General features: G+C 41.5%; 7 protein-coding genes across 8 annotated transcripts; 3 read left to right on the top strand and 4 right to left on the bottom strand.

The window, feature by feature from the left end:
* Positions 1 to 8,967: 8,967 nt before the first annotated feature.
* On the bottom strand, positions 8,968 to 22,793 carry mtnr1bb (melatonin receptor 1Bb). Its single transcript, XM_030792610.1, has 2 exons — positions 22,598 to 22,793; positions 8,968 to 9,815 (listed from the first exon to the last, which is right to left on the bottom strand). The coding sequence occupies exons 1-2, from the start codon at positions 22,791 to 22,793 to the stop codon at positions 8,968 to 8,970; spliced, it is 1,044 nt and encodes a 347-aa protein (XP_030648470.1).
* A 7,915-nt stretch (positions 22,794 to 30,708) lies between these two features.
* On the bottom strand, positions 30,709 to 67,746 carry fat3b (FAT atypical cadherin 3b). Its single transcript, XM_030792223.1, has 28 exons — positions 64,488 to 67,746; positions 59,120 to 59,437; positions 55,867 to 55,928; positions 54,729 to 55,043; positions 54,412 to 54,622; positions 54,090 to 54,158; positions 53,218 to 53,354; positions 52,684 to 52,959; positions 52,258 to 52,468; positions 47,925 to 52,019; positions 47,360 to 47,556; positions 46,728 to 46,881; positions 46,333 to 46,566; positions 45,687 to 46,079; positions 45,035 to 45,249; positions 44,669 to 44,806; positions 44,242 to 44,385; positions 43,844 to 44,041; positions 42,078 to 42,885; positions 41,253 to 41,384; positions 40,990 to 41,147; positions 39,417 to 39,903; positions 38,660 to 38,813; positions 36,950 to 37,752; positions 35,880 to 35,981; positions 33,840 to 33,899; positions 32,281 to 32,319; positions 30,709 to 31,202 (listed from the first exon to the last, which is right to left on the bottom strand). Exons 1-28 carry the CDS (start codon positions 67,744 to 67,746, stop codon positions 30,709 to 30,711), a joined length of 13,863 nt encoding a protein of 4,620 aa, XP_030648083.1.
* Positions 67,747 to 69,791: 2,045 nt separating this feature from the next.
* On the top strand, positions 69,792 to 74,916 carry chordc1b (cysteine and histidine-rich domain (CHORD) containing 1b). Of its 2 annotated transcripts, XM_030792608.1 has the most exons (11): positions 69,792 to 69,948; positions 70,545 to 70,594; positions 70,708 to 70,764; positions 70,898 to 71,058; positions 71,323 to 71,426; positions 71,528 to 71,586; positions 72,210 to 72,280; positions 72,818 to 72,923; positions 73,457 to 73,576; positions 73,960 to 74,022; positions 74,140 to 74,916. In XM_030792608.1, exons 1-11 carry the CDS (start codon positions 69,885 to 69,887, stop codon positions 74,311 to 74,313), a joined length of 1,029 nt encoding a protein of 342 aa, XP_030648468.1. In that variant the 5' UTR covers positions 69,792 to 69,884; the 3' UTR covers positions 74,314 to 74,916. The 2 variants fall into 2 exon arrangements, with proteins under 2 accessions (XP_030648468.1, XP_030648469.1); XM_030792609.1 differs by lacking the exon at positions 70,708 to 70,764.
* A 458-nt stretch (positions 74,917 to 75,374) lies between these two features.
* Positions 75,375 to 78,283, bottom strand: kpna7 (karyopherin alpha 7 (importin alpha 8)). Its single transcript, XM_030792597.1, has 10 exons — positions 78,218 to 78,283; positions 77,900 to 78,040; positions 77,719 to 77,804; positions 77,339 to 77,607; positions 77,125 to 77,207; positions 76,787 to 77,050; positions 76,402 to 76,635; positions 75,973 to 76,155; positions 75,633 to 75,779; positions 75,375 to 75,461 (listed from the first exon to the last, which is right to left on the bottom strand). Exons 1-10 carry the CDS (start codon positions 78,281 to 78,283, stop codon positions 75,375 to 75,377), a joined length of 1,560 nt encoding a protein of 519 aa, XP_030648457.1.
* An 876-nt stretch (positions 78,284 to 79,159) lies between these two features.
* Positions 79,160 to 83,753, bottom strand: LOC115828270 (tyrosinase-like). Its single transcript, XM_030792224.1, has 5 exons — positions 82,929 to 83,753; positions 82,432 to 82,648; positions 81,592 to 81,739; positions 80,045 to 80,226; positions 79,160 to 79,398 (listed from the first exon to the last, which is right to left on the bottom strand). Exons 1-5 carry the CDS (start codon positions 83,751 to 83,753, stop codon positions 79,160 to 79,162), a joined length of 1,611 nt encoding a protein of 536 aa, XP_030648084.1.
* Positions 83,754 to 86,673: 2,920 nt separating this feature from the next.
* Positions 86,674 to 104,530, top strand: grm5a (glutamate receptor, metabotropic 5a). The gene is made up of 8 exons (XM_030792581.1): positions 86,674 to 87,358; positions 90,189 to 90,438; positions 97,767 to 98,002; positions 98,545 to 98,791; positions 99,424 to 99,592; positions 99,715 to 99,841; positions 101,897 to 102,836; positions 103,660 to 104,530. The coding sequence occupies exons 1-8, from the start codon at positions 86,674 to 86,676 to the stop codon at positions 104,528 to 104,530; spliced, it is 3,525 nt and encodes a 1,174-aa protein (XP_030648441.1).
* A 3,830-nt stretch (positions 104,531 to 108,360) lies between these two features.
* On the top strand, positions 108,361 to 113,517 carry rab38b (RAB38b, member of RAS oncogene family). The gene is made up of 3 exons (XM_030792618.1): positions 108,361 to 108,559; positions 111,081 to 111,361; positions 113,365 to 113,517. Exons 1-3 carry the CDS (start codon positions 108,361 to 108,363, stop codon positions 113,515 to 113,517), a joined length of 633 nt encoding a protein of 210 aa, XP_030648478.1.
* Positions 113,518 to 115,000: the final 1,483 nt, after the last annotated feature.

Consider the following 115,000-nt stretch of genomic DNA (forward strand, 5'->3'; position numbering starts at 1 on the left):
ACCTGTCAGCTGACGTGAGTCCATTTCCGAGCCAAATTCGTCAGCTCCTCAATCTCTCAGAGACTGTGGGTTAGGACAGAAGGTGAACTAAACTTTTCACGAAGCCGCAGGGAAAACAAACAAACAAAAAAAAAACCTGCCCACACACCACACCATCAATCTCTTATGTGGGGTCATATTGAATGGGAAATACATTGTTTACATTAGTAAGAGTGTAGAACATTTAAGAGAGATGTTTTTTCTGCAGCTCTCGTTATGTGCCATCGTACAGAAGTTCATGACATGCAATGTAATGGCTGTGTTGCGATCCAAAGCGGTAGAGAACATGAGGTCCTTGGCCGTAAGATCGTGGATGAGACTGTAGGCCGAGCGAGTGAAAAAAAACCCCAAAACAAAACAAAACAAGAGGATAGGGTGTCGACCAAAACCTGTTGATGGAGAGATTCTGTCACACTAATGAGCCTGCTTAGTCTGCAGTGTGATTTACTTTGAATGTGAGCAGGTAGAAAGTTTTTGTTTTTGTTTTTGTTTTTTTTTCTGAGGATTGTTTCTGAGGAGCTCAACCCCTCGGTACCTATGGTTCCTTGGCACTTGGAGCTCAGAAAGATTGTAATTATATGTCATGCCTGTCAGATCCTGGGTCTCGGGAATTGAGGCTGATCTTTGAACCAATGTCCTGTGAATTAATGGTCAGATAAATATTCTGTAACCTTTTGCCAGCTTTTAGATGTATTTCTCTCTCTCTCTCCCCCCCCCCCTCTCTCTATCTATCTATCTATCTTTCTTGACCATTTGCATTCATTTTCCCACATATTTATACTGTACAGTTAATCTCATTGTAAAATGATACATTTGTGTCACAAAGTATCTTTTTGAGCCACTTTCAGGATTTCAGGATCATCAGGCTTCCTGGATGTGAGCTATCCAAGGTGAATCAAAGTAAATTGTTGTTGCTGTGGAAACATCTACAGTAAAGTGCAGCTCAGTTCCGGGGAAAAGTCTGAGAACCTTTAAGATTATCTGGATTTCGGCGTGAATAGTGATCTGATCTTAATGCAAGTCATAATAATCATAAATACAGAAAATCATATTTTGCAAACAACACACACGATATATTACATTGCTGTATCTTTATTAAACATGGTGTTCAGCGAGGTCATTGATGGAAAACGTATGTGAATGCAGCATTGTGATATGCTGAAAGGAGGTCAGTTGGAGTCAGGTATTCAGTTCCATGAGTCAGATGTTCTAATCAGTCCAGGTGTGGGTTTGCCCTGCCATATTAAAGAAAAAAAAAATGAATACAACTTTGGTTTCACAACGGAATTCTCCCTGAAGGACAAACATGGCCTGGCGAAGAGGGATTCCACACAATCTCGGAGGAAGTGTTCTTAAAGCTCGTAAGACCGGGAAAGGTTACAAAAGGAATTCTAAGCCCTTGGTCCTCCATCAGTCCATAGTCAGACACATAGTTCATATAGAGATTCAGCACCGTTACTACTCAGCACGGTAATGGACACCTATAAAGATCAGGGCAAGGGCACACCATACAATCCTCAAACAGGATCGACAACGGACTGCTGGGTGACAGCTAAGGATCTACAGACAACTCTTACACTTGATAGTGTCTGTGTTCACGAGCCTAACATAACAAACAAACTGAACAAGTGGTGGTTGGAGGTTACCATGGAGGAAACCACTGTCCTCCAAAAAAAAAAAAAAAAAAAAAAAAAACTTTACTGTCCATCTTGCCCAAGTTGCTAAAGACCATCTGGATGTTCCACAGCTCTAATGGAACAATGCTGAATGAACAAATGAGACAAAAGTTCAACAAAAGTTCAACAGTAAATGTACAAGTTATGTTTGCAGAAACCAAAATGTCATCCAAACTGTGATGTAGGGGCTGCTTTGGAGCCTCAGAGACTGGGGCTATTTGCAATCACTGAGGAGCTGATGAATTCCAAGTTGCATCAGGAAATGCTACAGCAGAATGTCAGGGCATCTGTCCATGATCTAAAACCCCAAAAAATGTTGGGTTATACAAAATGACAATGATCCAAATCACAGGAATAATTCAACAACAGAGTAACTCAAGCAGAACAAATTCTGCATTTTAAATTGGCCAAATCAGAGCCCTGACCTCTGTCCTGTTAAAATGCCATGGCATGACCTGAAGCGGGGTGTTCAAGCAAGACATCCCAAAAAATATACAAGGACTGAAACGATTTTATATAGAAGAATGGGCCAAAATACCTCCCAGCCACTGCACAGGTCTGATCAGCAGTGATAGAAAGCATCTGGTTGAGGTTATTGCCAGTAAAGGATGTTCCACAAGTCACTAAATGTAGGGGTTCAAATATTTTTTTCCATCAATGACCTTCATTGTTTAAACCATTTCTGCAAGCAAGATGTGCGTACCAAGTGAAAGTGTATATGCTTCATGTGTTGTTTGTCACATAAGGTTGTCACATAAGGTTGTCCTTGTATGCTGTATTAATATGACTTCAGTGAAGGTCAGGTCACATTATAGGAACTATTCATGAGGAAAACCAAATCATTCTCAAGGGTTCACAAATTTTTCTCTTATAACTGCGTAGTCTTATATATGCATATTCATTGCCTTAGTATGCAAATAGAACAGTCTTTTGCTCATATAAAGTACTCATTGCATAGCATCTAGCTGTGTTTTCTTCTGCTCTGTTGATTCAGTGAGTGCTTACGGAAAAAGTCATATTACTTCCTACTGACAAAGTAACCATACATCCACATGGCTTAGAAAGTCTTTATGGCTAGACATCTATAAGTGTCCTTGTGCTGTATCCAGACAATGCACTCTGTTACATACAAACACTTCCATCTGTTTTCCAAACACAGAGGACAAAAAGTGTCAAACAAAGTGACACCGAGCAAATATATAATTCAGTACGGAAGAGGCAAGAGTGTTTGTGTTTGTGAGCATGTGCGTGAGCGTAAGTGCGTTTCTTTCAAACGCGCGGAGATAAAAGCCGGTTAACATGAAGGATCTTTTGTCAAGGCGATGAATACAGAAACGTCCGATTCGCGGTGAAAACTTCATCGCAGAATAAATGGCTTCCCTCTCATCTCTTTAGCCCTTAGCTGGCACACAGACTTCAGTTTAAAACTGAACATCTGGATCTGACTGCCCAGCTGACGTCCTAAATCCTCCTCCAATCTCTTCTCCTGTCTCTCCCCCGTTTTTCTTTTTTCTTTTTTTTGCATTTGTTTGTTTTTTTCTCTCTGACTCTGGAATGAATGTAGATCATGAGCAAGCAAGTCCCATTGCTATCATGTTTAATAAACAATAAATTATATTGGACTGAATATGTGAATGGATAGATAGATAGATAGATAGATAGATAGATAGATAGATAGATAGATAGATAGATAGATAGATAGATAGATAGATAGATAGATAGATATTTCTGATCTAATGATGTGACTGAAGAGTGGCCATCCCTTGATCACCAGACCAGATAAATTCATTACTTTGTCTTTTTTTTTTTTTTTTCAAATCAACCTTTAAAGATTCTGATGCTGAAGGAACCATTGAGAATGAAGGTCAAAGCAGTAGACAAAACACCCAACACACACACACACACACACACACACATTCTCTCTCTCTCTCACACACACACTCACGCACACGCACACGCACACACACACACACAGAGGAAATGGGATCCACCGACCTCAGTTGTTACCCACAGAAAAGATTAGTCTGGGACAAAGACGGCCTCCCAGGGCATTATGGGCTGATGGAGTGGAATATAAGAATCATTCACGCAGCTTCACATTCTGACTGAGCGTCCCGTCCACTTCAGACCTGCCCCTGCATCTCAGATTAACATTTCTTTGAAAGACTGCCGCGTTCTCCTTTATGTCCCAAGGTTTCGGTGTCACCCATCGGCTCTGCGTTCGCTCGACGCGGTGATCTGTCATGTGCCGTGGCCGTGGGTGCGTGACGAGATGATTATGCAGAGGGAAGCATGTTAAGACGTTTTTTATTGTGCCTCTTTAACAAAAAACGCTCCAACAACCTTTGGAGCAGTTGCTGTGACAAATCACAGCCAATCAGAGAGGGTGAGATGAAAGAGTCAATGGGAGAGAGTTCAAGTGTGAGTTTAAATCGACTGTTGACATCGTTTCTGTTGTTTGTGTGTGTGTGTGTGTGTGTGTGTGTGTTTGTTTGTGTGTGGAGGGCAGCTGGTGATGTTATGTGTTTTTCTCTCTTGAATTCACACCTTGATTGCAACTGATTTATGTTTTGTCTTCGAATACCCTCCACCCCCACTGCCACCACCTCCACAACCTCCACCTCCACTTCACTCGCTACCACGTCCTTCTTAAAAACCTTTGAAGGCAATTACTCAGACCTGATCAAACGAACATCGAACAAACGCCAAGGTCAGTGCCGACAAGTGAGCGTTGACAGTTGGCAGGCTCTAACAGCCACACAGTAATTTACACTGTCCTTCAAGGGTTTCTGAATCCGCTGGGGAGAAACCTGTGGTGACGCCTAAACAAATGCTCTGTCATTATAAGCAATGATTCCTCTGCTGAGGGAGCTTTCTGAAGTTAGGTATCGAACAGTTATTATGTTATAATGGCCACGAAAATAGCCGATAAAACTCTAATCGACTGTAACCGTGGCCGCTCCTTCACGATCCTTCCGCTGTGTTTCTGTTGTTTGGAAAACACTGTTTTGTGGGTGGACCTGCATTGGGGAAGTGATTTATATATTGTGTCTGTTCTCTATTGCTGTTTATCAATTCTTTTCAGCCTTGTTCCTGTTGCCGTTATGGTGTGAGATCACACTGCTTTTGTGGTGCCCACTCCGAGAGTGACCGCGTTGCTTCTCCATAGCGGAGGTTCAGGAAGAGAATGATAAAGAGAGCAATTTTCTGCTGCTGGCTACACCTCCCCTACCCTCCCAACAGTTAGACACTGTGGAAGAGCTGGCTGACGTTACCCTGAATATATATATATGTGTGTATATATATGCAGATATATGTTGCAGTTAAGGAATGTTAACATAAGAGTGTTCAAATACTCTTAATATTTAACAATTTGGGGATGGGATCTTCAAACAGTGCACATGTTTTCCCTGTCTCTGTCTCTCTCAGTCTCTGTCTCTCTCACACACACACACAGACGCACACACATCAACATACAAACAATCACAAGTAGATGCACCGTCGGATGCTAACACACACATGTCGTCTCTCGCACACACATCAGTGTATGGCCAGAATCTGCTTGGATTCGGACCCTGTGTGAGATAAGGGCAGGCAGACGGCCGATTCAAACTCACACCTGACCTGTCATCTCAGACATGCAATCAATGTTCATCAGGAATGCCCCAGCAATCTAACCCTTATTGGGCTGTCTACTTACAGATGCCCTCACTGTTAGTCCCCTTGCATCCCCACTGGCTAAGACGCAAACACATCACCTGGATGACTGCTTTTAAAGAACGTGACCCCCCCCCCCCCCCCCCCCCCCCCCCCCCCCCGATCCTGCAGTATCAGAGGAGAGATGTCACTTTTGAAATGCAAAAACCCGTGGAGGACAGAGACTGGTCACACATGAAGGGTTTATCTTTTTTGTCTTTTTTTTTTTTTTTGGTCGAGGTCTTTATTTGATCAATTTAATTTTCTCCATCCATCAGCACGGAGGACTATAAATATGAAATTATTCAAGCAAAGCCTCCTTGGGTGGAAATGAATTTTTACAGTATCTGCAGAGGAGGCTGTTAACATGCAGAACATGGCCTAGATCAACATTTGATAAACGTGATGGTTGCTTTGGGAGCCTGAGGCAACGGGTGCAAGTATGTATGTGTGTGTCTATACGTATACATCTGTGCGTGTGTGTGTGAATGCGTGTGTGTGCGTATGTGTGTGTGTGTGTGTGTGTGTGTGTGTGCGCGTGTGTGTGTGCATGTGTGCGTGCGTGCGTGCGTGCGTGTCTTTTTGTAAGCCCGTGTATTTGTGCAGCCAAGCATGTGTGTGACATTTCATGAGCTGCTGTTTACTTCTACATTGTACATCTGCATTCTGAGAGAATTTGTCTTGAATGGAATGAAAAATGACGTTTTGCCCTGGGGATGGAGGGCTAGAGTTGATGGTCTTGCTGGATTTCACCCCCCCCTCCCCAAACCCCACCCCAAAAGAACCAGACACACAACAAAAAAAAGGACTTTATAGTGTTCGAATGGCCAGCAGGTTCATATCTACTGTCTTGAACTGTTATGTGAGACTTTGACAGGTCAAGTTGTGATTGTCTCCACAGTAGAAAGTTCCGGATCCAACACAGTTCTCTTTGAGTCATCAAGTGGTTGGTTTGCTTTGAGACTGTGCTTACCCCAGCCCGCACTTCATTTAAAAGATGAAAGCAAAAAAAAAAAAACAGAGAGGTAAATTGGCAGGAGTTTCTATCACAAGCAAATTCCCAGAGGGTGGTTTCATCCACTGAATTAATACCTTCCGTTTCACAGTTGGTCATGATGTTCAATTAAAAGAATTACTAACTCGTAGCAATATTTTTTTTTTCATCCCAAACTTACCTCAGCAAAAAAAAAAAAAAAAAAAGCTTCCTGAATCTGAAATAACAGTTTTCTCCCATAGTTTCATCATACCTTTGATTAGCCACACTCTGAAGACGAATGTTTTGCATGCTTCCTGGAGATTTTTTGAAGACTTAAGCTGAAAGAGAGCATTGGTAATTTAGATACGACCTTGCTAGAGCTCTCTCTCTCTCTCTCTCTCTCTCTCTCTCTCTCTCTCTCTCCCCCCATTTCTCTCCCTTTCTCTGTCTTTCACGCTCTCTCTCTCCATTTCTCTTCTCTCTCTCTCTTTCTCTCTCTCTCTCTCTCATAAGCCAGAGATAAGGACTTTTGACTGATGCCTTGTGTTCAGGCTGTGCTTGGGCTTCACACTGCCTGACTCAGCTCTTACCACTAAGATACACTAGGGGTGTTGGCTTTGACTGGGTTATGCTTTTATTTGTCTATTTTAATCCAGCATTGTTTTCACAGGCGCGGAGGGAGCAGTTCCATGCTCCCACAGAGAGGCTGTCAGTGCTGGTTTGGTCTGACACACAACTGTAGGAGTGACACTCAGACTTCACGAGAGGAGATACTGAGAAACAGCCCTGCTTGACAGGGTTAGACGCCGTAGGACAGGGAGATGAAGCGACAGATGAAAAGAGGGAGAGAAAAGTACACAGAGAGAGAGAGAGTTAGAGAAAAATGAACATTAGCTTGAGCGAGCCCACATTTGAAATATTTTTCTCTCTTTTTCCTCTGACTATTTCTCTCCCTCCTTCTTTACCATTTTGTTGAATGGGAAGCCCTGCAACTGAAACAGCGGCATAGAGAGTCTGAGCAAGCTGCTATGCTGTTGGGGAAGGGGGGGGGGGTTCTTAAAAATTGTGCTGCTGACATTAGCATCCAGACCACACACCCAGCTGGTTGTGGTGGAGGCAATTACTAAGTCCCTCAGCCACCAAGCCTCCAGTTTGAGAATTTTAAGCTCAGGATCAGCGTAGCTCTTTGAAAGTAATCAATCGTTTCCAGCGCAAGCCGTCCGTATTGTGTCTGTGTCATTTTCACCTTTTCAAATCCCTCTCAAAGAATTCTTCACATACATGCACGCAACTGTTTAACCAATCATGGCCAGCGATTTGTGGAAAAAAAACATTGCAGTTTAATCCTCTGTGTCCTGACCTATTCACAGTACTGTCATGTGTATTGCATAATCACAGTTTTACAAGGTCAAACTGTTTTCTTTTTTATTAAGATTCAGAGAATGAAACATGTTAACACACGCCACATATATACACATATATATTTATATATATATATATATTTGTTTTTTGTTTTTGTTTTTTTATTTACATCGTGTAGCTTCATGGTTGCATGTTACAGCATGTTTTTATGAATTGCACATTGTCGAATCAAGTCGATAACAAGGTCCTTCAGTACATTCAGTCCAGTTCTTGGTAATGCCACGTAAAACTTCATCATCATCATCATCATCATCATTATCATCATCGTCATCACCACCATCACCATCATCATCATTTTCTTGATTTTCTTGACATCGTAATCTGAACTGCTTTTATTTTCCAGAGAAAATAAAATATTTTAGAACACAGTCATGCACATTCTCTTTGTTCCTTTAAAAAAAATGATAACAAGCACCCCAAAAAATTCAAAATGTCATTTTATCTCTTAATGACAAGAGGCAGATATCCAAAATGCCTGCATCTGTTGGAAAAGAACAGACTATGAATTCTCATCTGAATTCTTGTGGTTAGGAAAATTACATTTGTGCTTTATCAAAAGCATCGCCTTGCCTTTAAAAGTTTGTTCCAAAACACAATGTGTGTGTACTTTAAAAACAATACATGACAATGTATCACATCTTCAAAAAAATAATTTTAGCTCAGTATGACAAAAAAAGTATATTATATTTTGGCATATAGTGTATTCATCAGGTATTTTGGATTTTAGATAAAGTTTTGGCACTGTTAGATTACAGATGAATTACAGTTGAAAACTGATTTTCAAACTTTAAATGTCAAAGTACAAGGCAGTACATCAGAATGTTAGTGTGGATAATGTGCAACCTTTTCCAAAGTACCACACAAAAAAGTACAAAAAAGTAAGTACAAGTACAAGACACGGAAATGTCTGAAGTCAGAAATGGTTGTTAAAAGAGGTTTCATTTTGTGTCAATATACACTTTTTTTCAATATAAATTGCTGAATAAATAAGAATGGTTTTGAAATGGATCTCTCCACAGCAGCACAAATCTGACAGACACCCTGAGCTGTGTTTTTTTTTTTTTTTAATAAAAATAAAAGGTCACTACATGCATGGACTACATTGCCCATCATCCCATTTGAGGCAGGGAATACACAGTGATTGGCTGAGAGTGACGCTCACTCGTTGTTGTTAATTGCCGGCGAAGGCTTGCTCCTCATGCCGTCCGTGGCTGCCCTGGACGTCTCCGTGACAAAAAGACGAGGCATCCACACAGAGGTGATGATACGTTTGTACTCTTTCCGGAAGTTTCTGTTGAGGAGTCCGTAAATGATGGCGTTGAGGCAGCTGTTAAAATAAGCCATGAAGTAACTGACCACAAAGAGCCACTCCGGGACTCGAGGGGCCATGGTCTCTGGGTCAATGGCGACCACGAGGCCGATGAGGTTCAAGGGCGCCCAGCAGATGGCGAACAAAACAAACACCACAAACATGGTGACAAAGTTCCGGAGGTCGCTGGGACGGACGCGGGAACGCTCCTCGCTCTTGACTTTCCGTCTCACTTGGATGACCAGCACCCAGATACGCAAGTAGCAGAAGGTCACTACGGCGATAGGCACCAGGAAGTGCACCACCACCACAGCGACCGTGTACGAGCTGCTGGCCGTCTGGACGAACGTGCAAGAGTAAACGCGAGGGTCGTAGCTTAACGAGCCCACGAAAAAGTTGGGCAGGATAGCCAGGATGGTGAGCATCCAAATAAGGGCGACCAGCAGCAAAGTGTTGCGAAAGCTGTAGAGGCGGTCGTAGGCAAAGCTGTGACAGATGTAACAGTAACGGTTGATGGCGATCCCCGTGATGTTGAAGACGGAGCCGATGACGCTCAGGCCCATGAGGAAGCCGCTCACCTTGCACTGAGTTTCCCCCAGGGACCAACCGTCGTGGAAGATCGCGTAAAGCACCAGGGGATATGGATAGAATGCCACCACCAGATCAGCAAATGCCAAGCTGACCACAAATACATTACCTGAAAGAAAGAAAGAAAGACAGAGAGACAGAGAGACAAAAGGCAAGGGAGACAGTAAAGGAGAAAGATAAGAAGGAGGGAGAGAGAGAGAGAGAGAGAGAGAGAGAAGGTGGGAAGATAGAGTTATAGCTAAGTAAACATTACCAGCCTTAGGTCATGTAAAGCCTTTGATTGCTGTGATCACTCTGGTGACTGCAAAAGAAACCTGTTTTATAGGTTTGTTACCATCCGTCTTGTCAGTGGCCTGCATGTTAAAATGGGCCTAACCGTCCTATTAGGTTTCTTATTGGCAACACAAAGATGAGTAATCTAGTTAGAATAGAACGAGAGCGGAATCTCTAATTGAGGCACAATATTGCACATATTACCACCTCTATAGATTTACATATAGATTGGATTACAAAAGCACATGAGAGTGAATAGGTTGAGAATCTGTGATACAATTTCTCGAGGAGAATCTTCATTATCTGTCTTTGCCATAAAATTGATGAGAAGTGTGGAGCAATATTGATGGATTTCTATCAGAGCGTGACTGATGAGCTGATATTGTGTGTAAAACAGGATTTGTTTACCATGGCTTGTTAGACCCTGTGACCTTATTTCTGCCAACATCTCATAGCTTTCTCCCTCACCCCTAATCTGTCACAGGGGCCTTATGAATATGTCTGTGGTCATCTGAATATGACCGTGATTCTGCCCCATGGTCATCTGAATCTGGGCAATGATTCATCTGTGTTTGACCTGTGGTCACTTGAATCTGAACACGATTCAACTGATTCTGACCAATTGCCATATGAATCTGTCCTATGGTTATCTGAGTCTGCCACTTGACTTTACAGCTTTCAATTTTCTGTCATAGAGAATCTGCCTAGGACTCTCTCTCTCTCTCTCTCTCTCTCTCTCTCTCTCTCTCTCTCTCCCTTTCTCTCTCTCTCTCTCCCTTTCTCTCTCTTACTAAAAACACGCACGCGCGCACGCGCACACACACACACACACACACACACACACACACACACACACACAACAACAACAACAATATATTCACATGGCTGATCACACAATGTAAAAATGTTTCTGCAAACGTCACAGAGTAAGTCAATGCCTGTCTTATCACAGTGATAACATCAAAAAGTTCATAACCCAATATTCCATGCTGTTCATCTTAGTAGTCTTTACCTTTGTTCCCCCCCCCCCCCCCCCCCCCCCCCCCCCCCCCCCCCACCCCTCACCCCAACTTTCAGTGTGATAAATTCCAATCAAATCTGTAGAATGACACTGCATCTTTCCACTCACTGTTTAAATAGCTCAGTGGAGCGTGTGAAGCTGCACAGTTATTGTGAAATCAAATGGTAATAATGCTAAGGATAGAATCCAGGTGATCAAATATGCACAGCGCTCTTTCTTTCCAACTCTTCTTTGCTTGAGCAGTGCTAATTACTAAATTCTATTACTTGTTTAAATGAATGCTTGACAAACATTTAACAGGAATCCGTTTACATGGTCCATTAGTTCAGGAATATTTTGCATTAATGGAGGCAAAATTCTTTCTCTGTAGAATAATAACACTTTGCTGATTTTGTTCTTTACAGCTAACTGTTAATTCCCTTGTAGTACCGGGGGGCGGGGGGGGGGGGGGGGGTGTTACCCAGGGACATGATGCAGCAAAATTATTACATCAAGCTTATTGTGCACTAGAAATTCTACCCTTTTGTGTAAATGTTCATTTAAAATGGGAAAAACTACATCAGTTCATTTTCACCCAGGGACATGACGCAGCAAAAGGATTGCATCAAACTTACTGTGTACTGGAAATTCTACCCTACTGTGTAAATTTTCATTTAAAATTGGAAAAACTGCATCAGATCATTTTCACACACAAGTTATGTAAACTAATTAATGTTTAGACTGATAGACAGGCAGGCAGATAGATAGATAGATAGATAGATAGATAGATAGATAGATAGATAGATAGATAGATAGATAGATAGATAGATAGATAGATTTTTTTCAACAAAGCACTGTGAAAAGAAAGCAACACAGTTAAGTTTTTGGAGAGAAATGCATCTTTCTCTCTACAAATCTAGGACCACTGACAGAAGATACTGACAAGCGGAAAGACAGGCATGCAAAGTGATGGGTGTCTGATGTAAAATGAGTCTGTCGGGGAGGGTTCTGATCCAGCTCACTCTGGGTATGCTGTGAGAGTAGACTACTGATCACAGAGACAAGATGCTTAACAGACCATAGCAGACTACAGAACATCCACCCAGAAACTGTTAGCTAGATTAATCATAAGCATTTTGATGTGTGAATTTCAGAGAGAGAGAGAGAGAGAGTGAGAGAGAGAGAGAGAGAGAGAGAGAGAGAGAGACGGACGGACAGACAGACAGGCATGCAGAAAAACTGACAGGCAGACAGAGGCAGAGAGAGTTAACTTAAACCTGTCCAAGCTAAATGACAGTGTTGAATAATTTGCTGGATTGTGCAAAAGCATTGTATTGTGTGAGTGACAAAGAGAAAGCGAGAGAGGGAGGGTTCTTGTATGTATCCAGGGCAGATGATGATGATGATGATGATGACTGTGCTGAAAAGGGGAGAGGAGGGGCATGGTGAGCAGGGTTACAGTGCAATGGCTGATCTATAAAATCACATGGCGTTGTTCACTTGCCAAGTCCTTCATCCACGAAAATGAAGGCCCCAAGCTGAAACCGCTTCAGACAGCTAAGGAGTCATCAAAGTCCCCCAAAAAGAGGAAGTGACAGAGAAGAGCCAGTGACCCCCCTGTCCTGACTCATCCCCGGATCTGGATAACCTTTACAAAACAACAAACGTAAAAACCTCTCCCGTGCAAGGATAAAATATGAGCCCGCAATTTCTAATGGATTGGGTGCCGGCCAACACGTTATGGCATCCAGGAAAAGTAAATCTAACCATCTTGAATGAAGGCTAGAGGTGGTTTTCTGAAACAAATGGCCACACTTTTCAAAAATCAAGGCTAACAGACCAATCAATATACTGTATGTGGAATGTAACAAAAAAAAAAGAAAAAGAAAAAAGAAAATAGCCCTTACAGTGCTGATAAGTACAGTCTTACAGAACTGTTTTAAAAGCTTGTTTCAAAGCATGCTGTGATTGTCAGAGTAAATCACAGTGAATCGAAGTTTTTCGAATCGATGGCTATTAGAACCATTGGTATTCCATTTTTGTGCCGTCAGACTGCGCCAGACCACTGCATCAGCAGATACGTTCGTCAAAGGCTTGAAGAAGACAAGAGAAGGCCATCGAACATAACAAAATCATTTTTCATCCGTATAAGAGATAGAAGACAGATATTTATTTTTTATATGTGTGTTTCTTCAGTAGCAATATTAACGGATGGCAGGTTTAATTAAAAAAACCAAAAAGACAATGTGTCTCCTGTCCACCTTGATAAAACCATGGTCTCCTCCCCCAATTTATGGAACGCGGCCGCTGTCCAAGGTGCTGAAAGCTTCCCTTTCGGAAATCATTTGGAATGTGTATGTGCTCTGACTGCTTATGTGAATAAATGAAGCAGCTGCCTCCGTAGCCCTAAAGCATTACGGCTCATATCTCACAGGACAAATCACTAACAAACAGGCCATTAACGCAGGGCACACAGGAATGATACCATGTTGTGTGATAACAAGATACACGTCCGAATAAAGACCGCTAAAAAAAAAAAAGTCACATTCAAATAGGGCTGTGATTCTCTAATGTCCCTATTCAAGAGATAACGCACCTTTTTAATTCCGTGTGGCCCTCAATGCAATTACATGTAATCTCTAGAGATAGTGAGGCATAGAATAAATGACATCTTTTGAAGTAGGCTATAAAAATATTTTCCTGGCCCATGAAAAACGTACATTTCTCTACTTTTGCCCTATTGAGGTGAAGTCATTTTGTTTGAAACCACAGGCTGATGTTAAAATACACCACACAGGTGGGTTAAACCATGTATCTGTGTTTCCATGTAAGTAGTATTTCCATAATCCTGCTACAGGTGGCCCCTAACTCTGAACAGTTGAAATCTCTTGCTGTTCTGCTCTACTTTCTTCAGTTAATTAAGAGTTTGAGAATTAAGGTAAGTTGAATCAGATGTGACAGAGCAGAGAGATAGAGAGAAGTAAAATGTGGGGGTCTCCAGACACAGCTCAGTTGGAATCATGGGGCTTAGGAGACCAGGTAAGACTTTTAAAACCTTTTGCCGATCTGCCGAAGAGAGCAGTGGACAAAACTCGTTCTGAGAAAGCAAAACCTCTAATACTTCTCAGAGAGGTGTATGACCTTGCGTAACACAGCCTTCAGCAGTCTTTGAACTTATTTCTACTTTTGCTCTGAGAAATAAAAAAAAAAAAAAAAAGGATTCTGAGGGAGGCTAATGGCCTTGCAAAATCGAGCGAAACCTTTAATCAATTTGAACGATCGCGAATCTCACACTTTTCCTGGTCCCAGTTGGAAATTAAAATATTATATGCAGCGCTTTCAGTTAGAGGGATCGATCCAGTGGACATTTGTAACATTTCAAAGGGATTATCGGCGAATGAAGGGGTAAAAAGACAGAAAAGACCATGGTTTCATGCCTATGTTCCGCCAAATAATTATCCGAGACGTTTATTAATTTGACATTTTCTTAGATTGTGTGGGATTTTTTGGATGCAAGTCTAATTAACGGGATGTCAAACATGGACATTTTAAAGGTGAAAGCCTTACATTTATTCAAGTTAATCAAGACCGACTGGATTTGCATTGGATAACCATGCTTTCCTATGTGTGAAACAACTTGAAATACACATTTGATATTTATCCCTTTCCATTTCAGCCAGTATCTTAAGGTTCTGAACCATTAAAAATACATCTTTTCCTGAGCTGAACCAACTCCAATGAGAGTGTGAGTGTTCAAACAGCACCAGGGAAATTGAAATAATCAATGCTAAGCTTTACATGCTTCAGAAGAAACTGACCTTCAAGTCTATGGAAGTCTGAGACTCACGTCTGGATATATGTTCTTCATTTGCCTCATAAGATCTGCACTTTTGTTCAAGTCTTGGTATAAATAAAATACCTGTATGTGAGGTCCAAACGATACAGGGATAAGTCGGTTCACCATCTTTTTTTCTATTTTTTGTCTTCCTTTTTGGTGGTGGAGATTGACAGGAGTTTCTGTATTAAAAAAACTTGACCTCAGAAATTTTAGCTGTATCTTAGGTGCGCTGGAGTGGAACAGTTCTCAACACTACCTTGGAGAACATTAAACTCACTTCATTAAACTCTTCAGCAGAAAATTACAAAACAAATCTAAAAGCTTCTAGTGCGCTTTTAAAGAGAAAATTCATCCTGACGAGCAAGAGAGGAGGAAAAACACCTCTGCGGTCAGTGAACATAGGGTTGCACTCATTTGCTTTGCAATCCATCACTATTTCTGTGATGATGCCCTTTCTTTTACAGGTTGGTCCATTGGCTGCCTACCGCTATTTCCAAAATCTACTAATTGTCAAACAAAAAAGTGCTCTGATGTCATTGCCTAAATCGGTACCTGTTTTTCATAAAATAAATCAACTCAATGTAAATGTGCAATTCAAAGTGCATTTGATGTGTCTACAAGTCAAAAGAGATTATGTTTAGAACGCTGTGCCCGAAATACTACAAGTCAGTGATATTAAAACTTTTTTGCACTTCAGAATCACAAAAATTATTCATTTTTAATTCATGCTGCTGACACAAACTGAAAGCTTTGAAGGGTTTAAAATGCTTACGGCATTCAATCTTTGATCAGATCCAGCTTTGGGTTCATGAAATGCAGATTTCACTGCCCCAACCCACAATTCCAAACTACCAAATGATTTTTGTCTGGATCTTACATTCTTATCATTGGTTGTAGGGTATAAAGATGGGATTTAATGAAATGAGTGTGATTAAATCCTGCTTGACATTCCAAGGCTCAAATAGGTCTTACTCAGTCTTTCGGAGGCTTAGAGAATACCTTACATGAACTAAATTTCGATGGCTCTTTGGTTTGTGAAATAGGGTGATTAAGCACAAAGCACTGTCACAGTCGCTGGGTACGGGCAGACTCTTCGGCACCACTATGTGTCCCAGGTACTACCAAACCATGCCAACGCCCAGTAGGTAGTTACTCTAACTTGTTTTGATGGTAAGCTATGTTCTGAACCCTCCCTGAAACAAACAAAAAAATGAATCAACCGACCAACCCGCTAACAGATACGATGGGAAAACAATTGAGCGACACACGTTGGCCGACCATTTAGCTAACTCTCAGGCCTTGGCTGACTGAAAAACACCGTAATGACCGTCCATCTAAAATAAAACACTGCAAAGTAAGTGATTAAGTTGGAGATGGAGGGGGAAAAGATGGTGAAGGTGGAGGCGGTGAGGGGGTGGAGGAATGGGATGGAGGTGCTTTTAGCATGCGGTGTAAAACCTCTCCCATTTGCTGAGCGAGATTCTCTGTGAATCTCAGGGAAAAGAAACGTCTGATGTTCACTTTCGTGGCCTTTTTAAAGTGCGAGCGTCTCGTTCGGAGACTCGACAGCTGGCACTCTGTCTGATCACAGGAGACTCCAGACAGGAAGAGTCAGAGTCAGAGCATGGCACTAACGAGACTAACGCCCAGCCCCCCCCCCCCCCCCCCCCCCCCCCCCCCCCCCCCCCCCTCACTTTTCCCATCCTCCCATACTCCCTCATGACTGAACGCAATTCAGAGGTCATTTTAGGCACTTCTCTCTAAAAAGATCTCCGTAGATAATCCACAATTTCTTTCACTACATATATATATGTGCACTCCCTTGGCCGTTTGTAAAGCTGTTACATGGGGGGGGTGTGTGTGTGTGTGTGTGTGTGTGTGTGTGTATATATATATATATATATATATATATATATATATATATATATATATACACACACACACATATATATATATATACATATATATACACACACACACACACACACATATATAATGTTACAATGTATCTGATTCTCAAATGAGCAAAGGGAGTTATGAAAATACTACTATGAAAAACGAAAACACAAAAGCTGTAAAATGGCTGTGTTGCCCTGAGCCGGCTCTTCTCTCTTCTCACTAATGTCGATATTGCTATTAGGATATTAGTTTTGCTTTCACTTTGTCGAGTGAGGAAAACGAATAAAAGGGAGTATGGGGTTATCTTTGAAATCTCCCAAATGGCCTAGAGACAGTCCTCGCAGACACTGCAGATATGCAGCTCACTCTTAGGTGAACGACAAAACGAGATGAACCCCTGAGACAACAGTGGGTCTGAATGGAGCAAACGCAGACTTTATGATGCAAACCATTACTACGTCAGTGTTATCGGAAAAAAAGCAATTCCACGTTCAGGCAATGCAACAGTACTCAAGAGCACTTGGAGAAACATGAGACACCTTAGCATATTGTCTTCATGCAATTCCCTGTCGAAATAGCCTCAGGAAAACAATCATCCACTTCTCCTCCAGACTTTACAGAGATGTTGATCCAAACAACACAGAAGACAAGCACATATATTACAGGAAAATCTGTTATTTGGTGAGCTGTTTTCAATTAACAGTGTGAGCTGACCTATCAGCCCTCATTTCATTGACTTGTCAGTAATGTTGTAATATTATATTATACTCCATGGCAGAAATCCATGCTCTCACAATTACACAGCATCAAAATAATGATCGAGAATACACATGATGCATCTTATTATTTCCCCTATGGAGCACAGGGGGAAAAAAATTCTCTCCATGCTTGAGAGATTTTCAAATTTTAATGCTGAGAAGCAACAGATTTATGACCCCTGGTGTTAGCAGCTTTCACAAGTGCCTGAAAATTCAGACACGGTTTCTCTCTACCCAGGCCTTGGCTCCATTAGTCTTTGATGCGTATGAAAACAGTTTTACGATGTTATGGGGAGAGTTATCGCTGGCTAAAATACAGCAGGTTGCCTGTCTTCTTTCAGAAACACATTCCTGTTTGCAGTGTACATCAAAGACTCAGTTGCCACCTCACTCACCCACCCACCCCCCTCCCCCCTACCCCCCGCCCTCTTACTCTCAATGGCCCAGGGTCTTGAGTAGAGGTGGTTACATAAGCTTCCCCTTTAGATGATCACAATGCATTTATAATAGATATGAAAAGAGATTTGGAAGGGGGAAAAAAAATATGAATTCGATAAAAGTAATGTTCCATCTCAGCCAAGGAGCAGAATTAGGTCAGACACATAAATGTGTAAGACTGTTATTGTTTTTTGTTTTTGTTTTTGTTTATTCTTCCTCTTCCATCATATAACTTCCCTGCTCATGTGTGGAAAGAGCGCTGAATAATCTGCTGACTGGAGTTCTTTTTTTTTTTTCTTTTAAGAGATTTATTCTCTTATTCCCTTGTGCACAGCCCCATGTCAGACAGATACTCGTTCGCCCACCCTAGCTGCAGGTGTTAATCCTTCTTTCATTCTCCTTCTTTCACAGTCGGGAAGCTGTGAGTGACAGACAGAGCGGTTCCTCACTGTGTTTTTGAGGAGCAGCTGGCGAGGAACATGTGTTCAGACCCGGTTACAGAAGTCTTAGAGTCTTAGTGGAGTGCTAGCAAAGACATGCAGTCAATACACTTGACTTGACAGTGAAAACAGCTCCCTCAAAGACCTTGACACTATTGTTTTTTCTCCCTTAAGAGAGAGACAGAGACAGAGAGAGAGAGAGAGAGAGAGAGAGAGAGAGAGAGAGAGAGAGAGAGAGACAGAGAGAGAGAGAGAGAGAGAGAGAGACAGAGAGACAGAGAGAGGGTCTGTGAGAGTAAAACTTGTTTGTGTTATCTTCAATGAAGTCACCATTATTTCAAAACAACACTGACATTTTTTTATGTTTTATTTAGATTTTCATATGTATCTAGATTCATGTGTTTCCCAAAGCAAGATTATTCAGTCAGACAGACAGCTTAAATAATCGTGGTGTCAAAATTCATAGCTATTCAACAGGTGAAACTTCTAGGACTATACACAATCATCTGGGAGTTGGAAATTGTCCCAGTGTATAGAAAAAAACAAATCTATAAAAAATAACTAAGTGTTCAGTCAAGTGTCTTGAGCTGTTCTGTTCATTTCAGTCTCCAAAAAATTGTCAGATGCGTTCAAACTACTGCCTTCTTCTAGATCTATGTTTTTTATTCTTGCTTTTCCCCTACCACAACTCTTCAGCTCTACCATTTTTTCATCTCTCTGTCTCTCTCTCCCCTTCTACAGCTCGCTCTCTCTCTCTCTCTCTCTCTCTTCTGTTCCAACTCCCCTATTTATTTTCTCTCCTCATTCCTCTATTATTCCAGCTTTGGTCTCTGTGGTCAACTGTTGGTAAGCACTTGGTGCTTGTAATGGGGCTCTTGCAGTGCTATGCTTGTCAACAACTCTTTAACCCACTCTGATCAGACTGCACACACTCAGAGAAGAAAGAAAAAAGGTTGTTATTTATTTAGTGGGTGTATCATTAGAACCCGAACATATATACACTTGGAAATTCGGGACTTGGTTGGATTGCCCGAGGAGATTCTGATAACAAAACCGAATGACAATTAGGCTATTCCTTTTTTCCTCAACCTCTTCTGTGAACCTTGTATTTTCTCTCTTCTGTTTGCTTTCCCCACCTCTCCTAAGCTCTTGTGGTATGTAGTCTCTCCCTCCCTCTCTCCTTCTCTCTCACTCTCTCTCTCTCTCTCTCTCTCCCCCCCATTTGCCCTTGTCACTGTGCTCACAGGCAGCCCTACACATCTTTAAACATCTCCTGACGTTTGCTCTGACCCAAACAACCTCTGAGATGCTGCAAGCTGGGTCTTACCCATGAGGCCAAGGGCCTCAGAAGACTATGATTAACCACTTTACCTGGTATTCACCTATTGCCTTGTCCTGAGATCACACAAACACACAAATGATGGGAAAACATGGGGATTCTAAATAAACATTATGAACAAATAGTGGTCAATAAACACATACACACACACACACACACACACACACGCGTGCACTCACACTCAACTTATATCATTCTCAAGCAGGACTCCTTTATCTGTGCAGAACCTGACTGCACTATCTTTGCATGTCTATTACACTATATTCTATGCTTCAAGATACCATCCTATTCTACAATATGCTTAAAGATGGAGTTACGTAAGTCATCAAGAGGTGTCCCTTTCCTGTACTGCACCAGCAGGTCTATCTCTACTCACTTATATTAGAGTGTTCCCAGGCAGGTAGAGTTTGATGTACAAAGTGTATAATATGGAAGATAGATCTACAAGCATTAACAGGAAAAAAGCACTTCTCACTGTTTCTTAATGTCTTGTTGTTACATCACTGCATCTAGAGTTAATTATGAGATCATTACCAGGAGCATATGCACATACACTCTTTATAATATTTAGAAAGGGGGGAAAAAAGTCCTTTCATCTTTACCATTAGTTCATTCAGCGTTCATTGAAATCACAAGCCAGTCTTTCTGGTTTCTGTGCGGCTTTTTCTGCTGTAATGTTACTCTGTGTGTTTCTTGATGTGTTATGTCTTGTGAAAGATGCTTGCGTGGTCCTCAGTAATGACAGGGTGATGAAAGCTAAGCGAAGAGATTTTTTTCCCTCCCAATGAAAGACAGACCATCCATGCAAGAGAAACAGATAGCTCCAACGAACAAATCAGGCACAAACTTTTGACAGGACTCATACTCAACCTAATGAGGCAACAGTGCCGCCCCTGCGTGCGCAAATACCTATGGAGAAATTCGAAAGCCACAACAGACTCTAGTGCTGAAGCAATGCCAAGCAGTTGTGTCTATCATAGAAAGAGATGATGTAAGACAGTGAATCTTCCTTTGAAGCACACAGGCTTGGCTCTGAGTCGACGAACACGAAATGTGCTCTTTGAAGCCCTGCACAACCATATCCCCCTTAGTCAGGGTGACTGTCAGGGGAACCTACACTCCTCCAAAATACACACACACACACGCACACACATATGCACACACACATACAAACATGCATGCGCACACACACACACACACACACAAACACATGGGGGGTGAGAGAGAGAGAGAAGCTCAGGTTGAAGGTAAACACTTGTGTGTTGGCTGTCTTATTCTTTTGCTTTTGTTTTTGTTTTGTTTTTTGTTTGTTTTTTTTTCTTTTGTCAGTAACATATGTATAGCAACATTATATGTATATTTGAGAGGAGCAAGGCAAGACACTGTCCATTTGAGGAACAACTGTCTGTCAGCAATCACAGATTATTAATATAATAAAATCCACAAGCACTAAGGTTCTGCTCAGGTAAAGTCCTATGTGAAAATGATGTAGGGAAAGTTGAAGAAGCAGAGAGAGTCAGCTCCCTGTCAGGAGGAAGAAAAATAAGAGTTTCAATTAAACATTTCATGGCAATACTGGAATTATATTATGAAGGTCTCCAGCAGAGGTAAAGGAGACATTGAATGCCTGGTTACACTCAAAGTGTGCCTAAGCACCCGCAGCCATTCTCTCCCAAATTACTGCACTTCAGCACACACACACACACACACACACACACATACACACACACACACACACACACACACACACACACACACACACATGCATACGCACACACACACACACACACACACACACACACACACATGCACACACACACGCACACACACACACTTACACACACACACACACACATGCCTGTCCACACATACACACACGCACACACACACACACACACACACACACACACACACACACACACACACACATCTGAACTGCTAAGGACAAGATCAAAGCACAGTGAAGGATTTGATCACAGAGGGCTAAGCGATCATAGCTTCCTACTCAGTCTGTCTGTGATGCTTTGGTATAAAAGCATTTTTGGCATGAACTTTTTGTCTCAACAGTGTTTAAAATTAAACAAAGTGGCCCTGAATATGGTCTTAATAAGAACAGCTATGGAATGTAATACATAATATGTTCATTATGAGTATGAGTAACTTGAGTTAAGGAAACGTTAAACCGAGTAAGACACGTTGTTTCACTTTATGTGAATCTGATGTTCATGGCACATTATTTTCTTTTTGTAACTTTCTTTAACTTTGAAAATAATAATTAGAAACAAAAATACTCGTTCGATTAAGACAAACAATGGCTGCAGAAGCAAAAATGTGTACCGATGAATGAATAAAGCAATAACCTACTTTATGTAGGGTTAAAGTCATAACTAACATGAAGAACAAGAAGGTAATGTTGAAAACTTAAAATACCCCTAGATTTTAAGGCGTAGCCAGACAACATAACGTGTAATCTTGGGTACTGTAATTTAATATTGTTGCTAAATGTAGATCTTTTCGAGTAGCCGGAGGCTTCAATATTTGTAACGCGACAGTAATAACGGGGTTTATTAATTCATATCGTGTATTATTCATTCAGCTGCGCTCCATTCAAGTTAAGCACACTTGCACGTGAATGGCGCTAAGCGCCATCAATGAGGAGTGGAATGGACACGTGAGATACCAGCTACTCTCTCAATTTACTACAGAATCTTTAAGACGTTGTGACAGCATTCATAAATTAAGAGTATCCTGACGTACCTCGAGAATTCTTATTCGAAATACAAGTCCCAAACTATGTGATGATTTTAGGGAATGAGTGTCTTTCTATTATTTATGTTAAGCTACACTTACAGAAAAAAACATATGATGACAACGTAAAAAAAGAGATAATACTTAGCCGAACTCACCAGCATTTCTTAACTTTCGATTCCGTAGCACCGAAATGATTACAAGCAGATTTCCCAAAACATCGACCACAGTGGTAAAGATCAGCACGCTGGCCAGCACTGCTATTGCCCAGGCGGGGCGCGCACTTGAACCCAAAGCGCGGCCAGCATGCCCCAGTTCCGTGCGGTTCTTCAAACCAGCGATATTTTCCGGCATGCCGGAATTACCTCATGTGCTGCCCTCTCCTTCGAGATTCAATATGAAACTCACTGCAACATTCAGCAAAATTCGAGCTACAGCAAAAACTTGGTTAAATACAATCCTTTGAAAGTGTCGACGAGTATAAGAAATGAAATAATCAAATTAAGAGACAGGTTTAAAAAAAAAAGGAAAGAAAGAAAGAAAAGAAAAAAGAAAAGGAAACCCTGTTAAAGAACCGAAGATGAAGAATGAAGTTACTTGTATGTTAATATCCTTGCATTTTTTTTCTGAATGAAAGTTCCATTCATTTAGTGGATTGCAACTGCTTTGGTGTCCTTTAATGCCAGTTCATTCTTACGGCTGGCATCGTAGTTCTCTTCTGGGAGACGACATGGCGCAAGACGCTACATTTTCTCAGGACCTAAAACTAATTCATATCGGCAAATCCGCACCTGATCGTGCGAAAATGTTTTCCCGCTTTGCCCTCTTCCTCAAACTATTTAAGTATAAAACAGAGCCGGCGCGGCGTTGCCTCATGGCGATGTTCCAGTCGCTCTGAATTATTTTTTAAGTAGCAGCAGCTACTCGGAATTGCAAATCCAGCCTGCAATCAGACAGAACTGGCCAGTGGATTGGCTTTCGTTCAAAAAGAGGACAAATCACAGGCCACGTATCGGTAACTCGCGTGGGAGTTAACTGCGCGAATTCAGTCTGTGTTCTGTCTTGCTTTTGTTCAGCACTTTGATGTTGCGTTGACGCTCGCGTTGATGTTGCCTCATGTCGACGTATTCAGACTTTGTATCTTAAATCATTTACAGTAGAACACCTGAAACGCAAAGCGAGCAGTTCTTCACACGCTAGGTATGGTCCAAGGGGCATTATAAGGCTATATTTCAGGAGCTTGGGAGGTGCGTGCGCGTATGTGTACAAAGATATGCCTACATTTAAGGAACTTGGGAGGTGTGTATGTTTATGTGTGCGCGCAAATGCGCTCGCGCGCATCTTTGAAGGGAGAACGGTTGTTTCGGTTTAATATATTTTTCTTTTGTTAATAATAATAATAATAATAATAATAATAATAATAATAACACACAAAAACAACGTAAACTTTGACACAATTAAACTCATTTCATCGCCTTCTGCTTGTGACACACTCCTGCAATAGACCCCACAAGCTTAGTAGAGTGCAGAATGCAGTAACAACCAAGATTCATTGCACATGGTTTAGACTGTGACTACGATGAGATCAATGGCGACCTCGGATTAAAACTTTTTTCGCTGCCCTCAACCCAGCCCCCACCTCCCCCACGCTCTCTCTCTCTCTCTCTCCCTCTCGAGCACGGGATGTAGTCCAGCAGGTGTTTCTAATTGATTCTCATGCGCTCCCTCTGCGGCTGAATCAAAACATGATTTAAAGCAGTGGGATCCCTCTTCCACGCTGAGTGTGGTCGCATACAATACGATTTGCTTTTTGCACTTTTATTTTTTCTCCATTCGGTTTTACGGGGTTTGCGGTGTTTATTTATTTCAACCAGGGACTGTAAGCTGTGAAAATATAGGCCTATGCTATATCTATTGAGGATAAGATGGATGCTGACTTCATAGCTTACACAAAACAATGTAATTCATAATTTCTAATATATATGCGGAAAAGACCATACAATGTAGAAATGAGAGATCAATTTGTGAGTGCCATACTGAGAGGAAAAGAATGTTTGATAAGTATACATAAGCATGAATTCCATATGGCTGCCTGTATATAACAGAAAAAAACGTGCATTGAAGGGGTTTGGCTTGGCTGAAAATGGGTCATTCCAATGTCATTATGCGCACGTATAATTTACTGAATGGCACATCGATCAACATACAGAAGACAGAAACTGAGAGAAAGGAAGTCATTCCCAGCGCTACATTAGCGAAGAGCTTTTGGAGGGAAACTTACATGTAATTACTCAGCATTGATCTCCAGCTCTTTTTATTTTTTTAATTTTTTTTTTAAACTAAGGGGCCCGTGGGCAAAGCCTTATATCAGGCTGTGTTCCATCATGCACTGCCACTTGAAAGCATTAGGAACCTCTGTGTGGTCATGGTGGGGGATGGGTCCTATATATTTTATGTTCAAAGCACCTTCAGTTCTGGTCAGCACTACTGTAAGCATAAAGAACTTTGATTCTCATGTACTGGTGACCACAGATCTATGGAACTGCTTGCAGGCTTTCCTTCATTTCACTACAAATTCCACTGTATTAAAAAAAAAATTGAAAATAAATAATGATAATGATAATAATAATAATGAAAACAATGCATATATTAAATTGCTTTGCAGTAAATTGTGCTGTGTGACAAAATAACTCATAAGTTCACCATAACATTCTTTAAAACTGTCATGCCTGTTTATATTTACTACTTTATTGATCCCTGTGAGGAATTTTGTCCTCTACATTTCACCCATCCTACACACACACGCACGTGCACACACACACACACACACACACTAAGGGCAGTAAGCACACGCAAACTGGTACTACAACAGCATGGTGGCTCAGTAGTGAATACCGTTGCCTCACATCCTGGGTTCAAATCCCAGCTGTCCCAAGTCCTTTCTGTGTGGAGTTTGCATGTTCTCCCCATGTTTCTGTGGGTTTCCGCAGGGTGCTCCGGTTTCCTCTCACCATCAAAGACATGTATGTTAGGGTTAATACTTCTGTAAGTGCCCTTGACCAAGGCGCTAGTAAAAAGAACTGGAGTTGGTCCCCGGGTGCTGCACGTTACTGCGGCTGTCCACCGCTCTTAAAGTGTGTGTGCTCACTGTTCCTTGGGTGTGTGTGTTCACTGCTCCCTGCTCCTAGCGTGTGTGTGTACAGGATGAGTCAAATGTGGAGGATGAATTTCGTCCCACTGTGTACTGCTTAGTTAAGTGGCTTAGATAATGAGTGAGTGAGTGAGTGAGTGAGTGTGTACTGTGTATAGGGCTGGGATGACAATAAAGGATTTCATTCAATCGTATCTCTTGAATGAATGAAATGATTTTTTTTTCTTTACTGAAGTGCCAGGTTAAAAAGTAAAAAGTCCTGAAAATTGCTGCCAACTGAAAGTTGTCAGTTACTCTTCTTCTTTCAATGCATTGCAATATGTGTGTGTTATCACTAAATTGTTGTTTATTTCCCTGTGAATATTGTAATTCATAGCCAGTCACGTACAAACTGACCTTCTCACATTCCTCAACTTCTTCAACAACATAGTTTAACATCTGCTTGAATGTTGTTTTCCTTTTCACTAGTTTCTAGAGCATTCTATGAAAAGCCACATAATGGAGGTCAGAACCTTGAACCTGTGAACGATTTAATATGAAGTATCAACAAAAAACACACTCAACAGCATAACGCCTAAACTAAAAAGCACTCTGTGTTTTTTTTTTCCCCCAAGAAATTAGGTCAGAGAATGTGACTATATGTAACAGAACGACATTATATTTCATTGTACTCTTCTCTGGCTACACTGGTACCCATGACACAGCGAAAGTGAACTGCTTAAGTGAACAAGATATGGTTAATTAAATCACAAACAGATACCTGCAATAGACTATGATTTAAGGGCAGACCTTACTAAGTTATTGTCAACCTTATCGAGATGTTTAAATTGGGTTCACTGATCTTGACCTTCATGTCCTGCTCGTTTACCTCTACCCAGTAGTGGCGAGCAGTAGATAAAGACAGGTGGCATTAGGGAATGGAAATATCATGAGACAGTTTGACCAATAATCTGTCATTTATCGAGGACTGTACGCTGACTTTAGATAAAGTACGAGCGTCGGGGAAGGGAGAAATATCGACGTAGAGGGGCCAGGGTGGTTCTAGTTCGAAAATGTCACTTAAATTAAAAAAGTTTGGAAGTCTGCAACCAGAGGATAAAAGTATAATATTTAACATATCGTGACAGCTCTCTGAAATGTTATTCATAGTTAGGTTCAGCAGCTGAAAGGAATAATCCTTTCTTTCCTTTTTCTTTTTAAGTATCTAATGGGGGCTTCATGATCTGAACTGAAGGTATTTTGTGCATAGTCTTTCAGATAAAGATCTTTTCTATATCTAAAATATGACAAACTGTTGGAGCTCTATTCTTCCTTGGGTGCTGGAACAAAAATTGATCTTAAAGTCTGTACAAAATTTTAACACATGCAAATCCACATGCAACACCCCACAGATGTCAGATCTTCACCTGCCGGGTAAAAGAGAGAAGGTCTCTCAGAGTCACAAATGAGTGCCATAACATAACAGCCCATCTGAAGTAACTCAAAATGACCAATCCTGAATGAGGCAAAGTTTGAAAAAGAGCTTGGTTTTCATGAACTAGTCTCTACAGGGTCCAGACAATAAAGCAAGCTTGTGATGTATAAATTCAATCTGTTTGACTTCATTGAGTAGCATGTGTGTTGCTCTCCCACTGTGAAAATGTGTTTGTGTGAGTGTGTGTGTTTGAGAGAGAGAGAGAGAGAGCATAAGTGTTTATGTGTGTGTGTGTGTGTGTGTGTGTGTGTGTGTGTGTGTGTGTTCGTATGTCTGACAAAGACAGAGAATAAAAAAATTGTCTATGTGAGTATTTATGTTTGTGAGAGAGTTTGAGAAAAAGAGAGAGAAAAGAAGAGATTTTGTGTGTGTGTATATATATCTGTGTGATAGAAAGAGACAGTCAGTGTCTGTTTGTGTCTGGAGGCAGAAGCAGATGTTTTGTGGGTAGATGAGGTTCGGTTAGTGCGTCTAATCTGGGTATTATTCAGTAAACTGTGTGGGTATAATCAATCCTTAAGCTGTCTCGTGTTCCTAAAAGGGAGCAAGGAGTAGTAATCTCAGCTTCCCCCTCCCATCTCTGTCTCCTCCTCTGTTTTATGTAACTGCTCCTCAACCTGCTCCTCAGTCCCTCTGCCCATTTCTGTCCTTTCTTTCAATGAGGAGCCAAAGAAAAACAAGCTGGGGAAAAAAAAAGAGGATTCCCGTTAGTAACCTTGGCTCCTATAAACACCAGCTGGAGCAGTGATAATTCATCGGGATTATGGCTAGACTTATTCTCCTACAAATGATCCTGATTATGTTTTAGTAACGTGCCTTTCATTCGGTATCACGGCCCAGCCCTGCATTTTGCTTCATCCCCCATGTCACTAGCTCACTGGCACTCACTTTATTGGTAGAATTTGGGAAAATTTTATATATATATATACACATACATATTACAAGGAGCAAGCAGGACATGGTAGGAGTGCTCAACAAACGAATCCATAAGTCTGTTCAGAGCTACAGACTGACTCAGATGGGTAAGGGGGGGGGGGGGGGGGTGTTTGGTGAAAAGGACTCTGGGATATTTGGTTTTATGACATGGCATTGAGAGGATATACAGTAACTGACCTACTTGTCACAGACATTAGAGCTGAGTGAGCTTATTTAATTTTGCACTGGAGGTATGGAAAATTAATGTGGACTCATATCAGGCGGATTTAGGCGTGTCATTACTGAGGAGGGGAGTGGGGGGGGGGGGCCCTGTTGACAGGTCCTACAACCCACACGTCTGCTGTTCTTAGTTTTTATGCTCTTTTCTGAATGATCCTGAAAACATACTTGCACGGATGCAAGAAGGTTTTAAAAGTTGTCGCTGCTTCGAATAACACTGAGCAAAGTCAACAGGCATTTCTTTGCGAAGAAACACGAGGCAAACAAATTGTTTGTATCACAGAAGTCTCAGAGACCTTGGCTTCAGATGTGTAAGCGTATGGGCACCTTCACATCGAGCAGATTTCAGAAAACTCACAGGTAAATGAGACTTAATGCACAAAATCCTTTTCAGTCAATTCCTGTCACCCTGACCTTCAACTCTTCTGAATGAGATAGAGTTAAAGAAAAAAAACGTTGTAAAATAAAAAGCCCTATTATTCATTCTGTTCTTCAGTTTAGTAAGTGCGATGAAACCTCAAATGCTAAGTAATTAGTTTAATGAAAAGACTTTCAGGCTAGAGTTGATTACATATAATATAGCCATGTCAAAGGTCAGGCTGGATCCAAAGTAAAAGAACAAGGCAGAATCAAACACAAGGAGCGGCAACGCACAGTAAGTGACTCTGGAGAAGAGCGACCTCGTAATGAACAAACAGAAACAAGGGAAATATATACTAGACTCCATAAATGGGAGACAGGTGAACATGATAATTGACTAATCACCGAGATGAACCGATGATTAGATTGCTGGCGAAGCTGAACGCTGATTGGCTGAACAGGAAGGCAAGGAGGCTGAGGGTGTGACAGAAACCATCCCTCTTTGTAATTAAATAACAACCAAACAAAACAATGCTAAGTTTATGTCTTTTTTATTCTTTATTATTTAATATTTCATCTTTTTATTGTTGTGATGTACAAAGCATCATAATATACCAGATGTTTTTAGTTGTTGTTTTTTTCATCCATAATCTTAGCTATATACTCTCTACTATATCTATAAGCACAACATTTTTCTCATATAACTTACATGGACAGCAACAACAATAAGACAGGCGAAAGCAAATAAACACAGTACACTGGCTGTCAAATTGGATAAAGCACAATGCTGTCTTCTCACTGTGTGTGGCATTATCCATTTGTGCTCTTTAAAACAATGTTAAAGATAATTGGCTTGACAGAAAACATCTGCTGGCAAGGCTACAGTTGACTTAATTCTTAGCTACACACAGACTGCTCTGTTTTTGTCTGAAACGACCATTTTTCTTTTTTGTGTTTTTTTTTCTTGTCTTTTTTTTTTTTTTTTTAGCACAGATAAAATAAAGACCTTCAACAGAATACTTAAAACTTCATACAACTTTAGCCAAAGCGATTTATGAATCAGATAACTCAAAATGAGGTATAGAAATTGTTTAAACAGATTTAAAAGCTCATTTAATACAACACAGATATCAAGACTGGTGTTTTAAAACTAATTTCTTTTAAAATTAAAAAATAATGTTAACTGACAGTATCTCCATGGTTAATACAGCACAGCTAAAACTCAACGACACAAGATCAAATACAGGATCAGATTTAATGTTGATTTTTTTTTTTTTGACAGTTTGGTAACAGTGTGATCAACACTTTGACAGAACAGGCTCAGTGGGCTGTGTGAATGAGTTTATCACACAGAATTAAAAGAAAAAAATAGAAAAGGAGTGTAAATGATGCAGCAGACACATCTGCACGAACATGTACAATAACGTGTAGAGAGAGTAAACGAGAGAGAGAGAGAGAGAGAGAGAGAAAGAGAGGAACAGTGTGTGAGACAGAGAGAGAGAGAGAGTAGAGAGGAGGTGTGGCTGTTTTTGCATCCAGACTTGTGAGTTAATACGTCCTGGCGTGTTTAGATGACAAAAATCGCATTCAAGTGTCAAGTGTTGGCAGGTTGAGAGTGAGAGAGAGAGAGAGACACACACACACACAGACAGAGAGATGAAGGGAAACACAGAAAGGGAGAGAAGAAGAGAGATATAGAGAGAAAGAGAGAGTGAGAGAGATGAGCAGGGAGAGAGATAAACAGGAAAAGAGAGACGGAGAGAGAGAGAAAGAAGGAGAGAGAGATTTTTGAAAGATTCCTCTCTGTGTGTCTGTTATTCTCTGACAGTTTGTGATGAGTGAGTAGGATTCCTGTGCCAACTCGATCCATTTGTCAGCTGTGCTCGGTTGAAAAGTGGTCACTTTCACAGTTTTACTTCCTCTGCTCAGGACGTAAAGACAACAATGAAACGGAATGACAGCTCGAAAACCAACACGATTTATCACACAGCTCCACTGGTCGGCCCAGCTACGTTCAGAGGCAAACAGTGGCAAGGCCTCCACCAAGCAGACCGTGATACACACCCAGTCTGTGGCTTAAAATGCATGCACCTTTCTGCATAGTTGTGTGGGTAACTCTGTGATAGAAGCTACTGGTTGTCAAATTTCCCAAGTGCCCCAGACACTGATCTCCTGGGACTGCAGCGAGACCTTCTTTCTCTCAGGGACAGTCTGTCCGTCAGTCTCCCCATCTCCCGTTGGCTCCCGGACCTAAAAGTGTGGATGTCCTCCCAGACGCGGGGCCTCTCCTGCCAGGCGCGGATCGGGGAGTGAGTCGGGAGCTGTTGAGTGGAGCAGCAGCGATAGGGGCTCACTCTCCCCTGTCTGTGGACCTCGTAAGGCTGTCGTACGGATAACCTGTTGTCAAAACGTTCCTGGTCGCGAAAGTCCTCGTAAACAGGCGAGGAGCACATGGGAAGATGTCTCTGACTCTCAAAGCTCCTCAGGGGGCGGTCGGCTTGTATGTTTCGCGAACTGTCACCCAGCTGGGCAGGGGAGATTGCTCTGGTCTGGGGCGAGGGGGTGAACTCCAGGGCAGGCAGGGAGGGGTTAGGTACCCACTCTGTGGTTTCCCAATGATATGCTGAAAAATAACAACACGGGGAAAAAAAACAACAACAAAAAAAAAAACTTACAAAAATATTGACTGCAATGACTTCTTTTCTACAATCCCTCTGAATACAGTAATTAATGTAGACGCTTCTCCATTACTTTTTCTAAATCACAGACTTCAAGTTTTGTTTGAAGTCTTTGGGGATGCGATTGTTGACATGTATAAGCGAACAGTCCATCGGTTCCCTGACCTAAAGAACAGGTTAATATCTACAGCACATCAGAATGTGCTTAAGCACTTTATAGAAGACTTGGGAAGACTTATGGTCTTACTATAGCTTGAGCACAAGAGGTAAAAAAGTGGGGGAGCAATAAATTACTAATCAAACAATCTAATCAATGGCAAAATAAGTCATTGCAAATGAAAAAAAAAAGAAAGAAAGAAAATGAATCGACAACTTAACGTGAATAATACCGCTTACAATTCACAAAATATTCTTTGACGAATTCAACACAAATTTCATCCTCCTGGCGCAGAGCTGAAAAGCAAAGAAAAAGAATGTTCCAGAAAGGAGAGCATGCGATGAGTGATGAAATAAGAGGAAATGCAGGAGGAAACACGCATTAAGATGAAACAAAAACAAAACGAAACAAAACAACAACGACAACAAACGACAAAAAAAAAAAAGAAACATGAAATAATGAATGTTAGATGAGATGCGTGCAAAGGATTTTTGCTGCTGTCGTCGCTGTTTTTCTCGTTTTGTTTTGTTTTAAGACATCCTAGGTGACTGTAGCAGAAACAACTGAACAGTACTGTATAGAATAAGATTTTCTGGCGTATTTGAAGGACCTATCCCTGTCGCAGAATTCCTCAAGGCTCCTGTTTCTTGTGACCCTGCTCTCTTAATCAACAGAAGAATAGAATATTTTCAAGAAGGCACTCGTGTGATGTCTGTTTAGTATTACTTTGAAAGGCTCAGTTCTGTTACGGTTTTAGGAGACAAGGGTAAAGGACTCATAGAGGAGTATTGGGAGGGGGCCCAGTCACTCAAACAGTTATTGAACACAGCTCTACAAAACAGAGAACAAGGACACACGCGACTTACAATTGCTATTGTAGGGCTGTCCATCATCCAGCACTGCAACTGAATACAGACAGGAAAGGCAATATTTCAGATGACAGCTTTCATTTGACCAGTTATTTCATTTTTGCTGAATACATTTTTAAACTGTTAACATATTTGATTGCCATTGTTTTATCAAAAATAGCTAAGTTTTTCAGTAGCTGGTATTGTGATTACTGACCTGTTTTCTGTTAACGCATTGGTTTTATATAATCAATGACAAGACACAAGGTTGGCCAAAAATAAAAAAGCATACAATGAATAACCATATGCAAAGCAAGACCAACAACATTCTTAGACTACTACAGCTGGCTTAGAGCCCTGTAACATTTTATTAATGAGACACCTTGAGGCCTTTAGTGAGGTTAAGGAGTGGAAGGAATCAAAGTAATGGGGTATAATGAACCTTTCCAGAACTTTCTACACAGTGTTACAATATTTGGCTAAAAGTTGGCTAATTTGCAAACGGCCACAAACCGTTAGTAATTAATTATGCATGTATGTTATTCAGACTATCCAGCATGTGCCTCCAGCATGTCAAATGAAGCATTCCTTTTATATAATTCATTTTACTGTAGTTTTGGGGGGGGGGGGTTTCCATGTGAGTAGGTTAAAAATATTGCTAAAAATAGAAACAAATATAGATTTTTATAAGAAAGACAATGTACATACATCGAGCAAAAGCATACACTTATGTATCCATACAGACACATATACCTCTAACAAAAAAAAAACCCCAACAAAGAATCAAAACGTAACCAATCGGATCCTTTGGCACAAATTACACCACACCAAGTGTTAATAAGCATTACGCTGGACACTTTCATTTCTGAATCTCCTCCACTGTTTTTGTATTACTGAGGTAAGTACAGAGTGGATGTTACTCAAACGGAAACAGAGTAAAGCTACCCTCTGTCTGACTGCCGCCTGTGGTTTCTATGGCACATCAGGTGAACACAGCTGACTGAACAGTGCACTGTTACCAGGGCTAAGAACATGAGCCTCTTTGAAACTCATCTTGTTAGGGCATTAAAATAATGGCAACATTACGAAGACTGGACGATCAACATCACGGTACAGGTATTTTCATTAACAAAAAATAGGCTCGTGTCTCACTGCTAAGTACCACCATGGGTCACATTCTGGTCACCAGTAGATATAAAAGCATGTCCTGTCTTTCCTCGCCGTCACCTATTGTCAATGGATGTCTCACTGATATATATGTTAAAAAAAAAAAAAGTCCCCTTTAATGGACGTCTCACTGATATATATGTAAAAAAAAAAAAAAAAAAAACGTCCCCTATTGTCAATGGACATCTCACTGATATATATGTAAAAAAAAAAAAAAAAAAAAAAAAAAAACACTCTGAAGTGAGTTCGAATAGCTCTTGCATTTTAGATTCGGTCTACCCACAGTTTCAGCGATAAATCATTTATTGAAAATTGTCTGTACATGAGCTGAGGGAAACCTTTTTTAACCCAGGGGATGGGAACTGCGGGCAATCAGACTGTAAGGGAAGTAAAAAAAAATCAGTACAAACCTTCATTTTCAATGCTGTCCATGGTATCTTTGACCAGACGTATGACTGTGACAATTGAAGCTTAAAAAAAAAAAGAAAAAAAAAAGGTGAAATGGTGAAATGTTATCAGAAAGATGTAGGGAAATCATCAAAATCAAAGCCTTATTAAACCATTAAAAACCATTCGGCTTTAAATCTATTCAGCAGAAACGCGTTGAATATTATAAAGTATTACTGAATTGTGTAAGACTATCGTTTCATTATAAAACAAATGCTAGAAGCGTGTTTCACATTTTAGAAGCGTAATGTCAGCATGAAAATTGAGGATAAATTATAATCTCTGTTTTGAGCCTCTCCGGTGCTCTCGATGCCTTTATAGAGATGCCGGATGGCGTTCTCATTAATCTCACTGAGATCTTCACAGTGAAAGATCATACAACTGAGTCATGTTAATTAGCTGAATGGCATAATTACTTCTCCATGGTTAGGAAGCTGGTCTTTTTTATTTTTACATTTTTCTCATGATAATTGTTTTTTTTTTCTAAAGGCAGTGGTGGGTACCACAAATCAAGTTAAACTGATCAAACTGAGTGTGATCACAGTGGTCAAATGCTCCCATATTCACATCATGAACAAACTTGGGATCCACGCAGCAAAGTCACCAGAATCAAATTAACCCCAAGAGTGTTTATATCGTCCTAAACACTGGAGCAGTGTTTATACTGACCTAAACAAAAGCAGTTTACTCAATGAAAGTGCCTACACTGTGTGCTAAGGGTATGCACATACATAGAGACACACATGTGAATGTACAGTGTAATTATAATATGAAAAGCTGCATACATAGAGACACACATGTGAATGTACAGTGTAATTATAATATGAAAAGCTGCACTGACTGGACTATTTTTACTTGTGCTGAGGAGTGCAGAAGAGAACAACCTGTTTGTGAAAGCAACACAGGGAAGGGAGTGACATTAAGCTCATCAGGCTCACAGTGGGACAAAGATCTGAAGGGGAGAAAGCAACCAGCCTTATATAACATGTTAATGGATAAATGAAAGAGAGAGAGAGAGAGAGAGAGAGAGAGAGAGAGAGACCGACAGACAGAGAGACAGGGACAGGGACAGGGAGAGAGAGGGAGAGATATGGAGAGAGAGACACAGACAGAGAGACACAGACAGACAGACAAACAGACAGAGAGAGTGAGTCAGACAGAGAGACAGGAACAGGGAGAGATGGAGAGAGGGGAGAGAGAGAGAGAGAGAGACAGACAGGAAGAGTGAGAGAGAGAGAGATAGAAAGAGAGAGCGAGAAAGAGAGAGTGAGAAAGAGAGAGCCAGAAAGAGAGAGCAAGAAAGAGAGAGAGACAGACAGAGAGAGAGGGAGACAGAGGAAAAGAGCAAGAGAGAGAGAGAGAGAGAGAGAGAGAGAGAGAGAGAGAGCATTCTGATCCTCATTAGGGCATCTTTGAACTATATTCTGTTATCTAATCGCTCCAGAGTTGTAATGGATAGAACACAGTTCTCCTTTGTTACTGAGCTAATGTGGGTTATTTTTGCTGTACAACGCAGAACTCACAACTACAACATGTGTGCACATGTACGTGGTGCCAGTCTTAAAATATCGATGCAAGTGTTTTAAATAGACATGGACAACCTCCGAAAAGCATTAGGAATAAATTAGTAGTTTTGCAACAACCTGCATTTGGAAGAGTCATGTTTGAGTCGGGTGGTGACGGCTGTGAATATTACTTTGATGATTTAATAGCAAACAGGGCTTGGATATAACTTAGTTATATAGCAAATATGACTTTGATATAACCAGTAGGCAATTTGTAGGGGGATGGGGGGGGGGTGCCATCCCCCTTGTTAGCAAAATGACCAAAATGTATCCCCCTTGTTAACCTGCCATCCCCCCTATATACTCTATAGAATAGTGTCAGTGACCATTGGGCCATTCCCCTTATTGGCCATTGGGCCATCCCCCAGTTAAAAAAGAACTAATCACCTACTGGATATAACTAGAACTGGATATAACTGGATATAACCGTGCTCTTACCGTTGTCATCACAGGAATCTGACTGGACAGATCTGAGAGAACGAGCCTCCGAGTTGCTATCAGAGAAACAGGTGACCTCCTCTGCTAGATTACTCATCTCAGCTGCAGAATGAAACACAGCTTACATTCAGTGACAGAGAAACCCTACGTCCGCAGTCTGTATACATGACAAACCAAGCGATAAATCAGTTCAAACGTATGCAAAGTAAAAGGCAAAAAAAAAAAACATGACACAGAAATCTCGTTTTGCTTCAATGTCACGAAAACCAAATCTGCCCCTTCTGAGAATCACGTGCACAGCAGAGAGAGGGGTCATTATTGGGAGGAGACATCCTCTGCTCTTTGAGACATATAACATGTACACGGGAAGGTCGTCTAGAGCTCGGCGTTGGAAGCACATTGTAAAATATAAAACACATCCATGGCCAGGCAGTAAAAATCACGCGTCCGGATGAAAGTTGGCTGTTACTGTAGGGTTTTACCTACCTGTGCAGAAGCCAGACTGCTAAATATTTAATTGTGAGGGAAATGGCTCCTCTCGGCCTATTTCTAACAGAGGCACAAAGTACTACGGCAGATGGCTATGATAACTGCAATCTGGTTTGTTGTGAAACAATTTTGCAATGTTATGGTCAATTTGGAGAAAGTCAATCCCTCCTTCCTTAAAAGGAAAAAAAAAACATCAGAGCAAAGCAAGTATGTGGGAATATGGAATCATAAAACAGCAGAGATGTATTGGTAATTCATTCGAGTCGAGTTAATCATGTTTGGGGAAGCAATAAGCTATGCCTGATTTCAGCAGATTTTTAACTTCATTCTTATTCATGTTACTAGCCATTTAAAGTTTAGCAGTTTACTTCTGGGGTTTCAGATTTAACGGCATACTTGAGCTTGATTATCTGTGGTGCATTACCCAAACTTTAATTCGCTTTGCTTTTTTTTCTGCCCTAATTACGCATCATTTCAAATGAGAGACACAAAAAGCTAAAAAGCACACAAACAAACAGACGAAAAAAAAAAAAAAAAAGAGTCTTTAAGAGCGATCTAGAGAACACCTGTCATGCCGCTGCCCTCTGTTCTTTCCATCTGTTCCCCTTCTGTCTGGAATCCTCTCTCTTCCCACTCCATATCCCGGACTTCTTGTTCCTCTTCTTCGTCATCTTCCTCATCCTCATCCTCCTCCTCCTCCTCTTCCCATGGTGCTTTGCGGACAGGGCTGCGCTCAGAGGGACAGGGAGACGTGCTCGGCAGGTGTGGTGCCACGCTACAGATGGCCACACCCCTTCTGGCCATGCCCAGGATGTGAGGCGACCCCGCCTGGAACGTGGACATTTGAGGCGGGCAAGGGAGAGCAGCTAGCAGGCCTTCCGTCTCCGTCTTGTCCGAGTCGCTTTGCGGGAGGCTCTGGCAGCGGGGGAAGGTGTAAGCCGTAGGGCGTACCAGGACCTGCGGGGGTCCCGTGCCATCGTTGCCGTAGAAACCACCGCGATGGTCGGCGCTGACCCGGACGGCTTTGAACTCGATGCCCTCTGTGCCCATGCCGGTCTTGTGGAGCATGTAGTTGGTTTCCGTGGAGATGCCGACGGCCTCCCCCCGACTCCAGTCCTTCCTCAGGACCTTCTTCCGGAACGCGGCCAGAAGCGTGAGAAGGACCAACACGACAAACAACAGAACCCCGATGCCGATGATCTCGCGCGGTCCCACGTAGGACAGGGACTCCGCCAGGTCGTCCGGAACCTCCAGGGAACGCTGTCCGCAGAACTGACCCTCGTATCCCGTTGTGCAGTTGCAGTAAAACGCGCCGAATGTGTTGACGCAAACGCCGCCGTTCTCACACTCTTCCCTCTCACACTCATTCACGTCCTCGTCACATCTACAGACAAAAGAAAGCGAGAGTTTGGGTTACTCATAGTCCCATCTCTCCTTTGATTTTAGCCTCATTAACTCAGTGCACATGTCTCTGAGGCTGCAGGAGCTTTTTCCATTTGGGAATTTGTTATTTTTAATAACTTTAAAAAAAAATTGCTCTGTTCATGTTACAAATAAAAATTCAATAGTGACTTAGGGAGCAAATATATAATATTTCCTTACAACAATGTCTGGTTGAGAAACTTTTATGACAGTAGATTTTAAGAGAACTGATGTGAGAATATGAAATGGGAAAACTCAAAAACAGTTTAGCATAAGTTTTGCAAGATGTCTGTGAAAATACAAAAAAATTCAAATCAGATCAAATAATCTAATTCTCAATGTTACAAAACCAACCAGAAAGTTCTGATCCGCTATGTCAGGCAATCAGTTTTTCTCTTCCCCTCAAATAATGAAAAAGAAGAATCATTCTTTGGATACGTATTATGCAGTCTGTTATTTATGAGTTTCAGATGAGTGAACTGTCTGCAATGACCAGAAAATCTAAACTGCAATGTCTCCCTCTAGTGGCAAATCCACAAATTTCCTTCATATAATATAAAGTGGGGGGGGGGGGGGAAACCCAAAAACAATCACAGAAACTAAATTATCCCAGTGATACGCATGAATAATCAAATGTTGTCATAATAATGATAAGAAGGAATTAATTATAAACAAGTATTGCATCTGTCAGACACAAACGCGAATTAAATGAGGGATAAGAAAGTGCAGCGAGCGTGTCTTTGTGTGTGTGTGTGTGTGTGTGTGTGTGTGTGTGTGTACGCAAGTGCTTGAGTGTGTATGACTGTGCATGTCTTTCATGCACAAATGCCTGTGTATTCAAGTCTGGCTGGTGGAGAGAGTCAGCTCACATAAGACCAGTGAAGCCTTTTTGACAGCCACAGAGGAAAGTGCTCCCAACTGGCTTGCAGTCTCCTCCGTTCTGACAAGGACTGGGCACACAGGACGTGACTTCTGTCTCGCAACGCGGCCCTGTGAACTGAGCAGTACAACTGCACCCAAAAGCTAAGTGGAAACACACAAAACAAACAGTAAGCACGATAAGTCAAGTCTTTCTCAAACTTATGGATAATATCATTTTGATTTGACTTTGTTATAGACATGTAAAGCCCTTTGAGACTATAAATAGTGATACTGGGCTCTAAATACACTTATATTATTATTTTTATTTTTATTTTTATTTTTATTTTTATTATTATTATTATTATTATTATTATTATTATCATAAGCCAAACAAGTAAAAATCTTATCCTGCCACAGAGCCAGAATGAACATAGGTTTTTGCTCCAATCAAGCTCAAACATGTTTGATTCAGCTGATGAGTATTTGAAGGGCAGAATAAAGTGGATTTGGGTAGGTGGGAAGAAAAGCTTTGACTCATTGTGGTTCTGCATGGGGAATTCTGAATTCAGCTATAACAACTCCGTTTGATATCATCAAAGGTGTCCAAATCAGAATTTATTTGATCTAGGGAACAGGTGTATGTACTCATAAGCATTGTTTTCATTTGTGGTCTTGCAGGACCGGGCATGAACAGCCCTTTGAGACATTCACAAAAAAAAAAACAAAAAACAAAAACAAAACAACAGAGTTTTGTCCACATCTCACCACCAGAGGGCAGGCTAGCACAGGAGCCTTGATTCAGGCATGGTTGTGTGGCACAGGGGTCTGGGTAGAGCATGCAGCCCAACTTCACCTCATTGAGGCCGGCGACTTCAGCATAGCGGCTGCGTTTGTTCTGCAGGGGCAGGTCGTTCCCGTTCAGCACCACAGCCCCCAGGCAGCCTTGGAAGCCATCCTGTGCTCGTGGGGGCCCCTGTCCGCCTCTATCAGCTGAGCCCCGAGGCACGGGGGGCCGTACCTGCGCCCCAAAAAAAAGCGAGCCGTCGGCGGCCAGGGGCCAGAGGTGAACGGGGGCCCTGGCAGCACGGCGACGCTCCACGTAGCTGTCGTCCAGAGAGAGCAGCGTGAAGTTCTGGGTGAGCTCCAGCGTCACGGCGTGCCAAAGGCCATCGTTGATTGGCCTGCCCGAGATCCCAAGAACGTCCAGACTGTTGTCGCAGTCTAGCTGGAACCACAGTCGCCCCTCCTCTATCTGATAAGAGACGAGTGTTTTCACGTATCAGCTTCTCTAATCCAGCAAAACACCACGTCACACAAAATTTAATTAACACAAAATGTAACCAAACAGGTGTCTCATTGTTAACTTGGTACAACGCATGTGACTGAGAAATATATAGGTGAGCATTGTTGTATGAAGTACCCAACAGCTGTACTTGAGTAAAAGTAAAGAGTAAGTAAAAGTTAAATTAAACCACGAGAAAACTACTTAAGTACGAGTTGTAAAGTATCTGGTATTATGTGTACTTGAGTATAAAAAGTACGAGCAAACGACATAAATAATGAAAACAGTGGAATTAACAAAAAAAATATCCAGTCTGCCATCTTGTTTGTGCCCGTCACAACATAGATGCTGGTGGCCAATTTTTTTTTTAAATTACTTCACTGACTTTACACGAACATTTATGAGTCCTATTACAGTCACTCAAGTGTGGAAAATATAATTGCAACTTTATCAAGTATACTAGCCAATACAGTGATCCTAATAAGATACTGATACTGAGTGGGGCTGAAATGAGGCTGGGGCATATTGATGGCATCTATGCAGATTGAGCTGGCCATAACCATGGTAACCTCGCGGATGCTAATCTAGTCAATCGGGAGACGTAATTAAGCTCAATGATTCACTGGGTGAAGCGCCGCGCGTATTTGTGTATTTTCCGTTGATATAGCATTGCTGTAAGTAATGAAGGTGACTGGGGAGACGTCTCAGAGTGAAAGCAACAATTTGCTTTTGAAAATGTAGGGAAGTTAAAATGAAACCTGGAAGAAACATTTAGAGTCGAATAAAATGGAAATGCTGCCAAAACATACTTTAAGTACACTAACAAAGTATACCTACTTCAATACTATACACCACTGTACGTGTGTGTGTGTGTGTGTGTGTGTGTGTGTGTGTGTACAAAACTGCAGAGAGAGAGAGAAAACAGAGGGAGCAGTACACAGAACGACAAGGAAAGAAAAAAGTCAGGAAAGGAGATGGTGGAGAGAGAGAGAGAGAGAGAGAGCGCAAAAGGGAGAGAGTGCAAAAGGGTGTGTGTGTGTGAGTGTGTGTTCTCACCTTCAGCATGGTACAGGGATCAGCACGTGTATACATGATTACTCCTCTGTTCTGCAGAGTTCTGATTTTCAGCCCCAGTTTCATATCTCCACTCTTATTACTCTCTGTCACTCTGTATTTAATATAACTGTTCCCGGCAAAACTCAGAGACGTCTGACCTATCGGTGTAAATGGATTAATAAAAAAAAAGGCTTAAAATGAGTTATTGAAGTACAGAGCAAGAGGACACAGTAAAGAGGCACTAAATAAATCTAGACATTGACCTGCACACTGCTGGAGACGATCAGGCAGACACTGGCAGACAGAGGGCGCTGTGGGGCCAGTTCGGACGCACTGCATGTCACCAGGGCAAGCCTGTCCCTCACACAGCTCAAGAGGAATCAAGCATGTTCCACCTTTCACAGGAACATGAGAACAGAGATCAGGGCACTTAACGAAGCTGCTATGCAAAGCATTAATATCCCACCATTCTACAAGGCACTCAAAGTAATAATGTTACACTGTTGGCAGGTATGCATGCCCAACTTAAGTGAAGGTAAGTCATATGTACACGTGTAAATTATGTATGGCATCAGGTATTACCAGATCTGAGTCAAATAAGTATATTGAGTGTGTAAATGATCAGCCCGTGTCCACAATGGCTCCTTTACCTTGTGCCCTGTCTTACTAAAATGCCAAGAACTTGAACAGGACTGAGTGTGTTGATGCAATGCCAAATAAACATTGCTTGAATGCTCTACAGAGACTTCATTAAAATGACAACTTTAGTCATCTGATAATGTTCACAAAGCAAGTTCACAAAGAAAGGGAGCACTGAAAAGAACTGGAACAGGGCCCAGTTACTCAAATGCTTCAAATTACCTATGGGATTCAGGTCTAGTTATTGTATAAAGCTGATCACAATGAGACCTATGAGACAGTTGCCTCTCATCCATGGCTAACGTTTGGTATTGTAATGCATCGTAGATTGTTAAGTTTGTACGCCGTCACTTGCCTAACTTTAGAAGGTCGTTCATATACTTCAGTACAATCACCCAAACACTTCAAATGCTTATTTGATCCAGTTCTGCAAGGTTTAACAGGCTAACCTGGACAAGTGCAGCTCTCTGTCCGGCTGAAGCGTGGTGAGACAAAGCTGACCCTCGAGGTGCTGTAAGCAACCAAACTGCTGGAGTCCAGACTGAGAGTCAAGTCACACACTCTCTCCCCACATTCCAAACTTCCAGTGCAGCTCTGGTCCAGAATTTCCACAACCTTCAGCGCACCTCCTAGCTGCTCCCGTACTTCCACCAACCTAAGAGCCAGTTCCCCTGGTCCATAAAACCCACCCTCCACTGTCTCAACAGCCAGAAGAACCTCCAGAAGTGATGAGTCCTTCACCGGCTGAACACTCAATATGCGCAAAGGATCCGGCCTTTGGTTGGCCACACCAAGCACTCCACGTAAAAGCCTCTTCAGCTCCTGCAGGTAAAGACCCACAAAATCCTCTGGAGAGACATCCTGGAAACGGAGAGTCACAGCATTCTGAACCATCTCCTCCGTAATTTGCTCCACCGTCACCATCACCTCAACGTTAACCGAGAAGCGTCCGTCGCTCACCGTGGCGTTTAGCAGGTACCTGCCTGGCTCAAGCCCTGACAAAACCACGATCTTGCCATCTTGACGATTGATCTTGAACAGGCTTTTGGGCTGGGACCTCTGAGTGAAGGAAAGCACGTCATTCTCGTCCCTGTCAGAGGCGTAAATCCGGCCGATGACGCCACCTGGGAACACATCTCCTTCCATGACCACGCTGATCTCCAAGGGGAAGGCCACAGGCTTGAACAGGCTGTCTCCAATCACACGCACAAAGACAAAGGACGTGGAGGACAAACGAGGTTTCCCTGAGTCCCGGGCCTTCGTAAGATAAAGGGTAAAACAGGTAAGTGGAAAAGAAGCAATGATACATATTTCCAGAGGTTGGTTTGAGAAATAGCCATCCTGTCTTGATGAGTGACTGCGCAGCTTAAGGTTTCAATCAAATTTTGAGTGAAACCTGACAAAAACCTGATGCGCCTGTCACATGGAATTTTTTTTTTTTTCTAAAATTCATGTGCTTAAAATATAAGAATAACTGACAATGTCAACCACTGTTTTTATGACACAAAGTTTGTCTAAACTTTGGATTTCAGACCGGTTACAGAAGCTGAGTCTGACCTTTAAGGTCTGCATGAAAGAAAGTACAAGTTGTTTTGAGCAAGTGAGACAGACGTTTGGGGGGCATAAGGATGGTGAAGAGCTTTCTTTTGTCCAGGGCTTCAGTAAAAGGTTTGTTGCAGATACTACATTCAGTATGCCAACCAGCTTGAAAATTTAAGCCTGGAGACATCTTGGTTTTTTTTTTTTTAAAAAAAAGGAAAGAACTCTAGATAAAAGCACTGCAGTATGCAATGGCTGGAGAACTGGTATTAAATATACAAGCTGTGGCCTTGGGACACATTAGCAAAGGTGTCATGGGGTAGCTGAGGGAAAATGTTTCATCTTTGGTGGATTCATAATTGAAGAGCTATTAAGCAAACGCACCACGAGATCCAATACATGTATCACAGACTACATCCACAGCAGAATACTAAGTAAGCATATCAAAATGAAGACAGTGACTTGTTTGTGAAATTAAAATATTGACTGTTTTCAAATTTTTATAAATGTAATAAAACTTTAATATCAGGGATAGTAATGAATAACTTCTACTTTAACTAGATGCTTCTGTCCTAAGTTGTATCATAGACCATGCATCTAAACACATGTCAAATTGGTCTGACAGGAACCAACACCTACTCTGTAGAGACTCCTTTAGTCTTAGTGGTGAACCTACCTGGATTTCAAGAGTGTATTCCCGTGTTGAAGATGGCCCAAAGGCTTTGTTAGTACGGAGTTCCCCATTTTGATCTAGGCTGAATGTGTTGTCCTCATTCCCTGACACAATGCGAAACTCAAAAGGAGGCCCATTACGGGATGAATCCTTATCACTTACAGACAACGTCAAGATGGTCGTGCCTGCAGGTTTGTTCAGCTAAAATCACACACAGAGATACATGACATTATTTCTCATTACAAACTCTAAACATCAAGTGCAACGATAAAAGTCAGTATGAAATAGCCAATTTTCTTATCTTATCTGAGTAAATAGTAGAATACTGGCTATTCTAAATTGTCTTTTGATGTGTGGTAAAAATTTTCTTTCACAGCCGAAGTTCTTGGCTTTATATGTACCTGAATGACAGCAGAGGCATTGGCCGGAGAAAAAACTGGCGCATTATCATTCACATCAGCTATTTCAATATTGATTGTCACAGTGGTGGACATGGCTGGTGTTCCACTGTCAAAGGCTTGCACAGTCAGAGTGTAGCTGGAGACCTTCAGTTGAGAGATGGGGATTAGCCAGAAATGAGAAAAATTATAAAACGTTATGGTCCAAGGAATAATCTTACTACTGCTGCAAAGCATCCTAAATCTGATGTGTTTCACCAGAATATTAGCTGTTCAGTTCCTCCGCACAGGATAATATACATACCCTAATATACCCTAATATTTATTTTATGTGTGTGTGTGTGCGTGTGTATATATATATATATATATATAGTATTGTATATAATATTTATATTGTTAATTGTGATGTATATAGACTGAAGATAGGAACCGTCTCTCTGTCCAGTGCTTTGTTTATTCTCAGTAGTCCAGTGACCGGGTCAATCATGAACTGGTTTCTCCGATCCCCTTTCAGAATAGAATAGCTTATCCTTCCATTCACTTGACTGTCCAGGTCTTCTGCAGAAAGCTACACAACACAAAAAAAAATTTTTTTTGAACATTGGTATGACATCTGAATACATGAACTGTCCAAGAAAAACTCAGAGGTAGAGTTATGTAGAGAGCATGAACTTACATATTGACACAAAGTGTTAATTCAGAATTGATCAACTTCACTGCACATGTGCAACCATAATACATAGTGTTTGTTTGGAGGCTTTAAATTAGGGCAGAAAATCTCACTGCAAAACATTACCCTGGTAACAGTTGCTCCAATTCCTGCATCCTCACTAATCAGCACATTATAAACGTCCTCGCTGAAGGTGGGCGCGTTATCGTTGACATCTAACAGCTCAATGGTTACCATGGTAGCAGCACTCAAGGGAGGGGTTCCACCATCCCAAGCCTCGACTTTGAGGAAAAAGTCTTTACACACCTCGTAGTCCAAATCATCAGCCACGGTGATGGAACCTTGATTTAGTGAGGAAATTAAATAAAATCAAAGTGTCTTGAAAATAACACTAGTGATGAAATGGGCACACATAAGATACAACGTTTGAAAAAGTGGGTTTAAAAAATAGTGGTAAATATCTTACTGAAATTAATCTTGGCAAAGTGAGCATAGGTGGTAAGATCTTTGTTGTTGTAATATGATTTCTCTCTGATCTTGTCGAAGTTCTATGGCATATTGATGGGCTCATAATGGATATGATGTAAATGCAAAATGTTAGAATTAACTTCAAAAACTTATTTTGTCTCAAAAAAGTATGTAATGAAGCTCACCATTTTCAAATATGGACCCTGGCATTGAAATTACAAGTTTGGCTTCAGAGTATTCAATTTCTGTACATTTTTACTCTAATTCTTTTACAGTTTGCAGTGCACTATAACCATAACTTTACTCTCACCTGTGACCTCATCGATGGAGAACTTTCCCAGCTCATTGCCAGAGCGGATACTGTAGTAGATTTCTGCATTGGCTCCAATATCATCACTAGTGGCAAAGACACGCAGAACCTCTGTTCCCACGGCGACGTCCTCTGGCAGTGTGACAGCATAGTCCTGCTTCTGGAAAATGGGCGGATTGTCATTCACATCCAGCACCACCACAGTGAGGTCCACCTGAGTAGAAAGCGAACCGGCGGTCCCACCCTTGTCTGTGGCCTGCACCGTAACACGGTACAAATCCAGTACCTCTCTGTCAAGTGGCTTCTCGAGGACTACCACCCCAGAGGTCGCATCAATGGAGAAAACACCATTAGCCGAGTCCACCATAGAGTACATGACCTTTCTGTTTAGACCTAGACCAAATGCAAGGTAAAGATGATGAAGCAACAAAGATATGTGCCAAAGATTTGTTCGACAAACTCAAGACCTTTTCTTTAATGAAAGTTTTCCATGTTAAATATTAAAACCAATTACTGACATTTTTGTTTCGTCATACATAAATTCATTATGTCAATACTGATTACCTGTAGTTTTGACTTGAAATGTTAGTTATTATGGTGAAATACTGCTATATGTAAGATTCAGTACAATGCCTTAACTTCTCACCTTCATCCGGGTCGTTGGCCTGTAGCCGGGTAAGGAGGGCTTTGGGTGAGGCATTCTCATAAACACTGGCCACATACTTGGTGAAGGAAAAGGATGGCGCATTGTCATTCACATCCAGGACAGTCAAAAAGACCTCAGAACGACAGAAGAGTCCTCCTCCATCTGTGGCCTGAGCTATCAGTCTATAGCTTGGTGTTCTCTCCCGGTCCATGAGAGAAGCTGTTTTTAGCTCACCTAAGTGATGAAAAGAAAAACCTCAAACAGACTACTACATAGGTAATCCTTTCACAGAGCATACATTCTGTTAAAAGTATTTAAGTCAGTATTTATCACAGAAAACCATTCTGAAAAATTGAAGAATATATCAAGGGCACTGAGTGACTCCTGACTCATACCAGTGTTAGCATCCATATAGAAATCTTCCACACCAATGCCATATAAAGAGTACTGGATCTCAGAGTTAGACCCTATGTCCACATCTGTGGCTCCTACAGTTAAAATACCCTTATTAATGGAAACATCCTCAGGGAAAGAGGCCTCATACAATGCCTATTAGAGTGAAAAAAATAGACAAACAAAACAGTAATGAAAAACATGGACACAACATCAAGGACACAATGTTTTCATATCAGCGCAGGGGATATTTAATTTACACTCATATGATTTATGCTTCATCCTAACCTGTAATACAGTCAGTAGAGATAAATCAAGAAAATGTGGCTATAGGATTAATCATGTCTAAGGGTACAGTGTGTCTGAAAAATATATGTTCTCTTGAGCAAGCACAATGTGTAACTTAAGATGAAAGGACACTTTTTAACTCTACATTATCTAGGGGGGTGGGGGGGGGCAGAAGAAGAGTCCTATCACTAGAGTACCACAGGAAAAATAAAGTGATAAATATATGTGCTAAAGAATTGTGCTAATTATACACTAACACTAATATCATCATGTCAGAGTTCACTGGTTGATTGTTTATTGATCTGAAATGGGTGGCAGGAGGGATAGGGCTCAACAGCTCTCTGACCTGGTTACAGATAGGGCTGTTATCATTGGCATCCATAACAGTAATCTCCACGCCCACTCTAGTCACAAAAAGTCCATCACTGGCTGTAATGTTCAGCAGATACCGATCTTGCACCTCACGATCAAGTGGCCGTTTCACAAATACTTTCCACTCTCCCTGCACGGGTGCCAGAGCAAATGTTCCCTTTGGATTTCCCCCTAAATCAGTTCAAAAGGGAAAATACTCAGATACTTATATAGATTCAAATCCATTGGTGATATTATCCTAAGGCACAGAGATACACACAGGCAAAACCGTGGCACACACAACCATTCGAAACAAATTAAGAACTAACTAAATGCTAGCATGAACAAGATGCTAAGCTAAGCTGAATTTTAGACAATTTCCTCATTTCCATAGATGAGATTAAAACAAGGGACGTAACACATACAACAGATGGCCATTTCACATGTATTGCTTTTACTCACTCAGTTCATTAAATTAAACCCTTTCAGTATAATTATCTGTGGCAGCGAGGCCAGTTTCAGACATACATCATTCTGTAATGACCTACTTTACTACCCACCTGTGATGTGAAAGCTTACAAGACGATTCTGGTCAGAACTGTCCCTATCACGGGTGCTAAGGACTGACACCACTTCTCCCAACGGGTCGCTCTCTCTCACAGCACCCCTGTAATACTCCTTTTCAAAGGTGGGTGGGTTATCATTGACGTCAGCTACAGCAACAGTTACCACAGCAGTGGAGGACAATGAGACTGCCTCGCCCAGGTCTGAGGCTACAACACTGAATGTGTAAGATGGGCACATCTCATGGTCCAGGTCTCCAAGAGTAGTGATCCAACCCGTTTTGCTGTCAATAGCAAACATGGCTCCAGAAGCAGAGAGGGACCTACTGGTCTGATCCTGCTCCTGGTTCAGGGTTGGGCCAAGGCTGTAGGTGACCTGTCCATTAGAGCCCCAGTCTGGGTCTAGGGCACGCACCTGTATGACCCGTGTACCCACAGGCATGCCTTCCATGACCATGGCTACATAAGAGCTTGTCTCAAAATACGGTTTGTTATCATTAACATCGAGGACTTTCACCTCCACATCGACAACAGACATTGATTCCACCAGATCTTGCCTCATAGTGGCCGACACCTTGAAACGAAAAATGTTGACAAGTTCATAATCTAAGGAGTTAATGAGCCTGAGAAGTCCGGTCTCTCGCTCCACCAGAAACGTCCCACCTTGGTTACTTTCTGCCATCTCTCCATTTACCACAGCAAAAGCAGCAGTCTGGCCTGGTCCCAGGTACACAGACCCCAAGGCTGTGCCAACAGGTGTGTCCTCTGGGATAGTGAAGGAATACTGAGGCTGGGTGAAGGTAGGAACACTGGCATCTGGTGGGAGGACATGAATGAATGCAGATACGAGAGAGTGTTTGGCAGGCATGCCTCCATCTGTGGCCTTCACAAAGAAGGAAAGAACAGTACCCCTAAGATGAGCCATGCTTCCTTTGGTAACCATCCAACCACTGTCGGGTTCAATCTCCAGAACATCTACCAGTGGAAGACGGGCCTCACTGTACAGGGAATAGCTTACCCTTCCATTGTCCCCAGCATCTGGGTCTTGTGCCTGGATCTGAGTCACCAAGGACCCCATGGGTACATTGGCTTTGATACTCACCCTATATTCAATAGCTCTGAAGCGTGGAGCATTATCATTTTCATCAGTAAGTATCACTCTCACAGTACAGAAGGAGGCTCGGCCACCTCCATCCAGAGCCATGACAGTCAAAACAATGTCCCGATTCACGGGGTTCTCCCTGTCCAGCTTCTGGGCTGTCGTGATCACTCCATCAGTGCCTATGTTAAACTGAGTCTTTCCCAGGTCGTTGATGAAAGAATACATAATTTGACCCAAAAGCCCAGAGTCCTCATCGGTGGCCCTTACCTGGATAACCCTTGTTCCTGCAGGGGCATTTTCTCGCACCTCAGCCAAATAAAATCTCTGACTAAAAACTGGACTATACAAGTTGGCCCCAAGCACCCGGATATTCACCTGTGCAGTGTTGGTAAACACACCATCTGAAACAGATACATTGAGGTTGTATCCAGACTTCATCCCCTGCCTGCGTTGGCTGGCTAGAGATATAATTCCTGTCTTGGCATCCATGACAAAGTTCATCCTCTCATCTCCAGAAAGTATGCTGTACCTCAATTTCTCTACATCAGAGCTATCAGCATCAGATGCCTGCACACAGGTCACAAAGTGACCCCTGGGTGCCAGCTCACTGACGAACGCCTCGTAGAAAGGCATACTGAAAGATGGCGGGTTGTCATTTGTGTCATTCAAAAACACAGTAACTGTGACCTCGCAGCTCTGTGCTGGCGAACCATTGTCTGTTGCTCTGACAATAAAAGTGTAGCGTTGAATGAGCTCATAATCCAGCAAGCGGGCTGTGAGCACAAGCCCACTACTGCTGTCAATATGAAAATAGTCTGTGCTGTTGAAAGCATCTGAGAGAATCTGATAACGTATTACATTGTTTTTGTCTGAGTCTTTATCTTTTGCTGATAGCTGTATCACTGCTGTTCCTATCATTGAGTTCTCTGCCAGTGTAGCACTGTATGTAGATCTCTCAAACACAGGTGCATTGTCATTCACATCTACCACAACAATATCCACATTAACTTCTGATCTAGCCCCTGTGAGTGTATCTGTGGACCTAACAGTTAGTCTGTAGTAGGATTGGACCTCATAGTCTAAAGGATAAATGACAGTGATGACCCCACTGTCAAAACCAATGTCAAACTGCAGTGAAGGGTCCCCATCAACAATAGTGTAAATAATGTTTTGACCTTCAGGGCTGGTAGCATTGATACTCAAAATGGGGGTGAAGACAGCAATGTCCTCTCTAACAGATATTCCATAGAAAGGCTTATCAAAAACGGGCATTGCTTTGTTTAAAACTGTTATTGGAACCTCCACAGCTGTGAAGAGGGAGGGGTAGCCTGCATCCCGGGCCAGAACAACCACTGGGTACTCAACATTGGACAAGTCAGAATCAAAGGCCCTTTTGAGTGTAAGTACGCCAGTGAGACGGTCAACCTCAAAATGCCTGTGCTCCTCTTTCAGAGTGTAGGAAACCTCTCCATTCATCCCTTTGTCCTGGTCAATGGCAGACACTTGAAATATTGATGAGCCGGGCTCTGCATCAACCTGCACAGCAGCATAGTACGGGAGGCCAGTAAACTCAGGTGCATTGTCATTGACATCTTCCACCTGCACAAACACAGTTACCCTTGCAACCCTAAGACGGTCATACTCTCGACTCGCTTCTACCACGAGCTCATAAGACTCTTGCTCCTCTCGATCAAATGGAATCCCTGTGGTCTGGATAACCCCGGATGTGGGCCGGATAGCAAAGCGACTCCCTGCATTTAGCAGCGCGTACTTTAGCGGCTCGTTGAGGCGATGCCCTACTGCATTGACCACATTCACTGTGGTGATATTTGTGTTATTCTCCTGCACAGAGGAAGCATACAAAGGCTCACTGAAGAGGAGGCCACTGTCCATAGCCTCCCTGACCAGAACTGTCACTAAAGCTGTGCAGGAGAACCGCCCATCAGATGCTTTAACATTGAAACGGTAACGGTCTTTAGACAGCTTGTTGTTTCTAACAGTTAAAATTCCGGTGGTGGATTCCATAGCAAAGTGCTCCATATTGCTGTCAGCCAGTGAGTAAATGAGATCAGTGTTCATGTCGAGGTCAGAAGCCTCCGGTTTCAAAACCTCAACCCCAACATAAGTGGGGAGAAGCAGGATTGTGTCATAGGCATCCTGAGAGAACTTAGGGGGTGAGTCATTGATATTTGTCACCTTGATTATGACTTCAGCTGGATTTTCTGCTGTCAGCTGAGGTTTGCCGCTGTCCCTCACATTGACTGTGAAGTAAAACTCAGAGAAGGTCTCATAATCCAAGTTGGCAATGGTCCTGACTGAGCCTGTACCAGAGTCTACAGTAAAGAACATCTTGGCCATGTCCTCTACTATCTGGAATACAAGAAGAGCATTCTGGTTCTTGTCACTGTCCATGGCCTGGATCACCAGAGGGCTGCCATCCTCACTCATCACAACACTGTTAATGGGTGCAGCCTCACTGATGCTTCCTGTGTAGGAAAGCTGTGTGAACGTTGGTGGATTGTCATTCTGGTCTACAACCTGGATGTTTAGTGTGGTGTTAGAGGTTATCCCAGCCATGTTCATAGCTTGTATGACCAGCGTATAGGAAGCAGTGTCCTCAAAGTCCAAGGGTCTCTGTGTTGTAATGACTCCTGTATAGCGGTTGATCCCAAACCTTCTCTCGTTGTCACCTCGCATTATGTCATAAATGAGCGTAGTACGGCTTATGGCAGTGTTGGCGGTGACAAAGGTGCCTATTGCTACATTCTCACTGATCTCAGCTTGATACTCTTGCTGGGTAAACTTGGGACTGGAAAAGTCAGACAAGGTAACAGCAATCCTAGCTGTGGCAGTCGTGCTTAATGCAGGGATACCACTGTCCGTGGCACGGACTGTGATGACGTAATACCCCACAGATGTCAGGTCCAGTTCTCTGGCCACACAAATGATGCCAGACATTGGCTCAATGCCAAAAGCGCCGCCTGTGTTGCCTGTTTGAGAGCACATGACAATACACCAACATGAGTCAAGGTAAACTGAGAATGAAATTTAAAGAACATTTTGACATAAGAAATATGAGAATACATACAAAATTTATAGCTACTGTATATTGTTATGAGCAGAACATGTACCACACATCTAATAAACGGAACTTTCTAAATCATGAACAAAACAAAAAAAAAAGCGTCCAGATTCAGAGAGAGAACTGAAATTCATGCTTGAATTCACCTGCTTCAATGGAATACAACACCTCCCCATTCGTGCCAGAGTCTCTGTCCAGTGCAGTGACTTGAAGGATTGAAGTCCCCACTGGGGAAGTCTCAAATGCCACTCCGTCATACATAGTACGTGTGAAGGAAGGGGTCTGGTCATTAGCATCCTCAACAGACACAAAGATACGAGCCAAATCCCTGTAATATGGGAATTCTTGATCTTTTACCTGTAAGAAAGAGAAAGAAACACAGAGACAGAAAGATAGTTAGGCGACAGAAATACAAGAGAACTGTCAGGAAGCTTGCCTGAAAATACACAAAATGAGAGATGATGAGAGAGGATGAAGAAATAAGAGAGAGAGAGTGATCAGCACAGACAGACCGCGAAGACTGAGACAAAGTCTGCTGAAATGTTAGAGCTGTAAGATGGGCCCCTCCTCACCATAATGGTGAGGATATGCTTGGTTTGGGTTTCGTAATCCAGTCGATCCACTGTGTACACAGCACCAGTGCCAGGATTGATCCGAAACAGGCGCATGCTCGTTGGATCAACGCTTCCATGTATCGAGTAGCTCAACTTGGCTCGTTCATCTCCGTCTGCTGCCTTAACCCGAAGAACCTCTGTGTCTGCTGGTGTGTCCTCTGAAATTGAGATGTTATATGTAGGCTGGGAGAAGACAGGAGCATTGTCATTGCTGTCCAATACCCTGATGTAAACCTGGAGATGGGAATGAAGCACAAACAATGAGTGGAGCAAACATGAAGCAATAAACATGCCATAAGGAACCATACAGGTGCATTTTTAATTAAACTGACATAAAAAAGCACCATTGCCTAATATCTGCCCTTCATGAAAACATTACGAGAGGGCAAAAACAATTCAATTTGTGCATGCTGAAGTGGTAGTAGGTCAAGTTGCTAAAGTATTAAGAATGTATGTCAGTTAATATTTTTACAGTTAAGAACATAACTTCACCTGTGTGGTTGCTGTATTAGTCCCATCCGTCACCTGTACAGTCATGTTGTAGAGTGACTGAGACTCAGTGTCAAGAGGTTTAGCTACGACAATGGTTCCCATTCTTCTCTGAACATCAGTAGCCCCATCATAGCTTCCTATAATGTGGAATACAAGGCGTATAAAAACAATTTGAAACATACAGATGATAAAAGCACTATTACAAATTTTTCAAACGGGCCAGTTAGTGGCACAAAAAACACACTGCAATATTTGAATAAATGTTGCTATGCAGTACTCAATATTAAAAAAAAAAAACAAAAAAAACAGGAAGATACAAAGAATGGAAAAGGTCTTGTCTCTGTGTCACCAAAAAGTACTGAGAGCTGTTTAGTACGTTTTTATCAAAGTCACAACTATGACAGTTACGCCTCTATGTGACTCCACAACTCTTTTGGAAACAAGATCCATCAAAGTTTTTCTGGATTTCAAAAACACCAACAACTTGATGTATTCGTGTTTTACATCAGACCATGTGTCTCTTATCTCTCACTCCCACAACCAGCCACGGCAGGATCACGCTCCTCCTCTGCAGTTCTTCACATCATTAATTCCGGTCCATTCTGAAGGATGACGGCAGACTCTCCAAGCATTTTAGTATTCATAACATGCATTTCATCCAATTCCACTCAATTTCCTCCGCTCTTAACAGAGATCACAGAACCCGGCGTCTGGAAGGTAGTTGCGTGCTAACTGTGTTTACAGTATCCAGAGTTTTTCTCTGGCCTTAAGCCAAACAGAGTTCTTCAAGAAAGTTCTTCAGAATACCAGATAAACCAACCTGTGTAATGGATAGCAAATTTAAAATAAAAGCACGCTGAAAGTAATCTTACCTGTACCAGAACAGTTTCCTACACAAGAGCTCTGGGGAATGTAAAACATTTCTCGCGATGTCCTACCACCTTTCCAGAAACAGGCCAAAAAAAAAAAAAAAAAAAAAAAAAATGAACCACAGATTAACATAACAACACAATAATAAAAATCTATGAAGAGGAAACTTGCATAATAATTGCAAAATTTGAAACCAGTTTCCTGTAAAATCAAATTAAAGCATCACATGTAAAGAAGACAAAGTTTTTAAGGAACTTTTTTTAAGAGCAGTAACAGTCTCATATCTGATTGTTGACAGGTCAACCTTGCATCTCTGGAGCTCACCGATGATATCAAACCACAGTGGTGTGTCAGTTCGTCGGACCGAGACCGGTCCCACAACCTCTGCCACTTTGATGTTCTCCAGGACTGTAAAGTTGTAGCTGGGTTTAATGAACCGCAATGACTGTGGTGAAGGTAATGGCTTACGGATCCACTCAACATGCAGACTGGTGGTGGACCATTTTGGAGGGTTGCCATTATCTACTGCTTTTATCTAGACCGGACAGAGGAAACGTACAGGATCAATCGAAACAATGACAATAATCGACTTTATCATGGATATCATGGAATGGGCCAGTGATATCATTAAAGCCATATACCTTCAGGATGTCATAGCTCCCTGCAGTGACCATCTTCCTGGATGACACCATAGCAGTTTTGGAGTCTATAAAAAATTTGCCGTCCTCGTTGCCCTCCACAATGCTGTAGGTTAGGTCAGCGTTGGGTCCCTCGTCTCGGTCGTAGGCGAATACCCTGTAGATGGGGTCGCCTCGCTTATTGCGATCCCGTTCGGGCAGACTGATACGGTATACTTTTTCGGGGAATTCCGGCGCATTGTCATTCTCATCCTGAACATGCACAATCACCCACGCTGTAGACTGTCTGGACACGCCTCCTCCATCCCTCACTGTTACCTAAACATTAAAAGATGTACAGATACTGATATAGGCATGTAGAAAAAGACTCCTTAAAAAAAGACTAAAGCATGCATAATTGACATAGGATACCCCAACCATGCATGTTTTAAAGAAACAGAGCACATAAACTTACACTAATACATACATAAAGGTATAATAAAGGGCATTATCATGCTGAAGATTTATGATGTTGTCATGTTTTAAATTCACAGCATTTGCCTCTGCAGATAAAATGATTCTCAGTCAACCCTGCGGTATAAACACAACGTGATCTGAGAGAGAGTGAGCATGTGGGGGCAATTTTCACCTCGTGACCTCTTCATAGATCCATTAGGTAATGGTCATTGAAAAGCTGATTGCTCACAAAAAAGACTAGGTTGATGTCATGCGGTCTCTGGGCCTCAGTCAGTGTAGCTGCCAGTGGCTTTGGGACTGGAACCCCATTGCACAGTGGACCATCATAAGGAGGACACAAAATCAATGGGCCACTCTTTTGACAGGCCACGTGGATTATGAATCACGGGGAATCACTCCCACAATTATTGACCCGTGTGACTGTAAAATCCTGATCAGCTGATCAATGAGGAGATGTTCACCAGACTGTTAAAAAATGGCACATGGATTCTGGAATACCACACGGAGCTAAGCCAGGGTTATCGCTATCGCTTCTGTTATCGCTTCTCATAATCTAAACTCCCTTACAGATTTCCAATAATTATCACTTCTAGAAGATCTAACGACAAAAAATGGAATGAAAACCACTGGCTTGTATTTTAGAAGAGTGTATGTGCAGAGAGTTGTATGGGTAGTAGAAATGTACCTCTAGGAAATGCTCTGCCTGTTGCTCTCTGTCTAGTTTTCTTGATGTCGTAGTGATGAGTCCTGAAGGAAAACACATTATAAATAATAAAACACAAAAATCAGAATACATTATTATTAATATGAAGCGCTAACACTGGATGAAATGAAATGGCTTCGTGTAAGCATCCCAAATTCCCATAACTGTCTTTTCCACGCATGCCCACACAACACAAATTCAAAACATGCGCACACACGTATGATGGTAATTTGTAAGCTAATGTGCGAAACCGCGGCTCAGGAAGCTTGAGAGACCTTTGGCATAAGCTTATTTCACAGATAACGTGAGGTGGAATCACTGAGTTTGTTTGGCAAGCCCCTTGTGGCCAATCGAAAAGGGACTACGTGACATTGAAGACATTTAGTTTGAGGGAGCCACTCTAGCAATAGATCCATCCACGAGACTTCATCCATGCAAGAACTCAAACTTGAGAACATGATTTGTTTATCTACGAATTGGTCTGTCAGTTTGAAGTTAATCTGAACTGAGGTAAAATGAACGTGAAATAACATTTAAAAATAATGTGATGTTTACTCGTGAAAGTAAAATTGTACTTCCAGTGATGCACAACACATCCAAAATGCATTTTAATAAAGAGAAACTAGACATAATCTGTGACAAATATCAGAGAGAACTGCACTGATGATACTGTTATGAATATCAGGGATCCGCAGTGTCCCAAAATTTCTCTTCGAATAGAACATGATGACAAATCAAAACTCCAAAGGACTGAAATTACTTTGGTGAACTGAAAGGAAAAGTAAAAAGAAAGACTTTGTTTTGTGCTGACTCAAAGCAAATATTCCTGCATTTTTCTCGTGAGTATTGTGGGGTTATTTTTTTTTTCGTCAAAACCTTTGAACAGGCTGGAGATACAGACGACGACAGCTTCCCCCGATCTCTACATATATTAATCACAATATATGCCCTGGTATTTCAATTCCCTCTGTGAATATATCTCATTGGAACTTTTCTGAATGCAAAAGCATACACTGCAATATTAAAATATGTTTTCGATGAAGCTGTTTTGAGCTGATACATGCATAATTAAAATAAATAAATAAATCATTTTTTTTTTTTTTTAGAACATCCTTTCTCTCGGTACTGTGCAATGACACCCTATGACAGATTCTAGCGGAGATTAATGTGGCTTTCTCCTCTTTACATCTTAGCTAGTGCCACTGGCCCACTGTGTCCATTCGCCATGGCAACAAAGCACTTCAACATGATTGGTACTTTAACTACACAGCTGGATATAGCACATTCCCATATCTGTGTCATCCTAAGCTAGAGAGCTTCAATTAAACAAATTATGTGAATGACAGACATGTGCCTCAGAGCTGATGGATCAGAAGAACAGGCCATGAATCAAAGGATTAAGGACTCATAACCAAACAAACAAATAAAACAAAACAATGGGGAATGCACTTAGAACTTTAAGCGTGATCCCAACATCAAATTTAAATGTCCAAGAACGTGTACCTCTGAGTGAGGTCAAGCTGTTATGAAAAGGCTAAAATAAATTCTTTTTTGAATTAGACACGGCCGGCAATAGTTCCGAGGTACAATCTGATTAGAGAAAACAAATCTACAGAATATAACAACATGATGTTAGGAACACTTGTTTACATAGCAATTCTAGTTATTGCTATTTTAAAATGAAAAACTGTCGTTGACTTGAGGACATGCCTAAAAAAAAGGTTTATTCAATTAAATTATGTAAATAATAAAATATATCAAGGCACATTCTGGTCGATGTGGCGGAATTGGACGCAATACACAAAGTGCAGGAACTTAAATCCAATATCTGTCAAAAGTGTGTGAGTAATTACATCTCTACCACTTCAGTAGGTTCAAGTTCAAGGTCTATTTTTCATTCTCTTTCTTTCTGGACTGCTGATGAGCTGATGTTTTTACTCTCCAAATGTTTTGTAATCTTGCAACCATTTCAGTCTTGCCCACAGACAGTTGTGATCATAGCATACAAACTAAACATTGATTCCAGCAAGTACGTGTTAAGTTTCAGGAACCGTGTTTGTGTTTGCTTGATTTAACTAAAATTAGAAGAAACAAACAAAACAAATACAACATTCAAAATACGCACATTCCTTTCTGTCTCTGCAGTTTCCACCAGAATCCGCTGTAGAAAATTCTGGTGGATACCATCAATTTAGTCAAAAAACACACACACACACGCACACACACGCACGCACATAGAAAAACTGGACAGCGTTGACTAGAAAGCTCTAAATCTTTGAATCTGCCACATTAAGCTTTCTTGGAAAAGCAATGTGTTTTACTGACAGTTATGGGGTACGACACTCTGCCACGGGGGATTTGTTGATTGTCATACGAAGAACTTTCCCAGTGGAACTAACCAATGTTTAATTAATTTATCGACTGAAGCTCCACATACTGCTGATCACCCATGAATCACTAGAGAGGCAAACAAGTGATGCAGCAGTGAGCCATCAGGACTTTGCACCCTCCTGTGCAAGGAGATGAGTGAGTCCCATGTCAGAGCAAGTCTGTGTGGAGAGATTGGTTCTTGTGAGTGACTAAGGAGGCAAATAAACTTCACTGCAGCTGTCTTCACTGACAGTGTGTGTGTGTCTGTGTGTGTGTGTGTGTGTGTGTGTTTTGATCAATCTGGGGTACAAATCCTTACTCATAGTCTAAAAGCAGGGATTGAACTAATTGACACGGAAATGTTCCACATAAAAAAGAGAAGATGTGTTGCTTTCTAAAAAAAAAAAAAGTTGAAGTAGGTCACCTAACGTAGAAGTTCCAGAGGAAGGAGACATTTATGTCCTGCTCATCATGAAAAAAAAAAAAAAACACAGCCAACAACAAAATACAAATTAAATCCATTAGCAATTTGGGTTTTATCTTCAGGGTTATTCAAACGAAAAACAACAAAAGTTAATTGAAAAAATATTGACTGTTACCACTTTCAAAATACGCAATTAAAACAACACTTAGAGCTTTCAATTGCTTCAAAAAGTCCTCCCTACATAATGAGTTTACTTTAACTGAGGAATCACATATTTCGCCTTTGGTTTCATCAGAATCATCCTCATATTTATTTGCACCTGCATGTATATGTATGTCAAGCAGTCTTGATAAGTCCCTCTTGGGAAGAGGACCTGCTCAACTGCAATACTGATAACAGGATTGAAAAACGACCAGAAACCTTATCGAGACAGATTCTCACCTGTCTTGGAATTGATGGCAAAGAAATTCTGTGGATTGCCAGCTGTTATTCTGTAAGAGAGTCGACTGTCTGAAACGGTTATGTCAGGGTCCCACGCTTGGATGCGGATGACGGACACATCCTTTGGCGAATTCTCCATTACAGTGGGGTGATAGATGGGGTCAGGTATCAGCGGTGCATTATCGTTGATGTCCTCCACCTGGACAAACACTTCGATAGAGGCAGACAGAGGAACCACCCCTTTGTCTGTTGCATAGACTGTCAACCAATAAGAGGCTTGAGTTTCACGGTCGAGAACAGCAGTGGTGTAGATCACTCCTGTTGAAAGAAAGAAAGAGAGTGAAAATGATCAAAAGGCTGTTAAAGTCTACTTTGATAGTGCACGTTGCTGAAATAAAACATTTAACAGAAACGTATGAATAAAATGTTTGCATGTTTGCATTGGGAACGCGTTTATTTCCAGTGGAACTCTGGACTTTTGTTATTGTATGAGACACAAAACAAAACACAGCTCAAGTCAGCGTTGATAACATTACAGCGACATGGTACAACTGGCTTATTTTTTTATGGCGTTAGAGAGACAGGGTCGCGCCAGGATAGCCTTTCTTTTGCACAAAGTGTCATCACCGTGGTTATATCAAATACTGCCCCGACCAAACTGACAGTGAAATTTCCCCGGAGACATTGACTGAGGACATTGCCGCGGAACATTCGGCTCTGAGGGAAACAACACATGAAAAACCGCCCTGTCTTCAAAACACGAAATGTTGATCTGGCATAATGGTCTATTTTTCCTTCATATTGTACTTCCTTTAAAAATAAAAATCAACAACCAAAAATACCTCTGTGATCAATTATTAAATGTTAAGAATAATGGACAACATAGTAATCCTACATAATATATGAAGTTTCGTTCATGACTGCATGCTTTCACTGTAAACGCATGACGTATGAGAGATTTGCTGAGTAGTCACGCTGCTATAGGGTGATATGCAATTCCAGCAGACACTGAGTAGCCTGTTTCAAAAGTTAACTTTACAAGAGCTCAGCTGGACCGGAGAGCATCCTGCCCCCCAAGGGCAAGACAGCAGCAGCCCCATACGGGGGTGGGGGGTGGGGGGTACTGAACGACCTTCAGGTCTTAAGTGTAGAACGTCTAATCGTCCCTGACTAAAATGCTGCCTTGGCTATTCTTTGATTAGGACTTTAGACGCTGCGACATTGGAGCACATGTAAATATGATCACTGTTGGGGAAGGGGAGCTGCTGACTGAGTGACCCATTTTGTGGAAGCGCTTGCGGGTCGATCGGTCAGCTGCCCATCCCCTGTCCGTGCCATGGTATGGAGTGAAGCACTCAGTCAAAAATCTCACCCCGGGGCGCAGACTCTCACAGGCACCATGAGTGGAAAGAAAATAGCACTCGCAGCACGCAGGTTCCAGACTGTAACTAAAAACTAAAAAGCTTAAGAGGAAGATATCAAGAGCCCAAGGCCACACACACACACACACACACACACACACACACATACACGTTGACACACACGCATGCACGCACACGTGTGAGAGAAAGAGAGAAATCCAGCAGCTTCATTTGAAGCTGACGGCTCAGATCCTTTGAGACATAACTAAGTGTGACAGGTGACTGGTCTGTTCACAGCAGTGAAGGATACAATCATAGCACTGCTTCATGAAGAAAAGTGGAAAAAAAGTGTGTTCACAATCCTGGCTCACGGCTGAACCTATAGAGCTGAAAACAGTGGAGAAAGAGTGTAAAACCGTGCATGCACTAACACACACATATGTATCATGCATGTTTGTGTGTGTGTGTGTATGTGTGTGTGTGTGTGTGTGTGTGTGTGTGTGTGTGTGTGTGTGTGTGTGTATGTATATGTGTGTCCGTGTGTGTGTGTGCATGCATGTGTGTGTGTGTGTGTGCACAACACACACATGCACACACACACACACACTTAAATGCAACTGCAATGCAGACATAAACGTACTGATTGTGGATGTGGCGGACAGATTTGGGTCTTGCATTTCAAACTCAAGCAACTGCAGTGTAACATCTGTACACAGCACAAACAGAAACAAATCTAGCTACTAAAGTTACACCTAGGCAGCAAGAATCACACAGCAAGTCAGGTAGTCTCAGCAAGTACTTCACTTACACAAAATCAAATCAAGAGAAAATTTGCAAGCATTCTTTCTTACTGAATAGAACATGATAAAAAAAAAAACTGAAGTTAAATTCAGTTTTTCAAATTGAACCAAATGGAAGAGCCCCAGCGCAAACACAGTCATCGGCCCATTAAAGAGGTTTACAAAGATAACAGAATCGACTGTTTACAAGGAGATGGGATGTTTAAGTTGAAAATGAGAAAGGCGTGTGGCACTGGGTGTTAAAGATGAGCTCAGCAACTTTCTAAGACCCCAATATGAAGAGCTTATAGAACAGATGAATCAAGATGATGGCGAACTGCTGAAACAAAAAGCCACGTGATATTGAATCTCATTTAAAGAATTACAAAAGGTTATGACCTTAAAGATTCTTCTCAGGGCAATTGAGGGACAATTCAATTAACTAACATGATTAACTATCCTCTTTTTAACACCATGTGGTTTTAAAAATGCCAGATATACTGTAAAGATCTGGTGCAAGATATTTCGGCTCAATAAAGAAATGCAGCAATTCCCATGTTAATTCTGTAGGTATTCCACATTCAATAGAGTGTGTCAGTAAAATTGTAATAGTGAGTTAAGGAATGCTTAATCAATATTCTTTGCGCATTACATATACCATACATGGTATAATTTAATATTTGGTTCAACTTTGCTTCAGAAAATCTAATACTTGAGGGTTGATGTGTTTTTGTCAGGCAACGTGTGTGGGCAGTTACTTAGGGTTTGTGCTTTAATTTGTGAGCGATATACAATGACTCATACGTTATCATGCAATTACCATTAAAATTATTAGTCAAGAAACTTCGTTCTAAGATTTTTGCAGAAAAAAAATTCTAGGTGAATGTCTAAAAAACTGAAAATTATACATATAATATTTTAATCAAACAGCAGATAGTCAAGCAAAAACTAAATGTTAAGCGCAATTTTTGTTTATAAATAAATCAATTAAACTATATTTTTACACTGAAAACATTTTGGGCAGGATTATAATATTGCTAGACAGAATAATATTTCATCTGTCAGTCTTTCTCACCCTTCAATCTATCTTCACTTAAAACGCTTACTGTTAATATTCAATAAATTCATATATAATTTAAAAATGGATATGTAAACAATAAAAAATTCATGATCTTTCTGCCTTAAAAAAACAGTTTCGTAAGAGTAACAGAAGCACAACTAAAATAATCTTGCACGTTGAGTATTTTGAAAAACCCCAATCAAGCGCATTTCTCTAAATAAGAACCATCCCATTTTTCTGGGGCAGTTGTTCCTATAGCAGGCACCAACCCAATAGCTGTTTTGTAGAAGTAATCTTTTCACTATACCCCGCACTCTCAGTCTGATCCGCAACCTGGTTACGGTACAATGAAGATGTTTCCATTCACGTTCACAAACATCAAAGCTCCAAATTTTTGACCCCCCCCCCCTCTTTGAAAAACATTCAAGTTCAAAAGTCCTAAAAAAAAAAAAATAAAGGACCTGCAGGGGGGAAAGATTTTCAGCTCCCATGACTTTGTATGAACACAATATATGTGATCCTGACTTTTTGGATGTGCTACACTTCTGAGGTTTCTTTTTTTTTCTTAGTAGCAAAGATTCGGAACGAAGAGACAAGAAAATGCACCCGGACTTACAGGGCGTATTAACACAGAACGTTTTTCTCGACAGCAGACTGAATGAGAATGTGCTTAGATTTATTTCCCAAAGTCTCAACAGGAATACCAATGCCTGCTTAAAGTAGAAGAGCACTGCATATGTAAGCCCTTGTAATTCCCACTGTTCTTTTGCCTCTTTGTAGCACCTGGGCCAGGGGGATTCCAGCAGCTCTTATTACTGAGGCATAGCACATATCAAATGCTTATCAGAGTGATAAAAGAAGGAACTCCAAGTGTCTATAAATTATAATTTGCTGACAACTGCTAAGGGGTGGGGGGATGCATTGTCTTCTCTCAATTTTCTCCCAAAGTTCTGCAAGACTAAAATGACCTCTTGAAAATCAATCTTGAGTTATTGGCACAACAAAAGTCATTAGGCAAAAATACGAGATGTGCGTGTAGATATGTACAAGGTGAGAAGAGATATGAAGCGCTTTGCGCTTTGAAGATGAAAGAAGACTCTGGCGCCTCTCTCATGTTTCCCTCACAACAGTCTGCGCTCCCCGATTCTCTATGGGAAATCCACACTCATCTAGCAGTCTGATGTGACCAGCTTCCCTTATTTCAGCTCTAATGACTGCACGATTACGAGGCTCAACCTAATTAGTTGACATGTGAATCCTGGACCACACTAGCACCCCAGAGCTGTTCTCTGGTCCCTCCCATCAATAATAATTAGCCGTGATTCATAGGGTGGTATACACCCAATTCAAAGGACAAGACATGCAAAGTTGTTTTTTTTTGTTTTAAAATACGTTTGCATTAGCTGTACTTTTGCTGATTGTGCATTCTTGCTTTAATGGTAGACACTAAAAAGAGTTTCAACTGTGAGGTAAAAAGCTCAAAATGACTTATAATGAACATTATTTCAGACCATAGAGGTTAAATCCAGCTTTCTAGGTCACTGGTCAGCTCTGATGGCTCAAAGAAGCAATTTCATCCAATAGAACTCAAATTTGCTACCAAGACAAATAATGCCGCAGTGACCTTTAATGCCACTCAATCTGCACGATGATGCCAGCGTAGGCACTATGTCTGTGCCAGCAGCTCTCCTCTAATAATGTTCTTGCATTGGCTTCGTTTTACCGTGAGCACATAAGACTGATCACACTTCAGGAGAAAATAATCAATCATAAGGCTGTAGCAGCACAGGCACTGAGCTCAATTTACGGTACAGAACAATGTTGACCCGCAGTGGCCCTCCGGATAAAAACAAGCAAACCCAAGTAGATTTGGACTTCTTGTGCAGTGGTAAGTGAAGTTGTGAATTTGTGACTAGCAGGTTGTGAGTTAAAAAAAAAAACCAAGCGTGAAGTTTACTGCCAGTGCAGCTAACAGCATGGTACTTGATTTCTGACGTAGAAGAAAATAATTCAAAGTTGCTCTGTACATAAAAATCAGCAAATAAACAAAACTGTTGTTTTTTAAATTGAAAAGTTTAGTTTCTGTCCTGTGTAAGCATAGAAAAGCAACATAAAGGACATGTATAAAACAAGCAACATGCGAAATGTTGAGGCAAGATGACACATACCAGTCTCCTCATCAATAGAAAACTTCCCAAGACCACTTCCAGCTTTGATAGAGTATCGTATCACTCCATCTCTCCCCTTGTCATCATCCTTTGCAGTAACTTGTGCTACACTGGTCCCAACGCGTGAGTTCTCCCTAACAGTGCCCTTCACTGCAAAATCCACAAAATAAGGCTCATTCAGGTTTTCATTCACATCAACAATTTCCACCTCGATGTAAGAGACGGAGCGAGACTGAATGGGGTAGCCCAAGTCTTCGGCGACCACAGAGATGTTGTAGAACTGTTGCTTCTCGTAGTCCAGTTCCTTGCCCACCCGAACAGCTCCACTCTCCGCATGGACCTTGAAGGTCCCATTGAAATCACTGAGCAAGGAATATCTAACTTTCCCACCTAATCCGAGGTCCGGGTCTTGTGTCTGCAGCCAAGTAATGACAGTGCCCTGTGGAAGGTCTTCCAAGACACGACAACTATAACTTCTGGGAATAAACAGCGGCGCGCAATCATTCACATCCTCCAAATACACTTTTAGCGTCGTCACTGAAAATCTCTGGTTTCCCCTTTCTGCCTTATCTCTGGCCTCAATCTTGAGGGTAAAATCTGTGATGGACTCTCTGTCGAGTTGGCCAGAAACATAAACTGCCCCTGTCTCGCTATTAATACCAAAGTGGGGAGAGTTTGTTAATATGGTGTAGTAGACTTCACCATTCTGACCGAGGTCGCCATCTGTAGCTGTGAGCCTGATGACTTCCGTGCCAATGGCTGTGTTCTCTGGCACCAGCACTGTGTAACTCTCTTGTGGAAACCGTGGACTGTTATCATTCACGTCTTCAATGTTCACAGTCAACAGCCTCCAGCTGGACCTCTGTGGAAGGCCCAAGTCATAAATGGTTATGTTAAGGAAATATCTGTCTGTTCTCTCACGGTCCAGCTGCTGATAAACCGATATTAATCCGCTTTCCATGTTAATATTGAAGCAGCTGTCAGTGTTACCATCAGAGATGGTGTATAGGATCTGACCATTAAAGCCTGTGTCATCGTCTTTTGCACTCACTTGGTAGACATTCGCTCCAACAGCCACATCTTCACGAACTAAAATGTCTGAGGGAAGTGATTCAAACTGAGGAGTCTGTTTGTTGACCGAAAACAGGTCTGTATAGCCCTCCTCAATTTTAGACTTGCCTATGGCTGTTGCTTTGTTCAGAAGTTTTTCAGCTAATCTCTGTGCAACATTTGTGTCCTTACAACTGAAACTCCTTGGTGGCATTCTCCCTCTCACAACAGATATATTAACAAAAGTGGGTTCTGAAAACATTTCCCCGTCTGTAGCAACTACCTTCAAGCTGAAAAGACCATTTTTAACATTGACTCCAGCCAGAGACCTTCTCAGTGACAATATGCCAGAATCTGGATTAAGGTTGAATAAATCCAGCTCATTTCCAGAAACTATATTATACTTAACTAAACTGAGCTCATCTATATCGATGGCAGACATAGTAATGATTGTTTGGCCTACAGGAAAATCACGAGAAATCACCCCCTTACAAGCAACGCGTTCAAAGAGAGGCTGGTTGTCATTAATGTTCAGCAACCAAACCGTGACATTGACCTCATTTTCACGTCTATAGGGTGAGCCCCAGTCAGAAGCCCGCACAGCAAATGTGTAAGTCTCTAATGAGGATTCAAAGTCCAATTTTTTTGCTATTTTCAGTTCTCCTGAATTCTGATCAATTGTGAAGGGCAGAGACTGAAGGCTAGCTATGCTGTAGGTTATGTATCCGTTCTCCCCTTTGTCACTGTCCTGAGCAGACACCACCAGAATGACAGTGCCAATTGGAGCGCTCTCGTTAACAGAGACTTCATAAGACGGCTGGGTAAAAACGGGAGCGTTGTCGTTGGCGTCTTCGACTGTGACCTGTATTTTGGCTCTCAGACCACTCATTTCTTCTGTCACTTCCAATTCAAAGAGCTCCTGTCCTACACTAGTAAACTGCTTGGCTGTTGAGATTGTGCCAGTGAAAGAGTTTATGATAAAGAAATCAGAATCGGGGGAGGGATTCAATATATAGCTCACTGTTGGCGGTACTGGAGAGATTCTAACAGTCTCCACAAAAATCCCAGGTGGTGAAATCTCACTGATTGTAGCTCTGTACATTTCTTTTTCAAACCCGGCCAACACAGCCAACTGTGGCTTTTTCACTAACAGCTGAACTACTTCAACGTTGGAGAATTTTGGAGGGTTGCCTCTATCTTTAGCTTGAAAGGTGAGATTACAGCCATATGGAAATACATCCCAGTCCACCGGATCAGACATTTTTACTCTGTACTCATTCCCAACTGCTGCTCTGTCAAGCACAAACTGTTCCAATGGATCACCCTCAATAATCGCAACCCATTCAATGTCCCCATTTAACCCTTCATCCATGTCCTCAACGGTGACGACAGCATAAACAGGGTCTTTATCCAACAGTGATGGGACAAGAGCAACAGCATTTATGACGGGCGCAAACTCATTCAGACGTTTGATGTTGATGATTAGCTTAGCTGTGCTGCTCACTCCAGTGTTTCCATAAACTTTTGTTCCACGATCAATGGCAAACACCTCAAGGTCAAAGCGACTCCTTTCATCTGCGTTCAGCCTTGTGGTGAGAGATATAACTCCGCTGGTAGGGTGCACGGCAAATTGTTCCACTTCTTCTCTGAAGAAATAATAAAATTCTCCATTGGAGCCAATGTCTGCATCAGTGGCTGTCACCTGAGCAACACTGGCTCCCACAGGGGTGCTCTCAGGTACAGAGATGGTATAAGCCGTAGGTGAAAATAGAGGTCGGAGGTCGTTCATGTCCAGTACTTGCACATTAACTCTCGCCGACGCCTCTCGGCCACCTTCCGAGGTGGCTCTAACAGTTAACGTGTAATTGTCCTGCACCTCGCGGTTCAAGATAGCAGAGCTCCCACCACTGGTTCGGATACGCAGAAAGCAAAAGTCTCCTAACGCATACTCTTCCGCCTGAAAGAGCCCTTCATCGTCTCCAGAAACAACTGAGTATTTGATCTCCCAGGGCTCTGATTCCGGTAGAGTGATCCCCATTCTAAACTCACTCCTGATGTAGGACCTCGCTGCAGAGTTCTCATATATAGTGGCATTGTAAACCGGGCGAGTAAACTGAAATGTCGAAGGAGACCCAGGCTCCAGCAGTTGTCCCCAGCTGGGAAACAAGTGGAGGAGCAAGAGGGCAAAGCTGGGGAAGAGGGTCCTCATTTCGCCCCCTGGGTAACTGCTCATGCAAATGCCATCACCCAATCACCCTAAAAATTGAGAAATCAAGAGAGTGAAGTTGTCAAATGGTACGTCAGCAACTTAAGATATTTCAGTATTTAGCAGTTTTCAGATGAAATAGAAAAGGCTGTGAAAGAACGGTCTTAATTAATAATGGAAGTTTCATAAAAAATAAAACAACTGAGGACCCCGTTTATGATTTGATGTTATACCTCTCTCAGATAGCATAACAGATTACGCCTCACCAACAAATATTAAGAGTCTGTATATAGTACAAACTTGTCAACATACTAATAACGAAACAATCGAGATGGTAATATTAACTGACTTCTTTTACATAGTGTGTAAATCAATGTCTTGAGTAAGATGACAAAGTGAATTTAAAAACTCATGTGTGTAATTGCATGCAGTCCCTATGCCATCTGTCTTCACTGATTTCAAAAAGACCTTGGCAAACTGTTTAGGTTACCGGTTTCAGGCAGTGTGACTAATGTCTTTCGCGTAAACAAATGGTTTTGACTCTCAACGTAAATCCTAATTGTATATTTATCCGATTTCTATCCGACCCGAAAGTTTAATCAACGTCTGAAAGCATACAGATGAAAACTCGAGATAACACAACTATCGAACCACCTAACAACTGCCGTCGAATTAAACTTTTGATAGTAGTAATTAAGTCTTACACAGGCATTCATTAAACTCTGGAACTGTAAATAACACGCTGCGCGCTCCATCGTGAATTCATTCTCCGTAGCCCTATCTTTTCTCAAAAGGTTAATGCGGTGACTAATGACAAACATTGTTATGAGAAAATGAAAGATTCACCTTACCTCTGGGTGAGAAAAGAAATTTTGCACCGTGATCCACGGAGCGACCGCTTTCTCAAACTACATCCTCTACAATGCCATTCATTTCACTCTCAGTCCACAAACTGTGGACCGTGATAAGATACGCACCGTGCACACAGGCTGCCGCGAGCTCTCATGATAGGATAGTCACTCGCGAACGCGTAAACATCAGCCTTGGCTGTGATAACAATACGGTTTCCATTTCATACTGGAAAACAGTTCTTCTGCTTAAAGTACTAAAAGCGTGTCAGACTACAGATCGTGATAGAAACTTTTAAGGTAACCGCTGTCGCGCCGCCTCTCTCTCTCTCTCTCTCTCTCTCTCTCCCTCTCTCTCACTCACTCACTCACTCTCTCTCCTCTCTCACACAGACACACACACTCACTCTCTCTCTCTCTCTCTCACACACACACACACACACACACACACACACACACCGAGACAGAGCTCTTTTCCCGCACAGTCCAGTCAGTTGTTGTGCCATCTACTGCAGTTCAATTTAAGTCTTCATTTTTTATAGCTTAATTTCATTTTTATGGCTTAATTTTACTGGCTCTTCAGTTTTACTTTCGGAAAATTCTGTTCTTAATAATGTATTTTATCTTTAATCCTCTGTTACCATGGACTGTTCTGTATGTGCAAGCTGTTAAAGGAAGTTTCAAGGAGGCTAAAATAGCTGATGTACTTTTTTGCACCATTTTGCGTCATTATTCAAAAAAGTGCATCATCTCAAATGGCATTTTCATTACAGGCCAAAATGATTTTTTTTAACTGAGATTCCGAATACATGGTCTCCAAGGATGATTACGGCATGTGATACGGTGAAGTATACAATGATGCATACAAATGGAAGGAAACGTAATAAGTTGGCGTCCACATCCTTCAGCTAATATAATCACTGTCTCAAAACTAATCACTCTTTTAATTCGGTTGGCTAAAATATTCCATGTGGCCAAGAGCCATTTTACATGGAAGAAGACCACGCTATCTCAGAAATGGTTGTGACACCCATGTCACTTCAGCAAGCCTACAGTTCAACCTGAAAACGTTACAAAACGTAACACGGTATCGACATATTGAACGCGCCCGGAATGCCGAATTGTCTCGAAGCACTTTACGGTTTTTGCCGTAAATGCACGAGAGATTCCGGAAGAGACTCCATCCATTCTTCCAGAGAGATCTGCAGGTAACTAGCGTTACAGGGCTGTATGAGTTCTGTTGACCACGCTCTGCTATTTTCTGGGAAAATACTCTTAGAGATATCTTAAATTATGTCGGTCCTGTGTTACAATAAGGGATGTGGGCAACGGTTTGATCCAGAAAATAATCTTGATGGTGAGTACTTTAAATGAGATCTAAGTAAGAGAAGCGATACAAGCTACACCGGCAGCTAACCATTCTACACCATAGTGTTTAATTGGCGTGTTAGTCGGTTTATGTTTGTTCTGATTCACAACAAGCTGTTTAGATGGTTATTTTACTGTGTCAAATGATGATCATAGAGGTAATTTTCAAAAGTAGTCTGTTAACTGAACAGAGAGGATTTCCTGCCAGTAGTTCATTTAGCCAGCCGTTTAGGTAGCCAGCTAGCTAGCTATTTCAAGAGTAAGTCTGTATCTTTCTTTGAAATTGATAGCTGTTTGTAACGTTTGCTCGAAAGACGGTCAGACAATAAAGTTTGCTTAACCATGATCAGCCCTCAGTGCGGTCACAACCGAACGCAAGTCTTATGCATTTAAGCATTGTGGAGCTTCAAAACCAATTGCCCTTTTGAACTTTGTTAACTATGGAAATTGATCATCTCGCGAAAGACAGCACTGTATTTGTGCTCCATAAGGGCATGTTGGCGAGTAGTGGATTATGACCCAGAATTGTTTAATCCAGTTTTTTGTTTTGTTTTGTTTGTTTTTGTTTTTTTTTTTCCTTTTCAGATGCTTGTACATTTCATCCCGGAGTGCCAGTTTTCCACGACGCACTGAAGGTAACTTACGCTGTATCAGTGTGTGTGTGTTTTCTATTGAGCACACAACTTAATTTTTTGATACTGAGCTATGATAATAAAGCATACGAATAAAATTCCTTGTTTCCCCTCAGGGTTGGTCTTGCTGCAAAAGACGAACAACTGACTTCTCAGATTTCCTTAGCATTCCTGTAAGTTCATCAATCTACGTTGCTCATTTGTAAAGATTACCAGACATTCAGACAGAACAATTCTTATAATTAAGCAGTAAACAAATTCTAACTGCTAATAAACCTTTATAATATGCATGTGAACCACTCTCAGGGTTGCACAAAAGGGCCTCATAATCAAGAAAAGCCCCCAGAACCGGTAAAGCCAGAGGTCAAGTCGTCTGGAGACAAGAAAGATGCAGATGATCTTAAACCAAAGTTCAATGAGTACATCATCCAAGCACCAAAACCTCTTGAATCAGTTCAGCGACCAAGGTAGGATTTTACTAGAGAGGCGGAATCTTAAGTCATCCCTCCAACTCAATACCATTGCTTTACAGTGCATTTATTTAAATATGAATGTCGTAACGCGCCAGAATAAGACACATCTGTGCAAATAAAAATATGCTGAGAATATCTACACAAATGTGTTCTTTACTATGGCTTCACATCATTTGTGAGGGGACTCCTTCAATCAAATGTGAAAACCGTGTGGTTTAAAAAGCTGTTATCAACTTTGAATTGCTACTGTCTTTGCAGTGCAGATGAACCATTCTCCAGACTACAGCTGAAGGTTGCACCCTCCCTCAAGCAGGCTTTAGAAAAACTGAAACTAGCTGAGGAAAGTGCAGTTGAGAAGAAAGGTGAGTAATCCCTCTCCTTCTCTTCCTCCTCTGTTTAATTTCTGCCAGATTTCAAGCAAAGTGATTATCCCCCCCCCCCCCCCCCTTCATCTATATTCCAGAGGATGATGGAGATGAAATTAAAATTGGAACGTCTTGCAAAAATGGAGGCTGCAGTAAGGTACTGTTCATTACACATTTTTAACCATTCCCTTTCAGCTGATTAATGTAACACTTCACACACACACACACACACACACACATACATATATATATATATATATATATGTGTGTGTGTGTATATATGTATGTATGTATATGTGTGTGTAATATATATATATATATATATATACACACACACACATACATACACACATCTAATATATATATACACACACACACATATAGAGAGAGAATGTATATTAATAATATGTATTCAATATGCTTGTGTGTGTGTATATATATATATATATATATATATATTTCTTCACTTTATTCACCTTCGTGTTCTTATCCACATACAGGAGGACATTATTTAATAGTGAGGCTAAAATATATATAGAGTAGATTTTTCTAGAGTTTTGAAGTGATTGGTCTGGATTTCTACCCACTCTGTATATTGTCGGGTTGAACCAGCGAAACTCCCCTCGTGAATATTTGTCCACATATTCCCTAAAAAGAGTGTTCTTATGCACTCTAGTCTATTCCTGTTTGCTCTAATGCTGAGGATGAAAGCTCTCTGATTCATGTACCTTAACCTCACAATACCTGGTGAGTTATTATTGTTGTTGCTCTGTCTCTCAGACATTCAGTGGACCAGAAAGCAATGAGGAAGTCTGTATGTACCATGCCGGAGTTCCCATTTTCCATGAAGGGTCAGTTAATAATACGATAATGCTGAAATGAAAGATGTCTTTAATGAACCATACCAGAATCAAATAAGTATTTGAATGACTTGGCCCTGTCCCAGTATTCCTTATTGTCCCCTTTCCAGTTGTGACCTTCCTCTCTGAATTAACAGCTTGGATGAAAACTCATCGTAAGGAATTCATTGGATATTTGTTTGGTAATGCTCCAGCTCACGCAATCCTGTTAGAATTTCATTAACTTCACTAAAGAAGGACATGAGTAAAAGGACTCATGTAGGAGTATTGGGACAGAGCTCAGTATTTCGAATGCTTCTTTTACTCTGGTCTGGAATATATTTTAAAAAAAAGAACATCTTATATGAATTGATTATAAAAAAAATAATAATTGAATAATTTTCCAGTTCCTTTATGTGCTTTGTCATTACTCCCATAAGTCATTACAGATGTAATGTTGATTGTACAGAAAGTTTTTGTTGCTTTCTGGTTTCTTTGGATTGCCTTCCTGTTGAGTTGTCCTCTGTTGTCACTTTCCTGTTGTTACAGGATGAAGTACTGGAGCTGCTGTAAGAGGAAGACCTCAGACTTCAACACTTTCCTGTCCCAAGAGGGCTGCACCAGGGGAAGCCATCTATGGCGGAAGAAAGATACTGTTAGTGTCCTTTCACTGTGCGCAATAATTCCTCGGGATCTTTGGTCACCCTAGTTACTGACGTCATCCCATAGAATGCTACGGTGCATTATTAATTGGAATTTATTAAACACGGAAAGACAGGATTATGGAAATTTTAAAATGAACTTGTCAGCACCTGCTAAGGACTCATGCACTCTCTAAAGCAGGGGTCTCAAACTCCGGTCCTGGATCCTGCTGTTTTTCTTGTAGATCAACTAAATAGAATCTCTGATTGGCTGAAGAGTGTCCACACCTGTTTTCAAGGTGAAAATCAACAGGTAACTAAGAGGTGAAAACAAAAATCAGCAGGACCCCGGCCCTTCAGGACCGGAGTTTGAGACCCCTGCTCTAAAGTAACATATTTTGTCTCTCTTTGCGTTTTGCATTAGATTTGTTGATGGTGATTGTCATGTCCTGTGGAAATGCACAAGGGAAACATTATAACAGTACGAGAGAGTGTGATGACTGTAAAAATATGGAAGTTGTGTGAGCCATTGGTGTGGTGTTTACAGGGGAAGAAGGTCGTACCATGCCGATTTGACTGGCACCAGACAGGAAGCCAAGTCACTATATCCATCTATGCCAAGAACTCCGTTCCAGAGTTGAGCTATGTGGAAGGGAACAGCACTTTGGTATGTGCACTAAAATTACCATCTAAATAATATATCAGTGTCCATAAGTTTGGTTTCTTCAGATCTGCTCCTGGAGGCTTGGATCCTGTAGGTTTTTGCTATCACTTGAGTAGATGAAGATTTTTTTTTTTTTTTAAATAAATTCAAAGATCACAGTTTCTGGATGATATTGTAACCTGAAGGAAGAAAGCACTCAAAGACCAGACATAATGAACCCTGCCATAAGACACATGAATTCCTTCTCAAGAGTTTCTTCTTTGTGATATGAAATGTTTCTTATGGTATTAATGGGACAAAATGTATCAGTAATTATACGAACATTTTATGCTTTACGCCTAATCCAAATGGCCAGTCTCTCTAAAGAAGCCCTGTGTTTGTTGCAGCTCAATATCCACATTATTTTTGAAGGGGAAAAGGAATTTGACCAAAATATCAGCTTATGGGGAGTAAGTACTTCAGTTGATCATTAACATCGTTCGCCCTTTATTAAACACGGATAAATTGTGTTAAAATGTCATCTTCATCCAGAGGAAAACATATATTCTCAATCTTATCCCAACCAGGTCGTCGACCAGAGCAAAAGTATCGTGAACATGTTAGCAACGAAGATCGAAATCGTGATGAAGAAAGCTGAACCGATGACTTGGGCACGTCTCGACCTTCCACCTGCGGCCACTCAGCCCAAAGAGACAGAAAAGGATAAAGAGATCGATAGCGACGACGAATGCGGTGATTAGACCTGGATAGAAAAGGTCATGTTTACTGCAACACTGGGGGGAAAAAAAAAAGAAAAAGCCTTCACTTTTGATCCAGTGTTTGATTTTGGGATTTCTGTAGTCCCACTCTGCAACGATTTTCACCTCTGAATCGAACAGGATTTGTCTTTATATTAAAAGTATGACAGCATTTCTTCTTTCTTTAAAAAAGGGACATGGTTCTGTTTATGATCACACTGCAAGTTGAACTTTTAAATGCCATTCCACTGCTTTGTACAAAGTTTGTTTTGTAATTTAGTGTCATACGGAGCTGTAGCCGTTTATCATGTTAACACTTTTTTTTTTGCCACATTATGACCGAGTTGCTCACCCCCCCCCCCTTCATCAAATTTGATTTTGGTATACTATGAAAGTACTGTATTGTCTGAGGATTCTCAGTCGTCCAGGTCTTGGTTATCCAAGAAGGGTTGAATCGAGAACTGAGGAAGCCCCTTGGATGAGAGGTGAAGAGTCTTCAGGCATCTACAAGCAACTCCAGTTGCCCTCAATTCAGCCCTTCTTGGGGAGTACTGTATTGTTTTAACTTTTAATTCTGTCTCATTCTTGCTGTCCTGTAGAGGCTATTTTTAACACGGGGGGGGGGGGGGGGGGGAATTCAATCCAGGTGTTCTGCATACGGTCTACCAAATTTCATTTGTAAGCATTTGTTCAGTGCTTGATGCAGTTATAGCTTCCACAAGACTATATAGCCCTTCAGCACTGCATTTTTTCTCTCTTTTTTTGGGAGGGGGGAGTGTACACTTCACTGTCCAGGTTGTCTGAAAAGAATTTAGAAATGCTGCAGAAATCTTTAGAGCCATTATTAAATTTCCAGAATAATAAAACAGAAGTCAAGGGAGTAACATCTGAGTCATTCATAATCAAGACAGGGAAAATGAGGGCCTTTCAACAGGGTCTCACACCAAAACCTCAGACACTCAAAAAAAAAAAGTCAACCTCAATTATATACTTGGGAAGCAAAATGCAAAAACAAGCAAGTATTGCAAGAGTGTTCTTTTTACTTCAAAGAGATGTAAAAACAATCAAAAATCAAAGCGTCTCTGGACCTCGGGTGTCTGAAAGACAAAACTGGTTTCTGTGGCCTCAGTCTTTAAGCATTCTTCATATTCCTGTGGCAAAGGAGCAGAGAGAGATAGCAGGGAACAAATCAACCCATTAGAAAACCAAAAGGCTGCAGTAGCTTTTTCAAATCAAACAAATGTCATCGAGCAAACGCTCTTCCAACGAGATGTAGTGATGGCTAAATGTCAAGTTGTTAAATGTTTAACAAAAAGACCCACTTCACTGAAGTACTTCTCGATCAGATTCTGGGCCGCACGATACACCGTGTTGTTTTCGTGGTTCTGGAGTTGTTCGATCTTATCGAGTCCTCCCAACTCCTCCACCACCAGGCAAAGCTTTTCAGTCTCCCCCATTTTCTCAGCAGCCTGAAGGAGGGGGGGGGGGGGGGGGGAATCAATAAATTGTTGCAACAAAAGCCTAAAGGCAAAAGATCAGTTTTGCAAAGATTCATTTTTGAACATGCACCAGTGGGCTGGGGGTGCATGTACCTAAATTTGAGAAAAAAAAAAAATTCCAAAACAACTTCGGCTGCTGTAGAAAATACCATAAAATATTCACCAAGAAAATGTTATTGATGGCATCTAGGATCACCAGGACAGTTTTTGCATCTTTGACCTGCAGCAGATTGAGGATGGCTTCTAGGCCCCCACTCTGAACCAGCTGCACCACCTGATCCACTGTGCCACCGCTGGTGTAGTTTGTGACAGCCCACACAGCTTCTCGCTGGGTTTTAAAGTCTCCCTGACGACAAAAAAAAAAAAAAAGCCTTAGCTAAATAAGCTTCTTTAAAATGTCAACACTGACAACCCCAAAAAAAAAAAAAAAACACACACCCCACGCCACACACACCAGACAGGTTTAGTTGTGTTCTGGGGTTCAATTCAAAAACCCATTTTTTGATGCTTGTTAAATTCTGTCACCCCACCTCCACACACACACATCCATACTTGTGTATACATGTTCTTAGATTGATTCATAGCCACCCACATTCTGAAGTAGGTTGATAAGGGGAGGCAATAAGCCACAGGTAATGAGTTGTTGGATCTGTTGGCACGGTCCTGCCGCAACGTTGGACACGGCCCATGCTGCCTCCTTCTGCACGCTAGGTTTAGGATGTCTCATAAGCTGGGGTAAGGTATTTAGCACTCCAGCATCAATGGCTGCCTGCGTTTGTAGGTCTGAGCCACTTACAATATTTCCAATAGACCTTAATGCTGGAGTCTAGATGAAAACGGAGGGAAAGTTTAAAAAAAAAAATAAGACACAATAAATAAAAAAATATATTAAAAAAAAATAAGACACAATGTAGTATTACTTTTAGAGAACGGCTTTAGAAGAATCAAGGAAATGAAAAGGTACAAAAACCACATACTACAACCGCGAGCTCCTCAAAGCCAAGGAGCTCAACCAAACGTGGGAGGATTCCCGTTTTAATCACAATGTCCATTCGCTCATTGGGACCGTCAGTGAGGTAGGAAATGGCCCAGCATGCGTCCGAAAGGATGGACTTGTCTGTAAGGTGCAACAGCTGGACCAGCGAGGGAAGCATCTGCTGTACTGCAGAAATGGGTGGGTAAGGGTTCTTGTTCCTACACAGGTTTGAAAGGGTCCAAGTCAAATTGCGGAGGTAGCCAACCTGGGAGGGTTACAGACTCGGCGTGAGAGGGAATAAGAGACTCAGTTGTTTTTAAATAGCATTAACAGTCTTACCGGAGCATCTGGAGCAAGACGAGCCAGTAATGCAGGGATAACATTGCATTCAATCAGTGCATCACGATACGCTGGCCCATCACCTAAAGATAAAGGGTTACAACCATTTGTGCACCAAAAATGTACTTAACTTCACTTAAACACTCATGAAGAAAGATGAGCAGCCAACATTTTCCACAGTAATTAATTGCTGTTTGGGGATTTGAGAGCCTACCTGCAATATTGCCAAGAGCCCAGACAGCTTGTTCACTGATGTTGAGCATGGGTGATGCCAGCAGGGCAATAAAGGCTGGCACAGCGCCATGTTCCACCACCTGCTGCGTGTGCCAGGAGGTGCCTGAAGCAACATTAGTCAGAGACCACGCAGCTTCAAACTGCAGAGTGGGGTCGTCGTTGCGTCCCAGAAATTCCACAAAACGGGCCAGAAGTCCTGCCTCAACGATCTCCTTCAGAGGCGGATTCCTCTCACGAGAGAGCAGCTTCCTACGAGGGCAGCCGCAAGGCAAATCGGTTAACTCGACACATTTGTAAGGTCGAACAGACACTAGAGAATGGAAACAATACGAATGGAAGCTGAGGAGTGGCTTTGAGTACCTAGCAGTTTGACAACCTTTTGTCTGCCTCTCTGGACAGTCGCTGTTCACGTTCGCAATGACTTCTTGAATCGTGGCCGATATCACCTAAGCGGCATCAAGACAGTTCGCAAGTGATTTGTCCAAATAACTGAAAGCATTTACTTCATTGTGGTACACTAAATATGATCCTGCAGTGGCACCTGTTGGTTATCAGTAGTGAACTCTGGGGACAACAGCTCCTCATCAGAATGTGTTGAAATATTCCGTTTCTTCATAATACTCTCAACTCTCTGAGCTTTCCGGAGCTCGACACATTCCGCAGCTCTGCGCTCCCGCTGTCGCTACAGAAAGCGTAATTAGGAAGTATTCCAATCATAACGTGTCAGAGGCTTACAGTATACGCGACGTATACTGTAAGCAGTTGCAACTGAAGTTGCAAACTGAAGACGCAAACTGAAGACAGGTCATAGAAAATACCTTCTAGGACAGCGATTAAAACAAAGCAGCTTGCCACTCACCGAGAGCTCTTTGCCTTTATTTTTGAATTTGGCCATTCGCTTATCGGTCAGATTTTCGGTTGGCATTGTGATGGATTACGTCTCTGCCTATGGGAATTCACGAAGACAAAATAATTACTGACCAGAGGTTTTTTGTTCGTTTTTTAGTTTAGTTTTGTTTTTTTAAAGTGACTGATGGCCGTTATCCTTCTACTTTGCAGTTACCTTTCAGCATGGAAATGAAAAAAAGTGTGTGACGTAACTATTCGCCACAAAGAAGGCCTTAGACATGCAGCTCACCTTTCCCAAATCAATTCTGCAGCATTGATTGAGTCGTTGGTACGCGCGGCCTTAAATTACGTTCCAAGCAATCCTGGCCAGGTGCCCCTCATCAGTTGGATTTGTTCCTACTCTGCACTCTGTTACCAGCTACTTCGGGGTACATTAAATTCTGAATGCAAGTGTGGAAACACGATACATTTTGGTTGCTGCTTCAGACAGCTACTGAATGTGCTTGAGGGAATGGATGTGAATGCGTATTGTGGGAATTTTTTTTAACCTGTCATTTTTGTTGATACGTGTTTTGGATTTGCAAAGTGGGGAGGAGTAAAACTGATCACAGAATTACAATAACTAGTATGATTTTGATGTGAGATCAGTGAATGTACAAGTGCCATTATATTAATTCAAGTATCACACTTTAATATACAAATATTTAAAGGCTGAACCAAAGCCGTAACACTCATAACAAATCATCTGCTACATGAGAGAGAGAAAGAGAGAAAGAGAGAGAGAGAGAACTTAGATAAGAAAAGTTTCTATCATCTCATCGAAATAAAAATACTACCTTTCCCTAAATAAAAATACTGCCTTTTATTTAGGGGATATTTTTCTATGAATGCTTGCATATATAGATAGATCACAGTTTACTAATATAAGTGCTCTCGGCCTCTCGAGGACCGATCATGATCCTGTGGCGTGATAGGACACTGCAGAGCCCTCTGTGTCACCGGCCATGATAAGTGGTTGTCTCTCAGTCTGAAAGGGCAGCTTCTCTCTCAGTGGCCAAGAGCAAACTTTAACCAGAGCAGCAGCCAGAACTCCGGTGACGAGAGCTCCCATGATGCCTGCCACCAGAAGCCAAGGCCAAATCTGTCTCACTTCCATCAGGTATGACCTCACACCCTCTACAAACTGCTGGCCTGAAACAGTGAGGAGAGGAGAGCAGAGGAGAATGAGAAGACAAGGTAATGAGGATGTGAAAATGAGTACAGTGAAAGAAAAGTGATGGATAGAAAGCACTTCACCTCTTGTTAGACTTAAAGTATATTGCAACAGTACAGTCATATTTTATTCATTTATCTGACATTTACATGCCTTTGAAGTAACCTTGCCTATGATAACACCGCAGCACACCATCATGTCTGACATTTGAACAGACCAGCCTGCAGTCAGTAGCCTATTGCTCTTACCACCTCACCACTGACTTTGAAAGCAAAACACCACGATTCTCAAGATTCCTGGAAGTCTGAAACATCCCTGAATACTCTAGTGTTTTCCTTAACGTCATTTAATTTAGACATTTCTTTGAAAAAAAAAAAGCATACCAAGCATTATTCTGCCCACAGAAACAAAGGGTCTCTGTGCCCTACGCAGAAGTGTGTAAACTCGTGATATTCGTATCATTTGTGCTGGCTGTATTTCAACTTTTTTTTTTCCATTTATTGAGAAACACAATAAACCCGAATAATTGAATTTTCATTGGTAAATCTTGGGAATCGGAACAGAAATATGCAACATCAGCAACACGTGTTTGACCATTTTAAGTTCAAGTTATTGGGACTTTACCAGGATCTAGCAGGTAGAAGTATTCATAGCCAAGCTCTTTGCTAGAGATGAAGTAGTCTCCGTTTCTGTATAGGGGAATGAACGGTACCATGTAAAGGTCGCTGTTGTGTCCAATGGGAGCGTTGGCGGTGGGGTACTGGGACTGTGCAGGGCCATGTCTTCTCAACCATTGCTCGTAGATACTGAGACAAGAGGGGTTGGAAGTTTAAAACGAACATTTATTTCAGACGTTTAGTCAATACAGATTAACACAAAATAAATTTATTTAGTTTAAATGATTTTAAACTCAGTTATGTTTGATGTGTTTAATACACCCAGGCAGGTTTGTGTTAAGTTTCTTTTCAGAGTTAAAAATGAAAAAGGAACCACAAAGCTTTACATTTTGAAATACAGCTGTAGTGTATAGTTTATAGTTTATAGTTTGCATAGTTTAGCTTAGTAGCTGCCGGCTTAGATACCTCTCATCTTCTCTCTCTCCTCCCTCTCCTCTGCTCCTATCTTAACCTGGTCAGTTTCTGTCATTAACCTGCTCTCTTCTCTTTGTGTGAGTGGTCGATGTCTGCGCCTCCTTCCTGGATGTGGCACCCCCCCCCCCCCCCCCGGCCGGCTGAATGACTTTGTGCCCTGCTGTCCCTGGCCCTGCTCCCCCCCGCGTGGCCCTGCTCCTCCTGCGCCCTCCTCAGCCACTACCCTTGCAACTTTCAATACAAAATTATCTACAAAATTATTTTCTTATTTCATCTATTAAGTCCCGCTACTCCAGTAATGCTCTCCTTCCCTCCCTCATCTCCTGCATGGCTGTGGCTCATCTGTTTGAGCATGAGTGTCTGGTTTGAATGTGGCTACTTCTCTTAGGTGTGTCCCCCCCTCACCCTCCATGTCATCTCTCCTCACCGTCATCCCGTTGGCTGCTGCGGCTTCGTGTCCTCCTGCGTTGCTACAGCTGTGCCGTCCACCCCAACCGAGCCCCATGCTGTCTTGTCATTCTTCATACTACCTACTAGTTGTGTTTTCATTTTATTATCACTGTGTTGTTTTGTAATTTGCCCTCTGGGCTGGCACCTACTGTACGCCTGGCTGGCCTAGAAGGGGCCTCCTCTCTTTCTCCTATTTTTCCCTAACGTCTGGGTTTTTTGAGGAGTTTTTTCTTGCCCGCTATGAGGATCAAGTCAGGGGGTGCCACCCTGCTCTGTTTTGTTGTAATCCTGTGGGCATGTAAAGCCCTTTGAGACTGTAAACAGTGATATTGGGCTCTAAATAAACTTAAACTTGAAACTTGAACTTGAAAGTTGAAACGTGTAAGTGCTATGTGAAAGTAATTACGTGAGGAAGTATTGTTATCTGAGTTTTTTGTGTTTCTCATCTCAGGAGCTAGGAACCTACTAGACTGGTTTACGTCTAGGGCCAGCAGACTTGTTTCAAGAAGCCAGAAGGCTCGGTAATGAGTACATATGGTGAAACAGGGTCTGGGGGGTTCATGAGCTGGAGCAAAAATGTGCTCTAGCTTCCCAGAACTGGGATATATCTGACATCGCAGAAGGACTCACCTGTCGACGAAGGTATGGTGCAGGAGGAAGATCGGATCGTTGGCTGATCCCTGCACCGAGGTCATGGATCCGTTCATGAAAACATGCAGAGCCGCATGCATCCCTCGCACAGGACTGTTACCCAGTCCCGTCCGAGGGCTTCCTGAGCCTACAACGAGAGTTTAATAAAAACCTCTTGAGCAGGATTTCTCAAAAAGCCAGATGACAAAACCCAAAGGGCCAAGGCTGGACCCTAGGAGACAATGTGAGGGGCATTCTTTTTGGACAGGCTTGACCTGGAGCTCGGTTTATCTTGTTATTAGAGATTCTGCTTAGAATGGACATGAGCCTTTGAAGGAGAGATGCTTGACTTTTCCAGGCAATTCAAAATTCTGAATTCTAATCACTATTAGTTAATAGAACAGACAGCACAACTGACAGATCACAGTGTCTTCACACCTGACTCCTAGGTAAAGTGAGCGTAGAAAATCTCAAGTAACTGGCCATCAAGAACTGTTAGCTGTTTAGCATTGCTAAAGAATCTTGCAGATATGGGTTATAAGCGCATATCCAGTCTTTAGTCCTGTTTTGAGATACTTTGAGACATTCTGACACATCCTAAACTGAAAACTTGTGTTTTGTACATTTTTCAGGATATCTGATGACACGTTTTTAAGGTATGAAATGAGGACATATCCAGGTCGTCTATCTTGGGAATCTCTGTTTTTTTAACAATGAGGAAAAGGAAAGAAGAAGGGAGGGGAAGGGGGAGTTAACATTAAATATTAGAAAGTATAATGTAAAAAGGTGTAGGAGGAGTAATTTTGCTCTTTTGAGGAAAACAGATGGATGATGGTTTACCTTCCAGAACGTTCCGAAAGCTCATGTTGGCACTGCGATCCATTGGTCCTGTGTCATACTGTGACAGATTTATTGTAAACTCCACTTCATCAGAAGTGGGCAACCAGTTCACCAAATTATGGTCATGGTTTCCAGGGTTACGCAGTAAGGGCCCCTCCTCTTTCCCATCACAAAGAACACCCAACCTGTTGTATTCTGGTGCTCTGGAACAAATGACCTGTTCAACGAATGATGAAGCACAGAAAGATCATATTAAGGCTCAAACAACTGAAATGTCTCTATGTGTTTATATATGCATGTATACAATAATAGTGTTTCACTATTTGAATGCTAATAGGGTGGTAGTAGTAGTATCAGTAATGGTAGTACTGTGGTACTGTATGTATGTGTGTGTGTGTTCGTGTAGTAAACATTGCCTTTGTAAAGAACCGGTGGTCAATTTTTGTCAAATGCTTTGTGAACAGTCAAAAACGGAGTGCAGAGAAACCAAACATTACCTTCCAGGAGGAAAATACGGATGCTGAGCTAAGCAAGTTAGGATTCAGCGGGCTTTGACTACCCATCAGATCGTCAGTGCACACGTCACAGCCCTCTGCGTCTCTCCAGTCCCAGTATGGAATGGTGAAACTGAAGTCTCCCGTTAGTTTCCGTATTTCGTGTTCCCATCGCAACAAATATACTCTATGCCATGGTAAAAAAGCCGGGCCCCAGTGCGCAAAATCCACGTTTTGCCACACATTGTTTGGACCCCCAAGCAACGCGCTCCGGGACACATAGTAATGCATCCATACGAATAAGTCATAGACAGTGACGTTCACAAACATTGGATTTGTGCTGTTGTTCATTTCCTCGAATGTACCAGTTGCAATTACGTAATCGTTACTAACTGTGTTTTTGGCTAGGTTCAGGTAAGAGATTAATTTTTGTCTTTCCGTTGGGGACAACTGGAAAATGTTTAACCTGACGGATTCCCTCCGGTCTGTGCAGTTTGGACCGAAGTAACCGAAATTGCACTCCCCACAATTGAAACCCATGAAGTTGGGGAGACAATGGCAAGTACGATTGTAAAATACCATTGGCCATCGCTCTCTGTCATCTACGCCCGAAAAAGGGTACTGTGGCCCGTTAGGCTGCTCCGATATAATAACATCCAGGCAAGCTCCTCTCCCGCTGAGCATACCGCAGACTGACCCGTCGCCCTCCCATACAGGACAGCATTCCTTCGAACGTAGGCTCTCCGTGGTCGTGCAAGCTCGTGGAAATTGTTGACGTGTTGGTCGTAGAACTTGAATAAAAAAAATCAAGAGAGCTATTGACCGCATCGCACCAAAGGTCACGCTTCTTCCTTGTATCGAACAAGGCTACACAAAAAACATATAAAGAGGATCAATAATCACAGGAGGCATGTAAGGAAATTTGGAGTGGTAACAGTGTTTTTCTTCGTAGTTTTCCCCACCCTCTCGGTTTTGTTCCATCACATGCCTATGGCCTGAGGGAACCCCAATCACCATTCAGAAAGTGCTCCCTAGATCTCTAGTGGCAGTGTTCTCTACTTACACTTCGCTTGCTTATGAAGTTGTCTACTTCTTGATGTTAAACCATATTAAACAATCTAACGAACAAATGTTTTTTTTTTCCTCCACGAAGAACTGAAAGGATGGAACTTCAGGATTTGAGTGGGTGCTGTAAACCGTTTTTTAACCACTGGATGGCGCTGTGTCCAAATAATTGGTGACAGACGCTTTACGTGTTGGAGCCACTTCTGCGGAAACAAGAAAGCGACGTGATTTTAGATGTTGCCATGGCAATACTGGGGTTATTTGTTATTATTTTATCTTTTGCCACCATTTAGATCAAGATCTTAAAGAAACATTGTGTAAATTTAATAACTGAATAAATAAGTGAATAAATTCTGTCTTATACATTGATCAAATTGGTAATTACTTCCGATGAGATTGCTCGTTTAGTCAGAACAAAAGATTTCATTCAAAGCTCCAGGCTTAACTGGTTGTAACGTTTGTCTCATATTAATTATCACTCATGTAGCTATGAGTCAATTACGATAAAACTGACTCTTTGAGCTGTGCACCAGCCTGGTTACATCAAGCTGGAATTTTCATATTAAACTAAACTTAACATCATCGCGCTTCAGCAGACAACTAAAACCCTGTATGGTTAAATGTAATGGGCTTACAATATGTTTAACTTAGGACAGCGTACACTTCTGCGGGCAAGGAAGTATATTGGCCTACAATAATAAGAACAATAACAGTTCTCAGATATTCCTTAGAAAAACATGTGTCATAAGATGTATTGGAACAAAGTGTCTTTTAGGAACTTTTTAAATATATACTGCACCGTTATTTCCAAACACCAATGTTTGCAGACATTTGCAGCGGAACTGTCTTGTAACAGTGCAGCAATTAACTATCAGTTGAACAAAGAATAACTGCAACGTGGTATGTGCAAAAGCAACCCTCATGTTCAAGGCAAAGTTGATCTATACCCACTGGGAATATCATGTTAGTTTGACACCAGGTGGGCAGGCAACAGACGGACCCAAGTGTTAGGAGAAGACTAGTATCAGCAGCGTCAAAGACTACAGGACAGGTGGTGTTAATCCTCTCTATTCTTTCTCATTTGATGTTGCCTCTCGGTAAAACACCTTGCGCTACGGATCGCTGACCCGTTTATTTTCGCAAGGGTGAAAGAGTTTGACTTAACCTAAAGTATCGGAAACTGTCGGTCTGAGTTATGCAAAGTGAAACGTAACGCGCAATAGACAGTCACGATGCTAGCACGCAGATAGTCTTGAGATAGATCAGTTCATACATGACACTGGCAGAATCGGCTTTTAGGACGCAAGCTATGACGAGAAAGACCAATAAGACGGTAAGAAATGGAACCCATGTTTTTGCATGCTTGCACTACCACAAGCGACTTGGTCACTCTTTATTGATTGTGTTACTATTAATTTTTACACCATATTTTAAGTCTAGTTACAGACTAGGCACCATACATGTGACTTGAATTGTCTGAAGTATAGGTGCACGCATTGATCGAAGATACAGTAGTCTTTATTGTCCTAATTCAGTGTCTGCTATTAAGAATTTCAAGGTGAACTGTAGGTATGTTATGCGGGGTATGCATTGCCGTTAACTCGTCCCAAAACTGTAAGATGCTATCACGTTTAGAGATTGCGATTGAGTGTTTTTGACTGTCGAGCTTGAAGACGCTTTGCAATTTCAGCACCACGGAAAGCTCCTCACGGGTGGAGCAAATCTCCCCGTCTCCCCTTACGCTCGGACTTTTGCTCGAAGTTCCTGAACTTTGGACTCAAAATTAGGTTATCTTACATATTTTCTTGTTTTGGAAAATTTTGGTTATTGAACTGAAACATTTTTTAATTGAAAATGTGTTAGGGTTGCTCATTCAATGAAAGTAACGCTGCACAAACCTGGTTGTTGATGATTACAACGATTCGAGTCATACCGAATACAAAACAATATTTTGTCTTTTCATCTGTTCATCAGTCATGCATTAGGCTACATGTCTATTAGGAAAAAAACTGGCATTGCTTCAAACGATTGACAGTAATTATTGTGGAGGAAATTAGAACATAGCACATAATCCACAACCAGGGTGGCACAAGTTAGAAAACGAGCAATTAAATCCTTGGGCGTATACTTCTGCACCGTGCTCCTAAATGCATTTCTTATTTTTCTTTCTTTCTTTCTTTCCTTCATTATGCTTAACCCCTTTCTATCTTCTCCATTAAATTTGATTATCATCAACTACATAATTCAGTGTCACAGTTTGAGGCTTTTGGAATAACTTTCTTTTTTGTCAAGGGCCATTAGTATTTGTTCAACTGAATTTGTTGACTGTAGTGTTGCTGTTTAGTTTTAATTTACTTCATGCACTGATTATATGATGGTGACTTCTTGAGACAGGACTGGCTTGTGTCCACTCCAACATTTACAATATTCCTTTGTCTCATTCAAAGATTATGAAGAGGCCGAAACCCACTCACGCATCTTTGGAACAAGTCGTTGCCTGGGTGACAACCTTCTTTCATTGTGTTCCACAACAAATGTGAGCTTCAGAGATATAGGAGTGAGCTATGGATCTCCTGAGCTACTTCCTGGATGTTCTGTCCTAGCTTGTACTCCCCTTGCTTTTCCCCGATGCCCCACAGAATCTGGCTACGCTCTGTTTTTATTCATTGACACAAAGGAGAAAATGGGGCCATTCCTGTTGTTGGTTTTTCTGCTAATGGGAGATGGGAGAGGGCTTCTTAACCTCAAAATGCCAGTTAAGGCCCAGTCCAATGAACGCCGGGTTTTGGCCCACATTCCTGGTGACATCATCATCGGGGCGCTGTTCTCCGTCCACCACCAGCCGCCGGCGGACAAGGTGCACGAGAGGAAATGCGGCGCGGTGCGTGAACAGTACGGCATCCAGCGGGTTGAAGCTATGATGCATACCCTGGACCGCATCAATGCAGATCCGTTCATCTTACCCAACATCACCTTGGGCTGCGAGATCAGAGACTCCTGCTGGCACTCGGCGGTGGCGCTGGAGCAGAGCATTGAGTTCATCCGCGACACCTTGGTGTCGGCGGAGGAGGAAGAAAGCATGACGCGCTGTTCGGGTGATGAGGGGGCCACGCCCATGCGTGGTAAGAAACCCATTGTGGGACTCATTGGACCAGGTTCCAGCTCAGTGGCCATTCAAGTGCAGAACCTTTTGCAACTTTTCAACATCCCCCAAATAGCCTACTCTGCCACTAGTATGGACCTGAGTGACAAATCTCTGTACAAGTACTTTATGAGGGTCGTACCCTCTGATGCTCAGCAAGCCAGAGCCATGGTGGATATTGTTAAGAGATACAACTGGACCTATGTCTCAGCTATTCACACTGAAGGTAAGTTAGGGCCTCTCTCTATTAGGGGGCTATGGCAGACGACTAGGACATCTGGCTGAAGCAATGTGCCAAAAATGATTTGAAAAATGATTCCCATGGTACCTGCAAGCTTTTCCTTGTTTGGAGTGCTTGTGGGTCTGGCACCAGTTCTGTTATACAAAATGAATATCTTTATCAAACCATGACCCAAGAATTTGACTCTGATGAATTCTTAAGGTTTTTATTAGCCTAAATAATCTATCAAAAAAATGATTTTCAAAAACCATACGCGCTGCGTTGTATCAGCACCCCGAGAGCAGGGCTGATTTTCCAGAAAACGAATTATCTCTGTTAATTATAGTGCTAGTCAAAAGTGTTAAAACTTTGCTCTGAGAGGTCGTCTTTGTGTAAAGCTAGGAGCTGAGGACGCCTTCGCTCTATGAAGACTTTCAGGGCAATTAAGACCTAATTACTGTCCTGTCAGTTTATCAGTATGACCTACAGTGTGTATCTCAAGCGCTTGTGAATATGTTTTTTGCTCTTCAAATGACATTTGTTTCCAGTAGTCTGGCAAAAAAAAAGTGCTTTTAGTAATTGCTGCCCCATTGTTTATTCCTTCTTCTTGATCATTTGAAATGGTGCTATTCGCAGCAGAGACCATTTAATACGTCTTACTGAAGTGGGAGGTGAAATGAAGGGCATTGTACGACGTGTATCTTGTATCCGAAACCGTCCACGTGGTTCACGGCGTCTTACTCATACGTCATTTAGGGGAAAAGAATGTTTCATTTTAACTTTGTGTCATCTTTCACATTCCAGAGGATCTATACACCGTTACAGGTGTACGCCTATGTTATTACCAACTGATAAATACTGAGTATGAATTTGCACCATGCAAAATTTAAACTGATCTGTGACTTTTGAAAGAGGGGACATTTCAATCAAGAGTCAACCTTTCATTATCCAAGGGGGGGGGACGGTCACCGATTGATCATTTTTAAACGTCCTTAACACTCGTACTTTGAGATAAGATGAGAAAGCTGTGAGATGTAACAGGACAGCACAGTGGGGGAAACATGAGTCAAACTGCACAGGCATGTGACCGCTGTTCTCATCTTTGTTTATGATTTGACAGGCTTTGGGTTTTCACATATCAGAGCTGGATTGCCTGCAGAAGGGTATACAGGAGAATTATTTGCATATTCATTTTGAGTTCTATCCGTCCGTGGGCGTTAAGTACCGTATAATTAATTTCTCTAAAGGACTACGCATTGTTCCAAGGTGAGAGGCTTTACTGTATGAGTGCATATCTGTCAGAGAAGGGCAAAAATCGTGAGGGTTGACAAAACATTACAGTGGGTTCACTCATGTGAAATCAGGAAACCACCATTTGCAAGTGATTGCGATGACAAGCTCTTGTTACTGTTTGCATTCTATTGTTGTTTCCTCTGATTTTTTTTTTTTTTTTAATGAAAGCCAGGGAAATGTTTCCAGTGCACATCAGCACAGGTTTGGACAGGACCTGTAACTCCTAGGCCCTGATACTAATCTGAGAATACCGCATCCACACCAGCAGCGAAATTCACTCACTTGCCATTTGGTGCCCCCCAGAGAAAGAGAGGGGTGAACAGAGTGGAGGTGTGAGAAAAAGAAAATGATAGCTTTGAGTGAGTAGTTGGAAAGACTGGGGGCGTTATGAAAAAGTTAAAAAAAAAAAAAAAGAATAAAATAAGCGCCAAAGTAAATCGATAGACTATCAACAGACTAAAATTTAGGAAATATGTCAAATTTACAGTGCGAATGTTGTTGTATATGTAAGCTGTTCTGGAGAAGTATATGTACAAGATATACTGTAACAATCTGTAAAATCTACTATAAAATATACTGTAGATTATCTCATTTTCTCCAAATGTAGTTGGGAATATCGTAATGTAAGATATGCTTATCATCTATTTATATAGTTTTCAGAAAAAAAATTCATTTCTTTACAAATCATATGTAAATATGTTCAGTGACTCAGAGGGCCAATGGAAATAATACTTTTTAGCACATATTTGTCATAATACTGCAAACACAACCCACTCTCTGTGTGGAGTGCGTCATTCCAGTTTGAATGCAAATGGAATCAGACAGAAGTGAGATACAGTTTTTTTTTTCCCAGCTCTGTTCCACAGAGGAATGACACTTTCATCTCCACGGCCAAGTTCTTGCTCTCCCCACAATAGCAATCGCGGCTGTGGGAGGATATGGTCACGTTTTGGACCAAAATATGGTTCGGAGGAAGGGGAATTTGTTTTACCTTTAGCAACGGGGATGTATTGAGCCTTTTTCTTTTTCTATCTCTCTCTCTTTTTTTTTTTTTAATAAAAAATAGGCCAAGTGGCAAGCTATTACAAGAAATCAGCATATGGTGAAATCTTGGGGAAAAATAATAAAAAAAAAAAAAAAACCTGGATGAAAATGAAGTTTGACCCTTGTGGTTTTATAATAATAGTGATTTTATGGAGTATTCTGGGCCTCCTGGTTCACAGCTGAAAGTAGGTGACCTGGTTTTTATGTAAATTGGGGAGTGTACCCCTGACACCTTCTAAAAGAGGAACATACTGTATCACTGTGTGATTTCATTTATTTTGAAACGAATTCAACGCGCAGTTGTCGTCCTAAGTAATTAAAAATATATTCGAAAACCACTTTGTACGCGCGCATGGACAAAACTGCCGACTGGGTTTAACACCTTCTCTGATTACTGCGAGCGAGTGAAATAAAAGCCAATTAAAGGTTTTCCCACGATAGGATAAGTACCATCATCACGCGTCCTCGATGTTGTTCTTTTTTTTTTTTTCCTCTGCAGGAAACTATGGAGAAAGTGGAATGGAAGCTTTTAAGGACATGGCTGCCAAAGAGGGAATCTGTATAGCTCACTCTGATAAAATCTACAGCAACGCCGGGGAACAGAGCTTCGACCGTCTGCTGGATAAGCTGCGTAGCCACCTGCCTAAGGCTCGTGTCGTGGCCTGTTTCTGCGAGGGAATGACCGTGCGTGGAATTCTCATGGCCATGAGACGCCGCCGACTGGTCGGGGAATTCCTTTTGGTTGGCAGGTAAACACGCTCAGTATATTAATCCACACACACACACTCCACAGAGTCTGCTCGTGCCGGTGTGACGCCAGCGGGTTGGCAAAAAGGGGCCTGGTAAACTCGCTTCTCACAAATGTTTGCTGCTCAAATTTCCTGTCGTCTCGCTAAAGTTAGTAAATAAACTCGGCTGTCATTTTTCTCGAGATATTTGCTAGCACAGAAGGAAGAGTGCATCTCGTATGCTGTTTGTACAGGAGCTTTCAGACATGTCTGAAATCTGCTTCGGCATCTGAGGGTTTTTTTTTTTTTTACTCTGTGTGTTGCGCTTCAGGCTGTTTTAGTGTGTTTGTCACAGAGTCTTAAGTTTTCTGATGTCTTTTCATGCTACTTGGTGTTGTTCAGTTAAATCATGTTAATGTGTGTGAGTGTGTGTGTGTGTGTGTGTGTGTGTGTGTATTAGGCAAAGCTAGCTTACTGGGGGTCATGACCTGACTGCACACTCACAGTGCGAGGCTCAAAATCGGTGTGGGGCACAAAATGCTTCTCCCCACTAAGTGAACAATGTTTTTCTAAAGTATATTGTTGTTATTGGTAAACCAAAAAAGTCTCAAAACATTTCTTTGGTTAGGGTTAAGGTAAGGGTTACGGTGAGGGTTATGGATAGGTTAGTATTCTTTAGTTACATGAAAATGGGAGTGAATGGGAATCCCCCGCTTAGATATGAATACAAACTTGTGTGTGTGTGTGTGTGTGTGTGTGTGTGTGTGTGTGAGTCTGTTATGTGTATCATAGCATGTCATGAACTCCCTTTCTTTCAAAACAGCAACATCTGGGCACCTTCCCAAAGACCCACCTACATATGTCATCATCATCACCATCATCATCGCCATGAGCATCATCATCATCATCACCATCATCATCATCATCATCATCATCAGCAACAGCAGCAGCAGCATCATCATCATCATCATCACCATCCCCATCACCATCATCATCATCACCACAATCATCATCATCACCACCATCATCATCATGATTATCATCATCATCATCATCATCAACTGTCATCTTCCTCTTCAATTTAACCAAAATTGTCACTTGGCAGACCATTGACAAGAAAACCTGCAGGTGAATTGTCTGTGAAATCTGAATACCGATGAAAACCACGGAACTATCAGTTACAGCAGAAAACGGCTTTGGTTTTTGCTTTATTGTTACTAATCCTCTCACTAATTTAAAAAGCTAATTTCATACAATGACAGCTGTAAGAAAAGAGTATTTCAAGAACATGCTGCAGGGCCCACAGTCATATGGCTCTATTCATAGTGTCATTTAAAAGATTTTTCTTGTCGTTCTTAATCTCCTGAAACATGACAACTGTTGCCTATTTTAAGGTTTCACCCCAAATCTGTCTTGGCTGATACATTAATAAAAAAAGAAAGAAAAACCATCTTCTCAGAATGATAAATTAAATTTCAAATTGATTCAGAGAGGTACAAATTCTTGTCTTTGGCCTCCATTACAGATGTTTTATAACCTAAAAAAAAGAAAAAAAAAGAAAAAAGAAAAAAAACGTAGTCTCATCATTGCAAAGGTGAATTCTTTTTCACGTGAAGTGTTCAGACCAGCAGAAACAGTCAAAGATGCAGTGAAGCGGTATAGGTGGTATTGACATTGTATTTGTAGAGCCAAAAATCAAAGGAGGACAACACTGCATTTTTATTAAGCACTGTATGTATTCCAGGTCTCCTCGGAATAACAGTGTTATATTCCTCCTCCACCTTCTGTGTGCCATTTGTGGGCATGAGAAGATCGGTTTGGACGTCACAGTAGCAAATGATAACAAATATTTAATTTACTGTATTGTAAATTTGCACAGTGCTTAGTGTTCAGTGCAAGGCTGTAGTTGGCAACGCATTTCGAAACAGTCTCCGATCACGATCTCAAACCATTCATTGCACGGCACACGTTAAGCAAAGAAAATAATAAAAAGAATTTCAAGGGATTTAACAGCAAAATTGGTTGGACTTCAAAACACTGTGAAATGTTGGGATCTTTATGCTTTTTGATTCGATCGGACAATTTGAAGACGACGTGGAAATAATAATTAACACTTGTGATGTGTACATTTTACAGGGTCTTTTCTCCAAGTCAGGAAGAATCCAGTTTACTTCAAAAAGATATTAAATACATGTGTAGCACGTATTTGACTAGAAATACTTATGTCCAAATTAGACAGGTAGAAGTATGCTGCCTGTGAGGGGGAGGCCTAATGAAGTGGGCCTTTGTTCTGTTCTGTTTACCTTTCAACTAATTAGAGGTTATTGCTGGGAACTTCTACTGTTGGAGGCTGTAATTTTACAGTAGTAAGCCTGTAAGATAACTCTGTTTTATTATCAACATGAGTTGCAATGTGACTATAAAATAATCACTATAGAATGGAGATTGCGATAAGAAACAAACAGAACAAACATCTATTAAATGTCTATGACAGTACTGATAAAATATTATACTGGTAGTGCTCTGTTATACTGGTAGTACTCTATTATACTGGTAGCTCATTTATATCCAGGTAACTGTTGCAATTCTAGAACTGCAGAGAAATCAAGTATATAGCTATGGCTGATCTTCAGTAACATTTGTATGGTACATTTTTGCTATTTTACTGCACATTAATGCTATTTTTTTTCTAATCAGTGACTTACAATGAAAAATGCTTAGTATTTGTTTCCATGTTTAGTTTAGGGAAGGCTATATTACAACACTGCTCACATGTGAATAAACCTGAACCTCAAACTGTGACTTGTCTGAGTGTTCGAGTAGCACCCAGACAGGAGCATTCACTGGATTCCAGATTAGACCCTGACCTTAACCGGGGAACAAATGCAGACCACAGATAGTGGAGTAATCCTGTGAAAGTAGCACCACACCAGGACTATTTGTGTTTTAATCTGTTTTAATCCACACTTCACAGTTTCTTATTCAGAGCGCAGGTTGGAGTATCAGGTAGAATATTCATCTCGTGTATGTCACTGAGGTCCCTTGTCTGCCTGTGCTTATGAGGGTTTTTGAGGTGTTCTAGCTCTGATCTCCGGAAGCCTTTCATGGTGAGCCCTGTTTGATCTATATAAGTAAATACAGGTGCCTACTTATCCGGTGTGTTAAACTTCTTGCCTTGAGATTAGGTTGCTGCGAGACTGTTGCACATGCACACGTTTTTTGTTTTTTTTTTCTCCCTCTTCCTATTTTCCCGCTGAGGTTATTAGTTAGAGCTGAATTGAAAAAGTTCTCTTTTTCTGGTATCGATATTCGGCCAATGGAGAAAAGAGAAATTTTCGGAACCTTTTTCAAATGTGTTCTCTCCGTTGCGCAGTTTATGAACCGTTGAAGTCACATTGTAAGAAAACCGTTGGAGTCACTTTCTAATATTGTTACCATGACTAAAAATTGTCTTTGAATAATCACTGTTTCTACCTCACTGAGGGGTGATTTTCATTCCAAAGTTGATCTGTCGTTCCAGCTCTTTCCTATAACTGTCTGTAAAATATTAACCATTTACCTAATGCTGATACTTATTTCTTGCATCCAGCTGTTGTTTTGTAAGAGATGTCTTGGCGCTTTCCAGAACCAAAGCCCTGATAAGAGAGCTCTGTTCTTCTTTTTGGTTTTGAAGAAATGGTTTTTCGAATACTTGTACATTCTTTTTTTTTTTTTTTTTTTTCCAGACTTCAGTCATTAGAGTAGTCCTTTTTTTTTTTTTTTTGGTGTGACTTGAAAGAGACCGTACTCTGGTGGGAGAGTGTGTGAGCGTTGTTTATTTATGCGGCGACTGAATATTTAAAGGGTATCTATTTCAGAAAACGGTGTCAGGGTCTACACGCTGTGCTTGCAGGCACTCCAGACGGACTAGTCTCAGGGAGGCTGCCATAGTTGTGGAGACGCCAGTGTTTTGATGGGGTGTCAGAGAGGAGCTCCGGGGGAGAGCCTGCCAAAACTGGCCCCACCAAGACTGACGGTCTCTCTGGGACTGCTGGCCTCAAAGCCGCTGTTCCCGTTTCACCCATTTTTCTGGCTTGTTCAGACCAGAGGCGATACTGTAGCTTAAGGGCTTTTGTACTCTGTCGATATATTTATAGATTGATGGAGGAGGTGAGCAGAATCCTACAAAAGAAAAAAAAAAATCTTGAAAAACTAATACTGTGAAATATCACATTGGTGCGCTTATTCCAATAATGGAACAGTAATGTGCTTTTAACATTTGCGATAATGTCTTCAAATAGTTTTACGCAAAACTGAATTCAGTCTGGAGTAAGATTTATAGGACGCGTTTTGGTGTTAAAATGTAGAAAAAAGAAAGAGACAGGCAGAAAAAGAGAAATTTGTGCTGCATTAAAGTGGATGAAAAAAAAAATCAAAGTTAAGTTGCCCCAAAACATTCCCTGCTGTTTTGGATATTTGCTCTGTGCTGGGATTTTTTTCTTTTTTTTTTTTTTTAGTCAGGAGGTGAATCACTAGAGCAATCATGACTCTATTTTCTCCACTTCTTCTAAACAGAAACTAGCTAAATTTAATTGAACTAATTACTTCCTGTTGATCACTCTCTGAAAGGCAGTGACACTTGTAATTACCCCGAAAGAGTGATTTAACCGAAACTAAGTTGATTGAAAAAAAAGAAAAAATTGCACGACAGCGTTGTTCCTCTCAACTCTCAATTGACGGTTATGTGTAGGAGTGATGAGCGACTGTGAGGCACAATATTTCATCTCTCTGATTGTCAGTTGTTTACGAATGAGAGAGATTTGCTGCTTCAGCTGTGTTATTATTAAAACTCTGCTTCTGTTGGAGAGTCAGGTGTTTTTTTGCAAAAAAAAAAAAAAAAGGACCAGTTTCCATCAGTGAGGGGGGCTAATCAGAGTCTCCTCAGGGACCCATGATGAATGGAGCTTAATTTAATCACTCATTGCACATTGTGAGCAATTTTTCACCATTGCCTCTAAATGAGGAGCCTCTCGCGTCAAACTGCTACCCACAGAGCCAGAAATAGATCTGTGTTTGCATCTCTCGCTTGGCTAATGTCTGGAAATGCATTAGATTCCATCCTGGGTTTTTTTTTTTTTTTTTTTTGGATACCGATGAAGATTCATCAGTTATAACACTTTAAGAAATCGAGATGCGTTAGGGTTTTTTTTTTTTATTTTATTAGTATTGTTATTGTTGTTGCTTTTAGCTGTAGGACTGAGTTTTAGGACTGTGTACTTTTCTCAAAGCAGATTGAAAGTAACTCGTCTGCCAAGTCCTTTTTTCAAAACTGCACAGAAACAGTGGGTAGTTCTGAGGGAGAGTGACCCCACAGGGTCAGTGTGTGTGGGCTTGCAGAGCTCTCTAGCTTGTGCACCGGAATGATTCAAACTCCCGGTAGCATGTCTCTCTCTCTCTTTCTCTCTCTCTCTCGCTCTCTCTTTCTCTCTCTCTCTCTCTCTCTCTCTCTCTCTCTTTCTCTCTCTCTCTCCGCTTTTGAATCTCATCGCCTTTGCCTCCAAGGACGAATTATGAAACCCTCTCCTCACACACACGGGGAATAAAAGCGATACAAAGGCAGGAGACCTCCTACGCTCACGGTTGTGTAACACTAACACTGTGAGTTTAGGAACGGTTTGAGACATGTGGCTCTTTAAAGGAAGGGGAATCATAGAGTCATGACTAAAATTGAAATGTGTGTGTGTGTGTGCACGCGCGCGCGTATGCGTGCGCAAACATGTGCATGTGTCTGCATGTGTCTTTTGAAGTGATGATGTTAAAATAACATCATGACCTTTAAAAAAAAAAGGCTATTGATTAATGTCAGACCTATAATAAATTTATACAATTCTGTTTGAAAAGTTTTGCATCGCCTAGTCGGCCAATGCAAGACCTTATAGCCAGAGCTAACACGGACTGAATAACTGTGCGTTTTTGCAAAGGAAAATAAAGCACACTCGCAAGAAGAAGCAAGCCATGTCAGAATGGAGACGCCAGAGATAGGCTAGAGATAGATTCTGCATTATTCTTCAAACCTTTTATTCACAGCCAGAGGAAATGAAGTTGTATGCCTCGAGGATGTTTGATGGGTTTTAATTTTCTGAGCAAATTTGTCAAACAGCTCTCTCCTCTTCGGTTGTGGACTTTTCAGTATGCTCTTCTCCCCTTTAACAGCTGCACATTTCCAAATATTTAAACAGTTCTTTCATCCAATATTTTTACGCTGATTGTTTGAACGATTAAGTTACGCTGAGGCCGAGATTTTTCACCGCAAAGCCCGTTTTACAAGTTACGCAAATTTAGAAGCCCTGTCAGTTGTCTTCTGGTGTTCCTACACATATGGTTTCTCTGTGAAAGCTATCAAGAGAAAACGTTTAATTTGATAGGACAACAAGGAGACCATACGGTCTGTCTTATGAATAATTACTTCAGGACTGTATCCTGAGGGATGCTTGCTTGGCGATGCTTCATGTTGCGTCTAGTATGGTACTCTCTTTGCCTTGTATTGGGGAAAAAAACGTACTTCGGATAACTCTGGTTTAGTTATTTACTTGGTGGTTAAATCTCCTCAAATGTCATTTTCTTTGAAGCCACTTGAACTTTTTGTAACATTGTAACATTTAACTTAATTAACATGCTGGGAAAATCTGTTGAGAAACTTTCTCCACTTCAATAATAGACTTTTATACATTTCAAGTATTTCAAATATTTTAAAATATTCTGAAACCAAAGTCTTAGACCCTCTGTTTATTGATACTATAAGTGTTGATTAAGGTCTGATTATGAATTTACGGACAATCAGAGGAGCTCTTCCTCTTCATTAATATTATAGTGAGTTGATGGTATATCCCAGGTACACGCCTGCTGGAGTTCAGTAGCACTGGGTAACAGCCAGGTGTCTAACTGCCCTGCGGGCACATCATTAGGGTGTGTGCTGTGAGGAGTGAAATGCCACCCACTCTCATTAACGAAAGTAGAGCCTGGTGAAATGTATCCGGGTTATTCTTTGGCTTTTGCAGAGATTTTCTCCCGGGATGTTTAGAGGTATGTGGGTCGCTTTCATTCGTGGGGTTTTCCGAACGGCTTTTTTTTGGGGGTGGTGTTTGTAGGCCAACAGCGTGTGACTGCGGCTTGCAGTCTGCTGCTTTGAGCCTCATGGCCGTTCATTAGACAGCGGTGGGTGGCAGAATTTTGCAGAAATGTTGCCTATGGTGATATATCATACATGTTGGATTATATCAGTGTTACTGATTGTTAAAATGCTCTTTCTCTCTCTCTCTCTCTCTCTCTCTCTCTCGCTCTCTCTCTCTCTTTCTTTCCTCCTTTTCTAGTGATGGCTGGGCAGATCGTTATGATGTAACAGATGGTTATCAGAAAGAGGCAGCAGGAGGAATCACTATAAAACTCCAGTCTGCCTATGTCACTTGGTTTGATGATTATTACCTCAAGCTGCAGCCTGACAATAACCATCGCAACCCCTGGTTCCCTGAGTTCTGGCAACACCGCTTTCAATGCAAGCTAAAGGGCCACCCACAGGAGAGCAGCAAATACAACCGCACCTGCACCAGTGAGAATCTCTCTCTCTCTTTCTCTCTCTCTCTCTCTCTCTCTTGCTCTCTCTCTCTCTCTGTCTCTCTCTCTCTCTCTCTCTGTCTCCTGTTATTCTAACTCATTGTGACCCATTTGGTGGGACATCAGACAGAGACTAGACCAAATCTGGGTCAAATAATTATTTGAAGTAGTTGAATAACTGGACCCTGTCCCAATTCTCTGCAGTGCTCCCTTTCTTTGTCACCTTGCTCTCTTAATTAACAAGGTAGGTTTCCGTTTTAATGAAGACTCTCTTAAGCGTACACATGAGGTTTGTTTGGTATTGCCTCAAAACACTCACTCCCAGTAGAATTTTACTAACTGTAGCACAAAGAGACATAAAGTATAAGAGCGCCACGCAAGATTACTGGGGCAGGCCTATTCATTTTAAATACTCTAGGATAAATATTTGACCCAGGTCTGGGCAACATAACAGATTTGTTAATGTACTGACGCATATTTGTTAATGTGCTGATACATTGTGCTATTTTAATGCGACGCTTTTTGATGTTCTCACAGAGAGAGAGTCTCTTCGTCACCAGTATGCCCAGGACACTAAAATGGGTTTTGTGATCAATGCCATTTACTCCATGGCGTACGGACTGCATGCCATGCAGCGGGCACTGTGCCCCGGGTACGTGGGTCTCTGCGACGCCATGAGGCCCATCGATGGGCGCAAACTCCTCGACTTCCTCATGAGCACCAACTTTGTTGGCGTGTCAGGCGAGAAGGTCCGCTTCGATGAGAACGGAGACTCCCCAGGGAGGTAGGAGCAACAGCCGTGCTCCTTAGCTGTCGGCCTATTGGACAGTCAGGGTTTTTGGCTCTGGTTACTTGGCCAACTGAGAAATCCTACTTTGTGGAACATGCCCCACAAATCTCTTTCCTTTTTTATTTTCATCACACGGATAATAATAGTTTCACGAGTACATCAGAGATAATGCGCAGGATTTATGTGCAATATTAACACATCTCTGTTTTTACGAGCTGTCCTCAGGGCTTTAGCGCAGTTTATATCCAAGATTTCAAGGAGAGTGCTTACTCTTATTTTAATTACAACAGCACTTCTGCTCTTCCTCTTATTACCCAATGGAAGAGATTTGATATCATCTGTATTCGATGATGTGCCTTCCAAATACGTGTGTATTATATGTAATATATGTATATTATATTATTATATGTATAATATGTATATGAAAGATGTCCTGAGATGTACTGAAAAATGCTCATACTCCTCAGCACATCTCAAGACACTGCCAATGCCTAAGTGTCATTGTCCTGTCTTTCTCACTACACTGTCTGTGTGTGTGTTTGTGTGTGTGTGTGTGTGTGTGTGTGTGTGTGTGCGCGCGTGCGTGTGCGTGCATGTGGACATTGCTGCATTCATGTGCTTTTCAGATATGAGATCATGAACTTTAAAAAAATGAGTGAAGAAGATTACAGTTACGTCCACGTGGGGAGCTGGGACAACAGCGGTTTGCAGATGGACGATGATGAAATCTGGGCCAACAGCAGCAGCATCATTCAATCCGTCTGCAGCGATCCCTGTGAGAAAGCCCAGATCAAGGTTAGAAGAATAAACCACGGCGCTCTGAGTCACACTAGATTAGAATGGCATGCCATTACCAATGAGGTGAAATTACACTGGGTACGATTTGACTCCCTCTTCAATCCTCGTACGGTTCCCAGGTTATTCGTAAGGGAGAGGTCAGCTGCTGCTGGACGTGCACACCCTGTAAAGAGAACGAGTACGTGTTTGATGAATACACCTGCCGCGCCTGTGAACTTGGCGCCTGGCCAAAAGACGACCTCACTGGTGAGTCAAGCCTCTCAGCATTTTGTCCAATTCGCCGGAAAAAAAAAAAACAGCATGTGACAAATGCCGAGAAAACTTCGATATGAAAACAAATTTAAAAACAAACAAAAAAAAAGAAACATATCAAGTCAAAAACCTGGTAGTGTTGGAAATGCACAAATGTTAAGGCCGAGAAAGTGTACTGTGGGGGGACGTCAAGGGATGACATGGCTAGAATCTGGGTCAAGTCCACCGCAGGAGTGTGATTTGAAAGTGTGGACTGGAGAATCTTCATGCCAAAGAGAGAGTGAGAGAGAGAGACAGAGAGAGAGAGCAAGAGAGAGAGAGAGAGAGAGAGAGAGAGAGAGAGAGAGAGACAGACAGACAGACAGAGAGAGGGAGAGAGAGAGAGAGAAAGAGAGAGAGGGAGGGAGAGAGAGAGAGAGAGAGAGAGAGAGAAGAGAGAGAGAGAGAGGGAGAGAGAGGGAGAGAGAGAGAGAGACAGAGAGAGAGAGAGACAGAGAGAGAGACACAGAGAGAGAGAGAGGGAGACAGAGAGAGAGACAGAGAGAGAGACAGAGAGAGACAGAGAGGGAGGGAGAGAGAGAGAGAGAGGGAGAGAGGGAGAGAGAGAGAGAGAGAGGGAGAGAGGGACAGAGAGAGAGAGAGAGAGGGAGAGAGGGAGAGAGGGAGAGAGAGAGCTTTGGCTCGGCTGCAGCTCTTATCGGAACGTTCCAGTATTTCTGTCATGGCTAAGCCTTCTGACAGCAGCCTCTCTGCGTGGTGGTACATATTTTAGGGCCGTAGCTGCTGGTCTGGAACTGTCCTAATGAATGTGAACCCCCTGCTGCTGACACAATCCTAAAGGCTTCCTCTCTCTCTCTCTTTGTCAGAGAACAAAACTGAACTCGGTTTTGTAGAGAGTCAAGAGTCTCAGGCTTTTAGCACGGACAGGAAAAGGGCCCAGAAATAGAAAGACTAGTGAGACTACAGCAAAGTGTTTAAGAAAGCTCAGGAAATCCCACACTGAGAAATAGTCAACATTATCTGAAAGGCAAGGCACTGCTAGTGGAAAATTGTGTATTTCTGTAAAGTAACTGCTTGTGTTTTGTGTATTTCTATAAAGTAACAAGTACCTTGCTCTAAAAGTCACATGGAGTTACATTTCTAATCCAAGGTTTAGATTTGAGTCCTTAATTTCATAAGGTTCTTCTTCAAGGGCCTAATTTGTTAAATAAAAAAGCTGATAACTCAGCGAGTGGCTGATGGAGAAACCAATGTCTGGACCATTTTATTTCCTACCATTTTTCTTCCAAAAAACTGCATTTCTTGTTCATAACATAAATGCTTTAGGAAGATGGTTCAGGAGGAGCTGAGTTAAAACATCACATCTCTGCTCTCAGAGTCAGCAACGCTGGCCTAGGGCTTTATCGTAAGTGATACAGCAGCTCTTGCGGATCTGGCTGTTTCTGGGGCCTTGGGTGTAGTTGAAGCTTTATTGTGCTGTAAACGTGGAGCTCTCCATTGGACTGGGTCTCTGTGGACCAGGCTTAGCAGAACTCATTTACCCCTGACCTGCACAACACAGTCCTACTCAGCTTTATCTGATCAGACCATCAAAGGGAAGCCACAATGGGGAATCATTCAAAGCCCCTTTATTCTCTGTTTGCTAATGCAAATTGCTCATGCTAAGTTTATCATTGCCGTCTTGCACTGAGCCTGATGCATAATGGAACAGTTACGGTTTTGTTTGTTTTTCTGATTCAAGAGCCACTCTGCATTTTAATTTTTTTTTTCCAAACCAATCACATGAAATTTATTAAAAAAGAAAAAAAAAAATCAGCCAGCATACATCTCCACTGTCTCAACACATAATTATATCTTATACAATTAAATAATTTATTGTGCTTGCTTGAATAATTATGATGAATTATACCAGTATTGTTTTTTCCCTAACTAGTATAGCAATTAAATAGCGTTTAATTCCCCAGTGTTCTGATGTGAAGTCATTTCTGGTTAATTAGCTGATTAATTAGTGTTATTAATCTGAATTCCCTCCTTCCTCTTGTTTCTCAGGGTGCGAGCCAATCCCTGTGCAGTTTCTGCTGTGGAGCGATCCTGAGCCTATCGCTGCCGTGGTTTTCGCCTGTCTCGGCCTCCTCGCAACCACTTTCGTCACCTCGGTCTTCATCAGATTTCACGATACGCCGGTGGTGAAGTCCTCCAGCCGGGAACTGTGCTTTATCATCCTGGCAGGCATCTGCTTGGGCTACCTCTGTACCTTCTGCCTGATTGCCAAGCCGCATGTGGTGTACTGCTACCTGCAGAGGCTTGGCATCGGCCTGTCCCCGGCCATGAGCTACTCCGCCCTGGTCACCAAGACCAACCGCATTGCCCGTATCCTGGCCGGAAGCAAGAAGAAGATCTGCACCAAGAAGCCGCGATTCATGAGCGCCTGCGCGCAGCTGGTCATCGCCTTCATCCTTATCCTAATCCAGCTGGGTATTATTGTGGCTCTCTTCATTATGGAACCACCTCAGGTAATCTACGACTACCCAAGCATCCGCGAAGTGCACCTCATCTGCAACACTACCACGGTAGGGGTGGTGGCACCGCTGGGTTACAACGGATTGCTGATCCTCAGCTGCACATTCTACGCCTTCAAGACGCGAAACGTGCCGGCCAACTTCAACGAGGCCAAGTACATCGCCTTTACCATGTACACCACCTGTATCATCTGGTTGGCTTTCGTGCCGATCTATTTCGGTTCCAACTACAAGATCATCACCATGTGCTTCTCCGTGAGCCTGAGCGCCACCGTGGCGTTGTGCTGCATGTTCGCGCCTAAAGTCTACATCATGCTGGCTAAACCCGAGAGGAACGTACGCAGCGCCTTCACCACCTCCACGGTGGTGCGCATGCACGTGGGCGACGGTAAGGCAGCTTCGGCCGCAAGCCGCTCTAGCAGCTTGGCCAACCTGTGGAGACGACGCTGCTCTGGACCCGATAACGTCAGGTCAGTGCCGGGGCAGGGGAGTGGGGAAATGCACTGGAAAAAAACCCATTTCAGCTCTTAACGACGAGGTTTTAAATTAAATTTGCTGAGTACCATTAGCTGAAATGTTGTCTCATTTTGTGGCTACTGCCGGTCCTAATTTCTAATTCCTCTTTGTGACAGAACGGAACGCGTAAATCCCTCCTCAGTGTGCCACTCTTTAAAAAATGTAAAAAAGAAAGAGGATTTTAAATCGCACATAAGGTCTGTTTATCATAAAAATGTCACAGCAATTCTCTTGCCAAAAGTTTTGCTTTTGAGGATGAGAATTTAAATTTAGTCCGCATCCCACATTCCCTCCCCTCAGTTGGGCGGATTCTGGAGCGCTGTAGAAAATGCCAGATATTCCCCTTAAATGGAGAGGAAAGAAAAAAAAAAACCTCAAAGAGCTCGACCAATTACCCCACTAAAGAGAGTGAATCATTCCTGGAGCAAATCTCAGGCTTTTCATGCATTTGGGTTGATGGGTCCCAAAGGAGATCAGGGGACAGAAGTTAGAGAGATTTCTTACTGAAGGAGAAAAAGTGGATGACAGTGATAATTACAGAGCTAATGGCCAAGATTGTTTTTAGTAAAGGTTGAATTACATCACAAAGCCAAAAAGCTACGCAGTAGCTATTTTAGCCAAAGCTATAAAGTGGATACTAGCCTAATCTGTTGTTGTTGTTGTTGTTGTTGTTGTTGTTGTTGTTGTTGTTGTTGTTGTTGTTGATGTTGTTGTGATTATTATGTTTGTAGATTAGTTTGTTTAGTGTTGTCATAATTATTATTTGTTGTCCCTCAGTTCTAATGGGAAAACAGTCACCTGGGCACAGAACGAACGAAGTTACCGACCTAACTTGTGGAAACGCATCTCCATTCACATCAAGAAGAAGGAGGAGGTCAACCAGACAGCCATCATCAAACCATTCTCCAAGGGCAGTGATGGCCCGTCCAATGCGGGGGTGAAGGTGGCATACGAGGGGCCTCAGGGCACACAGCGATACCCGATGACATACCATCCACGTACTCCGTCCCCACTCCCTACCGTGAGCCAGAGGGCTGCTATGAAGAGGTGTGAGGTCGAGGAGGAGGACGAGGAGCAGATGCAGGTGACAGTGCTGCCTTCATACCTGAACGAGCACTCCCAACGGGGTGGACCACCACAAGGATCCATCATGGAGCAGATCAGCTCTGTGGTTAACCGGTTTACGGCTAACATCAGCGAGCTCAACAGCATGATGCTACCCGGTTCTCCGCCGGGAACCGCTATGAATGCTTCAGCCTTGGGGGCAAACCCCTGTTCCCCCACCTTCCTCCTCCCACGAGAGATGCAGCTGCCCACAACGTTAACCACTTACGCCGAGGTGGTGGCTACGGCTAACGCTAACCAGCGATCAGCAGTTGGCATCACTGGGGGCTTGATGATGGCTTGCGGGAGCAGCAGGGCTTCGCCCGCCAGCCTCACAGACAGCACCTACGACTCCTCAGCAGCCATCAGAACCACCGACTTGGAGGATCTAGCGGCTCTGACACCCCCCTCCCCGTTCAGAGACTCCTCTGACGTGTCCAGTGACACCTCCCCCACTTCGGAGCTCCCCCTCTGCGAGCCCTGCTCTCCTAAATACGATCGGCTGATACTCCGCCACTACAGCCAGAGCTCCTCTTCACTCTGAGAAAGCCTAAAAAGACCTCTCTATAACGCAAAAACAAGACCCACATTGAGGGAAAAGAGTTAATCCAATTCCCTTTATTTACACCGAGTATCAATGGGCATATTTAAAGAGGGGTGTCACACAAATTTGCCTTGTTTTTTTTTTTTTTTTTGTAACAAATTAAAGACTCGTGTGGAGGGGGCAATCTAGAGATGTGTGTCAAAGGTCATCTACGCACAATGTGGAGTGAAAACTGGAGAACTGAGATCTTTGGTATTTGAAGTCACTGCTTGTGTTACCTTGTTTATACTTGTTTAAGGAAAAGACTAGCGAGCAAAAGCCGCTGATTGGTGGAACGTCAGTTTATTCTTGTTCATGAAAGATGTCTACACCTCGTTTGACATTTTTACTAAAGATAACATTACAACAATCTTAAATAAGAGAGATCTTCATGACAAATGGAAAAGAGGAAAGTGTCGCGAACTGTTACTTTCCTGTTCTTTGCCTGTTTGGCTGTCGGATATTTAAAAAAAAAAAAAGTTCCCTATGGAAAGTAATTATTTCAGTGGCTGAATGTACATTTCTAAAAAAAATTAATAATGATAAAAAAAAAAAAAATTTAATACAGGACCAAATCCACTTTTCAATACAACGTTTACAAACAAAAGGTTAATTTAGAGATGTAAATGTTACTGAATAGATTGTGGGTAAAAATATGCATGTTCTTTATTTTCTACATGTAATTTATATCTTTTGAATCTCATGCTCAACATTCAGATTTTTTTTTTCCAGAAAACACATTGCTTGAAATGTCATGTGAAGCGAAAGATGGGTCCAAAGGCTATATTGTTGAGAACATATAAATGGACATGTTTGATACTCAACTTTTTTTCAATAGTTAGGGCCCAGAAAGACTGCAAAAGAGACAACTTAAGCCCAGCTCTTTACCGGACACTGAGTTACAATACGAAGGAGAGAGAACCTTAAAAAATATTCTGGTTCTTTTTTTTGTTAAAGAAAATGTCTTCTAAAGCCAGTTTGGAGACACATTAACTTTTCATGTCTTAATATTTTGCATTGTTCAGTAGAATGTTACCCTACAAATTTGAATCTGACGACAAGCCTTAGATTCAAATACTTCAATAAAAATAAAATCAGCCGTGCGCTTTGCTTAAACCAGGGGTGCTCAGGTCCTGTCCTGAAAAGCCAGAACCACGCTGTTTCTTGACTTCACCCCTTTGTCAGAGGTTGATTTCTGTCTGTAAAGTCGATCTGTACATTCCTAAGCCAATCAGAGACAAGTACTAGTTAGTACAGACAAAACCCAGTGGGACTCATGGACCAGGGCGATTGATTTGTGCTCCCCTGCCTTAAACTCTCGCCCATTCATGAATGTTTTCCAAATTGTAATTAAGAGTGTGTGTGTGTGTGTGTGTGTGTGTGTGTGTGGAGGTTGCTCAGAGCGAAGTACTAGAGTTTTATTTGCAGTGACGTGGAAAGTTTGTTTGAATTATTCAGTGTGTTTTGTGTGAGATTATCATCAAGACAAATGCGGTTTGTTTGTTGAATATTAATATGATTTGTTTGCTTAATATGTATTGTAGAGATGTGCAGAGTAGGCAGAGGGAGATGAAAGTTTTATTGAATCATCTGTTTAGATTTTAGATCTTCCGTGTGTATGTGTGTGTGTGCATGTGTGTGTGTGCGAAAGAGAGGGTTACACATAGACATAAAGCAATACATATGAAGTTATATGAATGTAAGTGAGTCATTTGTCACTGTCACAAACACACAGGTTTAGCCTAACAAACAGGCTTCTAGCCGGGCTAAGTTCATTCAAGCTTTTAATCAGACCTAAATCAAGTATCTGAAGTGTTCCAGTGACTGGGCCCGATCCCATTTCTTCTCAGTGCTCAGTAACTTTGTGATCTTACTCCCTTAATTAACAGGATAAATGGTAGTTTTGAAGTCTCTGTAAGGCGTTTTGTGTGTGATGTTTGTTTTTCGTTTGATTTTTGGGTTTTTGTTTTTGTTTTTTTTTTCTCAGCACAGTCAGAATTTGATTAACTTGAGCACAAAAGGGAAAGAGGCAAAGTCCCATAAGTGTGTTGGGAAAAGGCCCAGTCGTTCACTGTGTTCAGATACTTATTTGACCCTGGTCTGCTGGTAACATTCATATAATATATACAATTGGTTTGTTCCTAAAACCATTATGCCCTTTTTTGCACTGCAATTCTGTTATTTCTGTTGTTTAATATCTGCTAAACTTGGCATTCGCATGTGTATTAGACTGAAATTCTCACTGACTCTTGAGAACCCGACTTCTCTACCCTTTACTTTGGACATCACACACTAAACAAGACAAGACATGTTTCATAATGAAAGTTTTGAAGATTATTTGTTCTCATATATCCAGGTCAGGTTTCAAAACCCGATACTGCCCTTGCCTTGCCTACAACATATTTTTAATGATCAATGTGCAATATTATCATTGCTATATTTAATATACTGCTGCTGTAATAATACTATATGTTTGCATGCAGAGTTGTGTTGATAACTAATGTCTAAGTGCTTACTCTTCTTCTGTACATTTTTAAAAGTCTTTCACTCCCAAACAGTTTGGCAGACAGAACAGAGTGCAGAAGTGGAACATATACATATACATATATATATATACATATATATTTGATGTTATTTTTTATACTTAATGTGGTGAAATGTAAGTATAGCTCATGGGCTTTGTGGAATTGGGATGAATACGGCTTGCAGCATTTTCATTTCTTCCTTTTGTAGTTCAAGGTTTATTACATAGATAAATTATGATTTTTCTATTTCTTGAGAAAACAAATTTGTGTGATATACATTGGAATATCTGAGTTCATTAAAAGTCTGAATTCAGTGACATTGAGAGGTTTTTTTTTCCCTGTATGTGGATAGTTTGTATGTTGCATTGAGATAGTAGTCACAGAAGCCAGCGTTAAGAATCTTGTAGTTCTACAGCCAGAGGGAAGAACGGAAGAAAAAGAGATTTTATAATCATCCAATAATAATTGCACAAGGTACTATCATTCAAACTCGAGTGACTGAACTCGATTAGAATTGCAATTAAATTTCATTGTCATCATATCTATGGTATTACAATTCTTAAAATGAGAGCAGTATGAAAATATTAGATTAGAAAATGCCAGGTTATTACGGCCTTCTGCTTTTAATTTAGCTGGTCTCCTGTTATCAATGTTCTTCCTGAGCTGCTGCTGACAAGAATTCGTTCATTTTTGGGGGAAAAGATAACGTGCAGCTTTGTAATAGCAGACAATACACTTGAACACGCAGATTGGTGCCTTTGCTATGTTATGACCTAGATTTTATTTGTATGCTCTTGAAATCTACCTGAATTTTAATGAAGCCGCGTTTTCCCAGATGTGCCTGCATTTTATATTTACATTGATTTATTTTCAGTTGTGATTGAGGCATCTGTCCCTCACAGTTTCCTTTACTTCTTTAGAGGCAATTTTAGAAAGAGCTGATGAGGGTCACGCTTACTTGGAAACAATAAATTCTGACAGACGTATGGAGATATTACATGTGATGAACAATTAAACCGAGGACTGTGCGACACTTTCGCAGAGAGCAGCTTCTTGAGTAGCCTAATTAGTTAAGACGCTCTCGAGCAACAGGTCGAGGGAATATTCTGACAGTTGGTCACAAGTTTACCCCACGCCCTGGGCGTTCCTGCTGTCTATCCAAGTTGCCTAGAGGGGTGGACAGCTCAATTCAAGTTGTATAAACTTCTTCAGAACTGCAAAGGGCATGACCAACTACCGTCTGCTATTCACCCTGCGTCTTTAGCCATGCAAAACAACCAGAAAGAGCATTTATATAAAATACTCGTAATCGGGGATTTGGGTGTGGGAAAAACCAGTATAATCAAGCGGTATGTTCACCAGACGTACTCCACGAATTACAGAGCGACCATCGGCGTGGATTTCGCACTTAAAGTTCTAAACTGGGATTCAAAAACTGTACGGTTGCAACTCTGGGATATTGCAGGTAAGACTACATAGTACAATTTGGCTTAGAAACTCATCTCCGAGATTCATCACCAATTTGCCAACATTTTTTGTTTGTTTGTTTGTTTGTTTGTTCTATATAGGGCAGTAAACCATCGATTAGTGACTAATATGAAACGGGAATGTCATTTCACAGCCTAAAGTTAAAGCCTGCAGCCTACAGTGACAAATCAAAATAGATTCATTATGTAACGGCAGAAAGTAAATAGCCTACCTAATAAGTTGTTTTTCTGCGTGTAAACACCTTTCTTTCTTTCTTTCTTTCTTTTTGACACATAAAGAAGAGTATAAATGTAGGTGAATACTTCAACTGAATTGTTCGAAACTGAGTAACGAAGACTTATATTAGTTACAGTTATCAAAAGGACAATAGCATTGTAATTGGTTTGTGGGAACTGGTTGAATAGCTCAGCAGCATGCCCCGCACTTCCGCGGAACGCTATTTTAATCATCCGTTCTCACGTGCCCTCTTCTGCACACTCTCAGGTCCTCTCTCTCTCTCTCTCTCTCTCTCTCGCTCTCTCTCTCTCTCTCTCTCTCTCGCTTGTTCGTCTGCTGAAAGAACTACTCATTTGCCCACGTGGAAGTTATGCGTGCAATCATATGAGAAGCAGTCTCATGTGAGTAAGATTTAGTGAAAAGTCACAGGAGAGTCATTCATTGTAAACGAAACAGCGTTAAAGGTGTATTTAGGAGAGACTGATTCCTGCTGCAGTCTTCCATTCGCAGTTTGGTATTGGGCCTATTTCTGAAAACAACATACTCTTGTTTAGGGGAAAACAGAACATTCCCGTGGAATTATAACCAGAGCCACCACTTTGTCTTGGAACATCTAATATTTAAATACTTAAGTTCACATAACCTTGTCCCTAATAGCAATCATTCAGCCATTAACGTTCTAAACTAACTGCATCATCAATTAAAGACACTATAAAATATGTCTGTTATCTTTTGTAGGGATCCTTAAGGGAAAATTACATTCAGAAGTGAGTCTGCCTGTCAGTGAAAGTACTGGTCTCAGTAATTATCTGTGGAGTTAGTGCAACCTGGGTTTCATTTTATGGTAGTTTTCAGACTCTCTAAGAAAAGCACAGCCCATGACAATGAAGATGAGTCATGCAAAGTTTGAGTCACTCTCAAAATCACTTGACACTGACATTTATAAACTATAGCGAGTTTTCTCTCTGTTGTAACCTCCTTTCGTCAGCTTTTCGGTAAGAGCGTCATGTGGCCAAATGCACTATGAGAGATCCTTAACAGGCAAATCTTTTGTAAAGCCATAAGCAGACTTTTTTAGCTACCCTGTTTTTAAGCGTGGCTTAGGAATGCTGTAATTTGATAGGGAAAAGTGTGCTGCTCTTTACAATCTGAAAAGAAAAACAAAACACTTTTTTTGACCCTTGAAAGACACATCAGAAAGGAACATCCTCTAATACCTGTGTGTTATGTTAGCATACATACTGAACAATGACAACCTCCACGCAATGCTGTTACTCCAGTTGGTGCCCTTACACTTTATCATTATTATCCCATTTGATTATTCTTAAAATATTAATGTAGTTATATTATTGTGGGGGAAATCTCATCTCTCATTCTAATATCTCCTTCGTCTACAGCAGGGCTTCACAGCTTAGGCCATCGAATCAATAATTTCCTAATTTTATTTCTGTGAGGCTCTATTTGTTTCAGACTGCGGCTGTGGAATGTACACGCCACTTTAACAGTTAGAGAGAAACTTCTGATTATGCAGCGAGGTCGAATCGAAGCAACGCCAACTGCGATTCAATTCCAGCCCTCAAGGATGTGGGTTTTAGGGCCCTTGACCTTTACTAATTATGCAATAACCATGATAAGTTCTGTGGTTATACAGATTTTACGTGACTTTTGCATGATTTTCTTCGTGATTTTTTTTTTTTTTGCCTTGTGTTCAGATGTTTATTTTGTTATTTGTTCTAGCTGGATAGAGAGGCAATCGTTCAGTTGAATCTCTCCTGTGTCACTGATTTATGCGTTTGAATAGTTGACATGTTCACCAGAATTTGTTCTGACCACAAATAACACCATGAGCAGGTACTTCATGATTTCGTCAGGATAGAGAAACTGTGTGACAGCAGAACAAAAACGACACGCACATGAGATATGGAATGCGCTGTTTCCAGGAAAACTCCTTAAATGGATGAGTAGCCAAAATTACGCAAATGAAAAGCAGGGAGTAATTGTGGGTATCAAAACAGCTTCATTGTTAGGTCCTAATTTGATTGCATAGCTGCGTTTAAAATGATTAAATGTCTGAAATATCTGTCTCTGCACTTAAATCCTTTGTGTTCTGCTGTCAGTCGGTTTCAACAATCTTCAGCTGTTTTATCCATCTCATTAGAAAATGTCAGTATTAAAGTATCTCCAAAATTGCTTCTCCACCAATATTTCCAGCTGATCTCAGTTATGAACTTCATTTCGCCCCCTCTCTCTCTCTCTCTCTCTCTCTTTCTGTGACCTGAAAGGCCAGGAGAGGTTCGGGAACATGACGAGGGTCTACTACAGGGAGGCCATGGGTGCGTTCATTGTTTTTGACGTCACCCGACCCGCAACGTTTGAGGCTGTGACGAAATGGAAGCAGGACCTTGACTCCAAACTGACACTGGCAAGTGGCCAGAGCATTCCCACAGTCCTCCTGGCCAACAAGTGTGACCAAGGCAGAGACATTTTCCTCAATAACGGCATCAGAATGGATCAGTTTTGCAAGGACAATGGCTTTGTGGGATGGTTCGAGACCTCAGCCAAAGTAAGACCACCAAACTGTATTACACAAAAATTGTTAACCATTTACAGGTCATTTCAGGATCTCTGCTTTATTGGGTACACTGAAACATCACATGCAAGACACACACACACACACACACACACACACACACACGTTAAACTCACTTCTCACTCTAAGGTGCAAACTGACTTTTTTTTCAGTTTCTTTTGTAATGATTTAAACAACATTCTGAAATGCTGTCTATTTACCCCTCATGCTGAAATCTGAGAAAGAGATCTTGTTGAATTACAACAATTACAGGTTGTGTGTATGACATATAAGTAATATATGAATCACAAAGACTGGGAAGTGACAGGCAGATTAAGGATTTGCCCAGTTGTCCTGAAACTGCCTGACATCACAGTCTGGAATTTCATATCATATTGGAAAGTGGGCCCTAGGATAAATTTAAACCTGAAGGTCGTCCACATGTTACTGTAACAGTGATGTCAATTGCAAGGTGGACATCTTGACCTATACAAATAAAGCAAATATCACAGTTACCGTAGATATACAGCACATTCAAACTGAACACGGTCTGTTTGCTCATTAAAAACACAAAGTCACTGGCGTTATGTAAATGTGCTCAGTCCAGAGTACGTTGACCTTGTTTTAACATATATGTGTAACATTTCAGACGCTGTCAGAGGTCTTTGGCGTAGCCGAAGGAACACGTTCAAACAGGCCTTATCTTAAGTCATCCTCTAGTAAAGTTACTCAAGAAGTTACGACCCAAATACATTTCCGCTCATTTAGTCACACTTAACATAGGGTAAATATGTGAATTAGTTGTATTTAAGCCCCGAAATGATGTTTTAGAGTATCTAGACATTAAATCTTGCCAAAATGCACCCCCATGCCACATAAGGATTGTTAGATACAGACAGAATTGGAGTTAGAGATTTATGAGCAAATCTAGGGCACTGGTGGGGGGGTGGGGGGGGGGGGGGGATTATACCCAGAAATTCCCCAAAATGTTCAAAGAATGAATACTCTGAAATATCAACCAACACTGAAGACTGTGGGTAAGAATTCTTTTTATTGGAGAGCTGACGGTCTGTTCTCGAGAATTTCTAAAACTGCATTGACTGATTAGAAAACTTTGTGAACCAATGTTCACAAAGTTGTTTTGTTTTGTTTTGTTTTGTTTTGTTTTGTTTTTTAATACCCAGACTTTTAGGAAACTCCATTACTCAGGAGTGTTACCAATTAGAATCAGGGAAAGATTGTAGTCTGTGTAGTCTTCTCAATACAAGTTACAATTGACCTTTGTGACCTTGAAAATTTTTACTGAGTATATCAATTTTCTGATAAGTAGATTGAAAATTATACAGCAATCAGTCAATAAAATTTGAGCTCTTGAATCGCAGATGCTGCTACTTTACTTCCTTAGTCACAATCATGCATGCTAAATCCAGAACTGAAAGCTTACCTAAAAACTAAAACTCTTGGGTTAGACGGGAACCAGAACACTTCGTGTGGAAACATGTGGCAGGTCTCTGCTCCTTTGCTCCCGGAAACCTCTGATTAAAACTCATGAATATTCTAGTTTTAATCACACCTGCCCACCACCAACCGTGACAGCGGAGGGAAGCAGAGTGGACCAGCAGCACTCAGGGCCTAGCTCATTAAATTCAGCGTGTCTGTTTGAAGGGAGCTATAGCATTTATTTATTTATTTAGTTTAATTTAGTACCTCTTTTCATTTATCCTTGATGAAGCGCCAAGACCGAACCATCTTAAATTAACCTCCATCTGGAGAAGTCTCGTGTGTTTTAATAATTCACAATGTTGTTTTTTTTTTTTTTCCTTTTGACCCAGTTCTTCATCAGATGAGATCAAACAGGGTTCCTGTATAAATGAATGGATATAGAGGAAACAACGGAACACCTGGTGGCCTTTGAAAAAATACACATAGATATATTCTCATTCTCTTTTTTTTTTTTTTTTCGTTTCTCTTTCTCCACCTCAACTTTTTCGTTCTAGGAAAACATCAACATTAACGAAGCCGCCAACTTCTTGGTGAAGCACGTCATCGCCAGCGAGAACGACATCCTCAAATCTGTGGTTCCGGACACCATTTCTCCACAGCTCCACCCTTCCAAAGAGCTTCCATGCTCCGCCTGTTTCAAACCCTAATGAGCGCGCGTCTGACGGTCCCGCGTGACTCCGCCCACCGGGGCTGAGGGTTTGGGAGGACACCCGATTAACAAATCCTATCCCCTCCCCAGTTCCACGGACCACATGATTGATTCCTCGCAGCCACAGCCTCACTGCTCTAAAAAAAAAAAAAAAAAACCCAAACCAAACTGGAAAATCTTGGAGCGTTTTTACGGAGATACCCCTTCTCAGAAATTCCACGGGCTTTGGAGTGGCCCTAGAAACTGGCGAGCATTTGTCTCTGTGTCTGAAGCCCCTTCAGTGGGAAGAGGTTTTTCTTGCTTTTGTTTTGTTTTTTGAAGTTATTGGTGTTTGTGGAACAGCTCTGATTGCTGCATTGCATTCCCGAGCACAGTGAATGAGAAAATTCAGTCACAAAATAGAGATCCAGCGCATGATACTTGATCCTGGTTTTTGGAGAGCAGGAGCTTCAGCATCTATTCTATTGTCCCTTATCAGGACAGGAAAACAACAGGAACAGTTTTTTACTTCCTGGTCTGATTTCTGTTTTGTTTTGTTTTTTTTGTTTTGTTTTTTGTTTTGGATAAGCTGCACCTTGCCATATCAATGACTGATATTGTAGAATCGGATAAACAAACGCGCTTTATCAGCCAGAAAATAAGAATAAAGTCAGCACTGTCTCGGCATTTTGTATGTACATACATTTGTTATTCACTCAAAGCTTATAATCTGCTCACTTGAAGTTTTACAAGGCCTTCAAATCAGTCTATTGACATTCCGTTTTGTTGTCATCTCTGGCAGAGACTTCTGTTATCTTACTGAACAACTTATTTTGTTCCTCTTGAATTTTATTCACTATTTTCCTATTAGCTTTCCACTCTTGAATTCCTCTCTCTCTCTCTCTCTCTCTCTCTCTCACTTGCAATCTCACTCACTTGTTTTTTTTTTTCTCTCCATCCTCTGTTGTGATTCACTCGGTGATTCAGTGATGTTATATAAATCTCCCATAGTTCACTACATCAAACTGTGCTTGTGTTCACATGCCTAAACATTTGTATTGATCTGTGCATTTTCTAAACTTGGAGAAAATGCACCCGTTGCACTTTTATTTCGTTTTATTAGTTGTGTATGTGGGAGGCATTATGGTTGTTATGGACTGCATAATCTTTGAAATGCTTTGTGACTGTGTATGACTGCAAATGTTCATGCGTGCATGTGTGTGTTTGAACCTGTATGTGTGTGTTTGTGTGTGTTTGTGTGTGAAAAGCAAAAATGCTTGTTTGTGTTCATCTGAAGATGCAATGATGTTATTGTTGTTGCTGTTTTCAGTTCTCAAACATGATGAAATGCGCAATCCAATGCATAATCGTCGTGGAGACGGCAGGCATGATTTTATTATATCCCTTTCTATTAACGTTGTCTGAACAATGCTATTATAACAGTTGTGATATTGAAAAAAAACATGTATTTAATATGTATTTAAAAGCCTCACCATGAATGT

This window comes from Chanos chanos, chromosome 15 (assembly GCF_902362185.1).
Source record: "Chanos chanos chromosome 15, fChaCha1.1, whole genome shotgun sequence".
In the NCBI taxonomy this organism is placed as follows: domain Eukaryota; kingdom Metazoa; phylum Chordata; class Actinopteri; order Gonorynchiformes; family Chanidae; genus Chanos; species Chanos chanos.

Excerpts from the sequence above, each read along its gene's own strand:
- mtnr1bb (XM_030792610.1), bottom strand. The coding sequence starts at position 22,793 with ATGCCGGAAAATATCGCTGGTTTGAAGAACCGCACGGAACTGGGGCAT. Across the intron at positions 9,816-22,597 it reads TCGAAAGTTAAGAAATGCTG|GTAATGTATTTGTGGTCAGC; the intron begins GTGAGTTCGGCT and ends TCTTTCTTTCAG.
- fat3b (XM_030792223.1), bottom strand. The coding sequence starts at position 67,746 with ATGAGGACCCTCTTCCCCAGCTTTGCCCTCTTGCTCCTCCACTTGTTT. Across the intron at positions 54,623-54,728 it reads GGAGCTATGACATCCTGAAG|ATAAAAGCAGTAGATAATGG; the intron begins GTATATGGCTTT and ends TGTCCGGTCTAG. Across the intron at positions 46,882-47,359 it reads ACAGCCCTATCTGTAACCAG|GCATTGTATGAGGCCTCTTT; the intron begins GTCAGAGAGCTG and ends TCACTCTAATAG.
- chordc1b (XM_030792608.1), top strand. The coding sequence starts at position 69,885 with ATGTCGGTCCTGTGTTACAATAAGGGATGTGGGCAACGGTTTGATCCA. Across the intron at positions 70,765-70,897 it reads CAGATTTCCTTAGCATTCCT|GGTTGCACAAAAGGGCCTCA; the intron begins GTAAGTTCATCA and ends AACCACTCTCAG. Across the intron at positions 71,587-72,209 it reads AAAATGGAGGCTGCAGTAAG|ACATTCAGTGGACCAGAAAG; the intron begins GTACTGTTCATT and ends TCTGTCTCTCAG.
- kpna7 (XM_030792597.1), bottom strand. The coding sequence starts at position 78,283 with ATGCCAACCGAAAATCTGACCGATAAGCGAATGGCCAAATTCAAAAAT. Across the intron at positions 75,780-75,972 it reads CCATCAATAACATTTTCTTG|GCTGCTGAGAAAATGGGGGA; the intron begins GTGAATATTTTA and ends CCCCTCCTTCAG. Across the intron at positions 75,462-75,632 it reads TCGAGAAGTACTTCAGTGAA|GAATATGAAGAATGCTTAAA; the intron begins GTGGGTCTTTTT and ends CCTTTGCCACAG.
- LOC115828270 (XM_030792224.1), bottom strand. The coding sequence starts at position 83,753 with ATGCGGTCAATAGCTCTCTTGATTTTTTTTATTCAAGTTCTACGACCA. Across the intron at positions 81,740-82,431 it reads CTTTCGGAACGTTCTGGAAG|GCTCAGGAAGCCCTCGGACG; the intron begins GTAAACCATCAT and ends CTCTCGTTGTAG. Across the intron at positions 80,227-81,591 it reads CACCATACCTTCGTCGACAG|TATCTACGAGCAATGGTTGA; the intron begins GTGAGTCCTTCT and ends CTCTTGTCTCAG.
- grm5a (XM_030792581.1), top strand. The coding sequence starts at position 86,674 with ATGGGGCCATTCCTGTTGTTGGTTTTTCTGCTAATGGGAGATGGGAGA. Across the intron at positions 99,842-101,896 it reads GCCAAAAGACGACCTCACTG|GGTGCGAGCCAATCCCTGTG; the intron begins GTGAGTCAAGCC and ends CTTGTTTCTCAG. Across the intron at positions 102,837-103,659 it reads TCTGGACCCGATAACGTCAG|TTCTAATGGGAAAACAGTCA; the intron begins GTCAGTGCCGGG and ends GTTGTCCCTCAG.
- rab38b (XM_030792618.1), top strand. The coding sequence starts at position 108,361 with ATGCAAAACAACCAGAAAGAGCATTTATATAAAATACTCGTAATCGGG. Across the intron at positions 108,560-111,080 it reads GCAACTCTGGGATATTGCAG|GCCAGGAGAGGTTCGGGAAC; the intron begins GTAAGACTACAT and ends GTGACCTGAAAG. Across the intron at positions 111,362-113,364 it reads GGTTCGAGACCTCAGCCAAA|GAAAACATCAACATTAACGA; the intron begins GTAAGACCACCA and ends TTTTCGTTCTAG.